This window comes from Parambassis ranga, chromosome 1 (assembly GCF_900634625.1).
Source record: "Parambassis ranga chromosome 1, fParRan2.1, whole genome shotgun sequence".
Classification (NCBI taxonomy): domain Eukaryota; kingdom Metazoa; phylum Chordata; class Actinopteri; family Ambassidae; genus Parambassis; species Parambassis ranga.
The window spans coordinates 10,561,511-10,666,044 of record NC_041022.1 but is presented as its reverse complement, the minus strand read 5'-3'; the positions used below and the strand labels follow the sequence as shown (position 1 = coordinate 10,666,044).

At 41.4% G+C, this 104,534-nt stretch overlaps 3 protein-coding genes across 3 annotated transcripts; 1 reads left to right on the top strand and 2 right to left on the bottom strand.

Annotated features, from left to right (window-relative positions):
• The first annotated feature begins 2,241 nt into the window (after positions 1-2,241).
• Positions 2,242-15,801, top strand: cabp4 (calcium binding protein 4). The gene is made up of 8 exons (XM_028406599.1): positions 2,242-2,297; positions 2,560-2,661; positions 3,018-3,138; positions 7,718-7,748; positions 8,045-8,188; positions 12,666-12,775; positions 13,956-14,103; positions 15,773-15,801. The coding sequence occupies exons 1-8, from the start codon at positions 2,242-2,244 to the stop codon at positions 15,799-15,801; spliced, it is 741 nt and encodes a 246-aa protein (XP_028262400.1).
• Positions 15,802-16,457: 656 nt separating this feature from the next.
• On the bottom strand, positions 16,458-26,542 carry lonrf1 (LON peptidase N-terminal domain and ring finger 1). Its single transcript, XM_028409370.1, has 12 exons — positions 25,783-26,542; positions 23,473-23,591; positions 22,493-22,615; positions 21,115-21,303; positions 20,777-20,990; positions 20,513-20,618; positions 20,309-20,423; positions 20,077-20,198; positions 19,830-19,988; positions 19,502-19,664; positions 19,277-19,429; positions 16,458-18,141 (listed from the first exon to the last, which is right to left on the bottom strand). The coding sequence occupies exons 1-12, from the start codon at positions 26,393-26,395 to the stop codon at positions 17,983-17,985; spliced, it is 2,235 nt and encodes a 744-aa protein (XP_028265171.1). The 5' UTR covers positions 26,396-26,542; the 3' UTR covers positions 16,458-17,982.
• A 3,621-nt stretch (positions 26,543-30,163) lies between these two features.
• dlc1 (DLC1 Rho GTPase activating protein) lies at positions 30,164-96,560 on the bottom strand. The gene is made up of 18 exons (XM_028398721.1): positions 96,390-96,560; positions 93,296-95,231; positions 89,402-89,536; positions 89,080-89,184; positions 77,225-77,255; positions 44,976-45,047; positions 43,413-43,494; positions 42,422-42,485; positions 38,850-40,513; positions 38,118-38,297; positions 36,578-36,737; positions 35,546-35,753; positions 34,923-35,139; positions 34,436-34,550; positions 33,315-33,530; positions 32,320-32,537; positions 32,052-32,225; positions 30,164-31,960 (listed from the first exon to the last, which is right to left on the bottom strand). Exons 2-18 carry the CDS (start codon positions 95,156-95,158, stop codon positions 31,861-31,863), a joined length of 5,604 nt encoding a protein of 1,867 aa, XP_028254522.1. The 5' UTR covers positions 95,159-95,231; positions 96,390-96,560; the 3' UTR covers positions 30,164-31,860.
• Positions 96,561-104,534: the final 7,974 nt, after the last annotated feature.

The following is a 104,534-nucleotide window of genomic DNA, read 5'->3' as shown; positions in this document are numbered from 1 at the left end:
TCCAGATTTCCCTAAATCAAATGGTTTAAAATTAAGGGTTGGCCATTAATTGTCGTGACTGATCATCAGCATCAATATTTGGCTTTTGGAGGATAAAGGGTATCTGTCATTTTTTAAAACAATTCGCCAATAAGATTATTTCATCTTTATTTGTTTGTTTGTTCAACTACATAATCATAGTTGTAATAGCTCCCTGCACTTTGTCAGGTTTGAAGGTTTTGTAAATCGAATCCCTGGCCTTAAGGCATCTCAACAAAGTTTTGTCAAAGACAAATATTAATTGCAAATCTCGGTTATCAACCTCTTAGATGAGTAATAATTAGAACTGGGATCAGCCCTACAAAAACCCCATGTCTGTTGACCCTTTGCTCCAGTGGCTCTTGTGAATTATATTTAGACGTATTTAGTATCTAACCCGTAATGCTCCAGGCAGGCCCATCCAACTTCTATCACCAGCTCTCAAGCGCAGCCCACTCTCCATCATCAGCCGTGTTAGCTGTGTTTGGTTTTGCCCAGTCCACCTGGTCCTCCATTTCATTACTTCAATTAGTGTGATTAGGATCTAAAATTGCTTGTGTCGGCTCAGTGATTGACAGCAATTGGCCACTTAGGGAGGAGAGCTGTAGACGCACAAAGTACTGCTCAATGGCTTGTGTAGTGAAACAGCGCATGTGTACAGGTGGAGCGTGTGTGTTTGTTTACCCTGATGGGAGTTGTGCTCACTGAAGATGAGAGCAATTCTTCAGGCAAACAATGTGAGACCATCACTATAGAAAGTCCAAATACCTTGCATTACCTGTGTGTGCAACGTGAGGAAACAGCTGTGTGTGTGTGAGGTAGTGAGTTTGAGAAAACATGGCTAAGGTTTCTATAAACACTATGAACTTATTTTTCATGCAAAGCAGAATTTATTTTCTGCTGCAGGTTGATATTTATGTAAGTATATATTACAGCCAAGCAATATAGACAGATACTATACATACTGTCCACTTTTGAAGAGATTTCATGACTATCATCATGTGTGGTCATGAAAATCCCTCCCCTTTCTAGCTGTACCGCAATCAGCATGTATCACATGTACACTGATTGTGTGAAAGTGTGACAGACAGGCAATCACTACTCAGTCATGGCATGTTTGCTTCCCCACCGGTGGGAGTTGGGAATGTGGCTCGTTTGGCAAAGGCGCATTAAATGTTTGAACATAATTTAGAGGACTGGCTGGTCTTCATGTCTCTTCTCATTACGGTCCTTGTGGTCCACATAGCCCTAAGCAGTGACTGCTAATGCAGATCTTGGGTATCTATCTTTGCACCATCATTGTGGCATGTGAGATGGTGGAGTGAGGCGTTGTGTTTATAGCACATCAGTGCCAAGTACAGCTGTTCATCATCAGGAGCTGATACCCAGAACTGCAGAGGTCCATGACAGAACATTAATCTGCCTCTCAAACCAGCAGCTACAAGTCTTGCATACTCCTCCTCCTCCTTCTCCTCCACAATCCTAAGCATGTTATTGTCATTCACCCCCTCTTCCTTCATCTTTCTCTTCTCTGTCTTCCTCTATCTTACTCACCTTTATTTCCATTTTTCTTCCTATCCACACCGTTGTTTTATTCATATTGGCTGCTATGACCTCTCCACCCACGCTATCCTCTATGCATTATTTTTCATTGTTTGACTAAAAGCCCTTTGATTGATTGACCACCTGTCCAGTCAATTAATTTGTCTCTGAATTGGTTTGGAGCGATTCCCTCAACCTCCTGCTCAAGATGAAAAACGATGTAAATCTGAAAAGTCATATAAAATACAAAGAAAAGGGAGCTTTTATCTTTATCAATGAAACGGATGTTTAATGTAAAAGGGCGACATCGCTCAAATTGGCAAACTCATAATTATTAAACAACTCTGCAGTTATTCTATAAAGTTTGTTGAGTTGCTCTACATAAACGCTTCTCTTGGCTAACTCTGAAAGCTATCATTAGCTTGTTATGAGACAATTTTCAGCATTAAAACTCTGACAAATTGCCAGCATCCAGAACAAAATGATTGGCAACTATCTTGGAAACATGACAGGTCAATCCTCTTAGTTATTGGTGAACATGGGAGAAAAGGAGAGTGACTAAATTACTAGTATATAGAAAAACAAAACCCAAAAAAAGCTTGGTAATTGATGGACATGTGAACCTTGCTTACATGTGATAACAGAATGACAAAAACAAAAGTCTTTTATTTTGCAGCCAAGATGTCCCTGAAAAGTGCAAAGGGACCACCAGAAAGCCGACCCTCTTCTGCTGCCAGGTCAGTTTTTACTAAAATTAGCTGAAAGGACCATTATCTCTGTGAATTTTTCATTGTCAAGGACAAAGCACTTAAATTAATATTGTTTTTGCAATGGCTTATTTAGAAAAATATTTATAGTTTTCAAATATTTGTAACAATTGTCTCTAATTGTTCTTGATTGTTTTCTATTTTTTTAGGCTGGAAGAAATAAAACCACATTCATATTAATTACTAAACATTATGTGCAATTTAGATTGATTAAGGCTTCTTTCTCTCCTAGCATGTCTCCAAGAGGAGGGAGGAGTCCAGCAGCTGGAAAAGCCCCCGCCTCGGGGAGATTCAAAAACAAGGCCCTTCAGCTCAGCCTCTCTAAGAAATTCTGGTTATTATCATTTTCTGTTTCTAATCAACATTGATTAGGACAAGGGGAGTGGGATGTGGGGAGTTGTGCACCCAATTAGTGTCACTGAACGATATAACGTCAGCAGTAAAACGAGCCTTCAAAACTTGTCCTCTGATGAAACACAGCCTTTCTTTCTTTTTGTGGTGACTCATATAACAACTGTCAGCCAACTCCACTGAAACTAAGCAGTTACGTCAATGAACATCTACCACATAAGAATATTACTGACAAGCCACTGAGACGTATTTCTTAAACTAAATTAGAAGAGGAAATTATAGGCTTGACTTTGATGACGACAGTTCACAACAATTGGTATGTAAATATACGTTTCACAGCTCAAAGTCCCCCACACCCAAGGGTGAAGACGAAGAAAATCGGCGAGGTAGAAGGAGCCTCAGCAATAGCTCAGCGGTGGCTGCTGCCTACATCTCCTACCTCAATAAACTTTTTGGACAGGTCAGTGCAAACGCACCGCCTATTCACACACGCATGCTGCTATAGCTTTGACGCACTTATGACTTATAAATAGGGTTTCTTAGGGAAAAGGTTTTGCAGTTTAAGGTTTTATAAAAACGGTCATCAGTACAAGCTGAGGTGTCAGAGAAAAGTGGCCAAAAAATAGTAGGTGGACTCTTGTTCGCCCCATTCATTAAGGTGATGATGTCATATGTCTTTATGACACAACTACTTGTTAAAACAAAACTGCACTGAAAAATGTCAGAATGAGTCATTTCAGCAAATGCCCAAAATTACATGTTTACTTTCAAGTGACAAAACCCTACACGGCTACACAGTTTTTGCAGGTGTGCATGCGTCATTGTTTTTTGTACTGATGGTTTGTGAAAGCTGTGAGTCCTTCAAAAACATAACTGTCACTGAAAATGTGATTATTCTCAAATATTTGAAAAGAAAAGCGTCTTTTTTTGTGTTACGTCTGGGCAACTTATCCTTTGTGTAGATTATGATTTTTGATATAAATGATCACAATGAGATTTTTGAGTTACGTGACACAGTCACTGCTGTTGTGTTGACTTCCTGGTATTTAAAGAACACCAGCTGGAAGCTGTCTTTTTCACATTTTACACTTTTTTAACACCACTCCTGCAGGTCTGACACTCAACCCATACACTCCCTTTTTTCAGAGGTAAAGTGTAGGTTTACACAGTGAGTCACAGCTGAAAGGGGCAACAATTAATTTTCATAAAGTTTAAACTTAATGGAAATGGAGAATCGGGCCATTCGTTCAGCTATATAAGCAGTAACTTTTACCTGAAAAACTCATTTTAGTGTGTTTGTAGTGATCCATATGTATCCAAAAATGAATGCTTCGATTGAAAACCATTAAGTTATGAATAAATTATTAGACCCCCTTAGCCCCCTTTGAAAATGTCAATCTTTTACAAATAATTCCCAAGTGCTGTTTAGTATCAGTATCATTTTTAGGAATAATGGAAGGATCAAGATCTGAATATCTGAAGATCAGGGTAAATGCCAGACCACCATCAAATTTGGAAAAAAAAATCTGAAAAAATGGGCTGAGATTTCCCCTTTTTTTCAAATGTAAAGTTAGTGCTGTGAACTGTCATTTCAGGGAAGTCACTTGAATAAATTCAGTCTGGACACTGGGCTGACTTCCATTAGGCCCTGCCTGGCTCAAGTGAAGAATTGGCAGCGTGCATGGCAGATACCATGATCCCACATTTCTGCAGGGCATCTCAGAGTATCTGGGAAGATACAAATGGATATAAACCAAACAATGCTAGCCCAATGGCACCTTCAATGTGTCTTGTAAAAGCATTGGCAGATTTATCCATGGATCAACATTTAAAGCATGTTGTGTAATAAAAATGTACAGATTTAATGTGAAATCCGGTATATTCGACCCTTTTAATAGGATCAGTTCGACTCAGAAATAAATAATAGGCTATAATTAAACTGTCTTATTTATCAGGTCGCAGACATTTTACAATTACAAAAGAGTAAATAAAATGTTTCTCTACTCATGGTGGGGCTGTATCCTGCACCTTCTATACACCCAGGGTTTATTTATTCTCGTTTTGTGTTTTGTGATGTACTTTAGTCCAAAAAATAGATTGACAATGATGAAACTTTTAGTCATTTTTTTTTATGTCCTTATTTCAGTTTCTATCCTATATTAGGTTCTTAAAAAATGTTATATATAAAGCTGTTTTAAGGGCTATTATGGATGTTTTTGTGATTGAAAAAATTTAATCCAAGATCCTTTTAATCGTGAGAGACCCTGGTGAGATCCTATTACAAAGAAGAGCCAACGGCTTTTGCATAAATGCCTTCATCACAGCAGAAGGATTTGCTGTAAAAGATACCAGAGAAATCTACACCTAAGGGAGCTCCGTGCCTACGAATGTCTAATGATGTTTCGTAACTGGATTTCCTAATAACTAATGGGACTGTTTTATTGTTCTAAAGAAATTTATGCCAAATGAATATCATTTCAGTGTGACCTTGGGCTACTGTGGAAGCTTTCACTCCTTCCTTGACACACTGCCTCACCTTCCACAACATATCTACCTAGTTTATTGTGACATTCTTTGGCATGCTTTACTAGTCGTGACATAGAAGACACAGTGTTGGTTGAGAGCCCATCTATCTTGCTGTGAGCATTAATAAACCCTTTAGCAAGGTTCACTGTCAGCCCTCATCAGATCCCACTGACGCTGAAGCTAAACATTTTAACGTCTGACAGATCCATAGCAGAGGGCAGTTGCATGTGGAGCAAACTGTAGTGGGTATTAACTGTGCATACTGTAGATCTTTATGCTGATGGCCACATGTGTTGGGCTAAGTACCAACGTAGCTCTTATATCTGCACATGCGTCCTGCCTACAAAGCAGCAGGCAGCTCAATGGGCCATGTAAAGGCAGACAGAATAAAATTAACTGTTAATGGGCTCGCTTTGACGGATGGATTGAGAGTGCATGGCATGCTGTCTAATCCTTTCTGCATGAAAAAAAATCCAATTAATGTGTTGACCTTGCTATCTAAATATGCCCTTGTATAGCTAGAGGATCCTTGCAGCTCTTGTGGTGCTGCACACAGGACAGTTAAAAATCATATAAAGACTAAAAAGCTTTCAACAAATCCTAAGTCCTTCAGCATTTAAGTCAGTGTCCACTTGTAGTGATATATAGCTGTAATGCAATTGCGTCTGGGCATTGCATTTGTTTCAACTCTGTTGGCAGTGTTATACTGTAAACAATGATTTGAACACCTGCCATCAACCTCCCATGGTTTATTTGGTTCAACTTCTGAATGAAATATAGTGGCTTCTCCTTTCCTGATGCTGTGCACTTGAACAGGGTGACTTTGTGTTATCTATGTATCCACCACCCTGTATGTCAACATGTACTGAAAGACAAAAAATTTACCAAAACTAGCAGTACTGTAATGAAAATATACACTTAGATGTATTAGATGAACATAAATATGTGAAATCTCAAAGGTAAAACTTTTTCTGTTAGAATGTGAAACTGAAGGTAATTTACTATACAAGATAGGCACTTAAGTGGTCTGTTAAAAGTTTGTTAATGTCAAACTTCCAACCTAATACATCCACAAAGAAAAGAGCCTGTCTAAAACTCTGACATAATAAAGTGGGTAGTTACGCCATCTCTATTGTATTGAGCTGCTGTATTTTTCCTCACTGCATCAAAAGCCCACGGCAAGACTTTATGTTACACTTGTTTCTTTGAACTTATAGATACTCTCAAACTTACATTGTCAATATCTCAGTGTGTCAGGCCATGTTGTTCTAAAGTAAAATGATTGATGTGTCTTGCTGCATCCTGTGAATGTTTTTTGTTGCACATTGGTAGCAGGCCCATGAATTGACATGCTGTGGGCATGATTTCAAAATTAAACATGTGCATCATGCTAAAGACAGGATGATGAACTTTCATTATTCAAGCTTTATTATGTTAATTCACATCAGCCCCTGTTTACAGATATGCTAATTAGAACTATTATTATTTCAGGGACTTAGGCATGTGATATGTTTTGAAATAGAATATGCAAGTACATTTATGACTCACATACAGCACTGTGTGATATGTCCATGCAAAGCTCCCCAACCTCGAAGCCCATCTTTTTAAAACTTGCCTGAGGGCATGTGTATGCCAACTGACTGCCAAATTATAATGAACTTTTATTAAGGCTGTCTGTCTGTAGCCAGACATATTAACATACTGCTATTTTAAGCCCTGTGCACACCTAAAGTCTACTGTCATCCATTATGCTTAATGACTATGTGGAGATTTTGTTCCCTCTAGCTTTGCCTCTTCTAAAAACATGGCAATGGAAGAGGGGGAAAAATAGCAGAGATCACCCTGAGCAAATGTCAAAACAAGGCAGAGAATACCAAATGTTTCCTACACACAGCTACAGTACATGCAAATTAAATGTCTTCTCCAGCGTCAGTAAATGTGTGTGTATCTGGGTCTTAACTCACATGTACCTGCAGTGTTTCTTTGCAACACTGAAAGTTCTGTGCATCCCACTGTCATATGGTTATGCGTGGGTGTGTGTTTGTATCCACATAAACTGAGCTCATGCTGCATTTCCCTTGGGATGCTGCAGATGTAAAATGTGCATATGTGTGTGAGAGAGTGTGCGTGTGACTCATTGTTGGGACATAAATCTGCTTTGGGTACAAAAAGCAGGTTCCCTCAAGTTGAATCATTAAATTCTATCATGAAGTTTTGTATTTAGGTTAGGGTAAGTCTTCAGGAAATGTAAGTCAATGTAATGAAACCTGACTGTGTGTGTGTTATTGTGTCGGTTTGCAAATTAGAAAGACATATCGCTGGGTGAAATCCCATTAGAGTTTACCGTCAGCATGCAGCAGTGTTGACATGATATGCATGTTATTCTAATTTGGTAGTCAGAAACAGATTATCACCGGTATATTTCTCAGGAGAATTCACTGTTTTAAAGCCACCCTAATTTCACATCCCGCCTTGTAATTATTTCCACTCTCTTTCTTTTCACTGCTCCACAGGAGAGAGAGCTGAACCCGGAGGAGTTAGCAGGTAAGATGTTGTTGATGGTAATATACCATGCAAGCACATGATACATTTAAAAGGTCGATGCAGGGCCTTATCAATATAATTGATATTTTCTTCTTCATGATTCGTGAAAGAGATTCTGAGACTGCCTTGGAATGTTGTTTGCCACTGACTCAGAGCTACAAACTCAATGGCAGCAACAACTGACAATAACAACACCCACACAATGTGTGTGTGTGTGAAAGAGAGAGAGACCCATAGGGAAATATATTATGCTATACTTTAAGTTTGTTGCAATCATTTGTTTGTGTGTCTGTCAGAGCTGCAGGAAGCCTTTAAGGAATTTGACTATGATGCGGACGGCTTCATCCACTACAAAGACATTGCAGATTGCATGAGGACGATGGGCTACATGCCTACAGAGATGGAGCTCATCGAGATCATCCAGCAAATCAAGATGAAATGTAAGCATTTATCTCTCTGGCAGTGTGTGAGTGTGGTCGGTACGTGCCTTCCTCAGGGGTTAAAGCATGTGTGCCTGATTGATGGGTCTTTGTGCACTGAGCAGGTGTGATTGTGTGAGTAATGTGTCTGCCTGTGTTGCACAAACTCATGTGCCTATGTTGTTTCCTGTGAGTCCTTGAAGAACTGATGTTTGTCTTTCGAGTTGGGGACATTCAAGATATTTTAGCAGACTGATTAATGGGCCTCATGCTGCTGGTGCAGGGGTGTGCCAGCACTGTTAGTCTGCATGTGAAAGTGTGTGTTCACACCTAAATTTCCTCTTGCTGCTCTTAATGTTGTGTTTTGGATTCTTTTCTGAATGGTCAAGTATAACTGTTTGCGTGGTTAGTTTTTAAAGTTTGAGGTGAGGCATCAGTGCAGCTGATTTCTGGATGCTTGCCATAAGCCTGGAGGACTAGTTTCTGTAACACCTACCTTGAGTCAGAGCAAGGCCTGCCAAGACTTTATGCATAAACATTCATAAACACTCAGGACTTAAGACACATGAATCATGTTTTTCTTGTTTAGCTATGTACATTTTTATACTAATGCATAATATTTTATCTTGTAGGGGTACAATTTAAATTGTGCTAGGGGCACACCTACACTGCATCCAGACTTCTGTGGATGCTAGCTCTAGCATTTGTTCTATTTCTCTATACAGTAACAACTCCCTAACTCAATTAAGCTTAAGCCAGCTTTTATGTGGATGTTATACCTGCATCCAATCGTATCGAGTTTTATCCCCACCAATTGAATAAATGAGCTGAGACATAAGACAAATAAGCAAAGAGTTTGTAGCCAAATGTAGAAGGAGATACATCCCTCTTAGCAGGGATTAGCAGTTGAGCTCTATGAGTCATCATGAAGAAAGCTTGGAGTTAATAATTTATATGAATATGGTATGTTAGTTTGGGGTAACAAATGTCTGCACTGAGAGTCTACAGTGGTGACAGCTGCCATCCTGGGATGTGGATTTGAGATTGCCTCTTCATCTAAATTTGGAATCATCAGACTACTATTTGTTTCCCATGAAGAAGAGGAAGGGCAGCCGTCATCATTTTGACAGTGATGAAGGTGTAATCTCTACGCTTATCTATTTTCTAGAAGTCTTAGATACCGATTTCTACACAAAAATAAGGCATCTGTCTGCTTCATGACTGCTGAACTATGTATATAGAAGTAAGAGAAAAACAAATTACCAAAAATGACTCCTTCTTGAGACAGAAACTCATTAATTACTGATTAAAAATAGAAAGCCACAAAACTTTGAGCAGCATAAACTTACCAGCAAACATCAATTGGGTTCATTTAAATGGTGCTTCAGCTCCTCTTGGCTGTTTAAATCACACTATAACTGTTCAAGTCCTGAACAGAAGGCTCCAGCACACCAGTCCCAAGTTTCCCTGTCAGAGCTCAGCCAGCCAGTAGCTGTCAATCAAACACAAAAATACTGAAGAAAAAAATAAACAGCCCGCACCCGACAAGACCTTATTTTTCTTCCCTTACTTGATAAAAAAAACACTCACACAACTCACATTAAAATCACTTAACTTCAAATGTAATCTCATGCTACATGTACTGCCTAGCCTGCAGTTTGTACTTCTACGCGTGTCTCTGTATTTGATGGGATGCTCTGTGGATTTATTGTTTGAAATTGTAAGCACTATAATATAATACTGTTTAATTTTTACCGTTAGAGGTATATTTGTTATTTTTTTGGTATGCTTGAGTGACTGTATTTGGCTGCTGCAACAGTGAAATTTCCCAGCTTGGGATGAATAAAGTATTTCTATTCTATTCTATTCTATTCTATGAAAACAAAAACGTATTTGGATAGCAAATAAACCTGAATTGGCAATTCATCCTAGCAATACATAAGGAATTAGTATGTGTTGGGTATAATAGATATTCAAGAATCTTTGAATCTCTTGAATCTTGAATAATATTTATTGTCTTTGAGGAACAATGACCTAAAATCAGCATTCATTTTTACATACAAGTGTTACTTGTTGTTGAGCCCACAGGAAAATAACACAAATAATGAGCCAAACACTGGTTTCTGTGTCCACAGCAGCATAACAAAACAGCTACACTGACTGGTTACAGTAAGGCTGTAATCCTCTGGGGCCGCAGTGCAGCTGGTTTCCTGTCCTACCTGCTAGTTAATTAGATTCACCTAGTGTCCCAGGTGTAGATGATTTCCTGATTAGACAGAACAACAACAGCGAGGGATGTTAAAATCCAGGACTGAGAGACTAATGGCTGCATTAACCTCTCATAAATGTCTCCAGCTGAAAAACACCATTAGAAAAAAAAACAGAACACTCCAGCTTGCATAATCTTATTTTAAATACTTGTCACTATATTTCCAAAACCAACGACATTAATATAAATCACAGGGAACATGTATAAAAGGACTCATACGACAGATGTTGTTGCTTCCATAAAAGGGGTGACTCATCTTGGAATTATAAGCTTTACATCTTCAATAGGAAGGAGGAAATGAATAATATGGTGCTTCAAAAAAGTCCCATTTTACCCATGAATCTGCATGTAAACAAGAGAAAGGCTTTACTTCTTTTTAAAATGTATCCATGATCAATTATGTATTGGTTAGATCAATAGGCTTTCTGTAACAACGTTATCATAGAATTTTGGCTGCTTTATTGTAGAATGACCCACTAACTTAACACTCAAATTCTTCAAGTGAGTGTCAGTGGTTCACCCAGACAGGTGCTACATGGGGATAAAGTCAACTAAATAAAACAAAAATCAATGTTTACCTCAAGGCAAGTATAAAAATCCTTTGCTAACTCAAAAATCACAGAATTAATTGCCAGGAGTGGCCTTTAATTTCAGACTCCCACAGCCCCTGTTGTGACTAGATGACAGTTTCAGCCATTAGCTCAGTGATTCAGCACCATTCAGAGAACTTTCCATGCAGGCAGAGATGGCTGTAGTTTGATTCTCTCTCTCTCTCTCTCTCTCTCTCTCTCTCTCTCTGCAGCCCTGAGATTCAAAGCACTGATTAAATTTTTGAACCTCAAAATGGCCCCATGGCTTTATTGAAGTAGTCTTTCTCTTCCACCAATGCCTGTGTAATGAAAACAGACCGAGCCTATTGGCCTTCTCTATCAAATAAGCCTGTCTTCTGTCAAACTAATAACATGATACAACATCCTACCAACAAAACAAAACTATAAACAAAGCATAACTGCATGTGGCTGGATGAACACATAAACACACTGATTCATTCATCACATGTTATCATATCAGGAAAGGTCGAATATACAGCTATTTACCTCGTGATGCACAGACATCAAGCTAGCCAGGTATGATGCTATGTGACTGGCAGGGGGTTCGGACCAATCAACAGGAGTGACGGAATGACAGCGAAAAGTGACTGTTTGCCATTTATGCGCATATTTTTCTTCCAAACACGACAATAAAAGTCTGTCGACATGCTAACTGCAACTTTTAAAGCTTTTTCTTGCTAGGTGAAACTTGTTAGCTCCCTTAACGATTTGTTGTGGGTTCTCTTCAACAAATCGTAGATCTGATTGGTCAAATAGTGATGACTGACAGGTGGTTCATCCAATCACCTGAGACGTATTTCTTTTAAACCTCCTGCCCTTTCCCTCACTTTCTGTAGCATGATTGGTGAATTAATCAGTGCAGACTAGCTGCAACTTCAGTAATCAGCATATCAAATAATAAGATAAAATATATAATAAAATATATATACAATACAAAATATATATTTTATTATATATGTAGCCCCTACCTGTTTATTTAGAGGCTATTTCATTTCAATTTTGATTAAAGAAATTGGTTCATTTTTTAGGGTTTGTTTGTTTTTACTTATTTAATCAATTTATCAAAAAACAAACGATATACTGCAATGTGTATACACAATTTACATAAGAGGGCCCTGAAAGTAGAGATATATTACTTTTTCAATAACACACTGAAATATTGTATTACATAACCAAAACACTGAGTGTGCAAGGGCTTCACAGTGGGGAACAGCATATCAATAATGTTATGGAAGCTGAATGCCACCACCGTCATGGCCTGCTGAGAAACTCAGATGATCATATGCACATTTTTCTGCTGTTGACATGCATGTATGTATTAAGGACAACAGGATACTCACCTAATTTTATGCTTATAATGGTTTATGGATAGCAAGGAATCTGGGCTGTAAAGAGAGATGAATACAAATCCAACTTTTAGGCAATAAAAAGTCACAGATAAACAACATGATTAGTTGCATTCAAATAAACATTGGAAAAATTACTTAAAATGCTTAAGATCTGATTAACTCATCGCACATGATTACCGGTATATTGTATGTCCCAGTATCTTCTGGTTGCACAAGAGTTTCTACCACTGAGCCAACGTGTGTCTGCACACTGTGTGTGTCTTTTGCAGGGGGAGGTCATGTAGACTTTGATGATTTCTGCGAGCTGATGGGGCCGAGGATGCTGGCAGAGACGGCTCATATGGTCGGGCTGAAGGAGCTCCGTTGTGCCTTCAAACAGGTAAGAGGTCCCCAGCTAGAACATGTGAAGAATTGTGACTTCAAGAGTGCTGGCCTTGGTTCTGACAGTGCTTTGAAGTCTGCAACAGGAGGACCTTTCTTTAAAGAGTGCCAAGAGTCTGTGTCACTTGTAGACAAGGCTGAGGGAAGAGGGGGCGGCAGGTTGTGAATACAAAAGAAAAGAGGACATATTAGTGTTTTCATGCAGGCTGGTTCCTGCCATTATTCTTTGAGAGGCATCTGTTGTATTTGCTTCTTTTGACATCAGTGCATAGACAGAGAGCTTGGGGTCCTAGTGTCATGTGGTCTCTGTGACCAAACAAAACATAGGAGGTGAACAGGTTATTTATAAGCAAAGACACCTGCATTCATCTCTTTAACACTGTACAGTATGATAGGTTTTTAATGGTTACTGCACGAGAGATAACAGTGATAATGTGCTCCTAATGATGACGGCTGAGAACATAATCAGGATGGACAGCATGCTGCTAACATTCATTTATCTTTAATATTCAGCCTTATGCTTTTGGTTAAGTTTTTTTTTCTCTCCTATGAAAAGCAACTGGACATCTTATCTCTCTCTCTCTCTCTCTGAGAATTTAAGGAATATAAATGTGCAAAATAAAAATGTCTCTTTTCTTACATGCGCACCTTTTAGTGCTGTTTAAGGCCAGAAATGTACATGTTCTGTTGCAGAATAATGAATTAGTTCCCTCTTACTCTCCTCTAATAAAACATCTGCAGCTTCAGAGCATAGTTACTATTAAAAAAACACAAGCATGAATTTTCAATTTAATTCATTTGATGTGACTCTGGACTCTGGGTTAGAATGAATTTTCAACCCAGAGTCACATCAAAACCCTTTCTCACTTATGTACTAACACCTCATGAGTCAGCACTGAACCATCTGCAGGCTGCAAGCTGTTTTCAGACTTCCACAGACGTCATGTAACTATTCTGTTACTGTACACTGTAAACTTAATTTTCACTTAACTATTATTACACTCTCTTATTTACACCGTGCTGTTCAATGTCTCCACTGTAATGTTCTTTTCTTCTCTGTTTCTCGTCTCACCTTTTGTCCCCTTCACCTACAATATGATGTATTAATTCGCCTCTCCTCACTCACTACATGTTTGTGTCCTCGCCCTATTGCTCTTCACTGACCCAACACATTGCAGTTCGACTGCGATGGTGACGGAAAGATCACATTAGATGAGCTGAAGGAGGGCATGAAGACCCTCCTCGGGGAGAAGCTGAAGAAAGGTGAGCTGGAGGAGATCCTCGGCGACATTGACCTGAACAAAGATGGCAACATTGACTTTGATGGTGAGTGTTTGGGGGTTTGTGGGGAGAAAGTGAAGGACAGACTCTAAGTAACATCTGAGAGGAAATCATACATACTACTGAAGTTTGTGCTGTATGTGCACCTCCTATTCAATGTGAATATACTGCACACAAATGTGCTAGTAGCCAGCTATCTAGGGGGTTACTGCATCTTTTTCTTTTTTTCCCCAGGCAAAATATTGTTAAGCTTATATAACAGTTTGAATTTTTTTAATGTAAACACCTAGAAAAAAAGTTGTGCACCATCAGTATTGGAATGACAACGTGAATCTAGTTAAATGGTCCTGAATATGAGGAGGACAGAAGGAGAAAATGAGGAAGAAATGAGGCGGGAAAGGGTTGAGATGGGAAAGGAGGCATAGTTAAGTCAAGGTGGGTTGGCTGGAATGACCAATCCAATCTAATCACTAGTGCATTAAGCCAATCAATATACATGCCTGGACACCTGTCACACGCTACACACAGACACAGACACCACTGGACAGCTCAAGGACTCTGCAGAAATTACATTACCATGTGCTTGCTCTCAAATAAACAAATCTCTTTCTCTATCTATCTATCTATCTATCTATCTATCTATCTATCTATCTATCTATCTATCTATCTATCTATCTATCTATCTATCTATCTATCTATCTATCTATCTATCTATCTATCTCTCTCACACACACATGCACGTGTGCCTGTTAATGTGTGCATGTGCATTCACCATCCACGCCACATGCATGTCAGTGTAATTATAGGCTGTAGCACTTCCTGGGCTTAGAGGTGTGATCCTGTTTGTCTTGGCTCAGCAATCCAATCAATTACACTTATTGAGAACATATGAATAGGCGTGTCAGTCTCAAAAAGGATCAATAAGCAGGTGCTCCTCATTATCATCAATTAGCCTCCGGAGCAGCATTTCAGTGCATCTGTCCAGTTTATTCACATGTGTGGGAATATCAGAGTATAAGGCACCTGGCTAACAGGCACCCCATAGCAGGGCTGAAAATAATCCTGTAGCAGGTCAAACTCAAGGATGATGAGGACAAAACTGTTTTTATAGTCAAAACATGATGCTGATGGGGTTTAAGCTTTAAATGGTAGCCAAATCAATGGCTTCATACCTCTTTTCTGCAATCAAAAATCTTTCAGAGGGAGAGCACTTCAGCTCAAAACAATAGGAAATGAAAGATGTGATTGACTGCATGAAAGCTGCCTCAAGATATCAGCAGCTGGGCTTCATTGACGGGACATCAATAGCTGTCTTTGATTGACAAGTGAACCCACAACAATCAATAAAATGAGCTGAAGGAGGTGGTAATCAGCTGATTACTGATTACATGGGGAAATGAACAAAAAGAGCTGTTACCATTTTAATCCACACCCAAGCTTCTCCTGTCTAGAACACCAGTCCTGTAAAAAGCTCAAACTAAAATGCTCCTGTAACCTCATCACCCAGTCAATGCTATGAATTTTTACTAACTTGGTGATAATGGAAACATTTTGTCATTACATCACATCTTAAGCTCTGTTACTTTCAAAAACAATTACACATGAGCTGAGAAAAATATGGCTGCATCCCTGTCCTTTTGTGATGTGAGGGTGCCATTAGTTCTTATCAGGGACCTTATTGGATCTGCTGCTGTATCTGTGTCTCCCCCTGCAGAGTTTGTTATGATGCTGTCTGCACGATGACCTCTGATGGAAAAAGAAAAGATGGAGACACAGGATTCTTCGGTTTGTATGTAGGCCACAGTCAGCATCCTGCTATTATAATCCTTTTACTTTTAAAGACACATCTGATTAGATGAAGCAGAGATCTTTATATTTTTATAATAAGTTTTTTTTTATAAGTGGGTAAAAGGTGAGTTATGAAACACTTGCCTGTGTATGTAGCAATAATGCTGCATTGTCGCCCTCCTGTGGCTTGAAAATGTACATGTGATTCATCTTTTCTTTTTTTTTTTACTCATTTTTTCATTTTCTGGTGTTTAAGCTTGGGAATATTGTTCTTTTTCATCACCATATTCTGAATGGCGGGATGATGGTGATGACAGTCAACGGTTTTCTGCCAAAGACCTATTTTTGATACTTTTCTGTGTTTTCCTTTGCTCTTTTCACTGGTTTAAAAACAGATGAAAATAACTGATTCTCTACGTCACCTGCCTGGCTTTGGTACCCAAATCTAATCATTTAAAATCACTGCACTAATAACAGTTATGTAAATATAATTGTTTTTACCTTGCACTGTTATGAATAAAGACTTTTTTGGAGCACTGAAAAGCTTCAGGACATGTACAGTGCAGTCTTTTAATACATTTTTGAATAATGTAGGAACTGTGAGGCTGGTGTTGAAAAAAAGGAAGTGCATTTTAATTGAAAATTGATAACTTAAAACATCTGAGCAAAAAGCAAGATCTGTCCAAAAAGCCTTTGTACAAATGGTTCACATACAACAGCCTTGACTTCTATTGTAAGCTGAGTCCTAACTGACATTATGAACATGTGGTAGCTCAAACTAATTGAAAAAACAAACATACTTCATGCTATAGTGAAAAAAGGAATGGTAACCAAGCCAATGCATCGTGTTGTTAAAATCACAATGCAAGATGGTGTAAGGCAATTACCCCTCTCCACGCTGAGAGAGAGCAGCTTTTACTGTGAGTAACTATAATGCTAACCCATTTGCTGAACACATGCTGTTTATTCTGGTTTTGAATTTTTGTAGTATTGCAAGACCTCTTAAAATTTCTAATACAAACTCACAGTCAGAATGTACAAATATATTTTTACTTATAAATTATCTCACTTTAAGTTAATTTAATGGGAAGCTGAGTTTTTCTTTATTTTGGCTTAAGGGAGAGACGCATAATGCAGGAACAGATCCACTTTCACTGCAAAATTCCTCACACTCTGACAGCATCCCAGAGAATGAGAAAACATGTGGAAGAGCCATCCAGAGAAGACAGGGCCAGTCGTGAAGCCATCGCAGGAAGAAGTACTTAACGTGATACAGCCACAACTTCCTCTGAACTCATGTCAGAACCTGGAAGAAACTCAAAAAAGATGGGACGAAGCACAAATCGCCTCAGCATCAAGGTCCTTAGCCACTCAGGAGAAGCAGCGATGGAGGCAGTGAGCATGTGAGAAAAATATGAAGAAAGTGGGATGCTCAATAAAGAGTAATACTTTCATCAGTGATTGGTACACATACACCAGCCCTTGTGTGTGTTTTGGACAAACCTCCCTTAAACTGCACTGGATAACATCTTCTGGCATCTTCAGGTGCCTTAAAAAGTGCTGTGTATATAATGTATATTTATGATTATCTTGTCGTCACATTCTGCACTTTCATCATCTCTGATTTTGCCTTGCAAAATCACTTAAATCTCCTCTAAACAAACATCTCACATCCAGGATTGCTCATCTCATGAATGATGATATAAGAAAAAAACCATATGCCAATCATAAAGTTTTTTAGATAGACTACTCCGTCTTCCTTGATAGCAATAATATAATACAAACCAAATGTAATAGTTACTGCTCTTCTACAGTAAATTTCCCACAATCATTCAGGAAGTTTTTATGAATGATTAACTGCATTAAGAATAAGAACAGATGAAAATAACTACGGTCACTTTTGTCTAATTTTGCAACACAAAAAATGTGTCAGTGGAAGTATCCCTGAGGTGATTTGGCCATTCCTCTGGTTTTAGTGTCCTCTGGTGTTAGTGATCCACTGATCTGGTACTGAAATTAAAATGTAGGGGTCTCGGCTATATAAAGAAACATAAAGAGATGAGGTGGCAGTAAGAACGTAAGTTAGTGAGAGTCACTTCAAAGTCCAAAGGATCCTGTTTGTTATGGGGAAGCTCTCTAGTTGCTGGGGATGCTCTGCAAATATGTGAGGATGTGCTGGATCTTCTCCAATCGTTCTTTGAGGGTGGTCATGGAGAGGACTGAAAGCTGGTACCGAGGGTTGATGGGCAGAACTGCCAGAAGCCACCAGCAGCAGGCTGGACCATTTGGAGTAGCCTAAAGGATGAAATAAAAAAGTAAGGTTTTTTGTGATATTCTTTAGCACAACAAAGACATGAGACTGAGGCAAATTTATAGTACAGCACAGAGAATGCTGTCAGTATCAGCAATCTGGACTTGAGTCTACTGTACTCATTGGCTCAGAACAATAATAACAAATCAATAGTTCCTGTCTACCCATTTCTACTACTTTGATCCTGTTCATATTACAGAAGCTGATTGTTCTGTAACTGTTAAATGACCATTAAAGTAATCCGCACAAGGAATGCACGACTGCATTACACAGCTAAAAAAAAGTTTCTTGCCGTTTGGGCAGTTGAGCCAGTTACAAAACATGCTTAGAAGGATTTGAAGTGAAGCTACATTCCACTGTAAAACTTCTGGCTATTTGCCAAAGAATTTCTATATGCTGCCGTGAGACAGACATGTTTGGAAATTACATAACAGTAAAAAAAAAATCACAGTTGCTGCTATACTAGTGTCTGTGTGCACATGGTATAGTTGGGGATCCTTTTCATGACACTGCTCTGATGCAACCGGGCCAGCAGGATTAGGTATGAAGCACCCATTAAGCTCTTTAGCCTATATTGTCAATAGACTCCGCCCTGAGGTTGTCCTAAGAACAGAGCTGTAATCCTTTGCAGCGCTGTGGGCTGCAAGCTGAAGTCACAGCTGAGTGCACGCAGCGACTGTGTGTATTAAGACCTCTGAAGCAGGTAAATCCGTGGCAATGTGGGTTTCCCCCCAAGGGAAAGTGTGTCAAGAGATGCTCCAGTTTTTGAATGACAATTTTATGTACTGCAGCAATAAGCACTTTACAAACACCTGCATTACTTGGAATAGAACAACCTTAAATTGAGCAGATCTGAAAATAACAACTCGGACCATCACAACACCTGCTAGGCAATGCATACAGAAAAATGATGCTTTTTATAAGCTCCTAAAGTTAAATTATGCAGAAGGCATATCCATCCTGTCATTTCAGCCACCCAGTACATCAGGTGAATTTTTGTGTTATAGTAATAGCTACATGCAATTCAATTAAATGATATATCAGTATTGTGTAATTCAAGATATTAAGCAATGTGAGAAGTTAAGCACGCCTCTAGTAACAGCACGGACAACGTTGTACCTGAATATCATCTTCTCGTTCTGGCATTGGTCCGAAGTGCTGCAGGATCTGGTTGTGGAAGCGAATCTTTAGGTTCTGGAACCAGACTCGGGCCTGCTCATACACCGCATCATGCAGCTCTTGTAGACCGGCTAGTTCATCACTGTCCTCCACCTTAAAGGCAAGAATGAGCAGTTAATACATCTCAACTAAAAAAACATAATTTATAATGACTATGGTTCCTACCCTGCTGTCCTCCAGGTGTTTAATGTCAGCAGTACTGTAACCATCCCTCATTCCCCGGGACAGGACCCGGAAGCGTTTTCCTCCAATGGTGTCAACTACTGACCGTCCGTCTGGGAGGAAATGGACACTCCTGATGATGAGCATGCAGCCATAGTCTGCAAACCTGCAGTGACAGATACACAGTGTGGTTACAACAGGTTTATCCTGTATGATGACATCGAACAGAAATGTAGAGAAAATCTCATGTACACATGTATGACTGTCTGATGCTAAGGATCTTTGTCTATTACTTCATATGAAACCTGACTGTTTGTGCATGCTGGCTTACCCTTTCTGGGGATCACTAATACACATCCCAAATTGCCGCGTGCCTGTGTCCATGCAGCGGCGAATCATGAGGCGATAACGTGGCTCAAAGACATGCAGCGGACAAGGCACAGTGGGGTATGCCATGGTGCACACAAAGATAGGCACGTTCTTTGTCAGGCTACATAGAGAGCAAAGAGAAAAATAATTTAGGTTCGAATAGTTTATGAACACTGGAAGTAAAATTAGAGCATGAAAAGGCTGCTTACTCAGAGAGCTCTCTGGTCTCCTCCACGTGATTTTTAGTTCTCTCTGCATACTCCTGACCAAAATACTGTTTGATCAGCGTGCCCAAGACAATTGTCAGCTCATACTTCCTAAGTGCTAGATACTGGAGAGAGGAGGATATGAGATTATTAAAACCCTTAGAACACTTGTTTAAATTAATTAAAAATTAGAAGTGAGCCAGAGATTTCCAACATACTATGATTGGTACCTTACCTCTTTTAGACTCTCTTTACATAGGGGGCATTGAGGTGTGTGGTCCAAGCAGCGTTCCAGACAGTTTTTACAGAAGGTGTGGCCACACGGTGTTGTCACAGGTTCATAAAACAGTCTGTTTTGATCATATAAATGCAACAATCAGCCACCTGTTTGGTCATGTTTACAACTGCATAAGCACTGCGGCGTGTAGTAAGTCCTTACCTCATGCAGAGAGAACATTCCAAGTCATTAGGGTCCAGCAGGTCTTCAGGAATACTTCTGCAGGTTTTAGCTTTGGCGGTTTTTTGTTTGGAGCCTTTTGCAACACCTAAATTTAACCAGAGGAAAGAACATTTTTTATAGTCTTTAAAACATCTAATATGATTTTTATCAGCACTGTATTATAGTTACAATTTAATATTGGGTTATTCAATCAAAATACAAAACAGTATAATGTAGTACAATCGAAATGGTTTTGCAACTCACCTTGTTTTTTATGCTTGCTACTTCCACTGTCCACAACACAGGGTTCAGTGTCTGACACTGACAGCTTCCTCTTCAGCAGACTCCCCTTGTCCTGGTCTCCTAGTTGAGGAGCAGAGCAAACCCTCTTTAAGCCCTCTTCACTACAGCCAGAGCTGTGCACTCGTAGTGAATGAGCTCGGCTCAGACCAGGCCGCTCTAAACTTTCCCAGCGCTTCTGGATAATGACAAAAGGGTTGGGGTAAGAAGAGGATGGTGGTTTGTATAGTGATGTTGCAACAACTGCACTGAATCTGTCCATTAATAAACATATTAATATTGTAGTAACAACATGTTAGTACCTCTTGATCTTCCACGTGGTGTGCAGAGGCAGCGCGGACCTGTTGCTGTCTTTGGACAGGGCTGTGCGGTTGAGTTTGAGCATCTGCTACAAGGGTTTTACTACGCAAGTGAGGCAATGTGTTCTGTGTCGTTTCCCTCAGGCCAATCTTCACATTCTCATCTGCTGGCGAGAGCAGATCACACAAAATCTGCAACAAGAATTCAGTTTGTCATTGAAGGGAACAGGCATTCATTCAGAAGGGTTGGAAGAACATGAGAACAGCCTTTCTGTGTACATCGAGCTGTTTTACCATAAATATTGTATAAATAAATAAAACTGTCACAATCCTTAGACAGTCCTAAGAGATAATTGATTCTCAAGGGTGAGTAATCTACTGTTCAACAGCCAAGTAGCAAAATATATGCCCTTACTGTATTTACAGTGTGCTGCAAAATTACACACTTTAAGGATTGATAAAAGATTAGTTTCAAATTTGAAAACTGTTTACAAAACACAGACTTTCAAAAAGGACTAATAGCGATTAGCTGATAAATATAAGCTGATTCTGATACAATAATAATGATACTGCTAAAATTGATGCCCTGGACAGAGCTGTGCAGATTTGAGTGTTCAGCCATCAGGATTTTAGGTAGGATATTAATATCACCCTAAACAACACGTCCAATCAATTTTACATACCGTTTCCCCAGTGAAAAACATCATATATTAATAATTATGACATGATTACACCACATTGTTACATTAGCAGCAAGCATGTTAACTGTATTAATTCTGTAGTACTCTCAAACTGTTATTCTAAAACTGTATACAGTACCATATGTTAGTCAACAGAAGGTCACTTATATAACCAACTGATGTGGTCCTTTTATTAAGTGGTACTAACATCATTACAGGCAGAGTCACAGGACGAGAACCCACTAATAACTTATGCAATCATATTTTTGATTTTAAGGTCGGGCTCAGGCTAAAAAACACAAAAAAACAAGCAAAGTTTAAGGCTGAGAAAAAGATAAGGGTAATGCACATTGTACTATGAATCCCACTGAAACACACACTTCTGAAACATAGCATCTCTATTATGTTTCCAATTAAAATGTTTAGTAATTAAACTCTTTTATGCAAGACACCACATTGACCTAGTATAACAGCAGATGCTAGATATATAAAAACTGAACAAATGGCTTGTGCAGATCTTTTGTACCCCATTGAATCAATGCTTTAGGAATTTCTCTTTGGCTTCCAGTGTACTGCTTACTTATGTAAACACTATAATAACTCAGCTTAGCTAACAACCTTCAAGATGACAGCAAAGCCTAATATTTGTTTTTCCACACTTCTACAGCAGACGGATGCAATATATCAGAACTTTTTCTCACCTTCTCCACTTGTCTTTTAGCACAAGGAAAGTCTTCGTCAACAGCCAGACAGTGGAGGAAGACTTGGAGAGACTCGTTGACTTCGCCCATTTCATGCAACACCATAGCTTTTCTAAACAGAGCCTGAAAGAGGGGAGAGACATATTTACTGAGTACACACAAACAAACATTTTTTAAACTACTGTAGCACATAGACAGAATAAATAGTACATTTTATATGTACACCATTGAGTGATCAATCAATATATATGACATGACACAAAAATCACATAACTCTTTCAACAAACATCCAGGCTCCTGCATGTGATGTAAAAGCATTAGTAGTTTTGACCTTAATCACTGCATTCTCAGTTGCAGTCTAGAAAACCTTCATTAAGGTATGATACTCTTTTGTAACATATTTAGATGAGGAGAATCCCTTTTATACAACACTATAAACAGCACAAGGCTGTTATAAATGGACCTTGTAAACAAACAAACCGCATCACTAAATAGAGAGTATTCTGCTCCTTGTGTGTTAAGCTGCCTAGGTCAATGCATGCTATACCAAACAAATAAACATAGCATCTTTAAACTGAGCTTCAGTTTACAGGTCATTAACTTGTAACAACTATAATCCCATGACAGGGCACCACAACAAGGTGACCCCTTGTTTGTACCTTTCAGGGTAAATGTTTTTTCAGTAATGCTTGGCTGACCAATATACTAGAACAGACTGCCTAACAGACTGAACACATACCAGATTACACTGAGTAACCGGCAGCTATGTGAGCATGTGTACAGCGCTTGGCAATGCCACCACCATCCTTGTGACACCAACAAATTGCTTGGCACTGAGTCTGGCATACTCACAGACGAAACATTCATATGTATAAAACATTTGTGCTTTAAATGAAAGCATTATTCCTTGTTGTTCATTAATGTCATACTGTTTTTGTTATGATGTGACAAATTACTGCAGTGTTCTGAAAGTGACCTACTTCAGCAGACAAGCTGGACCTGGAACAAAACTCTATGTCCTCCAAAGCCAGACGGTACTGTTTCAGAGACATGTATGCCTCCGCTCGAGACAGTCGCACCACCGCTGTCGTGTCTGGATCTGCAGGGACCACAAGGAGAAAAAAAAATCTTCAATGTGTAAAAGAAATGGTATTTTTTCATTTAAACAGAAGAAACTGTAAACCATTTTACTGGGCAAGCCTACATTACATTTTCTAGTTGCACAGGTAGGTTGTTTTTACCTCAACAGATCCAAGTCATGTATTGCATAATCACATGAGAACACCCAAATTAACTGTGTCAATGAATTCTCTGCAAGGAAAATATATTGCATAAGCCTAATTGAGCAGCAAGAGTTCAGTGGCTTATATATATCTGTTCACAGGTTGGATAAAGAGCAAAAGCGTTACAGATCCTGACATGCCTTGTCTAAAAACTTTCACATGTGACTAAATTTATCTGAAAAAGACAGCAGGAACACAGCCATATATTTCGTCAGATGATAGCTACGTTTAAATCAAACATTTGGCCCAACAAAAGCTACTTGTTATCAGCAAGTATTCTGTCATGAGATGATCAACTGATGAATTACCAAGCTATGCTGATATGCATTCCATTAAAAGTTCAATTTATTTACATTTCTGCATCAAGTGCACACTATCACTCTCTGTAATGTATTACCTTTCACTGATACACATTAAGGCCCAGCTCATTTTTCTTATAAATGTCAGACAGTAATTCAAAAAGCTGAGTTTGTTTATCATCATTACATCAGTGAGTCATCATCATTCAATATCTAGAAGAAGTCTCTGTCATGTTGTATGGGTTGTCTGCAGCAATGTGGGCCAGCACTGTCAAAAGCAGGTGGTGTGTGTGAATGCCTCACTTCAACAGAGGTGTCAGACTGCAATCCTCCATGTGGAATGACAGTCGTTGAGATGCGGTGGCGATATACCGCATGTGGACCTAAATATTACACTGATTTCATTACCCCACCCGAAGTCAACACTGTAGGAACAACGGAGGCCATGCCTCCACTTGTTAATGTCAAAGTTTTTTATTTAATTATTCCCTCAACAATTTTTATAAGAACTAAAGATAAAAGGAAAGGAATGCAAATAATAATGTAAATGTGATTGACTTTTGAAATGTTTTGATTCATTAATAAAATATTAGAGGATTGTAAGATTGTCCTTAAACCTAATGTTATGTGTCACTGATCATTATTGATTAATTATTTCCATCAGATGTCCAGGCATTTCAAGCGTAGGTCAATTTCTTATTTATGTTAAGCCTTCCACTAGGTGTCCTGATAAAATGCTGCTGGTTAATGTATTATGAGTGAGACAGAGGTCAACAGGGTTCCACGTTGATAGTCCTGAGCAACTTTGACAGACACCTTCAGCACATGACTAGGAAAAGCAGAAATCAAAGAAAGGCGTCTAGTTAATCCAGCATGACTAGATGCAATTTGGGATTTAGTGATCATGAAGTAAAAAAAAAATCTATTCTTGCCTGACAGTGTCATACTCACAACCACCATGCCATTTAAGGTGATGTTGTGCTTTCTAGTTCCAAGAAGACAGGTCATAATTCTTTGATAATATAACAGAAAGCTGGCAGCTGCATTGAGACACATGTTTTGTATGTGTTTGTGTCATTTTTAAAGGTCATAGATAACTTTTGATATTACCTACACTAGTTTTTCTTGCCAATACGATTAATCCTGACAGAAGTAGCTTGGTTTTGTTTGTCATTGCATAACGTTACAAAAGCTTTGCTGCGTGTCTGTGTAGACCACCAGCCTTCCCTGTCCCCTGATTGACCCATAAACACTACGTCCATTACCCTTTATAAGACATTTATGAAACCGTGACTCGTAACAGCCATAACAATTACAAAATGCAAACACCCTCCCTTTTTTGATAAGTTACAAAACCTGCTCCAGTGTGTCACGACCTGCCTTATGCAACTTGCACACAGCGCGCATGCTCAGTTTGTGAAATTTCGTAAGCAGGGCCTACAGCCAATGGGAGGAGACTGATACCAGAACTACACATGGTGTAATGATGCCGGGTTTTAAAAATGTTGGTCAGTAGAACTAACTCATATTACCCCTTCTGAATATCCTGATAATAAACACCATCACAGTGTCATGTTCTGGTGTCATTTTAAACGCACTGCGGTGCCAATAACACGCCACGTTGTTGTTATGCTCACTGAGCGTGCGCAGTAAACAAACACACCTCTTTTGACAACATGGATGCTAAGGCTGTGATAATAACACTCACCTGACTCTATGACAGTAGTTGCTAATGACACGGCCTCTTGGTAGCTGTTTCCCTTGCACAACGCGTCCACTTCGCTTAATGTTTTTGACTTTTTTACCTCTTCTGGGAACCATTTTTCTAAAAGTCCGCAAAAAATGACATTAGCTTTCGACTCGGCCCTCGCAGGTTCACTACACAGCTTACATTTAGAGAGCAGCCGTCGTTGTAAACACCTCTTACAATACGAATGTCCACAGACTAAGGTCACAGGTTCGCCTAAAAAGCTATGACAGTTGGGACAGTCAAACACGTCGTCCTCAGAGCTGGACCCTGTGTCCCTGCTGTGGCCTGTCAGCTCGCCCGGCCCAGCCGCTTTCCGCTTAAAGTTGCGCAGGATACACTCCACAAAAGTACTTAATTGCTCGGGTCGTACGGGGCCATAGCGCATAGCCACCGAGAACCAGTCAATGGCTTCTTTGAGGCAGTCTTCAGATGCTAAAGCGTTAGCTTTCTGAAGTAAAAGTTGATGATGGTCGTGATCCTCTTCCTCCTCGGAGACGTTGTCCCAGTCAGCGCCTATGAAGAAGGCGCTTCTCTCCTCCGCCGCGTCCGCCACTTGTGGTTTGAGCGACATGTTAACATCAGAGGAAACAAAATGTTATTTTCTGCTATGCATTTCTACGGTCCCTGACAGTGTAGTGAACAGACTTCTCCATAGATACTCATTTGTTACATAAAAATGTGCGGTCACGTGATCAGCCGAGTCGTGCCGTGATTGGTCGGGAAGGCTCAGTTACAAAACCTGAGCTGGAAAGTTTCATAACTGAGAAAGAGGCGCAGTTGAGCGACCCGGCCAGATTTCAGCGCCCTTATTTAAACTTTTCCTACACTTACGTTCGACCACGATTTAATTTCTTAATAGAAACACTTAAAACGTTTAAATGTTAAAACGTTGAATATGTATTTAATGTCACATTTCTAATGCTTCTTTCCTGCTTTTGTCCATTAACACTGTTTACATGTGAACACTTGGATTGATGTGAAAATCTGTGCTTGATATTAAAGGGCTCAGGCCTTTCTGTTTTATTTATTGTCTTCCCGAGAACAGATAAATAAGTTCAGAATACTTTGGCACAAGAGCCGCTCTCTGCAGATCTGCTGTCACAACATGTTGTTCTGTCACCTCCTATACTGTCATCTCCTGGAGACTATACTTAGTAACGTGTCAGATAAAACATAAACTGAACTTCCAAAAACGCAGCGGTGTCAGAGGCTGAGGCCATGAATCCATGTCTTCTTTTATTTATAACAGAGCATTAAGCAAAAAAAATGATTTACTGAAAATAATAGAAGCATAAATAAGGATAACGCCACAGTGTGGTTCATAAGAATGCACATTCTATTTTTGAAAGTGTTATGATTGTGTGAGGGGGAAAAGCCTGAAACGTGTTATCTAACTGCAACACATTAGGGACAGTCTTGCTGCGACGTTTCAGTGAGCAAAGCACAAAAATGAATCGTGCAACATACACGATTCTGCTGCGATATATCTGACATCCTATATGATTTAATCATGCATCAAGCATGGATGACAGGAGACACTCAGTGCATCATGGCATCAGACACGACGTTATTACTGCATGTAGTGTTGTAACAGTTTGGATAAACTTTGGACAGACTTTGCATAACATAGCCGAGTGGCGGAGAAGGTTGGCGCAATTGTGCATTGTACAGGGACACTGACCTCAAGTGGTCAAAGTGTGAAATTACTCATGTGGACACAATTTATTAGCGTGATCACTGGCAACCTGCTCAGCAGGCTGGATCTTTTTCTGGCTGTATCTGCGTCAGCAGCTCGCAGCAAGTATTCCACAGCAATGTGTCCAGTAACTATCAATCTAGTTTAAAGGAAAGCTACCAGTGGCCCCTCTTACTCTCTTGTCCATTAGTCATCTCTGTGGCCACTTGAAAGACCTTCATTTAGATTTATATCTGTGGATGCTCTCATTCATCCAGGTCATAGTCATTTCCAAAAGTTTAAATCGAGGCAACTGGACTCAAGGATTGTTTTTTGAAGACGTTTCACCACTCCCCCAAGTCTTCTTCAGTTCTGCCAACCTAGATTGTTTTTTAACTAAAATGTGTTTTTAATTTTTTAGAAGAGGTAAAGACAAAAGGTTAATGATGACATGTGTGCATAAGGTGAAATAAGGAATAAAGGCGCAGATAGTGTGTGCATACATCCACCAGGGGGCAGTGTTGACCTATGTTAGACATGTTCTAACATAGTTATTAAACTTGTGACCTGCAGCCAGTTCATATTTAGTGACACCTGGCGTTAGGCTTCAGACATTTAAAGACAGATAGTGAGTGGGTTTCAGGTCTTTACCTCATGTACCGCACAAGGCTGGATCAGAAAGTAAAACATCATAGACAGATGTCAGTTTAGACAATTTACACCAGGCACTACTGTAATCATACCATACATTACTTTTGGCTCACTGTGATGTTTGTGTTTTTATTAACACATTTAGAAAAGAGCATTACTTGAAACTTTGAAAACAAACAAACAAACAAAAAAACAAATCACAAAATCTGTCAACAGCCTCTCTTCCAGTGTGTTTGGGGCTTCTGAGAAGCATTTAGGAATGAGGACGAGTTCCACTGTAGGAACATCGTGAAGCACTTTTCCATGTTGACTTAAAATATGGCCTTATCACAGCAACATACCATTTGTGTTGCCACAACAGCAGTACAAGTGATCCATCAGAACGTTCCAGTACACATAGAGGTATGTGACCTACAGTTCATCTCCGATATTTGGCATGTCTGTGGGATTTTCTATTAACTGATCATGTCCGTGTGAATGCTTAAAGAAAAACTTCCACTACACTCTGGAATAATCTGTAACAAGCAGATTAGCTTGTGTCTGTTTGTAGGTATGGGACTATATATATATATATATATATATGTGTGAAACATATTACTAATGTTTCACACTGTTCTTGACAAACTGAAGAACACACACACACACACACAGTCACACACTGAGGAATGCACACGTACATATTCATTTATCAATGTGGGAAACCTTCTGTGTTTGATTCTCAAACAGCGGAGCAGGAATGCAGCTGTGGTGCTGACTCTCTTGGTCAGCGTTATCTAGCTCTGCATAATCTCACAGAGGTGTTTGGGTTCTCAAGAAATGCAAAAAAAACAAAACCCACAAGCACAAGTACATGCAAAAAACATACCAGCATTTGAAGTGCGTGGGACTCATGGCATGGTATGCAAAGACCAATCTGTTGAATGGACATGACTAATAAAGGTGAGTGTGCCTCTTTGGCAGCTCTGTTTTGTGTTGCACTCAGGAGTTCATGAAGTGTTCATGCCAGCATAAAGACATTGACTTGACTGTGGGCTTTCACAGTCAAGTCAACACTTGTTTCTGCTGTCACACTGTACACACACACACTGCATGGAAAATACTAGATCTGTGGAAACACACACACCAATTCTAAAGATCATAACAAATCACGTGTTTGGATCAGAGCAAAAAACAAGAACAGCCCATGGCAAAGACATTTCCCCAGTACTTTTAATCTGCTGAGCAATTTAAAAACATAAAGGGGTACAATACACCCCCCACCGCACTTGGACCCCTGTGCACCCCACCTCTACTTTGCCGCATGACTGCCCTCCTCCTTGTTTAGTCTGCCTCTTCTAGAACAGGCCAACTGCAGCACAACAGCTGCCATTGTCTTCTGCTATATGAAACTGTTATGTAAGGAATAAGACAAGCGGTGAGCTCACCATCTACTCAGCCTCTCCGGTCCAATCATGGAATTACTGTACTGGAATGACGGCAGAGTAGATGTGGCGAGGAGAGGAGGTGAGGAAATCAGAGTTGGTCTGACGAGGTTACTTGGAACAGATTGTAGTGTAAACAAGTGATTGCAGGGATTATGAAGGAGTTCAAGCAGAACAAAGGCAGACATTTTTGTTGATGTAAAACAGCGGATACCATTGCATTATTACATAAGACAAACACACATGATTTTTTAATACATTTAATAGTGCACTTTGATTAACCTGTACAGAAATAATATTAATAAAAAAGATAAAACATTTAATTTCTGTAACACAAAGCTTAACATGTACAATAAAATAAAATAGAATGGTATGATACAAAACAAACATATATCTGAGGTATAAATATATTTGCTTTAAATTAACTGTCATTGTCATGCGTTATTATTTGGCAGGGACACAGTTAACACATTTATGATACGAACAATTTGCTTAGTGAATTAATCATACAACTGAACACCCTCAGATAGAAGCGTGAGTGAATGAGAGAAGTGTTACAGGGACCCATATCTTCTTCTTGTTTTTTTTTTTAAAACACTGACAGGACAGTACAGAGAAAGAAGCTTACGCAAAAGATATTTTTCCTTCCTTTAAAACCACACATTCAATCTGCCCTCTTCTTTACAGTAAAACCTGTAAAATCTCCACCTTTATAAAAGGACCATTTTTTTCCCCATGTGTTTTCTTCTCTTATAGGACCAGTTGGAGGTTTCTGCTGAAACTCAGAGCAGTGCACTGTTTTTCTCATGTACATCAAAAGCAAATTTAAATAGTATACAAGTTTGTGTCAGGTCTTTCAACACTCATTCAAAACTGTGAATTGTGCTGTGCTCTAAACAAAACACCCTCTTTTAATAATGAGGGAAAGCTTAATTCTAACCATTTCCTTCCTTTTAATTTGGTCCATGAAATCTGTTGGTCGCCATGAAATTAAATTGGATATTTGACATGTGTAGCACTATATATATATATAAATGTGTGTCACTTTCACAGCAGCAATTACAAAAACATAGTTCTGTCAGTCTTCTTAATCAGATTTCCGAGTTATTTCCTGAAAAAGAAAACAAAACTGTACATGACTCATTATGCCCTCAGGATGTAAGTATGTAAGTTTACTATCACTCTTTTTTTATTTGTATGTCTCTCCTTCTACCTGCATCTGTCCTATACACCATAAACAAACATGATTTTGGAGCTCTGTGTGAGGCTCCAGCTTCTAGCCGCCACTATTTTTGCAGTCTTGGTTAATCCAAATACGGGTACAGAATTGAGATGATTATTATTCAGATTTAAGCCCTAATGGAATTTAAATGGATGAGTTATGTTTAAATTTTACATGCAACAGGACCTGGTTGATTACTAGCTGTTGAAATGAGTTTTTTTGGGGGGATTGACTAGTTTAGACTGCCTCAACAGGCAATTTGTGGAATTGCATTTTTGTGTCGTTCCTTAATGTTGAGGAGGAGGTTGCTGCTTGGTCATTTTTCTATCAGGAGAACTGATGGAGGGGGGTGTGACCTCCCTGTTTACGTTTAAAGTTTAGTCAGTCAGCTATTGTCCCTGAAGGATTCATTTTTGGCACTATGCTGTGTTATTAGTATTTTACACCCCTGATAAGTTGAGGCCCTTTCTTCAACCTGATACTTTCTTCTTTGGTGAGCCGGCCACCACTGCCTCACTACATCCCATCTATTATCTCCACTCAGCTAGCGTATTAACAGCACATTCACTTTCTTCACCCATGGATCCATCAATCATTTTACCATGATAATAATAATAATAACAATAATAATAATGTCTACTATTCCTCCTGTGCTTTGCTGTAACAGAACATCAGACACCGACTGTAACTGTGTGAACTGAATAGTATATGCACACATTATTTTGCAGTATGACAAATATAACCATTTGTTGCTTTACACGCACACACACACACACACACACACACACACACACACACACACACACACACACACACTGAATCCCCCATGCTTCTCAGAAGCAATACCCCCCTTTGGATAAACCATAGATCCTTTATCAACAACATCATGTCCTCTGGTCCAGATAAATGTTTGTGTGACACAAGTCCTCATAGCAGCACACAGAACCGTTTGATATATAGCAACAAATGTCCTTCAATCCAGGATCCAGGGTTTTTAATAGGGTAAAGAGGCTCAGACCCCATCTTCCTTTCATTCCAATAAACTGTCCAAACCGCACATCACATTATTATTTGTCCATTGGCACGGTGAATGAGTCTCGTATCCGTGCCACCTCAGCAGCGCACAAGTGTCCATACAGTTTATTGTACCACTCTGGGAAACGACCCCTGGATGAGAAGAAAGAGACATGTTGGTTAGCCTGCTGGCTTGTTGTAAATCCAAAATTCTGCGTTTGGTCCTAGTGAATAATGCTCTTACCTGCAGTCGATTCTGGAGATGTGTGTGAGTCTGGATTTGTTGTTTCCGCAGGACTCAATAAAGTATCGTGAAGAGAGGACATTTGCTCGAACACCCACCACCGGTGCTCCTTCATGGTCCACAGACATAGACACTAGTGCACACGCTCCCTTTGGCAGGTCAGTTAGCCATGTCCTGGAGGAAAGTACACACAGAGTTTAGATTGAGATTAGAACATAGAGTTGTATTTGTTTTTAACAACACAACAAAAAGGATAGCAGTTGTCTACCTGAGCACCAAATGGTCTCTAGTAGGATGTGGAGCCATGGTGTTCCTGACATACTGGTAGACCTCTGTTCTCTCATCAAGGGTCTCCACTACTCTGCTCTCAAGGAGATCCTCATCCCAGTGTCCCTGCTCTCGTAAGACCCGCGTTAACACCTCTTCAGGAGTTGCAGGAACCTCCACGGTCACTTTCCACAGCCGCAGTGGAAAACCATCATGGACCTAGAGAAACAGAGGGAAAGAACTTTTCAGTTACTGTTATTCTGGGAATAATAAGATAACATAACATAATACTTTCCTAAAGTAGGCAGCCTGTCAAAGCAGTAACTCTGAATTTTCAAGTGTCTCATACAAGATATCAGTCAGATTATACATTTTATACAAATTAGATGTGGTAATCCAGCCACTGAACAACAGTCAGACTGTGTTTCAAAACCTCCCATTGCCCTTTAGCCAAGTCAGCTGCTTCACTCTGCCATCAGATGATAAAGAACACACACACACACTCGATGCCTTGTGACTTCCAAACTGGAGAAAAGATAACCTCATCCAGGCCCCTTGCACACTAGACACAGGAAATGTAGGCCTGGGATAGTGAGGGTGTGTGTGTGTGTCTCCATGTCAAACTGATGTCATTCTGGGATAGAGTCCAGTACTGGGATGGGAATGAGAATCCAAGGGCCAGGCCACTTTCACACGGATGTGTTTCTATACAGGAAACCGTAAATGCTGGTTTTCCACTCAGTATTTACAGAAGCAGGAGAGAGGCACGGCGAAAGAGAAATGAGGGAAGACAGGAAACAGAGATGGTGTGTGTGTCTGTGTGTGTGTGTGAACTTCATGAATTGTGGTTTGTTTATGCACTAAAGACAGGCTGATTGATGATGTGCTTCCCCCCCTCTCCAGTTCTGTCTCTTCTGCCACAAACAAATACACTGAAAGCAGCTGCACAGAGCAAACAGATGATGTGTGTATAATTTAAAAAAAAAGTGGGCCTACCTTCCTACAAGCCAGCTCTGCATGCTCGGGTGTGGAGCAGCTGTCATAACCTTTGAACTTGTCTTTGGCCTCTTTGAGGAGGCTGTCCAGGCTGTCCTGTAGGTAGGTCCTGTAGCCTCCCTGCCCGGCCTCTTCATCCGTAAGCTCCCCCAGGCGTTGTGGCAACAGAGCCTGCTCCATGTAGGAGTTCCTGCAGCGGTTCATTTCTTCAGGGATCTGAAGGAGAAGGAGATATCAGCGCATTCATTTACAGGGTAAACATGTTGTTGGTGGTGTTGGAATGTCTGGCTTTTTGTTATTTCTGTAAATTTCATGTGCATATTCTGTCTCACGTCAAAGATATGTTCAATTATCTCCTATTAGATCAATCCCCTTATTGTAACTAATGGGAAACTGTATTAAGTGCAACCTGGATGCAAAGACATCTGGTTCTCATCTTCATGTTTGCCTGGTGCATTCTCATTTTTTATGTTCTTTTATATGTCATAGCTGTTTTTACGGGTTTAATTAAATCCTAACAATATTATTGTCCTATTAGATAACAAAGGGCTGCTTCAAATGAAAATCAATTATTTCATAAGGCATCTTCCTTTTATAAACCTCCAAATTCAATTTAAGAAAATAATTGAGATGGTAATTGAATTTTTATGCGATGCGACCATGACAGGAAGCCAGGAAGCTCCCCCACAATCTAATTAAACTTTGAATGATTGTAATAACCCACACAGTGTGGCCTTTTAATTTTTAAAGTAGGAGGTCAGAGAGGATGGCATCTTCCTGCTGAATGGTGTTTTAATTGGATGTATAATGCTTTAGTTTCCTGTTTATCCAGTCAAGCACTCTCCTTGTGGGAATTCATGGATTTGTGGCATTTTTTAAAGCTGTAGTTTAAAAGAAATCAGAACAGAAGGCCGGTCCACACATTTCCTTTACATAATCATAACACAGATGAATTGGATCAACTAGTTACATAACCGGTACATCATCTGCCTATGTGGCAGTGACATGGTGTAGTGAGCAGAAGGAGCCTTGTATTCTGTCATCAAACCGAATTATAATCAAGTTACTAACTAACTAAAAATGTGGAGTTCATTGTACTTCAGTATTTTTAAACCACTGACCCTGAAGAGTTTCCTGCACTCCTGGATCATGTGTGCCAGGCCATGAGTGGCAGCCAGGTTCTCGTTCAGGTCCCTCTGGTCCGGCTTTCCGAGCGTCTGCTTCCGATTCATCACCCTTTGTCCATAGCAGAGGAAGAAAACAAGCACAATTAATAACAGCATCCATCAGTGTGAAAGAAGTCGAGCTGTATACAGCTGGTGAACTCTCACCTATATGTGCCAACTATGGGACAAAAATGTGTTCTTAATTAGGTGAAAATGTTTATGTAACCTTTGTATTTCCTCTGTCTCTCTCCCTTCCCTTCCCTTCTCTGTCCTCCCTCTACAGCATCCTTCTTTTGTTTCTTTAGAGTGACCGTTTCCTGTTTTTAAAGTTTACAGTATGCTGCATATTATGTAAGCTGCCACAACAGTAACTGTGTCACTTAAATGCAAAGATACTCCACATTTGACACTCCGTCAGAAACACACACATACACACACACACCTTGGTGAGGAACTCTCCTTCCGGCGCAGAGTGTTGAGGTGGAAGAGGGATGGGGCCAGACAAACAGCCAGGTTGGTGGGAGTCATTTGGTTCTCGGACACGCTGGCGGTCACATCGCTCAATAGGCACAGCAGCATTTGCAGTGCCTCTCGGTTCTCATCCGGCAGCAGCAGCACGGCGGCACGAGCGGCCTGGAGTCGGAGCTCTTTAGGCATGTCTGAAGAAGAAGATGGAATTTGTCATTGATCTTTTCTTTAATACTAACAACTGCTGTCATTCTACTCTGTAATCTGTGAATTGATTCAGGAAGGGGACTTTGTGGGTCTTCATTCACCTGCCAAGAGTGAGCTATGATGGAATCTGTGTTGACCTAAGTGCGTTATATAAGCCTGTATGTATGTGTGTGCTTCATGGCTCATACTTCATGCACAGTAGTGACTTTGTTCAACTTATATAAACAGCTTCTAATGCGGTGTGAACCCAGCTGGAGAGGGTGTCAGATTTGACACTGAGGAGGAGCAAATACCATAACAGTGTGAATTCAAAGCATCACCTCATTCTAAAGGTTTCCACATCACACATCATGTGTACAAATGCAACATTTGAATGCACTGTATTCTTACACTGATAGATCTGGAGAAAGGTCTCAGACAGTTTGCTTGTGAGCAGGGGTTCTGGCAAATCCCTAAAGTACTGCTTCAACATGTCCGCGACGTCATAAGCCGACTGGCCCTCATAGTTGACTCCTCCCCCGTCTGCGCCACTCGCCTCATTCATCTGACGGAGAGCTTGGATACGAGATTTAACTCCAGACTTTCTGAAAAGACCCACCTGGACAGAGAAGCAAAGAGAGAGAAAGAGAGAGTTACATCATGCGCACACACAGAAACTTGAATTAAAGTTGGCTTTGAACTATAATTCTCTTATTAGTCTCACCAGTACCGTGTGTGATCTTAATAATAAAGCGTAACAAAATAAAGCGCCAGTCTTTGAAAAATAATATTCTTGCCTTATCCACAAATCCACAGCTTACAGTCAATAGGGTTACATCACAATAGATCCCATTGGATGTATTTACAAGACGCTCCCATGACACTCGGTAGGCATTCCTGTACTACACTGAAAGCTGTGTGGGACCTCATCAGTGGCCTTTTAAGGCTGTATGAAATGGCAATGTTGGGGAGGAGAGGAGAAAAAGGCAGCTGGCTTGTCCAGTCAGAATATTTTCCATTAGCTTTCAACACTTTGAAACAGTGGCGCCTTGTCCTGCTTTGAAAAGAAGGCTGTCATTCTATTTTCTGTTGTGTTGATAGCATTTTTTTCCCTTCTTATTCCACCTTTCTCTCCTCTATGAATGCACACACGTACACACTTTCAAACTGTATTCTGGATTATAGAGTCATGGGTAACTTGACAGCTGGATACTTTGACTCTCCCCAGGCCTCCAAGCGTCAGCCCATGTGTTACAGGGGGGATGAAGAAAAGGGGGAAGAAACACAGAAACTGTTCTATCTTATATAACATTGAGTAAATAAATAGTTGATTGATTGCAGATGTCTTAAATCTGTGATGTTACGCAACTGAGTTTATTCTATGAAAAAGAAAATGGACTCTAATGTGCACTTTTATTGCATATGTGTGTTCTTTATTGTTACCTGGTCAAGGCAGTGATTGCGCAAGTAGCGCATGGCTTGCTGAATTCCTTGAGGGAGAGGCTGGCCTGTCCGCTGGACGATGACTTGTAGCGGCACCCCGAACACATTCCTGTCTTTGTAGTCGCGCACCTTGATCCGCTTCATAAACTTGGGTACAGCCCTTAAAAACACACAAGTAAACTTGCTGTAAACTGTAATCTTTAAGCAGATCAGCGATGTGATGACATTGTCATTCTTGCTTCATAGACATGAGGATCATACAGGACACTGTAACTAACAACAGCTGTGAAAAATATATTGGCTCTATTCAAAACTGATTCATCACAGCCTCACAAACATGCAGCCAAATTGCTACAGAATTAGCCTCACCACTAAAAAGTGTGTCTGAGAGTTTTATGTGTGAGCAAGGCAAGAAACCAAGCGGCTGCAGAAGCCTGTCTCCAGATTTATGAGAGGGGTGGATAAACAAGGTGAGGGGAGAACTGAGGTGGGGTCAGTGGGATGTAATCCAGGGTGTCAAAAGGGGAGGGTCCCACTGCTTTACACATCCGCACACAGCGTCTGTCTCACTGTTAGGTTGTGTAAGTGTATATGTGCAACGCACTTGGGTGCTAGTGAACAACGAGTCTATAACCACAAACCCAGAGTCGAAACATGCAGCCCGTTTCACAAGAATGTGCCCACAGATTTATAGCTGTGTATCTATGTGCATGGGTGTGAGTGTGTTTAGCAGAAAGACGCAATGCGTGACTCAGGACAAGTGTGTCTTTGTAAGAGCTGCTGTTCACAAGACTCGGAGCACTTCTCAGAACCACAGTTTGGGAAAAATGAAAAAAACAGAGAGCGTATGATGATCCCGGTCGGAATTATGAATATGTTATGGGCCTCCAGCGGGCCAACAATATGACTCTGTCTTTCAGTGAGCTCCGACCTGTCATAAGACTGTCATAACGCCTTCTATTCCTGTCCATGAAGGCTTCAGACAGAAGGAAAAAAAAATGATGTGATTTGGGGTAACTGTAAAATTTTGACAAAGCTGTAGTGTTATATGAAGATTTTTTTTTTATGGGAATGCAACAGTCCATTTCTCACTGCTTTTACTTCAGGGTTGCTCTATTCTATTTTCTAAGTATTTGACCAGAGGCAGATGTAAACTAAATGAAGAATTGACGCCTAGGAATTTGGTTGCAGATTGTGTGATGTCAAAACTACAGCCTAGATGTCATGAAGGATAATTGTTAGGGGAACTCATTCCAGCCTCCAGCTCAACACCTTCTGTGTGAACCGCTGCAATTGCCCCATTAAGGGGGAAAAAAAGACAATGTTCGCCTGCCCCTTCCCAGCAATTATGGGCCTGGGAAAAGAATGTGAAACCCAACCTCTGTGGACAGCCGTCACCACACTATACAACAACCTGCAGATGGAGTGCACTGAGAGATGGGCAGGATGGATTATATTCAAGGGCATCGCTTACAGGAACAATCTGCCAGGTGCAAATAAATGTGTGTGTCTTTACAAAAACACTTTAATTTCTCCTCACCAGCTGAAACCATGCTTGTTTGTAGGGGTGTGCTTCTCCAGCAGGGCAGTGAGCTGCAAAAGGGAGAGCTTCTGGAGGAGATTCATCTGCAGCACAGACTGGCAGCTAATCTGGAGCTGGGCGGAGGCCAAGCTGGGCCGATGGGAGTTCTGGAAGCTGGGCCAGCGCAGTTTCTGTGGTCTGGAGGGCGTTGAGGACGAGACAGACAGAAACACAAATTGAGACATGAGAAGAAGAATGGTGACTGAACAACAGAAGCAAGCTTAACATTTAGGATCTGCGTCATGCTTTTGTGGATGCATAAACATAGGAAATAACACAATGCCACACACACAGTATTTGTTTTTTATCAGTTTATGGATTACGCTGACTTATGTTCGCATCCATCAAGACATTGTCTAAAAGGCTGAAACATAATTCTGCCTGTGAATTCTTGAAAGCTTGGAAACAGTCTCCATGGAGACCAAGCAGCATTCCTGGGTGTTCAGCAACATTACGTAAGGAGAGAAGTCTCAGCGTGCCCCCCCTGTTTATCTTATGCTGTCACTGTGTGTGTGTGTTTTTGTTGGATTTGCCTTGTTGTCCTTGAGCCTTTATAAGAATATCTGAAAGCAAAAGGACTAAAACTAAAAGAGTAATCCACCAACATACAAAGAACTATTGAGGGAGTAAATCTCTGTTTTAGTGAAATGACCCTTTAGTAGGAAGAGAGTTCAGACTTTCTTTACTGACCTGCTGGTTCTGGTTAGAGATGCTCCAACACCAGAATCTCTCCGTTCCCTCATCCCTTCCTCGCCCTCACCCAGGGGGTTTCCTGTGCTGTCTTGGTCACTTCCGTTCTCTGTCTCCTCCAGTCGGTTCTGCAGTGGTGAAGATGGACAAGGTGAGGCTGAGTCCAGTGCCGAATCAGAGTCTCCTTCTTCCTCTTCATCTTCTTCCTCTTCTTCCTCTTCACCAGTCACAGCCTCTGACCAGGCATTCACAAAGTGCTGCAGGCTGCTGACATGCTGAAGCACTTCTTCTAATTTGCGCTCATCTTCCTCCTCTCCTTCCTCTCTCTCAGTGTAGGGGACGTTGTCATAAAAACTAAGCCGGCTGTCAACTGAGCCCGATGAGCCGCGGCGCTGGCGTCTACTTTGCCGTCCCCTGAGGATCGCAGAGTTTCCATTGTCGTTGCTGTTGTTATTCCGTGAACTCCCATCCTGCAGGGCTTTGGGGAAGGTTCCAGGCTTGTGGCCTTCTGGTAAATAGAAGAAGATCATGCTGTCCTCGTCTTCTTCTTCGTCTTCTTCCACCTGTCTGGCATTGTCTTGGATGCTGCAGTTGTTCCTGCGGTTCTGCTCAGCAACAGTCATCCCAGTACTTGCTTGGCAAGGGATGGGTGGTGCAGATTTGGGTGGGGGTGTTGGCTGGCGATCAGAGGCTTGCTGGAGGATGCTGAAAGGATCGAAACCTTCCAGATACATTCCTCCTCTCTTACTAGAGCCTGCTGCTGAGCTATGGCTGCGAGCTCGGGTCACTGGACTCGGTGTGCTCACCGTGCTGCCACTGCTAGCTTCAGACTGGCTGCTCCCAGTGCTCCCGGTGCTTCCGTTACTGGTCTGAGTCGAGTAGGAAACGGAGCGGTTCCGGTTAAGTGTCATAGTTTGAGTGGGATTACGGTGGTGATTGAGGTTCTGGTTGAGGTTGATACTGGAGATATCCACACAGTTGAGCCTCCTTAGCTTGTCGTCATCTAGACCCTCTTTGATGACGGGGCCACTGATTTCTATTTTTCCTCCACTGGTGCTCCCCTTCTTCTTTCTCTTGGAGGAGGTGCCGCTGCGAAGCCGGAGACTTTCCATCCTTTTGAGGAAGCTCTTAGCTCTGGATCGAGTACTTTTGCCACTTCCACCTCCACGGTCCAGACTTCCTCCTAGTCCGACCATCCCTGTTTTCACATCGAAGGTGAACTGTCTGAGTGTCTCCAGGGGCGATGGAGGCAACCCATCAGACAGAGAGTCCTCATTGGCACATCCAGACCCACCTGTGCCTGAGGATGAACACATGCTAGCGACCGAGCTGGCACGGGTGGCACCAGCAGGTACAGCTTCATTTACCAGGGCGGCGCATTGGCTCTTCTCCTCTCCTCTTCCTCCACTGCCACTGCTGTGGATGGAACCCACTTCTGGCTGTTCACTGAGGTCGGTCAGCACACTCTCCGAGCTATTGCCTTCATGCAGGGCGAGCTTCCCTTTCTGGGATATTTGGTCCTTGGGAAAAGGGGGCTGAGCGGCCTCTGCAGGCAACCCACAAAAAACCTCCAGCTCCTCCATACGGGACCAGCGCTTGCTGTCCCTCTGGAAGGTCCAGCGGCCACTGATGGCACAAGGCTCATCCTCATCTGAGTCCTCACTCTGGAGAGGGGGGCGAAGAAGGGGACAAGAGAGAAAATAGCATGAAGAGAAGGAAAAAAGAGAGGGAGGGAGAGGAGTTAGATGACATTATCCTGCTACGTTTTCCATTTCTTTTCCAACATTCCTCACCTTGATCCAGGAAACTATCTGAAGTTATGGAAATTATTTTAGAATTGTTCTAATTTTAAATCACATTAAATATAGTTATATACAAAGGCTGACAAATGTATAAACTAATACCCCTTTCATACGGTCAGAGAAGACATTTAACATGTCAGTGATACTTAAAGATGGCAGATTAAGGGTTCAACATAAGAATCCTTACATTTAACACCTGGTCAGACAATGAGCATGTCTCACTAACTTCCTGACTGCTCAGACAAACAAAGAATAAAAGTGCCCATGACTGAGTCACAATAAATGTACATGCATATTACCAAAATGCACACACGTCCCCCACTTTGGTTAATCTATTTTAGACCCTCAAGGGAGTTCAGGAAATTCCATTATGGCCCTCATAGCTCACAATGCAGCCAGCCAGACTGGGGTCACCCGCTGCTAGACTCCCCCCACCACAACACACACACACTGCGGTCTTTATCTCCTCTGTCTGTACATGTGCACACACACATTTGAGGTTGAGACGGTGTCACTGATACACAACATTTTTTTTTATTCCTTATCCACAACATACCCCCCCCCCACCTCCTCAACCAATCAAAGTGGAGGACCAAAGCAAAGGACTAATGTGAATAGTGTGATATAACCTTGCTGCACACAAACACACTATAAAATGGGCTTTAGCAGGAACAATAGATATTTTTGTGCCATTATTTTAACCCACTGTGGGTTGATTCTGCAGTTGTGCTGGTTGGAATGTGAGATAACGGTAGTATGTTATTTGTTATGCATGTAAGAGCAGCAGCCGGCCAATAGAAGTGGAACCATTTGTTCACATTCTGGAGATATCTTATCCTCAAATCATCAAACCACCAGAGCATTCACTGCAATGGTCTGTGCTATATCACGCCAGTGATTGTGCAGAATTTGAACTATTTAATATTACAAATATAAAGAGCAGACCACAACAAATGAGATATGGCGATTGGGGGAGGGGGGGCACATAAGGAGATCAATGCATTCCTAAGCTGTCTGGGTGGAAGGGGGTGAGGTGGGTGGTTGTCGTTCCACAAAAGTAGAGGAGTTAGAGAGGAAAATAACCTCTTTGACTCCTCTAGTCTTCTCTGTTGACTCCTGAAATGAAAGGTGACACAGAGAGGGTCAACCTAATGAATACCACCACACATCCAACAAGGATGTTACTATGTAGCCCTTAAGGCCATTAGAGACTTAAAATGGAGCGATTCAGGTCACAAAGTGCCAGTGTCTGTCACTCTAGGGTTTCTAGTTCACTTGATCTAAAACTGTGATGTTTTCTTTCAGGATTGCATTCCTTTTACTTTAAGAGGAAAAAAACACTTTCCAAAAACATGGTTCCTTGAAAGAGAAACATGTGAAATGAGCGGCAAACAACACCAATCCTCACCTTTACAGATGCATGACGGTTTATTCTATCACAAACAGACTGACCAAGAAGTATGAGGAAGTATATGAGAAATAAGGTGAGCATGCCTTAAGTGGGGGGAGGTCCTTGTGAATGCAACCCCTTCATTTAGACATTACAGGTATCCTCCCTGCCCCTAGGGACCTCACAGCCCACTTGATATAGAAATAAACCCAACAGGTGCCTTTTCATTAAACAAGACGAGAAGAAACACAGCTTTGCCCCGTGGCTGAGGCCGAACTGGTGGTTGAGGTAAGGAGATGTGATTGTGACTGGGGAGATGTGAAAATGGGGCTTTTCCAGGAAGAAAAGTACAGTTCAAGTGTGTGCATGTGTGCGCTTACTCTTTTTCTTTGCGGTGATATCTCCAGTCTCATTAGAGCACACTTGTTGAGGGTATTCAGTCTCCTGAAAACACAAAATATTGGTTACATTTGAACTAAAAAGGATTTCTAGACTTTCACTAGAATGCCCTAATCACCAAAGAGGAAAAACACAACAGGAGAGGAGGGACAGATGAAGGGGGTGCACACAGCCTGGCTAATGAGCTGCTGAAGGATAATCCCTACATAGACAGGAAGAGAATGTGAGGGAAACAGAAAAGCAGAGAGAGAGCGAGGAGAATGAAATCGGCTGGAGTGGCGACGTAAAACCGCTGGGGAGGGGACAGAAAGCTTATCCCCCCCCCCCCAGCCACCTGGAGAAGGGGAGTGAGGGTGGTGGTTGGTGGTGGGGTTTACTCTCTGGAGAGCTCTTAGAGCATATCATGTAACAATGGAGAGATGAAGTGATGGGAACTGAAGGATAGTTGGGGTTGGTGGGGACGGGGTGAATGGAGACATTGAGATGATAGCTTCCAGATGTATGGAGGGACACCTGCTGTGGTTTATACTGAGAGACAGAATTCGATGACTCCATTAAGGAGCCATTAGCCTCCCCTCCTCATATGCTAATTAATATGGCAGGGACAACAACTAGAAAGCAGTTTTCTCAAATGATTTACACTGTCCCAAACAAGCTTTAATGTCTTTTTTAGTGAGAGGATGATTGCGTAGCCTCTAGCAGTGAAAGGTATGAGTGAGATATGTGCTTTTTAGGAGTGATACAAAGGACTTTAATGACCCAGGTAAACACTATCAGGAGAACAGCAGTTAGGGACATAGTGAAACAAACTGGGCTGGTACAGTACATGCTTCCAAGGTGCTTATCGTGTGATTTTTTTCTCCAATCTCATCTCTCTAAAGCATGCCTCCTTTTGAAGTCATGCCCACATGGTTTCGTTTTGACAGAAAAGAACAAGATAGGGACAAAAACGAGCACAACTTGGAATCTCACCTGCAGAGAGCTTCAATAGCATCCCGATCAAGGAAGTCGTGATCTCTCGTGACTGAAGAAATGTCAATGGGAAACTGTGCATCTAAAGAGTGAAAGAGACAGGTTAGTGTGGGCATCTCTCTGGATCTGTGTGTGTTAAGATAAGACTAAAAGATACCACCCCTAGCCCTTCCAAACATACCCACCCACTCAAAATGCCCGCCTTCTCTCCCCCATACAGCCTTGATGAAAAGCTAAAGGAGGAAGTAACGTTTTAGCCGACCAAACAAACACAGCTGCAGCTTTCAGACCCGGCAGGCAGGGGGGATATGGAGCACAGAGGGAGAGAACAGGGGATTGATTGAAGAATTACAATAGGTACTTCACTGCTGCTCAGAAGTCCTACTTCCTTCTCTGCTTCATTCTCTCTAGCCTCTTTGTTTTTTTACTCAGTAAAAGTGCATGCCTCGAAAAAATGAGAAGCTTTATTCTGGCTGGAATGATGGACAGACAGAGATGTTTTCTGGAATGTGTTGACCCAACTCAAATTGGGGAATCTGTTGTCTCAAATCCTCAGACAATGATAAGAAAATGCTATTCATGAAAAGGATGACAGCACCTTTAACCTACTGTACTGGAACAAGCCTATCAGTCTGCTTATCTTTAGTGGGGCAACCGTCTTGACAGCACAGACAATAGAGATTCTCCCGTCGATAGAAAGGAGGGAAAATGTTTCACGGATCAGAACAGCCATCCCTTCTTCTGTATTTAAACAACACAGTGGATCAACACCTTTAGTGTTGCTGTCATGCTTGTGTAAAAAAATCTCATCACCCGTGCAGAGACACAATGAAGGTTCCGTTCGAATAGGAAACCTTTCACGGCTAGTGGAAAAAAGCAACGGCCTGTTAACAGTGGTAGCATGGTGCTGCTGTCATCATCCCGTAATTACATAAAGGCAACTGGTATGCTCCATGGTATGTTCCATGGTATAGTTACAGTGTCTAAACAAAGTGTGAAGAATGTGTGATGTATTTTGGTGAGTGTGTATTTAAAACTCAAGGGTCAGGAAAAGCATTCACTGGCAACCATTCATCAGTAACTTTAGGTCCGATTGATAACTTTGGTCTACAAAAGCAGGTATATAAGTTACAGCACAGTCAAAGCATGGTTAATGTTGCTTAGGTGTGTAAGGCTGGACTTACATAAGTAGAGCAAAGTGAGAAGAGAAACCCCCCCACCCTCTCACCCCCACTCCCTTCTCTTCTTCTTCTCAGGAATGTTATGCTGTGTGGTGTGTGTGCATGCACAGGCACAAGTATTGGTGTTTTGTGTGCCCGACAAAGGACATAATAAGGGTGTGTATACACTGTATAATTTAGTACAATTACAACAAAAAAAGTGAAAAGGATTTGTCATTTGATAACAATTCTAGTAAGTCTGCATGATTTTAATGTGTTTTATTTCGGTGCCGTATAATGACTCAATGTCACTTTGATTATATAATTATTTTTATCTTGTTGCACCAACCCCATTATTTGTGACGTGCATGTTTTTATGTAGACTAAGGTGTCACGTTGTTACCTTCGTAAAGCTGTGCGTACTGTGGGAACCCTGCAGCTCGGAGCCAGGTGCAGGCCTCTTTGGCTTCAATCTCTACAGAGCAGAAAGACAACAGCGAAGGGTTAGTTTTGCTGGAATACATTTCATTTACACAAAACAGAACATAACACAACAACGCAAGCATTATTGTAAGAGGTGCGAAAGTAAGCAAAAGCTCTTTATTGTCACATCAATGTAGAATAATACTCCTGCATGATAGCAGCCTAAACGTAAACTCCTTGACCTTATTAGCTATCTCACACTCTCTCACTCTTCTCACATTCTTTTAAAGCTCAAAGCATCATTCATACAAATTGTGTTAACTCCCTAGTGTATGCTACTTAAGCTCTTTAGCCAGGTAGTGGTTTGCATGTTCACACGGACAAAAAACTGCTTTTTTTTCCATAACTCCCTTTAAACACAAGGTGTGAGATGTGGGCTTGTTATGCTAACTACCATGACTGAATGTTCACAGTGTGTCAGAGGAGCCATGAGGATGTCTCCCAATTACCTGTGAAAGTGCTTTAGATGACATATGCCAAATGGCTGCCCACACCCCAGTGTCCTCATTACCCCCGCAGCCAGAAGACAGAAACCTGTCTCGGGACCTTGAAGGGGGCTGCCTTTTTTTACAATGTCCTCTTTAGCGGACTGACAGCGAGTACAGATGTAGCACAACCTTGAGAAAAACTTGTAAACAAAGCGACAAAGGCAGGAAAAGACGCTGGTAAACTTTGGATGAAAGTGACAACAGAGAGAGTGCAAAAACATGAAGGGGAGATTTACTGAATGTGCCAGTCCAAGCACTGTCTCAGTTTTAATAGGGATGCTATGTTTAGCTGAGGGTGACCGACCTTATAGTCTCCACCAGTGACTGTGGCTGTGTAATGTATTTAATCTTTGAATCACCAGGTAAGCATTTCAGAGCTAAATTACACCAATTGTTATTTATTATATATATATTTATATATTTATTATATATATTATATATTTTTTCCACATGTACAGGAGCCCCAATAAAAGAAGACTTCATCTTTAGGGATAATAGAGAGGTATGAGTGTAATAAATAATGTAAAAAAAGAAAAGTGGCCATAAAATGCTGTCAGACAGACAGAGAGGTCAAGAGAAAACTGCTGCAAAGAGTCTGGAAGAAACAATATACCAGCATTTATATAGCAACAACAAGCCTAGACGGCAGACAGACTCACTAACAACAAGGTGTGACACGACTAAGACTAAGACTAAGACAGGGTCTCCCCTTTTCACCCTGCAGGGATTCAGCAGCTCCTGAAGCAACTGCCATGACACTGGGAAGCGTCAACCCATTATTTTATTTGACTAAAACTAAAAGCTCCATTCTCAATCTGGATGTAAAACGGCACATCTCAGGAAAAAAAGTGTGTTTGTGTGTTTAGCCGAGTATTTTTAGAGTGAAGTGAACCCAGAGGAACTTAGAAACCAACGGGTAATTATACTAACATTCTTGAAAGCAAAGTACTGCACAGGGCTAGAGATTCTTCTGCTTGCCTGTGTACTGATGTGTGTGTGCACAAGCCAGCGTGTGTGTGTGTGTATGTGTGTGTGTGTTTGCAAAGACCAACCTCATGTTTAAAAACAAACCACTCAAAAGACAGTAAAGCTATTGAAATGCAAATTAGACATACAAACACATGGTTAGCTTTCCACCCTGCTCCCCCCCACCCCCTCAACAAAAAAAAGGATCTATGGGATCCAATAAGTGCCTTCGGTGGGAAGCTATCCAGTGACACACCCCATTGGGTTAGAATGTGTGTCAAATCGACTTTACAGTGACATAATGTGAATTTGGTGCGGCAAGGACACTAAATAATGACAACTGCAGCCATGCACCATGCCGATGGGTCAAACTGAATAATATTTGTCTCTGCACCGCATTGTCTCCACTGGCTCAGAGTGAAGCGAGAATATTTTTCTGTCTTTTGTTTGGCTGCAGGAAGTAGACAGGGGCATGGGGCATCTGTCACAAATAACCTAACAATAGAGGCATACATCCATATGCATCTGGAGTAAAAACACAAACTTGGATCAACAAAGCAATAAAAAGGGATTTTAAAAGAATAACCAGACCTTCTGGTTATAAAAATGTCATCCCGCAACACCCTTGCCAATTCAGTTTGCTTCAATAACTTGACATTCATGGGTGTATTTTTTTTTCTTCCCTCACTGTCCAACCCAGTTCCCTAGCCCCACGCCAGGGAACTACCTCACTTCCTCTTCCCTCACAGGAAGAGAGCTGAGCGGCGCTGCAGTGACCACCGACCACTCGGCTCTAAAGGCCCTGCCTTCATTTGTTTCTGCCCAGATAATAGGCAGGGGAGGCAGCCAAGACAAACACAGGCTCCGGTGATTGTGTGTGCTTATACCAAACGCCCTCATGGTTCAGGAAAGCTACAAAGACACACACTGGACAAATGTCTTACAGCACGCGCTCTGGAACTTAGAAATATGACGACAACAGAGGTCAATTGCTGGCTGAACCTAGAGTAGAAAACTGGGCTTTATCACAGTGACAGTGGCGGCAGTGATTGGTCTATGTGGGCCAAGTTGGCTGAAGTACAGAAAACAATATGGAATGAGTCAGTGAACTTTCAAAGGAACAGACGGCTGTACTGAAAACACTACACTAACATTTCATTATGTGAAATTTAAGGAGCAGCAGGTTAGATTTATTTTTTCTGCATTTAAGTCCAGATAAATATAGTTACACAGCAGCCTGCAAGATCATTGTGCCATTTTTACCGTTGCTCACTTGAACAACATAAGGTAGCTTAACTATGTGTAATTTCTGGACAGGCAACACCACACTTATGCCATACCTTTGTCCTACTTAGAGGTCCTTATAGCATCACTGGTTGTGACATGGTTGGCTTGAGGACAAACAGACAAGCTTTAGATTTCTCCTGGTTGTGCTGACAGGCCCACACAGGATGCCTAAAACATGTCCTCACCTGGACAACAATGTAAACCTCAATTAATGGATGTAAACTAAGAGAACCCCTCTCAGAATTTAAATTAGCTTCACATTAGTCCTGGCTGATATGAGTGAGCAAAAACAACCCAGTGAGGCACAATCTCTCTCAGTGGGAAAGAAAGAATCAAGTGATTATTACCAGATAAAATAGCTAATAAGAGCCAAGCAGATGCTAATGGAGATTTCATATGGATCACGAGTGGCTTTTCTCCTGGACTTTGGCCAAAGCTCCACTGGTGAGCAGCCAGTTTAGGTCTTACCCTCACCTACCGCCAGCTCAGTATCTACATCTAAAATTAACCATCAGAGTCTTTGCTCTCCATTTCCCTGCTCTCTCTCTCTCTCTCTCTCTCTCCTGTGCTTATTTCAACTCTGCTTGCCACTTCTTTTCTCTCCCTTCCGGTGGCAGGAAATTCTCACAATTGCCGACCACAGTTCCCCCCTCCATCGCAGGAGGTAATGGGGTCTGGCTGGACTGAGTCTGAATGCTCAGCTCCAGTGGGAGTTTGTCAGCAGCTAGCAAACAAAGGATGCTGCTACCCACCTCAAAGGCTCTGCTTTAGCAAACTGGAGGTCAGGAGTCTGAATACAGTTATCTCTGATTCTGGCTCTTTGAAGTTTTGCAGATTGAGGAGAATGCTCAACTAACAACTGTTGTGAATTGGGGCAGCTTATCTGGAATTACTCAATCATTGCTGTGCTTGAGGTGGCGACTGTAAAACAATCTAAAAGGCAGTTGTAGGGATCTTATCAACTCTGAGGTCTGAGAGGGTCATTCTGAAGGAGCTGCGAAGTGGGTCTAGACGGGTGATATGATAAACTTGGCCAGACTCTGTGGCTAAGAAGTAATCTACAACAAACCAAGCCAGTCTTAATACTATCTGTCCTTCACCTCAGCAGTGACAAGGACAGATCCACGATCTTGTGCCCAAATGATTCATATTTCAGTGATGGCCAGTATGTGTAGGCAATAAAAACACGTAACCAATGTATAAATCCCTCCACTCCTCCAGTACTGGAATGCAAAGATGTGTGATAACAGATTTTTTTTTTCCTGATGGGTATCATGTTTTGTGATTCCACTGCTGAGACAGCTGGTGCTCACAGAGAAGGTCTGGCTGTTAGTGATATGATGCCAGGAATATCACCATCTGGCTGGCCTCAAGCTATGCCCTGCTGACACACACACTCACACACACACTAATGAACTTACTTCCATGGTCCATCCCAGTTATCTACCACCAGCTGGCGCAGGCATGCAGGCATGGATCCACCAGACACACATACATATACACATCCACACAGCTGGCCCAGATGGATCGTCGCAGCACTAACCCCAAAGGCCCCTGTGCACCCCCGACGACAGATTTATGCTCACACGGAGGGCCCTACTCCTGGATCAGGTGACCAAAAAAACCTCTGAGAAGATTTCTACAGCCAGATGACAAGCTACCTGCCAGGACCCCCCCCCCCCCATTTGATAGCAGCTAAAGACACAGAGCACAGCCCAGCACCTCTAACAGGAGGATGGTAAAAGCAAAAATGAACATATGTGTGTGCACACAGGACATGAAGAATCCAGCAGGATGTAAATCTCCCAGATAAGACAACAGCTCACTTCCTGTTTCAGCCAGACTGCAGATGGAGCATGTTTCCTGCCTTTCTCACATAACAGCTCCAACTACAACTACTTGTGAAACTGCTAAACCACCTCATCAAAAATAAAATATAAATAAAATAAAAAATAAAGAGGAAAAAGTAGATTTCTATGAATGTAAATGTATGTGAAGTGTCACATGTTCACCTTGCACCATGGTGGCTGAGTGTGTGTGTCTCTGAGCACGTTCTTAACGGTTTTATGGCTCAATTGAACCTCGTTGCGCTCATATCTGCTCTAAACCTTGTGTGTGATAAGGAACCATGTGTTGGGGACAACAATTAAAACGGTTGAGAGAAGGGGCCAGGAGCCCACAAATCAACTTAAGCCTGCCACCACAAGACAGAAAAGATGAATTTATACAGCCACAGCCCCTCGAAGTTCCCCCTCCGCTTGCAAAAGGTCGGCAGCCAGGCAAAAGGCACTGGCAGTTAAACAAACTGACAAGAGGTGTCGCAGGCTGGTACTGTGGGTAATATTACAACACACTAAACACCAATCTAGGATGAACATTCCAGTTCGTGACACATGGATCAAAGTTTCCTTTATCCCAGTTCTTACAGACAACTGCGCGCTGGTCTGCTATAATCTTCAATTGACTGTGTGCGTAAAAGAGGATTTTTCTCCCCCCAAAGCATGCCAGACGGTGTGCGTAAAAGTTGTCAGTAAACAAAACCTGGGGTTTCTTATTGAATTGTGTGAAAAGGAGTGGGGACGCGGGGTTATATGCGCCAAGCCGGGAGAGTTCTTATCTGACAGCCTGCAGCGCTGCGTCGTAAAGACGACTCAAAGAATGTTTTACACGAAGGTGAAATTCTAGCAAATGTTTAAAGCCTAAAAATAAAATAAAACAAAAAATAACTTGAATTGTGCACACTGTGTGCCTCTTTAGAGAAAACCACTTGAATGTACGGACACTGTTATTATAAACTGGGAGAATAAACATTTATTATAATGTCTCCTAAAGTCAAAGACGTCTGTTGAATGGTTTGGATGAATGAAACAGACTTACGTGTTAGAATCATTTTTAGATGTCTCGGTTGCGAGCAGCTTCACCATAAAACTCCCAGCTGCGCCTGTGACTGTCCAGACAGATCCACTCCACTGTTAGTTCGAGGTCCGCATGATAAATCCAGAGTAAAGAAAACTCAAACTATACAGTCTGCTGCAAATGTCCTCTGACCGATGCGCCAGGCAGTAGATCCATGGTTCTAAACTTGATTTGGCTGCTGATCAACAGAATTCCACAATTTTTTCCCCAATCCTCCCAACACACTGCGAGTCCCTGAATGAAGCAGTCCCCGGCAGGAATGTGAATGGAGTAGTGTGTGATTCAAGCTTTAGGAATGGGCAACTCTGCCGTAGCTCCACCCCCCCCCACCCACACTGCTAGTCTCCACCTGATAAGGAGCTGAAGACTCACGAACACATTCAGAGGACAACTCAGGCACTTCACAAAGAATGGAGGAGTTTGTAGAACGCTCATACTGATAATAATGAGTGTCAAAGCGCGTTAATAATGGTACCAACAACCCTGTGAGCTCTGCACTCCATGTTAGAGAAATTGTACAAATGTTCCTTGGATAAAATGTAAAGTGATTAACTGTGACTCCTGTGTCTTCAGCTGCTGGCTCGCCCGCGCCTCTCCCACTCCCCTAACGCGCAGCATTGACTTGGTACCCAGTTTGCATTTCATTAGGAACACGGGGAGACAATGAGACGCTCTTTTGTTAGGTGAGATTACGCCGAAAAGCGCAAGTAGTGCTATAGCTGCAGGTATGGTAATGCCTTTTTCTCCTGACCGTGTCCATTACGCGCATTGCGCATGCACGTAAACCCCAGTCCAATTCACCAATTACTCATTCAGTTAGAAGAGTCCTTCCCATATTTTCCTTTCTCCATAGTTTTCTAAGACGTCAACTTGACATCACCCAGCTCTGTGTTATTACCATGGTAACATACAGCAATAAGGTGGTGCAAAAAAAAGAGAGGAAACACCATGTGGCATGGAAATACATGTAATCCAAAACTTGGACTGCCAAAAGGGAAGAGAGGATGATGCTGAAAATCCTGGCCAAACTGTGCAGACTGTTGTTGGCTGCCATTAGCAGTCCCAGCTGACGGTGGAGTCACGAGTGATTCAACCCAAAAAAAATATGCTGCCAGCTAATAAAAGAGAGCATGTCAGGCTGATGTGTGCCTACAGCCACACATCAGCCTGACATGTGATAGGGTGCATGAGGGGTTGTGTATGATTTGTCACCAAAACACTGTTTTTAATTTTCACCGTTAGCAGCAGTAAAACCTGGATAAATAATTCAATGAAACAAAGAAAAAGCATGTCCAATGTTTCGGCAGTGTCTGTGACAACATTCCACTCTCCTTCATGTTTGAGGGGAAAATTATCGTTTTACAGTTATTTCTACACCACATTAGGCCTGGAAACCCCAAATAATGGGGAAATAATGCCACAAAACACAAAGGTTGGCAGAAGCAGTCCTCCAAAAGTAATGTAGTGTACTTTAAAAATGACGTTCCCGATTAGGATCAGTAAATACGTAAAATTAAATGTGGTACTGGGTTCAATATCAATGTTAAATTCTCCTAAATGTTTTGGACTTCTCTCAAACAGTTTGTCTGGTACAGCATAAAAAAACAGATTAGCCCTATTGTTGGTGCGTAATTATTAGTACAATATGTCAACGGAAAATATGAGATCTAATGAGCTCATAAACTGAAGAAAATCTCTCTTGATTTCTAGCCTAAGTCTGTAACCTGAAGGGAGGGAGAAGGATAATTATAGTCTGTTTGTGTGTATGAGAGAGAGAGAGATATGAGAATGATGGAGAGAGAGAGAGAGAGAGAGAGAGAGAGGGGGAGAGAGAATACAGCAAAGTGAGGAAGAAGAGATGAAGAGAGATTACCAAACAAGGCCAAATCCCCGAGCCACAAAACCCGACCACCCAGAGGCTGCACCCAAAACCCCAACCCAGAGCTCTACACTCGGCTGAGATGGGTCAACAACTCCAGCACCGAGATGAGAGGGAGGGGGGTTCACACTCTTGAGTTGTTTTGTGGTGATAAATACACAATAATGCCAGCGACTGTTGATGAATGTGTGTGGTAAAGTGTGAGAGATCAGACAAGCAGACTGCCGCTGCTGCCAGTTGCTTCGGGGCAAATGAGTGTGTCCCTGTCTACAATTTTCATTCATCAAAGCTCATCAGAGTTGGCCGTTTGTTTAGCTTATGATTCAGATACAGATCAAATACACACAAGTATAATAAGGGCTTTGGACAAAAGAAAGGAAACGAGGAGATGCATCAGTGTTGTGGCAGACAGACACAAGGGATTAGTGCCTGCATTACGTTAAGCTATTCCTCTGAAATGAATGAAAATAAAAACTTTACCTTTAAGGCATGGATGATTATCCTTTGTTATATAGTACATTTTACTCTCTAGTAGTGTCTATGGTGAATCAGACAAGACATAAAACACAGCATGGACATTTGATTTAAATAAAATGTCCTTGTATGCTCCGTTAACTTGTTGCTGCAGGACTGTTTGTTAAAAGCTACTGTTGTAGGTTGTAAAGTTTACAGTGTCACCTCTGACCCTGAGACAGAAGGAGGGACATAAAAAGCATTAAAAATACCTTCTAAAAAAAAGAAACTAATATATGCAGAAGAAGAGGAACGATCGCTTCCTGTGAGGACGTACAGTGTAAAAATGAGGGGAAAGAAATGTGCAGAGTAAAGATGAAAGATCTGCCCAGACAGATGACATCTGCCCCTCCTCTGGGTTAGCCTTGGGGTTTACACTCCCTTCTTTTGCCATTCCTAACCCCAAACAGTGGGGCCAAGTGAGGGTCAGCCGACGGACGTGTCAGTCCAACACACACAAACACACACACAAACACCCAAGGCCACATCAACAAAGGCACACAAAAGAGATAACCAAATTATGGGTCTGCAAAGGTCATTATGGTGTCTTGAAATAAAGATGTTAACATGTTGAAGCTTTTTTTGCTGTAAAGATGCAGTTTACAACACAAAGGCAGAAATTAAAGTAAAAAATGTGTACAGCATTCCTGTACTGTATGACTTATTATTGATATGTAGCGTAGGGAAATACTGTTTGGAGCTATGTAGCTGCTATGGCTCTTGAAACTTTGTCTGCATGACAAGTATGTCACTGCCTTTCTCTGATACAGGCTGAGATAATGGCTTAAACTGCTATAAGAGCATGTGTGCATGAGAAAGAGAGAGAGAGGGAGAGAGAGAAAGAGAGAGATACAGCCATAGGGTGGAGGTGGGCTGGATAATCTTTTCATAACAGGAATCTCCAGAAATAACTCATCCATATTTTTGGGATCAGCCCAATAAGACACTGATTAGAGAGAGGGAGAGAGAGACAGAGCATATGCTTCCATACACACAATAGTGGAAGAGGAGGAGGAGGAAGTGTAAGGAGACAGAGGCTTGGACCAGCACTCACACAAACATACACACAAACAAAGGAAGTGTGAGGCAGACACTGGACAAAATGCCTCACCAATACCCTCTCTGGGCTTTGATGGACTGACCACCATCACAATAGAGGCAGCAGGCTGACACACACACACACTTAAACTAACAATGGGACGGTGTTGTACTATCCACTAAACGCCATGCATTTTTCATGCATTTTTTTTTATAAAAGACACTTTTACCACTGAAGTTTTACTATAAACATCACAGCAGTGAGAGTGTATTTAGATTATGGCACAGGTACAAAAAAAAAAAAAAAACAAAGCAGGAAAAATGGACTGCTGAGGGCGGGCTGCTGGAGATTTGTATTGTGCAGGGATAATGGGCTTTTAAGTGATGGAGTCTGTGGTTTTGTCTGCACGTCCGCTTGCATGCATATACACGCACACGTTATTTCAAAGCAAAACACACAGACTGGACTGAGCGAAAATGAAAGAAAGCATCAGCTTTCTCATGCAGTGAAGCTACACAATGAGATAGGTTTAAAGAAGCTTGGGTATGTGAACGCCCATCCTCCAGAGGAAAACCAAAATCATGCACCATTGGCTCAATATCTTGTTTACCTCATGATAAGAAGCTCTTATGTGTTCCACCCCCTGAAGTGTACTAATATTATATTAGACTGGAGATCAAACCTCACTGATTTATAATACCCAGGGTGATCAGACCTGTATCAGTCAAACTGGATATTGAACTGGACTTCATCCTGTCATTTGTCTGGTAAAGGTTTGTCTGAAGAGCAAACAATGAGTGATGTTGATGTTTTTTGTGCTGTTTTGCACGAGCCTATGAAGTAGTTACTTCACAATATCACAATATCCGATTATCTAAATGTGAAAATGCCTCAAGACTTAATCTCAGAGCCAAGGATAATGTGTATATAACCATAAGTCATCACATATAACCATAAAAATGTGTAATGTTCACACCTTATACAGACAGGAAAACTGTGCCTAAAATGTATTACCCTCAGCACTGTTGTGTCACAAACTGCCACATATACCTTACGAAAAAAAAAGATGGAGTGACTTGGACCATTAGTGTCCTAACCCTGAGTTTGCTGAAAAGGTATGTCTTTGGTTCAGCTGTCGGTAAATCTTGCGCTTTAGGCGGCACTGACATCCTAAAGAAGTTAAATCACTGTTTCCCTGTAAAGCTCTACCACATGTGGTTTCCACTCAACCTTGGCTTTCAGACAATGGCTGAAAGAATTACTGGCCAACACTCGTGGTAATGCTAAAGCAAACAGTGTGTAACTAAAAATAATGTGCACACACACATGTATATGGGCACGTTCAAATAGTTTAGTCTGTGTTTTCTTACAGGTACTGTCAGATATTTCACCCTGTGAAGACAGATAAAATGCCTGATGGCACGGTCACAAGTAAGAAATCCACTGATCAGCAAGCTCTCTTGAAAAAGTGCACGAAGCATCAGATTGTCGCTCGTATTTTTCTTTTTAGTCATGCTTGAGGAAAGCAGATTAGTGATAGGATGCTTTAGGGGGAGAGGGGTGGTAGAGGAAGAGCAGAAAACAGCTGAGGAAATGAAAAGCTGGCATCAAAAGTAGAATTTGGAGGCTATAGAAAAGGACAGTAAACATGTTGGAGGTTGGTGTTGAACATGCCAAAACAGAATAAGGTCAAAAAAGAAAAAAAGCACTCACAAAACATCTTTTTCAACTTAAAAACTGTGGAGGTTTTACTCCAAACAGTGGTTGATGATTGTCGTTTAGACCAAAAAAACAATGTTTTCTGGCAAAGTGTAAAGTTGTTACTGGCCCATGGTGAGTGAAGCAATCTGGACCGATTTATTTCTACAGGCATAGAAAGAGTGGAGAAATAGAATGTAATCACCAATAATAGGGTTACTGTGTGTGTCTCTGTGTGTGTGTGTGACCACATTTTCTAAGAATTACAGGAGGTGGAGGTCTGCTTGGGAAACCGACATGAATACTTGGGGAGTGGTTAATGATGCCAGCCATATGGCTGTGAAATGAACACACGTTCTGAGCTGTGCAGTAATGCCTGGAACTTTCCAGAATTCCTATTCCAAAGCAAAGGGACGCTAATTACCCTTTGGATTATAACACCGCTCGACTTTCCAGACTGAACACATCAGCTCATCACATGAGATTAAGAACTTTCAACAGACATCGGTTCACATTTCTCCATCTCAGATAATGTAAATCTTTAACTCCACCTGCTGATACTATCAACATATAGAGGTTGTGGCTACAAAATGGACATGTTTAAGATAAGGGGATTTCCCCCTCTTGTTTATGCTTAGAGGCTTCTATGTGGACTTTACCACATTGAAGCAAAGACAGGATTAAATGACCTTAAATAACTAAAAAGTAGTGATGAGGGTCCACAGGAATGCAAAGCCTGCTGATACAGTCTGACAGGGTGATGAATTGTCCTGGATAGAGGCAGAGTTGGCACATACTTGTAAATCGTTGGCATGAGTGTCGAAATGTACGTATGCCAGCTAACTTTCAGCAGCTATGAATCATGAGGCCTCGGGTGCGATGTTTAAATTGCAGTGAGGCAAATGTAGCTGCGGGGCGGCCATGTTTATGGAAGTGGATCGATGTTTATGATAGCACAAAAAACTAGGGCACGTGCAGGTTTTTGCACACATCCATACCTGTTTTATATGTCTGTGTGACTGGTGTGTAATTATCTTTTTAAATATATTACCATGTCCTGCATGTCTGCACAGAGGGTGCATCAAAAGCACATCTGACAATAGAGAGCGCAGAAGGCCTTTTTCTATTTTCTTTCCTGTTTTTCACTTTTGTGTGAGACTCCTAAATGTGTTGAGCAAAGACCGAATTCCAAATATACCACATATCCATCCTCTCTCTCTGTCTGTGCAGTCTGCCAGTGAGTAACGCAGGAAGTTGATGCTTTACTCTTCCCTGCCCTGACCTGTGACCTGCTTTGAACCCTGACATCTAGCGAGCCACGTGACAAACCATACAGGCACTGAGGCCATCATGACAAACACAAACCAGGTTCAGCTGGGAGATTATCACTGATGCAGAGCCTCCTTTAGCCAAAGTGCATCAAGCAGGTTAGAATTTCTGAATAATTTCTGCTACCATCTGTGTCATTTGTCAGGATGAATGACAAGCACTAGTGCAGATTTAAAGAAAGATGATGTACCATAACAAATAATGTACTAAAACCATAAATATGAAGGACCTGTCCTTTAATGCAGACACTAAAGTCTGTGTTCCATATCAAGATAACACATCTTGGCATTAAGTTGTTAAAAGTACAATTTATAGGACTGTAAATAAAACAAGAATCCTTTAAATCTGAATATTAACAGAGAGTGCATCGTCTCTTCCTCCAGGTTAAACATTTACATTTTTTTTAGCTCTCATTTGATTTGTTTGAGTAATTTTCTGCCCTTCAGCTCCGGGCTGTCGAATCTCAGCAGGAAAGCAGAGATCAGCCAGTGGATAATAATTCATTCCTCGTGTGACAGCCTTGACCTACTAAACTACAGATGGCCACGAGACACATGCACATGCAGGAATTAAGGAGGTCCAGGAAGCTCTTTTTGTGTGTATGTGCCCATGCAAATATAAGTAAAGATATGTATTTACATAGCCTGCATATTTTCCAGGTAGCCTTGTGTAAGCATTAAGCAACAAGAAGGTGTTTGATATAATTATAAAGGGTCAACCCAAAAAAAAAATGTAAATGTTTGTCTTTAGGCATAGCTGACCTACATCCAGAGCAGAGGAATCTAAAGAATCTGGTGTATTAGGCTAAATAAAAATAAACAGGGGGAAGTTTGTGTATGTGTATGAGGAGAAGGCAGCATCCCTGTTGATACTGAGAGGAAATAAACCTTGCTATAAATGGGCTGTGACCTATTTTAATGTGATGACTCAGGCACAAGTAGCAGCCAGATGAAAATGATCGGAGGTATTTTGATAGTTTGGTGAATTATTTGTGTTTTTTTAACATGCCTAAAGCCATTTTACAAAAGCTCCTGGGTCATATGACTCTGCAGAAAGCCATGGTGTTGGCTCAAGCGTCGATGAATAGGACACTCGGGTAAACACACTGACTTCTGTTGTTTTCACATGGAACTGGTCGATAAATTTAAGCAACTCCATTTTTGAAATGCTAATTCCACCTGTCTCCATTCACTCCATGCTCAGATATTGTTAATTCTGTCTTGACTAAATTAAAGGTATAAATAGTAACCCCAGATTCTATAAGTTTGGGCTCTCTGATACTTCATGACACAAAATGATGTGACCTGATACAGGAAGGCTATTTTAAATGAATGTTCTCTAGTCCCTTAGATACACTCAACACTTTTTGTGATTAGCCCTAATGCCCTGAGCCCTCTTTCTCCTTCTGTCCTACACACAACATACTTGGTTTATTTGCTTTAGGGGCTAATGGACAGCACTCATGTATCTGTGGGTGGAGGATCTGGGTGATGAACAGGAGCCAGAGTCAGACCTGCAAACCCCCACCACCCTCGTGCCTTCAACCTTCTACTCCACATTGGTCCCTGGAGGATGATATCTTAACTCTAGAGTACAGAGGGGGGGCTAATCCCATCCAGCTGAAGTTGGCAGCAGTAACAGACCCTCCATATGTCCAACAGATTGAGTTCTGGCTCTCATTGCTGATGACCATACCCTGATCTCCTCATGAATGAAGGAACATGAGTGGACAGGAATCATGAAACTAGAGAAAAAAAAACCTCTGAATGATACAAAAGTTTGATGGTCCAAATCCACACAGATGTGATGATACCGCAATGCTTGACTGCTGAGATGCAGTGGTGACAGCTGTGGTTGTTGGAGGTATGTTAGACTCAGTAGCAGCTGGTAAAAGCTTGATCCATAATTGAAAAAGGATTTGAATTACTTCACATTTTATAATATCAAACAAAACAAAGGAACCTAAGATTCCACAGCTATGTTAGCTGCTCTTTTATTTTGTTATAGCACATGATTGGAGCTAAGTGCTAATAAAAACATCCAACCAATAATCATTTACAATGACAGTGTGATAGTCTAATAATACAAGTTACTGTCTTTAAAGATTCACCACCCTATGTTAGCATGCTAAGAACATGTACCTAATAACCTTTTTGCAAACAATGATTCCCATTTTATTGGAGCACAACAGAGCCTTCTGTCAGGATGGTATGGCCAGTTTTAGGCCATAGAATAAAAAGACAATGTTCCCCTGTGCTTCCCTGCTATTGGTGCTTCAAGGCAATACAATGAGAAAAAAGTGAAGCAGATAAATAAACGAGCATGGCGGCTCACTGTGTTCTTGCTTTTTTACACATTGAATTCGATCTTTAAAAACATCGTGCTCATGAGGCTTTAAGCAGCGAGGCTTTTCACAAGGTATTGTAAGAGCCACTCAAGTGGTTCACATGACAGTTATATTGACCCTACAGAAAGACACACAAAGACAATAAAAGACCCCAACATGTTTACCGTTCATTAAGCTTCAAATGAAAGCTAAACACAAAGAATCTGTGCAGGTCCAAGTCACCTCAGGCAAAATCAAACAAACCCTTCAATTTTCTTAACATTCCCAGAGCGCCTTGTTCCGAACCCGTCGCTTTGTTTTATAACAAATAAACACGACCGTGTCCTACAGGATACAGAGGGCCAATGTGTGACCTGTCATAGCCAAAGACATGCTGGACACACATAACGTTCTCTGACCCTGACCTCAACCACACACGCACCAAAGACATTAAGTTGTCAAAGTGTCACCTAGCCGACATGCTAATGCTAAGCGCCCCAGTGATTCTATTATTACCAGCTGTAAAGAGTTAAAGTAGAGGTTAGCCTGAACATGGAGGGTGACAACACTTATCCAGCAGGCCTTGTGTTCAACCACTGAAGGGTGGCAAAGGGGTTAGGATCCCTGAGAGACTATAAGGTGAAAGGTCACATCCCTTTATCAGAGGGGTAAAGGGACATTAAATGGCTAAAGAGAGATTACGTTGAATCTCCACAGAGGTGGAATGAGTAGGCAGAAAATGAAGTTGGAGATCTATGTGGACACATTACCACCCAAGACACAACTTCTGATGGATCACATTGTTGCCTCGCGGACATTTCTTCTGATATTTTTATAGGAGGGTTCTGAAAGGCCAGCAGTGGCCTGAAGGCATTCTTTCTCAGAAGCACACCAGAACAGTTGATGCATTTTTCTCAATACTTGTCACAGTCCCAGACCTCTGACCAATTTCTACATGACTAATGATCTGACTATTCTGAGAATGGCTGAGAGTCAGATGTATGCACCCTCCTCTGGTGTTACAAGATGCCTCTCTGGATTCACTAAAGGTTGAAAAGCAATGGAAAGGGAGGCAGAGTCATTTCTGTGGTCGGTCAGAGTGTGTATGACTGCAACATTCAGTAAAGGTCACTATAAATTAATCATGCACCATGATTTACTAAGGGCTACAGTAATTGAGCTGACATCAAGACACCAATTATTCTTTAATTTAATGCCATAAAAGACACATCTTAACCCATATTTGTGCTTGAAGTTATGCTCAAAGAAAAACATATCCAGCTTGGACCCCTTTAGCTGGAAGGGTCGAGTGGCAAGAGGAGAGGGTAGAGAGTCATGAGGGACACTAAACATTTAAACTAAATATGAAGAGGTTCTCTTTCCTAATGGCCTCCCTCTCTTATTCGCCTTACCTGTGCTATTTTTGTCTTTGATATAGGCTCATCTTCCAGGGCTCTTCACAATGACTGATGCCAGATGGAAAGTATGAGGAGATGGAAAAATGAGAATGTCCTTGCCCAAGGGCTTTGAGTATCTGTTGGGATATCTCATAAACAAAAAGCAGCAGTGACTTTCCAGCAAAAGAGTATAAAAAAGGCATCAAGAATCAGGTCAGAGATGCAGGTGGTGTGAGGGCGAGCATCTTTAAATAGCTCTCTGGATCCTTAAAATCTACCAGTAATCACTTTTTTGTCATCCATACCTATTTTCACTCCTATATCCTTTCGGATCCATGCGGATACATACATCAAAGAACAATTTAAAACCTTTCTTTTAGCGTGATACTGAGCAGGACTATTGAACAACAGACACCTAGAACGTCTTGTGTAGAGGGCAGCAGTGATGTGTGAGAAAATGGGTCAATGTGTCTGCGACATCTTGACCACTGCCTGATAAGTACATTACATCTAATAGAATAGCTATTACTAGCACTACCTTTGTCTCCTAACATTTGTATCCCTTGCTGAGACTTGTTGTTTTGTTCTTATGACCTATTGGGTAAGTTGAAAATTTAGACCCATTAAACACAATGGAGTCCATTGTGACTCATTGTTTCAAAACTGTCAGAGAATTCTTCCAACAAATGACATTTAAAGGGTCACAAGTACCAACAAGAACAACAGGATTAGTTTAAAATATCCTGTGGATTGACTTGGCGAATTAAAGAAGACACTAAAAAGCAGCAGACACACAGGAAATTAAGGCCCACTGGAGAGTAAACAAACAACATACCATGAGATCAGGCACCCCAAGAGGCAGTTAAGTCACCAGAGATGAGACCATTTTAATGGGGCACTAAAACTTGTTTTAAGTACCCATCTGGAATAGATTCCTCCAGAATGCGGCTGTTTTACAGCTAATGACCAGTGACGAGTCGTCACGCCATCGTCTTCCTCTAGTCTCACATCACAAGTCATTTTAGACTATAAGCAGCACAGATAACTAAAACTCTGAACTAATAACCGCACCTCTGTCATTTCACACATCTTTCTACTGCAGTCCATATGGATGTTCACATATTAATGTCTGTTCACTGTTGACCTCTACCTCCCACCTTCCTGCATGCCTCAGAGGTGAAGAGATGAATATGCATGGAAGAGATGCCAGGACCTCCAGATGCTCACTCATGTTGGGGTTTTTTTCTTTATAGTAAATTCATCGTCCTCAAAATTCCTCATGTCCATATTCTTATTTTGTCATTATTTTCATGGTATTGAAAGGCATAGCTGGCTTTTTTTTGGAGAGATACTTGCATGTATAGTCATATAGATGGAGTATAGACACACAGAATATGGGTGAGACCAAGGTCAATGACAAAACCTCCATCAAACCCCACTAATAATATCAACATTCTATACGTTATGAAAGATTATTATATTGATATATATTGATTACTGATTAATTCACACTTTTTTATCATTGGTATAATGGCTTTAAAAGTCTAACACATGCATCTCAAATTTACTCCACTTCCTTTGTTTTCATCCTGAACACATCCACAATGTCAGCAACACCAATCAATCCTTAGCAGTATTGATTTGAAGCTGGGATAGCACACTTTACACAGTGACTCAAACTAATAGAGAAAGCTCTGTCCCTGCCAACAAAGCAGCACACACTGCACACACACACACACATTTCTGCTGATGGAGGGAAGAAGGTGTGGGAGTGAAGAGCGGTGTGAAATCAGACATTCTCAAGAGCCGAGGCAGGAGCGAATTCCACTGGACGTGCAAATATTTGTGCACACCACTTTGGGAATCCTGAGTTTTGCCAAATCAGGAATTCTGTGAGTGTCAGCTCTGCAAGGATCTACTCTCCATCTGCGCACAATGTCAGCAGACACTTGAAATAGCACTCTTACTGTTCCAGCTCAGTTATATGTAGCTGTGAGGGAGAGACAAGAAGTGTGGGGGGAGACTGTTGGAGTGAAGCCTCGGCAGTGAATGGGACATTGAGAAGTCAAGAGTGTGCATCAAGTGGGCTACTTGTGATCCTTCTGGAAAGTGCTAGACATCCTACTTGAGCCAGGACTTGAGGTAGAGAAACAGAAACCAAACAAAAGGCTGATCAGGAATCTGCTCCCAAACTAGCAGACTGAACACTGACGGTTGAGATGTGACTTGGAATTTCTAGTTACACCGTCATTCTTCTAAAAAACCTACTCCAGGCAATAAAATTATCATTAAGAAAAACACAAATCTGTGCTTTATGTTGCAGTTTCAATAACTACCTAAGATTAAAACATCTCTTCTTCCTCAGACAGAATCCATTAAGTATTGCTGGATCAATAAAACTGAGTTTGGTCTTATAATGCGAGGGTTAAAAGAGGCACTGAGTGGTTTTTATGTTTTAAAATGAGAAAGTGAGAAAAGACCGAAGGAGAGGGAGCATGGTAGAACAAGCAAAGTAAACAAGTTTGGCGTGAGCTTGCCGGAGTCACTGGGTTTAGCAAAACATTCCAGAGACTTCGAAACAAGCGGCCTTGTGAGGCCAAAACAAGTGAGCTTTAAATCACTGGACAGGAACAGTGTTGAAGCTTTTTTAATTCAATCATAAATATCTCCGGAGTGTGTGAGTGTTCCCCCTCACACACTCCGACACGTCAAGTTAGGTGAATACCAGTCACCGATGTAACAGCGGGAAAATCAGTCACACCAGTTTGGCTAAACCTAATAAATAGAAATAATAAATAATAAATATGATTTATTGATGTGAGGCCACAGGAGCAGAAGTCATAAAGTTCACATGGTTTCCATTATTTTTTTATGGAGGGGCAAACAAAAGTACTGTTGAGGTTGAACTTGTGTACAGGTGAGCGGCTGGCATATTTTTGGCACTTCTCATGTTTTGGTTCACAAGGTACAACCTTTGAAGGACACAGTCTTCAAAATATGGCCACAGAGTTGAACTGAGCGTTGTTGAAGGACCTTGAGCTGGAACAGTTTTGTCTGCTAGTTCCAAAGTCAAAAATAAACTTCAATCCAAGGCAGAAACACAGCTGCTAATATACATACACACACACACACACATATATATATATATCACCATGAGAGCACAAGAAAACAGTATAACCTCATGTAAGGATTATAAATTATAAATTGAAATCCTAAATTTGGCTGCAAACATAATATTATGACACAAAATGAATTGTTGAGTGTAAAATGCAAATCAAATGCAACACTGACAGGAAAAAAGACAGGGAGAGAAAATACAGTATGTCCCTGGCATTTGTCCCGCAGTCATGTCTAGTCGAGCGTAACTGCAATCTTAACAGTGCTAACACGGTAAAAGAGTCTGTGCATGCTTTTAGGTATTCACTGAATTACTGACACGTTCACACACCCACACAGACAAACACTGTGTGTGTTTTTTTTTCCCTACAACTCCGTGGCAGGCGTCACATACATGGACTTCAATTAAATCTCTGGCACAAACAGATATGACAGGAAACGATGTTCTTGGCCTACTTTTACAGATCCCCGTGACTTGGATTAGATACAGTGGAGTAGCTAATAAAATAATTAGAAGGTGTTATTTATAGACACATACACACACACAAAAAAACGGAGCGGCTTGACCTGACTGTCACAGTATACAGAAACATCTCTCAACAAGAGCATTGGTGTCTATAAGGAACATCACAAGCCGTTCTACAAAGCAACAACTTCAGGTGTTTACACTGAGCATGTGGGACAATCACAAGATGTTAGCAGAGGAAACATTACTTTAGTGCTGCGGCCTCATGACACTTTGCCATCAGTAGAGAAAGAAAGAAATGCTAACTGTTGAAGTGAAGTCACTCACATTTTATGTTGGTCTATATACACAGTTCATTCTCCTCTTTTAAAGCTGAACCTCTGATTAATCCCATTCTGGCAGTGAAAGTATCTTGTTGAAGCTAATTTGTTACATGGTCGCCTGCTGCGTTTACATTCAAAGAGATCTCCACTGATGTCACAGTGGTGTGCCCCTTCTGACTTCCTCTTTGGGCATCCTTCAAGCGTGAAATGGCCCTGTTGGGTCCCTGTAGAGTCCTTGAGGGCCACAATAGGCCCAGAACATCTGTGTGGTTTAACAGTAGACAGGGCCTGAGCAGACCGGAACATGTCTGTGGCCCTCCCACTGGCCAACCCTTTAAGCCCCATACAAAAGCTTGGTTGCAACTTAACAATAACACAGTCGTGCACAAGTAAAGGCACAAAGACACAAAAACAAACTTATGCTCAAACACTGGCGCTTTAAAGTATTAATTCTTTTCATTGTTTCTGTTTTCAGTATACAGTGAAGCCTTCTTTAGCTTTTTGTTAAAACATGCTACTACACACGCGCATTCTGAGCCACCTCTGTAAAAGTTTGGTCCAATCCACTTCGGTCCAGTTGGTTACACATCTGCATGTTGCACAGCTTCATTTGGTACAAAGCAGCGTTTTGTCTGCTTGTGCCTGTGGCGTCATTTTGCGGTGTAAAAAGGACCTGCTTGTGCCCGCCAAGATGGATGGAGTAGGCTGGGAGGTTTGTTCATGCAGATTAGGAAATAAAGTTATATTTGGCTCATTCACTTTGCCATTAAATTATAGCTTCACTAAGACATGCACAAGCATACACAGTCCCTACTCTTTTATTAATGTAGCTGGTGAAAACATACACACACAAAACCTTCAAAGCTGTTTGGTTTAGCATTTCCCAACAAATAAGTGGTTAGAACTTAGTAGCCATGAGCACTAAAATCCCCATAAACATGTTTAATGCTATTAAGGAAGGCTGTTTTGCACTCTAGTAAAAATATAACACCATGAAGATGAGAAAATGCATTAGTTTCCTATGAGTAAAAGCCAAATGAGCCCATTTAAAGACCGTCAGGATGTCCAGGGTGGAACAGAAAGCGAACTTCTTATAAAGGGTGTAAAAGGAACTGCTTGTGGTTTGTACTTGTGCCCAAGTTCACAAACATGTAGCCAACAGTCTTGTTTTTCTATATCACCAGTGAATACTAAAAGCATTAACAGTGGTTATTCAGAGAAAGTGCCAAATTTAACATTTTCAGCCAGACGGCTTAAAATATATGATAAATCCAACCAATATTAACAAACCTACCTCCCCCCACATGCTTTTGGAAAATGGATTAGTTGGCTAAGTTTGGTCGTTATGCAACAGAATAAGTCCAGGCGCATTATGATAGGCATATTAAACTAATTAGACGCCTCAGGTACAATGAGCCAGAAGTGGTATGAATGGAGAGCAGAAATAAACTTCACCTAACAGCAATCCATGATTACATCACACCGCAGTGCCCATAGAACTGCATTATAAATGACATCCGATGTGCATTTTCCCGCCTTATACAATATCCAGGTCACATGAACGGTTTTAGTGCATGGTGAGTTTATACATACGTGCCAGTTGGAGGAAAAAAGAAGGAACATGTCGGCGTAAGTGACATGAAGGAGAAAAATAATTTATGTGCTGAGTGGCGCTGACATAATTCAATGAGCATGTCCTGTACCGTGTGTGCTGAGTGTGTGCTGAGTGCTCTCCGTCACACTCACAGCTGTTTATTATTGTTCACACTCCCGCTTTCATTAAAAACCTATTCAAGTCATGGAAATGAGTAAGTGCTTACTCATATTTGGCGATGCGCTGTGTTACATGGTATTTATTTACAGTTGAGTCTTTGTGCATGGAATGGAACAAAAATCAAGTTAACTAATGCTATTTTCTGCATAACTATTATCAGAAGCTCAGCTCAGAAATTCTGACCTGAACCCGTATGACAGTAAGTAACAATTTTACATAAGCAAATATTCTGCAGGAAGACACGAAGGCAGATGCTGCTATCGTTCTCTGTTATCATCGGCTGTGATTCCAGATGACCTTTGACCCCTCTGACCTTTACCAAAACATTTTAATACAAAGCAGACTGCATGCCAATGTCGAAAGTAAACACACACTTTCTACATATTAAAGGTCACAGTTTGACACAAAGCATTTGAGAATGTCATAGCTTTAGCCTCTTACAGACCCAAGCTTTGGAAGCTTTGGAAGCATTCATACCCCTTCACTGCCTAAAGAAGCTCCACATTGAAAAGAAGAGGATGAGGTACAGAGAACAATAGCCTTGGGAAGCACTTTTTTGATGACGTCTCCAGCAGACAGTGTGCACAAAGACTGGAGTGACAGATGGGCTTTGTCAGTGGATAAACTCAGAGTACATCTTTTCCCCCCTCAGCTGTAAACACGGTGAAAGCCGTGATGTGATCATAGAGACTGAGAAATGTCAACAAGGCTATTGAGTTTCAGGATGTGTGATGTGGTGTTGTTCTGGAGAGCACGCCGTGAGTGTTATGAGCTGATGTACATGCGTCATCAAGGATCACATGCCAAAATCATGTCACTGTCACGTGTTACAGACGAATAATTATCAAGTTTTCCAAACCGTGTGTTCGATTAAGATAATGCCCACTTAATGCCTTTACCACATCTTCAACAAAAGCTAAAGGTATGTCAATGCCAACTTTTACACCGACAAAGATCACCTCACCGACATGTTCCTACAACCATCCAGCAGGAGGAAGACAGGATTACACATGCATTTGTTGTGGAAAAAGCTCTGCAATTTTTTCATGAACAATGACAAAAAACAGCATTACACCAGGAAAGCTGTAATTAGATCCTGTCATAATTACTTGGCCTACTTTCCAACTCTTACCTCTTTCATGTAGGACAGTGAGCTATGTGGCAACAGCCTGAAACATCCTGGACAATGTTTGCCGGAGGTAATACATCACCTGGTGATCTGTACTTCAATGGAGAGGTCAGGCCACAGGGCACTGACCTCTTAGGATTCATTGGAAAAAAACTGTGCATGCCCCTCTTTGAAAAGCGGTGTCCTGGCACCTGTACAGACTGGGGAGGTGTGGAGATTTCAAACAGGATGCAGCAAAAAGTCCCGTCTCGTAACCCTAAAGGATGATCGCACAGCTCTTTGAAGCAGCCTGAACTTGTAGCTGATATCGGCCATCTGGGGTGAACATTCCTTAAGAGCATCCCTGCTAATCCATTCTCCCTGCTGCTGTTTTTATATGACAGAACGGTGTGTATTATTTAGAGGCACACTTGCCAGTGAGTTAGAGGTCTACTCTAATGCACTCGGTCCTCGGTCCTGGCTCATTAGTTATACATGGGACAAACCTGGTCTCTAGCAATTGAGACAGAAGGTGAGAGGGAAAATGTCACTGCCAGCTTTAAATATAGCAAAGAGTCCCATCCAACCAGAAAATATGCATATAGGATACACAAAGTGAGACAAATCTGTCAAGCAATATCCATTGAAAATGAAAGAATCCAGCATCCACACCCATCCATTAAATGTTGATCTATTGATCCGTTCAGCAGCTGACTTAACAGAAGCATTGAATCCTGTCTTGTCTCTGAGACAGTGACACGTCTCTGCAACAGTGACACGTACATGTGTACGTCCTGGGACACGCAGCCACATACAAAACATAGGCAAGAAAATGACACACAGAGCTGCATTCGCCACTCACCTGCCAGTCGACTCTCTCGAGCGGGCTTGCTGAGCATGTCGAGGGCTTTGGAGGTGGAGGACTTGATGTGGTCACTGAAGGACCTCTGCAGCAGCAGCAGCCTCATAGAGCGAGACATGCTGATAAGAAACGCTCCTATGTCTGTCTCCTACTGCGTCCCCACACCGATGACAGATTTAGTGGATTTTTTCCCCGTCTTTCTCTCAAAGCTTTCCACTGATCCTATTATTTTTTTAGCTTGCACAATATGTAAGCATCATATCAGCTGCTACATCTAAGCTGTGATCTATCTGCTGTAATGGGCTGGGCTTCTGCCTCCTTCTCTTACTCTGTCCTGTTCTGAGTCTGGACTGTACACTCCCGTCTACTGCAGCAAGCATCAGTGCGGTAACTGCTGGGACCTATCCAGCTAATGCTGCAATGCTCTCATATTCTATTCTGCCAGTGTGTGTGTGTGTGTGGTTTTATGTGTGTAAGTGTGAGTAAGTGCTTTCTGAAACAAGCTCCAGCACTCTCTGTGAATATGTGAGTGCTTCAGAGTCACGACTAGCATTCTAACTCGTGTTATTTTTGTCCTCTTACCTTTGTCACCTTTCTCCTCACATCCACTCTGTTTACACCTGCCCTGCCCCGTCTAGACACAGGAAGCATCAATGCGTTATATAACCCATTGCCAAGTCAGCCTGCTTGTTATGATGTTGCACCTGTCCTTGTCCAGAGGATAAATGTGTCCAGTATAACGTCTAACTCTGAGAAAGAATATCCTGTTCTTACCACACTGAAGACAGCCAATAGTCACTCAAATGATCCAAATGTAACATTTACTGTAAACACACACTGTCCAGAACAGACCCATACAGATACACATATAAACACAAGGTCAAGTGAATGCTGTTCGTTGTTGAGAAATACTCTTAAACTGTAAACATTACATAACCAAATGTAATCTGCAGAAATGGACAAAAACAATATAATGGAATCCATTACTGCTGCTGTGTTGATCGGATAATGCTGAATTAGCTCCTATTAAGCAAGCATGGCTCTCTGGGGTCTATGAGGAAGCTTAGTAACTGGTTCCTAAATGGACAGTAGGAAAACAGCTCTCAGTGTTGCAAGAAATTATACTGCAACCAAGTATAAGACATACAAAGGGCCTGAGGAACGCTCTAGACCAGCTGGCGATTTTTTAAATGCAGGTTCACAAATTCACAATGCTCGTTTACAGCCCTATGGTGGCAACTGTTTCATATTTTTTTAAATTCCAGGTCACTTTGCATTTCATCTGCTTACATAGAAAATGAAGTACTAAGATTAAATTCTCAATCTGAGGCCATTTGTCTGTAACTGCTAATGGAAGCTGGGCCAGTCGACCAGGACAAAGGTCAGATATTAATAGGTATTAATGGATCTTTTATCCGTGTCACAGGTGGTATATATTTTTGAAATATATATATATATATATATATATATATATAATTACATATTCATGTCTGCTGCATAGGGAACTATTCAATAGGTGATGAAAGGGTTATTTGTATTTACAGACAGTTCTGATTCCTGCAAAAAGCCTAAAACATTATAATTAGCTGCCTTTCAGTTGTTTTAAAAATGATTTCTCACAGTTTACTATCACCATATATAGGTTGTGTTACTCATTACCTCAGACTGTCACTATATTAGCAGGATGTGCCCTTCAAACTGCTCTCACTTAGTCAATCCTGCTGGTTCCTCCAACAAGTGAAGGTAATGTACCCGCCGCTGGCTTATTGCAGTCTGCTGATAGCACTGTGCTCATCACGGTCAATTGACTTTATGGTCTTTCAAGGTTTGCTGAGGCTGATAAGGCTGGTTTCCCGCCTCTCTCTCTCTCTTTTTTTTCCACAGCCCCTCAGCCTGTGCTTCTGCCACTGTGGACTGACCTCTTTAACAACATTGCAAATCAGTATTAGGGTGTGATACAGAAAAACAAACATCCTATAAAAGTAATGCATTCTCCTGTCCTCCCTTTTACACGCCTTGCCTACTCACATGACATCTAAATCAAATTAATCTTTTGCTATGCACGTGTGTCGGTGTGTGCTTACTCCTGAGACACGAACCATCTGGGTCAGTGTTGGTATCACAAAAACATATCAGTGTACTTTCCCTCTCTGTCTCCAGTGTACCTGTGATAAGGGGGGCAATACACAGACTGTAACCTGGATATGAGGGAAAAACGTCCTGAAGGAGGACGGGTGGAGAGGAGGGGGTGAATAGAGAAAACAATGAAGTTCTCATACCTCAGGAAGGAAAGTCTCAACAAATGCCCCCCCCCCACCCCTCTGTCAAACAAGTGTGCAGCATACCAGGAGTGTGTACCTACATCTCCGCTGCATGTGAGAAAGGTGGGAGAGGGTTACCTGCCAACATACTGACCCAGAAATGGAATCACAGAGGGGCGGATGAGGGTGGAGGGGATCTGGAAGGACTTCAAACAGTGTATATAAACACTGTGTGACCAACTACCATCAAAATGTGTATGAAAAACAATGCACTATTCAGTTCTCTGCATCACGGCCAAAAATGTGCCGGTTAGTTGAAGCATGTATGTGTGGGTGCGCCTGAGTGTGACTGTTATTGTGTGTTAGTCCCTTTGATGTGACCATCTGCTTGAATTCTCACTCTGCTATCAAACATACACTCCCTCACACTGTCTGCCCTACTTTCTTACAACTCCATTTCACTATCTGATACGTCTGCACCTTACTCGGAAAAGTTATTTCACACCTAACACCTGAAAATATCAAAATATCCCACATATGAGTCACTCTATCTCTCACCCAAACAAGGGCAATGAACCAAGCAGGAAGTGTGAAATCCTGCTGAGCCAGGAGCCGTTCTATAGCCTGAGACATCTCACACCATCATCACTGGGACTGCTGTCACACACATGTCCATTTCATGCAATGTTTTTTCTGATAAAAAGAATTGAATTCAGTCATTTAAGAATAAATATTGACAATGCTGCTGTCTGAGAATGTGGATTAGAGCCCAATACCAGGTTTTTTAGTGATCACCATTTTGATTGTGATTAATTAAAAAAATGATTGTGCTACAAACTGATCAATCAATCCTTGACCTCGTTCAGATTGAGGAAAGTCAATCCAGCTAGAGTGGGATTGAATCTGGATTGCTTTTAAGCTTGATATGTTCAGACCTACTTTCAAATCTGGCTATTGCCCACATGCGTCTGTGCTTAATCGGACTCAATCCGGCACTTTTGCTGAGCTCCAAACAGTTAGGTGCCACATCGTAAAATTCGGACCCCGTTCAGGACAGGACAGGGTGTGTGCATGCATCGTGCATGTTTCATTCATTCTTTTGGTTTCCTCTGTGGTCAAGAACGCAGTTTATTACTTTATAGCTATGTCAAAAAATAAACTCCGGACAAAGCCTTTGTAGTTCGACGTATATTTACACACAGCTTTTGTATGTGACCCGGATACTGTCCCCGTGAACCCAGAAGTGTGACGTCGCTAGCCGGATTTGCTAGCCACATTTGCCCGATTTGGCCCGAATCCCGCTCTAGCTGGATTGATCACACAAGTCTGAACGAGGTCATGTGTAGTAGCAGCCTCCAGAGTTGAGCAATCCACTTCTTTGCCTGTATTAGGAGTTAGTGACAGGGACAGGGACAGGAACCGTTTCCATGGATGAACATCCAAAAACAATTCTTTATAACAATTCATCTTGTATGTCTGGAAAATAACTGCTGTCATAAAAGAATTTACAAATACTCAACATCCAATCAGGTACAGCTTGATGGCCTACTTTCCATAAAAAGCAACACTTCATGTATATGTAATGAATCACATAATAATGTGCTGAAAAGGGTAAACTGAGGCTCATGACACAATGCCTCTTTAAGTGTCTCTCTTTAGTACAGGGGAGACTTCTGTTGTTGTAACTCAGGGAGTTCAGCAAGCTGATTTCCTGTTGTAAATCCCCCTTTATGCTGCACTTTCCTGTTCAGAGAACCACAGCTAAGGAGAAGGTCTCACAGCTTTGACTGAAGTAAACCAGCAATAATGTATGTTTGTAAGTTTTTGAACAAAAGAACCACCTCATAGTTATTTTAAGATGCTGCTGTGATAAAGCAATGTGTACAGGATTTATATACAAGCAGTTGGAGATGTATTCAGCTCAGAGTTAGCTGGTGAGGTACAAATTGGATGAGCTCCATAATGTTACAGTACCAGCCTCGAAACAGGAAGCAAAGGAGAGTGTCAGATGGGAGGGAAGAGGAGAGGCTGTGTTGTTGAGGCTGGTGTAGTTGGACAGGGGAAGCCAGGAATGTGACCTTGCACAAACACAGTCACTCCTGTACTGGATGTGGCAAAAAAGTGGGATAAGGCAGGCTCAATCAAAGACCTGGAACAGGTACCAGAATAACACACATCAGTCAGGAGCTATTATAGACTTGGCTTCAGGCTAAAGGAGCTTCATTACATCTGTCAAAGCACCATGTCAGATGAGAGCAATGTCCTCAGACGGCATGTAGCTGCAGGTAAGGAGCACAAGTCACAAATAAGAGAAGCAGGTCATTCAGTGTGAATTGCTTAAGAGATTTCACAGTGACATTCTCATAATTAAGGGGGAAAATTGGTGAGGAATTGTGGTCTGTTAGAGCCAAAAAGCTCAGTCACAAGATCTGCAGAGGAACAGGGATTCTTACACACCATCTGTGCTGGGAGGATTTTCTTATTTTTTCATCCAGTCTGGCAGATATATAGATAGATAGATTATTTTTTTAAATACAAGCAGGATCTCGATGTTGTCAAGGCCATCCTATCCCATTATGTTAAATAGTCATGTAATTTCGTTCACGAGCAACAGTGTTAATAAGAGAGCGGTCACCCACACCCATGACTGTATGATGATTTGTATCAGTCTGCACAAGACTACAACTGCTGATGTACAAGAAATACATCACTATTTCATAGAAGCAGACAAGAAACTTCCAATTTAAATGCATACTGCCTGAAAAAATGATGACTGGTAAAAATAACAGTTCATTCAAAACTGCATGACTATTTTATGGTATGATCCAGAGTTAGATTAGACCTTCATTCTTAAACAAAAGTAGAAGACCATCTCAACACCATTCATGCATGAGTAAGAGGTGGTGTTGGCATGGCAAACAAGAAAATGGCAGCCAACCTTGTTGCCTCGTAACATGTGTTTAACATTATGAAAGGGCCGGTTTTAACCTAAACCAAGATCCTTTTGTAAAAGTGGAAAAATAGTTTTAAGAATGTCACTTTGCTGTTATAGAAAGAGCAGCAAAGCATAGACTAGACTAGATCATTTAAAAGAGGGGAATACCTTTTCAAACCATCGTAGGGGAGTTTAGTCTTATTGTTTGATATGATGATTAATTCTGGGAACCCCAGAGGTCAATATTTAGCACAACTGTATTTCAGGTTTAAATGCCAGTAACATCTCATCTGAATTCCAAGACGAATGACTAACAAGGAAACAAAGGATGAACTTGAAAAAAGAGCCAGACCGAATTGATACAGCATTCACAGGAAAGACCAGCTCCTCCCATACAAATCCCACCGAGGGTGCTAAACCACATCCAGCTTCCTTTAGTTTTCCCATCAGCCAAGGCAAGTGAGGCTATAGGAGTCCAGGTAAAAGGTCAGCCTTTAACCCTGCTGTTGGTCGGATGCCCATCATTGTGTTCTGTATTCCCATTGATTTATATTTAGACCAGTGGAGTTTGGTGCCTCAACCTCAACTATATCTTAAGAGAGGAAAAGAGAAACAAGGCATTCTTGGAAGCAGGAATCTATAAAGTGTTGTGTTGACAAGCTCAAAGACTGGTGAGAGAGTCAAAGAGAGAAACAAAGAGAAGCAGCACCACACAGTCTGTCACACACTTATCTGTCTACATTCTACTTTTGCATATGTGGAATAAGTTGAAAATCTCTGACGCACAAAAACAGCATCATAAGCACGCAAGAAGAAATGTAACAGTCCATAATCAGATCTACAACTATTCAAATCAAAGTCGATAACAAGGATTGTCAGTCACTGAGATGAGACAAAAGAAACTGACCTGTAACGTGGCATAGGAGCTAAATTTTAATTACACTTCGCATCAATGGATAATTTGCTTAAATCTGCCTCCAATTAGCTTGAAAGGTGTCCTTTGTCTGATGTGAGGCTGACGATGAGTTTAGTTTGGGTCTTGCTCAACAGGATCTATTTAATTAAAAAGTTGAAAGTTGAACTGTGTTTATATTCTGCCAAAAAATGTTTTTATATAATTCAACAAGGACAGACCTGATGGTGACACTAAGAATCTCCTGGTGAAACATTTGGTAAAATAGCTGATGGATTACACAGAAGCCGCAGATGTTAGCATTTCATTCATTACTGCTCAGCTCATTTTCAGGTTGTAGCTACAGTCAGTGAACATTAATAAACACAGCAGTGGTTCTGCTTTCTCAGTCATCAAAAAGCCATTCCATGTATTTATGCTGCAGTTATTTTAACTTTTGTTACTTGGAAATGTTGAAACATATTATTTGCTTTTTCTGGCACTGAGGTTAGATATATATCCAAGTAAGTACCTCTAAATTCACAGTCTTTACATTTGTTTACTTTCCACCATTATCTGCACAATTGGCGGGCAACAAAACTGTGTTTTAGGCTACAAAGAAGAAGAATTATCGTGAAGCTAGTAGTTGAGTATAAAACCAGAAACACACAACACTCACAGTCCTGAGTAATAACTTGTTAGGCTACAGAACTGAAACTACATGTGAAGATAAAGCACAGACTGAATGAAGAAAGTGACCTTCCATTCATTTACCTTCACTCTTTTCAAAACAAGCTAGGAAAACATCTTCATAGATCTTTTTTTTTCCTCAAATACCACATGAAAATACATAATAATATGCAAAATTATAAAAATAACGACCTTAAAGAATGGATTTAAAAATACATCCTAGAAAAATAATTTTTTTCTGTGCTTCTTCACATTTAATTTAGTGTGACACATGCTGCACCATGCTCCAATGATATAACAACCATAGTCACGCCAACTTGATAAACGTCTTTATCTTCATCAGATGGCATGGCGGTCATTTTTAGCATTCCAGCACGTTGCTGCTGTGCAGCATCTGTAAAGCTGTAAAAGTGGCATCCAGCAGTTTTAACTGCAGCAGTTGACACGTCGTCTTTGTGCACAGAAAAGCACTGACACAAGGTACGCCCTGCCCCAAAGGGAGGTCATCAACTGAGCCGTTACATAGCGTGAGCTGTGGAAACTTCTTGTTGATCACTGGTGTGCTTTCGTTGTCACAGTGACAGTAAAATTAACCGTGAATGAGCCGTCTTTCATGGCGATGCAGCGGGAGCCTTTAGGGCATGGTGTGTGATGTAACACTGTCACAAATGTGTCATTCCCAGGGGCTTAAATGGTGGAGATACACAGAGGGGGCTTTGAAGTGTCACAATGAACACTGGGCTTTGTCCTCCCCTAAACTCCGCACACTGCCATCCAACCCCCCCTCCTGAGTCCTGGGTTCCATCACACAGACGCAGAGATGACGGTTACATAACTTACTTACAGGAAGTCAGACTGATTTAAACGAAATGAAATGACCAAGAATGTCTGACCCCCTTTGAAGTTTAACACTGTGCATTTTTGCAAGCTTTAGCCACCTTGTAAAAAACATTTGGAGTCTGAGTTTTGCCAAAAGGTAGCACCATGTATGCACATAACACACAAGAACAAACACACTGACAGCTTCTGCACATTTCCCATGAAACGTTTTCAGACAGTGGCAGTAATTAGAGGGAGAGACAGAGCGAGAGTGGGTGAGGACTCCCATCAGGCTTTGAGACAGCAGGGGGCAATATGAAAGCCTCGTCCCCACGTCCAACCACCTCTCTGGCATTGTTTACCGGCATACTGACGACACAGGGGGGTGTTTAATGAACACTGCTCCCCTGCTGTCTGCCTGAAAGTACTTCTGTCTATCCATAGTTTCCTGATGACCCTGTGCATTATCAGCAGACTGCTGGCGGAGAGGCCGGAGCCAGGATGAAGGGAGCAGTCAGCGCAGTTTGTTCTTCAGATCGATTCACAATAAAGTGTACAAAGCGGATGACAGTAAGCATTGCAAAGTAATGACACAGTACAAATAAGGCTATTCATCAGCAGAAAGTCATGAGGATCAGTGATGTATGACTGAGTTGGAAAGGTTTTCTCCACTGGAGTATAAGGGTGGAGAATACTGGAAGGAAGATGAGAAAGAAATACGGGCACAGAGAGTAAGGGTCAAAAGTTTGGAGTACCACACACGACATCCAGTCTAGCTCTTATCTTGAATAAGGCGACAGGCATGATGTTTCTGTAGATGAGTCTAGGATCTTATCAACGTTTGCATCCAGTGTCTCATAGAACCAGAGCCCGTCCTCCTCCACCTCCCTGCTTACCTTCTCAGTCCTCCGCAGCCTCCATGATGGAACACTGGACACCATTATCATTCAGAAAATGTCCCAAAACCTACTCATACGACACCAACCAAGGCCCAAGACCCAGAATATCTTATGGCAAATATTTCCCTTACATGACAAGGTTGCTTGTCACAAATACAGTGAATGAATAAACAGTAAGGACTCACCAGCTTTTTCCTTCTCGGGAACAGAGGTGCTCTGAGGGAGAGAAGAGAAGACAGATTATAGCATTGATAACTTTGTTATGGTGCATTTTTTGACATCTGATGCCAGGCAGTGATTCATACTGTAAAATCCCTTCTATTTCTGAGCACTCTAAACACTTCTATATAAACATTCAACAGCATGAGGGATGTTGTTGTGATAGCTACATATTTAATCTCTGATATACAGATCTACATGTTGGTCTTAACAAAAATAAATGTATAATCTACTATGAACTACTACTAACACCATATATTGTTGTCAGCAATGACAGGATCAGCAGAGATTCATAAGCTCCAAAAATGTGACTGTTGAAGCTTTATTTGTGTAGCTGTCTGATGTGCACATGCTATAGTAACTAGTCATAGCAGATAAAAACACCCACCAGAGACTTCACATAATTAAATGTACAAGCACACACACACACACACACTCCTATGAGTCAGTGTTGATTCAACTCTCACAGAGGTAGTCTGCAGATAAAATCAGATTCTCGTCATTCCGCGCACTCACAGTAAAATTTCCTTCTTTGGATTTGTTCCTGTTTTTAAAAAATATTACACCACCAATGTGGATTTCTTAGTAAAAACAGAGCAGTTGTGAGCAGTGTCAGTGGAACATTGTGTGTGTGGAGGCAGTAGTAGTCAGTTGGAATGTAAAGGTCCTTCTTGCTGCTGACTTTTGACCTCAGGGTCCCCGGCTGATCTCCACACCCTGACTTCTTTAATCTACACTCCCCTGGAAGAGATCACGCGGCTCAGAGACAGAAATGATTATAAATGGATAAACCTTCTCATTCTTTTGTACAAAAAGCTCCCTTGTATTTGTATTAGCACTGGTAGTAGTGTACTGTGGTAGGTTTGAACTTTTTCAATTAGTAATTGAACTAGGCCTATTGATGTGACCATAAGGTTTGCTTTTTAGTTCTGGGTCCTGTCAGATCTTTTGACGTGCTATATTTTTCTGTCTGTACAAGTAATAAAATGAAATTATTGTTATAAATAGATTTTATCCTGATGACTGCGACATCACGTTAGCGAGTCAGAAACATTAAAACCTGTTTAGCCTCTGGAGATTAAAACAAACATGTAATATTATACATATCATACATATATGTTCCATAGTCACTAACTAATCAGCACTTTGGCTCATCACCACTGGCTACACATCCTTCTCCCTATGTACACAGATGCCAACGGACATAAAGACTGAACCGAACACGCCTTAAATCCACTCATATCTAGATGGATGTTATGTACAATCTTGCCATGATGAGGAATTAGTGGACCCACTTGGGGTGATATCCAATATACAACATTATTTGTGAAACTGATTTTTTTTTGTTTTTCCTTAATACATATAAAAGGTCTGCATTGTTTGCTTCTTGCATGTACTGACTGCCAAAAAGGTGGGTCGACATTTCACAACACACGACATTTTCACACATGTTGATTGGACAGAAAATCTGGTTCTGCCCAATTAGAAACAAGAAGTGTTGTCCCTGCCCTCTCTGTAATCTGGAATTTGGTTGTGTTTTGACCTTCAGGGCCACCGTAGTTACGCACTCTTTCCAATAATCCAAACACTAGCTGAGGTTTCCCACCATTTCCTATTGAAAAATTCCCCAGTGTGAATTTTATTATCATTCACTTTCACTTCAATCAGGCAGCTCGTATGTTCACACACAAGAAAGACAATGATTATTTGATGCGAAATCTGCCCTGTTGTATTTTATTATGAACCTCGCTCTAATATAATATACTGTGGCTACTCTATAAGTGTCTGCAGGCTATTTAATGCTGGATGAATGTCTTGGTCTTGCTCTGTATCCCTCAGATTATTTTGGAAGCCCATGGGTGAGCTATGTGCACACACATACTTTATCTAAAATACTCAAAAGTTACATGCGTACATGTGTTTGAACAATGAGTTCACTCATGTGCATACTGTGTGGGCAAAAACAGCATTTAATCACTTCATGGGTCATGCTTCAAACAGAACACCCCTCTGTGGACAAACAGCCTTACAATGTATGGGTGATTAATGAGACAAAGATGACACCAGGGAGAAGCCAAAGCCAAAGACTCCTACTCACTACTCTTTCACTAAATCAACAGTGCAAACAGTAGAGATAGATTTATATCCAGCGCTGTTTCAGCTGCTGGACTCAAGTAAGATTAGCTGTGCTTTTTCAGTCACAACAGTGTCACTGCTGCATTCCCCCGTGTGTGCAAAACACTGTGAATGAGACTTAGCCAATACAGCAACCTGCTCTCTTTTTATGAGTTATAATGGTGATCCGCATGTGTGTTCATTTCTTTATTACTTTTAAATGAAGTAAATGCAGGTATGCTGGCACAACACTACTGAACTGTGTCACAAATTAATATTGTCATACAAAAATGAATAAGGAAAGACTGTTCAGGTACAGCCTACACAGCACATACTGCTTCCACAAATATGCATGTTTACAGCTGAAAATGTTACTAGAATAGTATATGTGCAGGAAACTGTAAAAACCTATAATCATTCATTAGTGATCAGTTTCGGAAGATCAGAATGGGAAATGAGTAGAGGCTGAAGGTGTTTAATAACTATTATCCACCGGCTTCAAATAATGGAATCAATATGGGAGGTCTGTGTGGCGTCTCTACTTAGCACCAACGCAACGTTTCAGTTCAACCTTTCTATTGTATAAACAACACACCATGGGCTCCTTTCAATGACCCATGAAGTCGCTTACACACAGTGTAAATCTCACCTTCACCTTCATGTCGTGTTTTCCCTCATAATAGCAATTACAGATGAATAAATGTGAGCGAGGACCCACAGAGAATTACAAGAATGTGAATGAATGAGTACCAGTTAGTACCAGTGTTTTCATAGCACCATGCTCGCATTTTTTTTTTCTTCATGTCTGCCTGCGCTGCCCGTTGCATTCCACGGTGCAGGTTAGCCAGCCACTGAGTGTTCACTGGGGAGCTGTTAGACAGCAGAGTACAGGAGTGTGTCAGCTGCCTCATTTACTGCCACTAATTTACTGGAAGTGGGTTGTGTTGAGGCACAGGGGGTATGGTATGTGTTTACCTTACACACATGTGTGTGCAGTGGACTGCAAGCATGCATGATTAGGGTTATTATTGTCATTACTTTAGGCAGCAGTTAGTAAAAACTGTTACTAATGTGTTTTGTTTAGTGGAGGTGTTTTAAAATTCTTTTTATATCAGTGTAACAACAAGCTTTCATCACAATTTAGTGCATTTTTGGAGAACCAATTCAAAGTTCATAATGTAATCACTTAAATGCCTAAAAATAATAATATAAAACCTGCTTAAAAATCCTCAGAGATTTCCTATTTATAATAAAACTATATATCTAAGCTCAACTTGTATTAGCGTTAGTGTATCACTACCTTTTTTTTTTACCAATTCTTTATTGCTGATATCAAGGAGGCAGAGTAAATGCGTCTAACTTTGTTTTTGACTGCATCAGTGTCACACAGTGTTAGGCCCCATCCACACGGAGATGAAGTCGTTTTCATTTCCAAAATGTTTTTCGTAAAGACGGTGCCATTTCAGTAAATGCGTGCGTCCACATGAATTCGCACAAACCACTGAAAACGCTGTAGTACATACACCAGGCCTGTGAGTGGTGCTGTAACGTTGCCACAGATGCACTCCAGACACAGAGAAGAAGACATGGGGCACACACACAAAACTTGTGCGATGTAAACAGAATAAAATGGATCCAAAAAACTTCTTAGGTACTGTCCACTTGCGGCTTGCTGTTAGCAGAGGAGCAGAAGATTTTGCTGTTAAAAAGCAAAAACAAGTTCAGTAGTTTGTTGTTGTCGGTGTGAGCACATGTGGGTTGAGTGGGAGGTGGAGCTGTGTCGTCATCGTTTCACTGTGTTTTCAATCGTTTTGGGCGTCCACGTGGAGACATGAAGACATGGAAACAGCGATTTCAAACTTCTCCACCCTGGGACCTGTTTTCAAAAGTTTGTTGTTTTTGCACCTCTGAAACGCCGGCTCCATGTGAACGAAACGCCATAACGATACAAAACTTTTTTGGATACAGCCATTTCTGTCTCTGTGTGGACGGGGCCTTAGAAGGTGTTTGCATGAGTGTTTCTCAAGGAAGCTGCACACTTGCCCTGACCCACCAGGCACTGCAGTTTCACTAATGTAAATGCACTACATCAGGAAGCATGAACACAGCTTTGTAAAAATAATGGTTTGGATGGCTTTAGGGGGGAGTGGTGCTCAGTTTTTCAAAGAGTTTTGGAGAGACTATATAACAACTATGGTTCTACACAAGTACAGCAATTTGTACAGAGACAAGCATCCAGCATTCAACAGCCACACCTACTAACAAACATGATCTTGTTTTCTAGTGCTGTACTCTGCTTTGTGTGTGGCTGCTGTTGAGTTAGTCAAAGATGTTAAGCAAGCCATTGGCATGTAGCTCTTGCACAACAAACCCAAGCAGTCGACCAAGCCTGTTTCAACCCCATCGCCAGCCTCTCATCCTGATCCCCCCACCCCACCCCCACCCTCTCCAGCACTGCAGCTGCAGTATGTGTGTGTATGTGTGACCACCCATGGTCTGTGCTGACCAAGGATTAGGGGGCTCAGGCTAACCCAAACTTTTTTTTCTCCACCACTTAACGCAAATGGCTAAATTGGTGCAGATGGCTTATGGTCAGGTAAGCTAGCGTCTCCAGCACTACACGTAGAAGTTAAATGTGTGAGACGTGACGGAAGAGACATGTGTGAGCGTACGTGCAACGCCCCCTTTCAGAGATCCTTAGAGATGTTATCTGACGCTCATTTCTGTTTTTCGACTGGCATGAAGGTGCTCTCTTTCTGCCCTGCGTTTACAAAGGAATTTATTCTCCATGCTCTGTCAAACCAAGAGTGCACGTGTGCAGGAAAACGTGGGAAACAATTTTCATTTTATCGTTCTCCTTGAGGAAAAGTCTAAAACCCCCACCCCTCATACTTTCTCCTCTGCATTGCCTTTCCACATTTTAATAGTCTCCATATGTCACACTTAGAGTGTGTCAACAGGAAGTGATGTGATGGCTTGGTGAAATGATGCATTGGAACATTTGCTGCAGAAAAGCCATATCAGAGTCCAGATGTTGGATTTAACAGCTATTTGAAAAGAAAACAACTCCTCGCAAAAATTGGTGTCGCTCAAAAAATTTGCAAAAAAAATTCTGTAAAATCTACAGCGTGAATGGATCTTTGGTTCTTGTACCATATACACTGTAGATTCTCATAGGTCACACACCAACACAGACTGAGACCTTCCCTCACTCAACCTTGAGTCATGAGTTATGTGCTCTGTAAGTGAAGGTAAGTGAGATTCTCTCTTTCTCTCTCTCACACACACACACACACACACACACACACACACACACACACACACACACACACACACACACACACACACACACACACACACACACACACACACACACACACACACACACGCACGCACGCACGCACGCACGCACGCACACACACGCACACACACGCACACACACACACATTTGTCGTTGTTTACATGACTAAGCCAAAGCAACAGGCTTCTGGTTTCAGGCAGAGTCTGGAGGGATTTAGTGCTGGACCCCTGGAGCATAAACCATGAACTGTTGACTGACCCTTGGAATCCATCAAGACAATATCTCTTAACTTGTCTGACCACGAAGCTCTTCTTCCTGAATGTGCACATACAAAATATTCCTGCATTTCCTTTACCTTACATGAAAAGACGATAAAGAGATAAACAAATTTATTTAAAGCAATTGTAAAATCTCTAAAGAAAAACACTAAATCTGTCCCTATGATGTACAACAAGAGACATTATGACACATCTTGTGTTGTATTACAGAGATATCTACAGAGATAAGACAGCATGCAAATCAGCTAGCATAGACACAGGAAGGCCAAGTGTGGGTTTGTTTTTAGCTTAGCATGGACCAATTGTACTTCTTCTTCATTTCACACTGCTTACGACACCTTCTCCTGCAGTCACTGGCATCGGCTAAAACCGAGTGCATTGTTTGGGTGAAATGTGTGTTGAGAAGTGGGACACATAAAAGCACGGATGCAGCTTAACACAAAATAAAAAATAATCTGTTTTAGATTGTTCTGTACCTGTGCTTCACAGGTTTTATTTAATCAGAATCAGAATCAGAAATACTTTATTGATCCCAGGGGGAAATTGCTTTCAACCTTTAAAACTGATCAAACCTTACAACACTTTTATTCACGGCATCCCCTCACTATGCTCATTAAGAGGCAGAATGTGTCACCTGTTCGTGCTCACCAGGTTACTTTTGTAGCTTATGGACCAGAGTTAATAAGGATAAGGCTTAAGATCCTACTGCACCAACTGCACCAACAATGCTAGCCAGTGGATTAGCTGCTGACAATTTTGGGAGAAAGCATTGAGCGGGTTAACAAGAGGGATTAGACTGTCCTCTGTGGAGGATTGTGACAGCCCCATGGCAGGACTGTGGCGAAGCTCACTGACGTGCCAGGAGGACCAGAGGGTGAGACAACGCTGGGTGATGTAACACCATCTTCTTACCTGCCCACTATAGAGGGCACTGCATGTAGCCAAACAAGGTCAGTGGAGCTTTGAATGCTGCGTGACCTCACTCTAAACTAGGCACAGGTACCATTCCAAATGCCGCAAGAAGGTATTTAGCCATAAATACAAAACAAACACATTTAATGAGCCAACATTTCTCTGTGGGCAAGGATGATTAATTGAGCAAGACACTCAAGTGTATTTTCACTGAGGTAATGTGACTTGGAGGCAAATGTGAATGGAAACACACATCCAAAACAGAAATGTGAACACATGCTCGAGCTGAGTGTCCCAATTAAAAACCTTGAACCGCACGCCTGAATAAGCGCTGCTTAAATTGCACCTGGTTTTACTGTGCATTCCTGCGTATGTGTATATCTGTGTGTGTGTGTGTGTGTTTCTGAGAGTACATTCAGTTTGTTTGTTCCTGTGATTTATGGCACTTCATTATCAGCAAGCTGCAGGGGTGTTTCCAGATGCCTGCATTTTCCAGTCATCCTTAAGATTTACTGTCAACAAGTACCATCATCTTGCAACTATTCTCTGGATTTTTACTGTCTCCTTTTTACATAATAGATGTACGTTTCGCTTCATTGACTCGTGCGTGCTTTTAATGTTAGGGACTAGTACTCATTAGCAAAAAACACACAGTGATTTACTGTTGGATGGAAAACTGGAAAAAAAGTACTAGGATCCATATGCAGTGAATAAATCGGTGAGCAGCGTAAACACTAAGATTCCAGGAACACTCATTTTGAGAAACAACAAAGCACATCATAGCCCAAATCTATTTTGATAAACTATTTATAGTCATGCTGATACATGTGGGTGATTCCAATACATCTGATGGTGTTGTGTTCTTGCTGTGTACTCTGCTTGCTTTTAGATTTCCAGATGATGCTCTAAAAAAGAGTGAATTCTATATGTCTTTCTCTTTTCTGCTGGAGCGCTTCATCCAGCGGCTATAGCCTTGAATCGACAGGAAAAACAAGATTTCCTTGTGGGGGTTGAGGAGAAGTTCATTTTCCACATCCTGTTCCAAACATAAGCCTTTTCTTTTTTTTTTCTTTACCCTCTTTTTTTGTAAACCACAGCAGGTCTGTGTTTGTCTCCTTACAGCTGTGCTCAGCAGAGGATTGACCTTGGGGACAATGACACTACACACAAAACGACGAGCGTGTCCGTGACCAGTGAGCCCTGCGACTGGCAGTCCTCGTCAGACTGAATGGTGGTTGGTTTCATAGCTCACTGACTCATTATGGTCTACTACACAATATGTGTTCGGAATGTACACAGACATAATTATGCCTGTGTTGACTATTGACCAAGGACAGTGGATGCAAGAGAGTGGGAGCAATGGCATGAGGATGAATAAAAGGGCAGTGAAAGTAAGAAAAACACTGTATCTTTCATCTGGCTGGGAAGGTGTGGTTTGGATGAAGGATGTTTGGGGACTGTGAGGCTGCCAAACCGGAACACAGAGGAAGGACAGAGCAGAGATCTGCTAGTGACCTTAGCACGCAAACCACAGCACTTCTATTGTCAGTGCACCACAGACAGATAAAGACCTGATGTTCATACATAATCTACTACTGACAGAGAATAAAGTCTTTCCGTCATTCGAAAATAAAAATATCTCTTAATCAATCACCCCCCCCAAATAAAACTTTTGAATTCTTTGGATTACTGTTACCATGGCGACGGTAACACATCCAAACAAGGGGTCAGAGGTTGCCCTGTTATGGAATGTTTACCCAAGACGGAGAGGATGAGGCTGGTTGTAGGGGCAGTACCTTCCCTGTCACATTCATGTAAAACACCTCTGTGCTAAATTTACCAGGCAGTTGTGCGCTTTGTTCAAAAGCTTCCCTTCACTTCTTTTAAGGCTATTCTGTCTTATGTGCCTTGCTGGTGGGAACGCTCAGCGCAGAAGGTGACTGATATGTTGTTTCCGACTGTAACATTCAGAGGAAGGTGGTCAGGGGTCAGCGGGCTCCACCCGCCTCTGTGGCTTGGCACATCCTCTGCAGCAGCAACAGAGCTCTAAAAATAGAGTCGCATAACAAATGTCTCTCACACTGTGCATAACTTAATTTTGTCATAACAGATGATGTAATAATTAATCAGACAGCCAGCCTTGAGAAAATATCAATTATTTAAAGATATACATGAAATAACTATAAATCAACTATAAAAAAAAATATTATTTTAGCCAATCATTTATTTATAAATCAATTTATTCACCCACATTTTGGAAAATTAACTGACAATGAAGTAAATAACTGTTTAATAATCCATGGCCACACATCAGTCTACAAACCAAATTGAAACCCACCTGTTGCAACACAACAATGTGAGCCAAACAACAGTGCAAGACACCTGCTACACTAAACAAGTAATAGAAACCTGCCAACAAAAACACTGTGGGTAAAGAATAGCAGTTCCAGCACAAGAAAAAAAAAGAAAAGAAACACACCTGCTGTGGCACAACATCCGCTAAATGTTAGCCCCACATTCGACGCAAGAATAACAGCCACCTGCTGAAGGCTAACAATAGTCACCAGCTAAGCTAGCACGGAGCCAAGAATGTATTCACATGAACCCTATGCCTTCTTGGCAACAGTGAGTGGGTGAATGATTAGTACATGCCAAGTGAATGTCCACTGACACCTTTGTGTTTATCACGGTTACATAAAGGGCAGAACAGCATGAGCGCAGAGGGGACAGGGACAGTAACACACAAACACCAGTTACCTCTTGCATAATCATGATGGAAGGATACATCCATCATGCACACACACACAAATATGTGTGTTGTCAACAAGATAAAACAGTCACATTTTTCTTATTTTGATGGCTGGATGAGCAGATTCACATCTGACTGTCATCGTCCACAAGGTCACACGAGCTGAACTCAATGTAACGCAGACATGTTTTTCTTCCTCAGACTTCAGATTTGAACCATTTGTTGACCTTCTGCTCTTTATCTGGGTATTTTTACATTGCACAGTCAGGGTTGTGTTGGTTCACCCGACTCCTCTTATCTCAGACTGCTTAGCCCTCTTATCATAAATTACAGAAGTGTGTATGGCAGCAATTTATGTGCAGATATTTACCTTAAGTGGGCAGGGGGCACATAGATATACGCTGTTCCTTATTTGCTGTGCTAAACTCATGCCAGGATGCACTCAAGGCAACACAAGCATACAAGCATTACATAGGGAAGAGTCAAAGATCTGCCAGCTGTTTTATGATTATATATAAAATGTTGTTGACTGTTTAAACATTCTTTAAGTGCATGGCCTGATTTTTTGGTTTTGATCTATTCACAGGGTATAGAGCCGAATAAGCAAACAAACAAAGCCTATTATACATGAGCTTGTAATGTTGTTGTTGTGTCAAAGGGGGTGTTAATTAGACACAATCATAAATAGGAGGCATTTGGCGGCTGTGTGTTTGTTGTGTTGGAAGCAGTTCTGCAAATTCCTGCAACCTGTATACAAATAATCAATAGCAAATGATAAAACGTCCCCTTTATTTAAAAAAAAAAAAAACATAATTATTCTGTTTTTTTAACAAGTCAGCTTTAATTCTGATATTAACTATTAAAAAACAGCAGTCAAGTGATGAGCGGATGTTTTGTTTTTGTCCTGTTTCTTCTCAGATCTGTTTTGTGTTTACATTATTTAAGGGATTTGTATTGTCCAGCTAAAAAGATTAAGTGGGCGTCACAACATTTTAAGCACTGAAAGGACTCGACGGTCTCCTCCAACTATTAACTACTGAGAATCCCCTTGGCGAAGTCATCATCTCTTTGGCCTCAATCAATCAACCAGCGGGGGCCTCCACTGTAAAAAAGCCTCCTATTAGGTGCAGTGAAAGCTCTGTTTACCCAAGCTTAGTGAGTTACCTTGGGTTACTGCAGGAATGGAGGTCGTGGCTGCATGCAGACGTAATACGTCACACATGGTGAATGTTGATCTGTACTTCTTAAATTAAGCATGAGCTATTCTTTTTTTTTGCGTGACGGCAACAAAAAAAAGTTGTGACGTGCAATAACGCACGGCAATGTCAACAGATAATTCAGGAATGTAAGATGTCTGTTTTGTCAAAGTATTTACTTCCAGCAGTTGCAGTGTTTTGTGTGACTTTAGATAAGAGACTGTTTTGCAACTGAAACATCCTGTCTGGCATGTGAGATTATCTTATATTTTACATCACTACATTGTGAGAGGATATATCTCAGTGCTGTTAACGTCAGTTTCCATTCATTTCAATTCAAGCAGGATTGCTTGAGTGCTCATTCTACTGTCCTTGTTCACTTTGCTGTTAGTCTGTAGGCCACGCAAGGCTGACACAATCATTAAGTGAGCAAGCAGTAGGTTTAAAGACACACGTCTCACTTGAAGCGTGTACCCCCGCCCCACCTTCCACCCCCCCCCCCCCCCCCCCCTGCCCTGGCTTTTCACCTTTCAGACCCCCCTTCTGACCCCTTTGTTGGGGTGAAGGGGGTCTAGTCCTTTGGAAACAGCTAATTACAGAGTTCTATCGTCTGCATGGCTAAGCCCTAAGAGCTGAGGGACATTCCTGCCATTGGGAGATTTACTAATTTTTTGTGTTCATTTTTTCTCACCTCAAGGCAGGATAAAGAAGAAAAATACTTTGTAAAACTATAGCTAGAAGAGCCAAATGGATGTTTTTATATCTTTAAGTTGGACACACAGATCTGTGAGTCTAGTTTCTAGCTCTGAAGGAACAGTCTTTCTTTAGATGCGGACATATTTACAAGACAACCATTTCAGTTACCCTATAGACACAGTTCACTTCATACGCAAGAGTCTAAATCAGTGATGACCGCAACATGGCAGTGCTGTCTGAAAATCAAATCTGCTGTTTGAAATCAACAACAAAGTCAGGGTAAAGCAGCTTGGGATGTGTGCTGGGTTGTCTTGTCACAGCTATTGACTTTGAGCTGAGAAAACCTTTGCTGTCTGCTTAAAGATGCAACAATGTTGGTAATGAATGAATGGTAAGGCAGAATAAACATGTGCTTTGTCGCGGATAATTATCAGTCAATTTAAAGAGGTTTGTTTCACAGTCACTCCAGTGTTTTGTAATTGTAATACTTTAACATTATATATAAATGTGTTACAATCTGCCTGGAGTGATGGGAGTGCCTGGAGTTTTATTCGATATAAAGCTCCTGACTTACCCCACTCTTAGGTTTAGCTCCAAGTAAAGATGCAGATCCTGAACAAGAAGCATGTTGATATTGATCATTTTGTGATGCTACTGGCGAAGGTCCAGATTCAAACTCCTGCACAAATAAATTAAACAATCAGTTTTTATCAAAGAAAATCACACAATGAAAATCACACATGAATTATATCTAATGTCTGTAGAATATGTTCCACTCTGGCCTAATAGCCAAATACTGTATAATCACTGTTTGACAGGAACAATGTTTACACAGAGTTGATATAAGGAGTTCCTTCAAATACAGAAGAAGGAAGACGACATATTAATGTTTATACCATGTGATGTCGTCGATGGAGGGTGGGTGTGCTGTCCATAGACGATGTGGCACTTAGGGCATTCTCAATTTCTTTGTCCAGCTGGTCCAGCTTCATCAGCAGCAGCACCATTGAGTCAAGGCGAGCATGCCCATGCTAGAGAGATAAATCAGTACAGATTATTGATTATTATTCATGGCGCAAAAAGAAAAACTCAGATCAGCTACTGTATGGCCTTTGAGGATGAGTAGGCGCAGAGAATAAGGCACTGGAAAATACAAAAGACAAACTATATTTTCTAACAAAGGAAAATCACACCACCTCATTCCAGGACAGGAGTTTCTAATGTCTTTGCGTCCTTTCTTGCAGCATTATTTAATCAATAAGCTTAACAAACCAAAGAAATCAGCCATCAAGATCGCATCTTGCTCATTGATGGCGGCTCATTGATGGCTGCTGTCATACAGTTTGTTTCTCTCGAACATCAGCGGTAACTGCCTCTTGATCTTAATCTTGTAATCAGTAGTAAAAAAATGGAAAAGGCTGAAGCAGGCTTATCCATGCTGAAGCTGTGATAACAAGTCTCACACTGACCTCAGGTGGTTTGTCTTCAGTAAGACAAGCTGGGTGATTTGCAAACAAACCCAGCTTTGACCTACCACTCTGTCCTGTGCTGATATCCCTCAGCTCTGGTTTGTGTCATGTTAAACTTGGTGGAAGTTCCAAAACCTGTAAACTCCTTTCTGCAGCGAATGTTAATTCCCCTTTGCCTTTTTTTTATCTTGGCACTGGGTGCGGCTGCCTGTCTGAACTTCTTCCCTAAGTAGAACCCCCCAAGAAATTTCATGGCTGGCCCATTAGTCCCAAACAAACCTTGTTACAGTCCCCACTAACAGGCCCTGTTAAACACTTAATGAGGGTGAGCTCATGAGACACATATCCACTCTGATTGTATGTTTGTGAAAACGTTACAAAGGCATGTGAATGTGCATATGTGAGGCTGGTGTTCATGTACTTTGTCTGCTACTTTGTGTGGTACCTGAAGGAGACGTCTCATTAGAGTGCAGTAAGTTCTTACAAGGTACCATAAACGTGCCATGTGATGTGGCTTGTATGGCTCAGCCTTGTTGAATTAGATTTACAATGGGTGTGTAAGGATGACAACATCCATGAGAGATGAAATGTAAGTAATGCTAATATGTGTGGAGTTGACAGGCTGTTGGATTCTGGATAGATTTGGCATAAACAGGCTATAGCCTCAGCCCTGGCCCTGGATTCCAGCTCCTTCCCTAATAATGTCTTATGACTTGCGCTTACATTTATTTTCCAGTTAGTGTCCAATTAGCCTGTCAAAAACAGTTCCTATTGGGTTTGCTGAGAGAGCAAATGGACATCGTGTGTCATGGAAATGCGTCTCACACTGATGCATTCACTGGCATTCCAAGCTAGTGACAGCGGACATCGCCACGTTCTGCTCCTTGGCAGAGAATCACAATGAAACATTGTACCGTGGTAAAACAATGACATCTTTACGAGCCCTCGCTGAATGAACAAAAGCATCTGGCTCGGGATGGCAATAACAACCACAAAACGGCAAGTTAAAAAAAAAAAAAAAAAAAAAAAAACAAGTGCAGAGTAACTTCAGTAGAGTTTTTAAGGGCATTCTGGTGGTTTGGGTGTTCTCAGAAGGTTTCTTTTCTGTCTTTCTCATTTTTGAGGCTTGTGTTACATTCCTCCCAACTTCCTGTTTTTTGAGATGGGAGATGGTTCCCACAACATTTGAACTCTTAGACCCCCCCCCTTTTTTTTACTCCCTTTTCAAAGCCCCTCTTTCACCCAATCTGCATCCTATTTTTGAGACCCGTGGATTAAAAAAGGGTCTGTTTCTTCGCTGAGCTAAACATTGGGTTTTAGATTATAAACCTGCTGAACACACACTCAATGAAAAAGAAACACATTTCATTAATAAATACAGCCAGAAAGGCCAGTAAGAACACTCAGGGTGATGTTGCCAAGTCGGCTGCTGCCAGATAAACGACTGTTGAGCCAGTTTGGCCCTGGGGTCAGGATAAGGCCTTGTTGCTAAAACAAATAAACACAGTAACAAAGCCCAATATCAGGCTAATCTCAAGCCATTATGCAAACCAGATGGGTTCATTTTACAAACTGTATCTGCAACAACAACATTGTCCACTGGGACATAATCATTAGTTAATACAATATCTTGTCAGAGATCAGTCCGGGTTGTTGTTGCCATTGTCCGCTAGAAGATAATCACATCAGGCCTGTGTTTCTCTTCATGAGCTTCTTCTTTTCTTCATATAAATATTACCTCCCTCTGGGAAAATAAAATGTTTATTTCAACTGCCAAAACGTCTTTATGACAATCTCTACAGCACATTTTCATTTTCTGCAGTGCTGGCTACACAAAGTACTTAAATACACCCCATAGTGAAAACCCTTCTGTGCTGTCAAAGAAGACGAGTGCCATTACCATATGGTGGATGGATTACCTTGGCGCCTTTCGCTTTTATGGCTGAACTCCCCATCTTTTTTTTTGGGATATTTAAAGTCATCCTGAGATTGAAACTGGAGCCAGGGGTAAACGTGGTACTGGTTTTCCATGACCCTACACTGGACCGTGACCTTGTGTGTTTGGCAGCTGATGGGAGTGATGTCAGCATTAGTCATGACTGAGGCTGGCTTTAAACTGTATATGCAACATTCTGCAGTGATAATTGTGTAAACCTCTTCCAGGTTTGCACAAACATGTCAGAAATGTATATATAACCACAGAATCAGGCTGGTTTTAGACCTTTTCATTCAACAGGGTTGCATTATTTTCCTGTTTTAAGCTACCATAGAGAAAATAGGTTGTACTATTAAAGCATCATTAAAACTGAGGAGTGCCACAAGTCAGCACATTTTACAGCTACAACTGCAGAAGTTTTTACTTATTATTTACTATTAACAGATTAGCAGTATACATGGGGGGAAATTATAATTGAACAGCATATTAAGCAGCTATACGTTCTAAATATCTTGATAGGGTCTTGCAAATACATTAGAAAGGAATATGCTGTTCATTAAACCAAATCTGATCCTGTCCAACGTGGAAAATTATCCTTACTGCATGGATTACAAATTTTATATAAATTATTGAGAATATAATCCTTGACAGAGATCACAGCCACATCCATTGCATCAGTCTGTTATGTGCTGCATAAGAGTACATGTAATTCTGATACATGCAAAAAAAATAAACTTTCATTTATACATGAGTTTTTCATATTGGAAACTGTAGACTCACTCTTGACTCTTAAGGATGTTTGACTTAAACTTAAAGAATTCAACCTCTCACAATATGCTGCTTGTCCAAACAACATGCCTGTTTAATAGGTGCTGCGCTGCAAATAGTGGATTTTCTGTTGTCATTCCAACATGGATAATGCTGCACTTACTAATAGTGAATACTGTGTCAGTTCTGGCCTTCTGCTTATTACGTTTTTGGCATATTACTATAACTATAACATGATAACCAGCTATAAGTGTGTAAATAACACAGCAGCATCTGCTAAAGAAAGCAGTTTATGCTTTCACTCCTCCTCTGCATTCATGGTCTTTATGCCCTTATAGGACCTTGTTTTGCAATGAGCGGTTGAGAAAGAGTAAAACATTTCACAGATCCCCCCCACTCACAGATCTGTGAGCATGTGAGAGTGAAGTCATTGTTTTCCAAGACACTTGCCAGAGTGTGGGACAAAAATTATTTGTCGGTCATTCATTTTTTTTTAAAAGCAGTTCATTTGAGGTGCCAGTCAGAATTACCACACAGAAAGAAAACATAAGAACTGTTAAGCAATATTATTTGAAATTGCAACATCTCTACACATCATGTATCATATTTAGTCTTACCTTCCTCATGCGCACTTTAACCTCTTTCTGCTCCCCAGGCTCAGTTCTTCCATCTAAAACTGAGCTGTCCAGTTGTGTGTCGCTGTAAATAACAGAGTGTGTGGCCTCATCCGTCTCTTCCATTCTAGAGGCTCCCGGTCTGCGGTGTTCCCTGTGACCATCTGCCACCTCAGAGCCAGGTGACTCACTGAAGTAACCACCAGAGGCTGGGTTGCCATGGAGTCCCTCGCTGACCTCTGCAGAGGACGGTGGCAGGGTCTGCTTTTTGTGTTCAGTAGTCTGTTGTTTCTCATCCAAATAGGGATCCTGAACAGATAGATTTTTGGTAACACTGACATCAGTATTTTTGTGAGGAGAAGAGTTGTCTCCCTCAACAAGACTGACCTCTGGAATAGTGTCAAGTTTTGAACAGCTATTTTCCATTTGATGAGGAATGGCTGCATCCTTGCAAATGGGCGATTCTTGTGGTAATAGGCTCTGATCAACATTTTCCATCGGCTGACTTGTAGAGGTGTTCACACATTGATCTGCACACTGAAGAGTGTTTGTCTGTGAGGGATCTTCTTCTGAATATCCTGTTTTCAGTTCAGATGACACACTGCTGTTTGCTGTCAAAGTGCAACACTGACTTTTAACACTAACATCAGCTGATTCAATAGACCCATTTCTCTTGTTGCTTTCTGCTTGTGCACATTCGTCTCCCTGAGGCCTGTTCACTGCTGTCACTTCAACATTATTCTCCTCCAACAATGTCTGGTGAGATTTTTCACAATCATGATCCTGATCCAATACTCTCATACAGTCATCATGATGATTCGACTCTCCTGCTTGATCGTCTCTTGAGTGATGGGTAAGTCCTGTGTTTCTGGGGTTATTCAGTCCTTCCCGCTTGTCCGCAGAGTCTGTGCCCCAGCTCTCTTTCTCACATTCTCCATCTACCGCTGAAGTTGCAACCGGTGCTGTAGTTTTGAACGCTGGTAATATCGGATTACCGATCTCCATCACACTAGACGAACTGTGCAGCAAAACAACACTTTGGTCGGGGGTGGAAATCAACCCTTCCTCAACATCTGGGAGGTCAGTGTGAGGTTGTAGCTCAGCAGAGGAGGACCGGTGCAGTATGACCTCAGAGATTTCAGGAGGTCTTCTGTAACCCTCTGTATGGCTCTCCTTTGTTTCCTGGTGGTTTGGATGTTTGCCAAGCTGCTCACCAGCACACTCAGACAATGAAGGCCCATTGTAGGAAGAGATACAGATGTACTGTGGCTCTTCACGAGGGATATGTGGACCATTAAAGACACTGTCGTCATCACTGATGTCAAGTTTCTGGCAACTTTTTTCAGCAATATCACTTTCATCATCTGCAGTTTCTTCACTCAGAATATTGCTCTCAGTTGCATAAGAAATATTTGCACTTGAAGTGTCGCTGTCCAAGTTGCAGCAAACCTCTCCAGAACTCCCAGAATGTGTGGTTTGGTCATGCTCTGATCCAGAGGCCCTTGGGGAAACGTCAACACCCACCAACACATTGACAGAGCCAATAAATGACTCCTGCAAATCCAGTGGAATGTTGTCATTATTTTCCATTAGCGTCAAGTGTTCTACGGTACTTTCATCACTCACAACAAAAGCTGTTTCTTCAAGTTTTTGTGTTTGGTCATCTGTGGTCACTTGGTGACAGCCCTCCGGCATGGAGGCACACCTCGTCCGTCGGCCTTGTATGGAAACCCCTGAGCCCATCCAAAGCTCCTTGCTGCCAACGCCATGACAGCAGACCAGATCTAAATCGTCATAGCTGTACTGTAATCCTGATGGGTGAGTCACATGCTCCTCCCAGCTTCTTTTCCGTATCGCTACCGGCATGTCGAATAACCGCTGCTATCCCATAGAGCTGCCTTTGATACCAGGTTATACTGGAGACCCAAATCTGTTGCAACTGAGAAGAGAAATGAGGATAAGAAACAGCCAGTACTACACCAAGTTATGGGTTTACAGTAACCAAATGTGCAGATGACAATAAAGTAAATAATGTTTCACTTTTCAAGTAAACAGCTGGAGAGTAGTGAGTGGAAGTTCAAGAGGGAGGTAATTACACTGTATTCACATTCCCTTGAAAGTATAAACTCAGCTGGGTCACTATAAAATGTCAACTGCTGTGCTAGTCTAACATACTTATATCTCCTTAGAGTTTTCCCAAATTTCTGTTGCGTTTGCTTAAAGTGTTAAGAAATCCAGGAATGAAGCTGACATAGTGAGATAAGCCTCTAAAAAAATGAAGACATGCCTTCATTTGTTTACCTTTTATCATCTGTAACCAAACCAGTCTGGCAAATTTACACCACAAACTGTTTGTTTTAAAACATCTGGGTGTTGGTTAACTGTCAGTCAGCACCTATCTGTACAGCCACAAATATGAGAGTGGCATAACTGAAGGGAGCTAATATGACAGTCGTTGTTCATAAACAGCTGGCTGTCTGCAACCCAGCACTGTCATAATATACTGTCACATCGATTATACACTGTGTACTGTGATGTACTCATCTTTGTTTTCTTTCACTGTTCTAGGTCTTAATGTGAAAAAGAAAAAGAACACAAGGACTTTATGAGCTACTCTAACCAAGCTGAACATTTAGCTGTCAGAAGATCCTGCACTACCTTCTGCATTAAACACTATGCAACCACAAAATGGGCTGTATGACTTTTCAGTACCATTTAAACACTGTGTGTGCATCAAGAAAAAACTTCTACTTTCTAAATGTACTTTACTTTTCAGACATGGAGGTGGATGGTTCTAGCTGCCATCAGCATGAACCTGCCCCTAGTTAACAGTACAGTTAGTGAAAAATGCCCTCTTAACCGAAAGATGACAGCCAAACTCTCATGTCAATGGATTTTGGATTGGATTGGATTAATTATTTTTAGAAATTATCCAGTAATGAAACATGATATAATCCAGAAGGTGAATATATAATCCAACACCCAGCTTGTAAATCCTTTTGAGTACATTTATCCAGAGATGTTTTGCAAGCTGCCTTTTCATTCATCTGGCAAAAGCAATCCGTCCACGTTTGGGAGACATGAATCCAACTCTTACATTTATTTTGCGAGCGGTCCTTAGTCCAAGTTTTTCTGAGGCATTTTCTAGATTCCAGTCAGTATCTTCACTCTGAAACAGTTGGACAGGCGGTGAAGCCCCCAAAGGCAGGCAGAAAGCCGGGAAGCAGTGAAAAGTCCACAGACAACTTCCATCTTGATCACATTAGAGTTTTTGCTGACGCTGAATGCTGAAGACTCGGGGTGGTGTAAGAGGGGCCGGGTTTTCTTTCCCCCACTCCACCCCTGCTCTCCTCCGTTCTCTATCCCTTTTCTCATCAGGTCCCCTCCCCGCTGGTTTTGACAGGGAGTCTGAGTCCCGTCTTATAGGAGCCCCATCCCCCGTCACACAACTCGCCAAGCACACTGTACACATTTATTCACTCCACCCTCGCTCTCCTCTCATCTTCTTCTCACAAAGCTGTTCCTTTTCCTCTTCTCTGTGTCTTCCGTTCTTCTTTAGCCCGCTATTTCTCTGAGGTGCGCAAGACTCCCAGCAGTTGGTTTTGATTAGTAACAGACAGGCTGCCTTCTGGCCATGAGCCGAAAGAGATTGGTCTGGTTTTTACAGTTATTTCTGAGGCATACTTTTTTAAAGCCATCTTGTAATCTTACAAGTATTTGTAACTAAACAAACTGGTACTGTTAAAATAATACAGGGCAAGATAATCACTATAGTGTTTAGGGGCATATTCAAGAAAAACATTCATCTGATATATAAAAATGCCAATGTGGACAACCTTGTTAAGTGTTGTCAACCAGATATCTTTGTTTTAAAGAAAAAAAGAAACATTTAAGAGCCAAATACCAGCAATTCATTTCCTAATATAGCAATGTTTCAGGAGCTGAAGTTACAAAGGACGAACGTTAAAAAGCAGATTGAAATCAATGTGAACTGACCTTCGTACCCAAAAGCATGCATCCAGTCACAACCCACAATAGCCCCGACATTCTTACAATGTCCAAAAACCTTCACACTTCTTACACTGACAGCCATTATTTAACCATCCAAGCACTATGTATGGTTTTGTCATCTAATTTTATAAAAACACAGGTGGTTGTTTTGACCATAGTTTTTTTCAGTTCGGTCAGCTGCACAATAAACAGCAATGCAGCAAATCAACGGGGACATTCTAAGCACAAGAGATAACTGGAATGAAGCCCCCTCCAACTATCCCCTACAACCCCGGCCTCTAACCTCTGGGTCATCCAGATGTGAGGTGACGCTCTGGATGAGTCTTTTCTTAGGGGGGGGCTGCACTGAGAAACTGTGCTCTGCTATTAATGCTTGCTCTCCAGGGACACAGATGGTCTTACTCAGGGGAAAGCATCCAAGTTCAACAAGACTCTTCTGCCGCATGTCACATGATGCTCACTGCAGATAAGTCGAGTACAATTTAACAAAGTGCAGATTTTTTTGAGCTTCCATGTGGATATGGCTGATGATTGAAACGCAGAAGCCGACACAGGGCATGAGTAAAGCTATCCACTCATTATCTCCTGCGGACATCCAACACGGGCCTATAATTTAAAAAGCTTGGCCGCCCCCCTGCCAATAACACCATCTTGCACAGCCACAGGGCATCTGGTCTACGTCACAGTCAGATCCATCCGTCACACCATGAAAACACACATGTTGTTTAATCAGCAACATGTGTGAGACTAGATACCCATCAGCAGCATCTGTGTGTGTGCGGTCATGTATGCACAACAAAAGTACTGAAGCATTAAAATTGCAACATTAAAACAAAATGTAGGTTGAACAAGACCAACACTAAGCAGCCACACTCACACTTCTGTGAGCTAAAATCAAACATGTCACAGATACAGTAAGAAAAATCTGTCTCCATCCTCTGGTAGTGTGAATAAATACACAGAATGGGGTTCAACATGAAGACTGACACAACCTAAAAGAACAACTGAGGAAGATTTGTCAGCTTTCCAATTTCAGTGCACACCAGCCCACATCCGAGTGTTGGGGAGACAAAATGTAACCTTATTATAACAATAAATTACATTTGCCATAAGTGTTCCTTGACTGACGGTTGCATAATCAGGTGTTGCCATGTCTCTTGGACAGGTTGGTATTTGTAAAATCTCTGGAGTAGGTTCACGTCCTGAATTATTGCTTTATTGTTTTCCCACCGAAAACTGGTGGCTGAGTTGAATGTAGTGCCACAACATGGTTTTAAGATGACTACAATGATGCTAACACTTTCAGCCGTAACAAGGGGTCACACCAATTTTCATGTTAGTATGTTAATAACTGCTTTTTAACACTAAAAGATATCAGCAAATAAAGAGTTTCAATCCATATTACAGATTAGATGTTGAAGTAAGAAGCAGAACAAGTAAAAAAAATGATGAAGGAAAGGAAGGGCATGATGAAAATCTATGAACAGACTGACAGCTATCCCCTTAGGTTATACCATAATGTGAAATTTCATTTTCCCTGAGAGACATTTTTAAAGGCAAGACTGTAAGTCTCACATCAGAGATGATGAGCATGACCATCCTTATAGGCATCTAACATTGTCGGTCACATGTCTAGAGCACGGTTAAGAAAGAACCATTCATGATTCGCCCTATAATCCCCCACTGTTCAACCCCTCAGATCCTTAAATGGGTGCAGTGAGGGCCCAAAGGAAACAACCTCACATTCCTCACTGATATAGTTTATTATTGGAAAAATCAGCCAGTCTAAATCATGGGCATTGAAGAACACACACTGTTTGCCCATGTAGGAAACTGTAGGTGACGCTTGCAGAGAAAAAAAAAACACTGTCCCTCCTATGACTGAGTCATTTTGAGTCTTTGCATACACAAAGGCTGCTTTCAGTAGATTTTGTTGCACCATTTTTAAGGCTTCTTTAAATAACCCTTTTTTTTGTTTTGTTTTGTTTTTTTTACTGCACTTGCCTAGTAGTTATAAGAAGTTGTAAAAATGGATCTCTGGTTCATTTACACTAAAAAGAAAACCAGACCAAATCCCAGATTCTCATCTGAAGATCTAAAAATAACATCACCAAACCACACCAAGATCCTTGCAATCCTTTCCTGTCACTTGCAATGCCTGTGGTTAACATCTCCTTTTCAAAGGCCCGAAGACATGCTTGTTTTAATAACTGTGTTTCAGGCTTGGGTGGGAAACTTGAGCAATCGCAAGATTCCTGAATAAAACATCTCAATGTAGATGATGCAATTTAGAAAGCCAGTTGAGGGCAGCATTTCTGTATTAATTAAAAAATACAGTCTGTAATCATTTGGTGATTTTAAATTGCTTTGCTTCAACCACAAAAAAAATCATCGTGGGAGAAACCGAGGGGGCCTTGGCCACTGATGGTGGGTCATAGTGTGGCTGCTACCGTGGGAACAGGAAGTACAAGTTATTGAGGATACAGACCATCAGAGGCTAAAATAATCTAATCTTCTTGGGAGAGATCGTATGTGTGTATGTGTGCATGTGTGCACATGAAACAACTGAGAACATATTTGTGTGTTTGCGTATGTCCGTGTGTGTGCGACTGCTGAAGAATACTCTACAACTCTGTTTGGTTTGTTCAAATCAAATCATCACAGGCTTGTGTCATCTGGGCCCATATGTTTTTATGACGACAGTGGAAAATACTTTCTCACACTTGAGGAAAAGTCCCACTCGTGATCTTTGTGCACCATCTGGACTTTGTTGTGTACTCTTGCGTGGCTAAAAGCTTGGATAAGGAGCACTGTCACACTGCTGTTAGAATCTCTCGTGCATAGTCATTCCATTGATGAATTGTGTTCGGGCTATTTTGTGTTTTAGTTAACAGTGTATCCTGTGTTTCAGGAGTATGGCGTACCAGGCATAATGCTTAAGGCCATTCAATCCCTGTACAAGTGAAACAGGAGTTTGGGTCACAAAAACGGTGGAATTCCCTCTCCAGGTTGGGGAAAAGTCTCAAGATGGCAAAGCTCTCAACGTTCCTACCCTCACCGCAGGGCTCTAGAGTGCGACCATTTTGGGCGCACATGCGACCTAATTTCTCAATGGTGCAACCAAAAAATATCAGAGGTCGCACTGGTACGACCAGCTGTTAGAGGGAGATATATTCTCCGTGACTGTTTGTTAAAAGTCTCCCTGTGGTCCAACAACAGACACACATCAGGCTCATATCGTGGTCTGAACCAATCAGAGACCGTGAAGGGCAGGACCCCCTGTGTGTTTGTGTGTGTGTGTATCTTTGAAAACGTGTCTGCTGCGGTCAGCCGAGACCGCAGGAAATCCAGAAGAAGAACGCGGACATATTAGAGCTGATCCTGTGCGGTAAAGCTTGTTCCATACTCCACGAGAACAGAGAGATCTGTTACCCGAGGTATCGGGAACAAGAACAAAGTTAGTTTCGGCCCGGACTTTTTGAAACGTGTGTGCAAAACTCATACGGCCCTCTCACTGCAGCGCGCATTGCGCGCACACAGACAGACAGACAGACGGGTATTAAAGACGTTTCGCTGCAGAACAGCAGAATCCGCAGTTCAGGTGAACATGCAGCAGAGCAGGATTTGTTGCTACTATGCAGGTTTTGCTAATTTGCTGTTGAATGACGGATGATAACGAGCCGGTCCTGTTCGGGAAGGGGGCGTGACGTGCTCGTAGCTTTATAACAGACTGAACAGCAGGTCTGACGGACAGTGTTATCTGACCTGTGTGGTTCATCCATGAAGGCTGAGTCACTCAGACTGACAGCAGTCAGCTGGTTTTAAGGAGTTATAGAACATGGTGACATGACGAACGCCCATTTAAACAGTTATTATCCTGCTACAGTGGACCATTGTCTGCAGTGTGATATCTGCATACAGCTGAAACTGTGACAGACAGAATCAAAAGTCTGTCAGCTGGAGCTCAGCTTTAGAAAGAGAGGAGACACAGGAGAAACAGAGGAAGAGATGTGAGGAAGATGAAAGAAGAGATGCTGTAGCTACATTAGAAATGTTGAAGAAAACAAAATATATATATCAATCACAACTATTAAATAAATAATGGTGTATGTAATTTTAATCATTTTTTAATTCACATTGGCAGATAGATAAGTGAGGAGTGACAGCCAGAAAAAGCAAACAGGAAAATGAAGAGAATTATGGATTACTGACAGGCAGACTTGTTGGCTAGTTTGTCCATAATTTGAATGAGTACTATCAGTACTTTATCAGTAATTAAAATACTTTTTATTTAACTGTGTTCATTATGCAAGGTCCAAATTCATTTTAAGATGATATGTATGTACATAATGTACTGATGCGTACAAAAATATATGGACGTGTGATGCGGTGCACCTAAATTTTGTGCCGGTGCACCTAAGAAAAAAAGTTAGGCGCACCAGTGCAACCAGTGCAAAAAGTTAGTCTAGAGCCCTGCTCACCTATGGCCACGAGGTGCTGTTAGTGACTGAACAAATGAGACCGCAGATGCCAGTGGCTTACCAGTGGCCAGACTATCCCTTAGTGACTGGGAGGATCTTGGAGTTGCTGTCCCTTGGCTTTAAAAGAAGTCAGTTCAGGGGAGTTGGGTATCTAGTTCATGGGCGCCACTATTGTGACGTGTTCCGGGCATGTCCAATCAGGGCAGACACAGGTCAAGCCGGAGGGATTATGTCTCTCGGCTAGCTAGAGAACTGACAGGAAGGTCTGGCTTTCTTGCTGAGGCTTCTGCCCCCAGTACAGGACAAGCATGAAGAGAGGGTGTTAAGTTTTGGCCATGGATGATGACAAATCTCTACCTCATGATCTGCCAGGCAGTGATAGGTAGCTGGTGAAAGGACCATTTCAAAGAATTAATATACTGGACAAAATCACCAAATGGTTTTTAATGCCCCCATTGGTTTTCTCACATTGTACATCTAAACTGTATAATATCATATAAATTTGAATCATGTTTTTTACTTTTTACACTTAACAAATGAGTTGTTTGATATGCCATTAATAAATATTTGGAGAGAGACCCCAGAGACCCAAGCCAAAACACCCATTATACTGTATTTACACATACAAGTGTGAACAGCTTATTCCAAACAAGACCGTAACAACAACAAAAAAAAGAAAAAAAGAGAGACCTTCAAATTTCCCAGAAGATCCCCTCCTGAAAGACAATGAATCTTTAATGGTAACATTACTTTGGACACATGGGCATAAACAAATACTCATTTGTAAATATCTTAACTCTGCGGGGTGTGGTCTTCATCCAAATGGGAGATTAGAGGGTGTTGCATGGTCCACAGACTGTCCAACTTGACTTATTGTTTGCACTTTAAAAACAGCATTCTAACAACCTGCTTAAACAGATATAGTTTATAAGAGTCAGAGATACACTGTGTGGACATACCTGCATCTCAAACAGACCATGTGGCTTAAGGCCTACAAAGGTGGCAACAACAGCTGGATTCCATTCCATATACTCAAACACATGCCCCACAACCATATAACCATCCACACCTGAGAACATTCTCACACTTCTGAAGTCCTAAAAAGTTTAGAGGTATGTACACACACGTAAATACCAAGGCCTATACTACAAATGAATTACCATCTAGAGTAAGTAGATTTGTGCTTGTTTAACTTAAAAAAAAAGTATTCTACTTGAATGGGAAGGCAGCTGTCAGGATTTGCAGTGTTTGTTTTAACAAAGGTCAAGTGATTCACAAACTGAAAAGTGAAGAAGGAGGTGATCCAAAAATGTGCCTTTTGGAATTCATCACATCCACAAAACTTGACATTTTCTAACATCCTGCATCTTGGAAGTATCCGAGAACAGAGAAACACAATATTTATCATTGTGTCTTCTTGATCATGAGGAATGACTCCGCAGCTTGGACTAGAATCCCGTAAGGGGCCAAAATGTTGAAGTATTACACACCCTCCACCCCAATCTCTGCTGAACATATGCTGCACTGGCATTGAAACTTTCACTACAGCTCCAAAAAGACTGTTGTCCTTGGACACTGTTACCACAGCAGCATCAGCAGGAAATACTTTAAACCAAAAGTCAGGAGCTGTTTCATCATACGATGAGAGAGACCCCTGAACAGTTCTGGTTGCGCTCCACATTTATTTGCACTTCAAAAATAACATCCCACCATTTGCCCTGGTAACATCCACTTGCATACATTGATATCTTCTCATCACTTCTGCCCTAGTCTTACTTTTCCTTACTTTTATTTGTTCACCCATACTGACACAGTGAGAGCTATCATCAGGCATGGGGTAAATGTGCAGAAAATTGTATACAGTTTCACAGGATGTACCTTCAGTTTGTAAAAACTGGTTAAGATTGCCAGGGTTAAATATTTACTTTCCCTTACAGCCTCCTACGCAACGCATAAAGTGCAATAAGAAGGAAGACACCTCTTCTTCAGGAAACTGTTTGACATTCCTGCCAACAGGAAGCACACAGGTCAGGAAACAGCAGGCGGCAAAGACGCCCATAGATGAATGAACCTTCTGTGATGTCACCCATAGATTTCCTGTGTTATGATTCTAATGCTCTTTATGTTTTAGTGCAGCTGAGCCCACAAAATTTGTACTGTTGCATACAGTATGCATATAGTCATGAAAATTTGCCTTGACCTTCTTCACATCAGTCTCAGTCCATAGCACCTTAGAGTATAAAATTAATTAACATGTAAATTTAATGAGGATACATGTGGGTAGTGTACCCACATGACACTAGTAGCTCATTGTTTTATACTGTAGGGTAAGACAAACATATTTATTGTAGTGAGCTCCATTGCATTAAAAAAGTAGCCTAGCTTGGGTGCCTGCATAGGCCACACCTCTGCCCTCTGAATATGAACTGTAGCCTATGTGTAGCACAAAACTCTAAAACGACATATTATTTATGGTCAACACACAAACTGTTTGTACATCAATCCGCAATAAAGGCAGCTGTTGCAAGAAAAAACACACCCCGTGTCACGTCATAGACATTACTCACCTTTATGAAGAACAGAAGGTGGCAGCTAGACTGAGAGTTCCTCTGATTAAGGTTAATTTCAGTCATTTTTCATTTTGCAGTTTTAGTTTCTGCGTGTGGTTGAAACTAATAACTATATTCAACCACAATTACTCCTAATCTACAGTTACTTCATTACCCCAGCAAACGGCGCCAGATTCCACA

Coding starts and splice junctions, on each gene's coding strand:
- cabp4 (XM_028406599.1), top strand. CDS start 2,242: ATGTCCCTGAAAAGTGCAAAGGGACCACCAGAAAGCCGACCCTCTTCT. Junction 2,662..3,017: donor AGCCTCTCTAAGAAATTCTG/GTTATTATCATT, acceptor TACGTTTCACAG/CTCAAAGTCCCCCACACCCA. Junction 7,749..8,044: donor GAACCCGGAGGAGTTAGCAG/GTAAGATGTTGT, acceptor TGTGTCTGTCAG/AGCTGCAGGAAGCCTTTAAG.
- lonrf1 (XM_028409370.1), bottom strand. CDS start 26,395: ATGTCGCTCAAACCACAAGTGGCGGACGCGGCGGAGGAGAGAAGCGCC. Junction 23,592..25,782: donor AACTACTGTCATAGAGTCAG/GTGAGTGTTATT, acceptor TGGTCCCTGCAG/ATCCAGACACGACAGCGGTG. Junction 22,616..23,472: donor GGTCCAGCTTGTCTGCTGAA/GTAGGTCACTTT, acceptor CCCCTCTTTCAG/GCTCTGTTTAGAAAAGCTAT.
- dlc1 (XM_028398721.1), bottom strand. CDS start 95,158: ATGCCGGTAGCGATACGGAAAAGAAGCTGGGAGGAGCATGTGACTCAC. Junction 45,048..77,224: donor TCCCGAGAAGGAAAAAGCTG/GTGAGTCCTTAC, acceptor TCTGCTCTGTAG/AGATTGAAGCCAAAGAGGCC. Junction 32,226..32,319: donor AGAGACCATTTGGTGCTCAG/GTAGACAACTGC, acceptor ACTTTCCTCCAG/GACATGGCTAACTGACCTGC.